The sequence below is a fragment of the Microtus pennsylvanicus genome, chromosome 12, assembly GCF_037038515.1.
Source record: "Microtus pennsylvanicus isolate mMicPen1 chromosome 12, mMicPen1.hap1, whole genome shotgun sequence".
Taxonomy (NCBI): Eukaryota; Metazoa; Chordata; class Mammalia; order Rodentia; family Cricetidae; genus Microtus; species Microtus pennsylvanicus.
The window spans coordinates 61,456,756-61,597,741 of NC_134590.1; the positions used below are offsets into that span (position 1 = coordinate 61,456,756).

Below are 140,986 nucleotides of genomic sequence, written 5' to 3' on the forward strand. Positions count from 1 at the left end.
ACAGCTGGCCGCTGCTCATCCTGTCTCTGCTCTTGTATAGCAACTCAGTATCCAAAATCCAACAGCAACCCCTTTCTTTCTGAGAGTTAGCCAGAGCTAGCCACATGCAGGACATAGCAGGTCCATATGTGTCAGTCACAGTGAGATCAGAGTGCAAGCCTCTAGACTCAAGTCTCTCAGGAAGAGGCTGATAACCTTGGAGGTCCATGTGGGTTGATGGGAGAAACAGCCACACCATCCTTTCAAGTGGGAAAAGAAGCCCCCAATATGTGAAGAAAAGCATCCAATAGGCTGCGTGCTAACATGACACCCAGTGATGCTGGAAATCCTTGGGAGAGGCAAGAGGACCACACAAGGCAGGCCACTCCCACTGTTCCAACTTCTCCTGGGTAGAGGGAACCTGGTAGGAGCCAAAAAACACAGTGAACAGGCTCTGTGCCTTGTGATCGTCACAAATGAGGAGAAGGTGTGAGGTCACCAGAAACACTTGTTTTCTTCTTTGAACTCTGCTGTTGCCCAACAGCGCCCAGCGATGGGCACTTGCTTCACAGCCAGAGACACAACAGGAGAAAGCAGGGCTGCAATTTCAACACTTTATTGCCAATTATTCAAGTTTTTACTGCTGTTTACAAGCGTTTTGTTTTTAAGGGACCTTTACAAGTCTGTCTTAATATGACCCCTGGCCACATGCCTGTTTCACATGCCACCAGCCTCACCCTCGGGCCTGAGGAGTGGAGTGCACGCATACGGGCAGAGAATAGGGGTACAGGCTTCATCCCTACAAGTCTTGTGATGCCTGCAAGCTAACAGGACAGCCATCAGATTCTGGGTGTCCAGAGAGCCAGTCTCTACCCAGGGACAAAGACATACCCAATAGGTGCATATGAAAACACACACACACGTTTTTTAAAAATCCATCAAGCCCACTTTGTGCCCACACATAAGCTCTTGGATGTGTGAGCATGTGCCAGAGTATGGTCAACCCACGCCACTCTTAAAAGAACACTGACTCTCCTCCCCCAGAAGCCATAGCTGCTGATACATTTTTATATCATTTGAAATCTGTAGGCACTGGAGCCATCAATGGAAGCTCTGCAGTCTGACTGTCTGACCCCAGGAACCATGTGACTTATCTTGAGCCAACACTTTACTGATGTTGGTCACTTCTGTGACATGCTGGTCAGTCTCCAATCAGACAGGAGAGTAAACCAAGCTCCCACACAAAAATATGGTCAGACAAACAGGTGGCTGAGATGGCCATTGTGTGGCAGAATGGGAGGGCACAAACCCCAAGAGCTGGCAAGACCTAGGAAGACCTAAGACTTGGTCTTCATTGTTGGGAAAAGCCACAGATCCAGGTGGAGGGGATCATCTGTGAACACATGGCCCTCTGGTTCCACAGGGTCTCCAGTTGGTGGTCCCCAGATCCCACCCATGCCATTGGGTTGGAGCAGAACTCTGGAAGGCAGCTGAGCCAGGGTGGGGGAGTTGACCAAGAGCAAGGTGGTGAAGAGGCTCTTGGGCTTGGCAAGCACCTGGGGCACAGAACAGCCCATCAGGAAGGCCAAGGTTACAGGATCCTTCCTCAGATGGTAAGGATGGCAGCACACCCCCCGTACCTTTTGGAAGCACAAAGGTCTGGCTGTAGCCAGTGTAGCAGGGGCATGCTGTGTGGATTTGCTGAGGGACACTTGGTGGGGACGGATGGCACTGGGCATATGTTTTAGAAATAAAAGGACTGAAGCCACAGCCAACCAGTCACTGACACAGTGGGGATGTCACGGTGAGTAGGTTAGATGTCCCTACCACCATGCACTTCCTCAGTGGAGATGCTGGTGCCACCAAAAGAAGTGGCATTTCCCCCCCCCAAAAAAAAATCTTCAAATTATGTCCATGGTATAAAGCCATAAGTGGCAAGTAGAGAGAGTCATGGCCACAGCACAGGAGCGCTAAGGAATCAGAAGGCAGAATAGAGAAGAGAGCTTTGCAAAAATCTTTCATGGACCCCAAAGTTCACCTGAGCAGAAGCCTTCATTGTGAGCCCTGACTTTACCTTCCTATTATATCCCAAGAGAGCATGGATAAAATCCTCTGTTGAAGTCCTAAGGCCCTCAGGGAGACACGTTATGCAAACTCCCTGACCCTGCACATGCAACACGACCTTTCCCCATTTGAGGATGCTTACGGCAGGCTGACTAGGATCACGGAAAAGGTACGATGTGCGTGTTTTTCCGGCATGGGTATCTTGGTGTCTCCTGGGTTCAGGCCTCTGGATCAGCTGTTTCTGCTGTGGCTGCCTCTCCCACCACAGCTACAGCTGGGACTTCGGTCTGATGGTCAAGGGTTTGTTGGTAGGGAACTCAGGCCACCAGGTGGCACGCTCCAGGATCCCCTCCTGCTGCAGGATGGCTGTCCACAGGTTTTTATACAGCTGTAGGCAGAAGCAAAGGGCCTTCACTAGCCGAGGATAAGTGGCCAGCGTGGGAGCCTCCAGTTTGTGGGAACAGGAAATTCCCCATGATCACTTTTTAGGAAATGCTAAGAAGATGCATGTTTAATTTATATAAGCCTTTTATGTTTTAGTAGGAAGTAATTAAGGAAATTTAATTATAAAGTGTCATAAAAGCATTTCTGACGGGAACCATCCCCTTGTGAGATTTTCCTCCCTGGGAATGCTGTCTACAGTGACCACCCCAATCCACACAGGTTCCTTGCCCCGACCCCTACCCTCACCTCCCACGTTTGCCAGGACATGACCTGCCTTCTCTGAGACCTATCTCCAGCTGCCCTCGGAATGCGCAAGCCAGGAAACTGGGTCCCCAGTGGCCCCACTAGAGTCTTAGCTGTTCTTAGCCACAGTTCCTCAGTGGAAAATAGGCAGGGTGGGTGCTATCTAGGAGGAAGGTACAGACCTAGCCAGATCCTACGCCTGCAGCAGACATGGACACCTAGGGCGGAGTCAGCTAGGGCAAAGCCACAATAGAGCAAATGGTTCAGAGGGACCCATGGCACACAGCTGCCCTCCTGCACTGCAGACCTGGCCTGCTCCCCCATGGAAGGGGGACTTGGCCACAATTCACAATGCTGAGCACTGTGCTCTCTCAGATCCCCAGCTGAGTTTGCACACAGGAAGACACATCTCCCTGAGAGAGTGGGTCAGAGCACCCCTTTCTTACGCTGGGGAGTATGTGCAGTTAGTCACCCTACCAGGAGCCATGGGCTGAGCTGCGGCACTCAGAGCCAGAAGTCCCTCTCCATCTAGGGACGGCTCCTCTCTACCTCCAGCAGTTCCTGATCAGAGGCCAGGTGCCGCAGTTCCTTCTGCAGGCGACAGGCCTCTGCATGCAGTGTCTACAATGCAGGTCCTGTTGGCAGATGCCTGGGAGGCCTGGCAGCTTAGGGGTGGGGAGTCCAAGTGAGGCAAGCCTCACTCCCCGGTGCTCTCTCCATACCCAAAGTCCTTGGTCCATCAATTCTAACACCAGGGCCCAGACCTCTGCCCGAGACTGGCTCTGCTGTGCGTGGGCCACCTGGTGGGCTTCTCTGCACCTTGGGCTCTTACAAAAATGTGATCACACAGTTGGCCATCGGCCCTGCCTGCAGACGCTCCTGATGCACCTGGGAACTCTTTGCCCAGCCACGGCTCATATTGTCTTCCTGGATGCCCACCCCAATGTATACGCAGTTTGAGTGCGCCAATCTTGGGGTTCAGACTTCTGGGGCGGGCCCCTCATGGGCTTGTGAAGCCCTGAGTCTAGTGCTGCTTGCAGACAGCAGGCTTCATGCCCTTGCTATTGCTCTCCATTCACAGAAGGCCACCGTGGTCCTGGGGTGGGGAAGATAAAAGCACCCCAGAGTTCACTGCCATCAGACCTCAAGCACAGGGCTGGGACACCTTGCAAAGTCATGCTGCCAGAGTAACAGGGGCATAACCCCACAGGTAGTAAGGTACTGTGAAATGCCAGGCTGCCAGTGTTTCCCTACACAGGCATCACCTTGTGCTAGGGTGTCACACAGGAAGCTACTTCTGAGCTGTCAGGGCCCCTGGCAGAAGAATGGGTGTTTGTGTGAGGGAGACAGAGATGGCAGGGCTCAGGGCAGGCTGAGTGAACAGAAGGGTACTCCAGACAGGGGTGCAGCCCGTGTGAGGGTCTTGTGATGGGAACCACCCCATGTACTAGAACAGAGGGCAGAATGGGGCTGGGGCTGGAGGTCAGAACAGCGCAGTGTAAAATGACAGGAGAGAAGCAACAGAGGTAAGCACGGCAGGGCAGGAGGGTGCAGCAGGGGCGGGAGAGTCCAGTTGCATCTTGGGTGCCTGGCTGCTGGCAGATGGGATGGCCCTGTGGACAGAGGCCCAAGCCCACTAACTGCTTCTAAAGAAACCATTCTAAAATTTGGTAGCAAGTAGGCATGAGGAAGTTAAATGAGGAGTGTGGGGCTGTACGGGCAGGCACAGAGGGGCAGAGGCCCCCACGGTTGGGTAGTCAGCTGGGGATGGAGGGAAGGCTAGGGGGAGAATCTGAAGATGCTCAAGGCTTTACAGCAGAGAAAGCAGATGGGGTCATGTCTGACCTGAGGGGTCAGGGCCAGGGTGGTTAATGGTGTCTGTGACTGCGCTGCAGGGCCTATGTGGAGAGCAGGCAGGGAGGGTGAGGAGGCTGGGATCTCGGTCTTCACAGAGGACTATATGTCACCTCAGGGCAACAGTGAAGCTTCCTTGTTCCTAGGGTAAAGGGCCAGCAGGCATAGGTACCCAAGACTTCAGAGCTGGAGTGACAAAGGGCTGTGACACCACCTGATTTCTCTTGTCCCCAGGAAGCCCCCTGTGAGAGACAACTTCCAGGGAGGCACCCAAGACTGTTCACTACCTTAGGACCCTCAGACTCTGGTCAAGCCTCAGCAGCGACAGGGGTCACTCCCCTTACCTCACCATCAGCTTTGCCAATTGGGGAGCTCAGAATAAAGTCAGGAGGGGCGATCACGTCCACCAGAGCCACCGCATCGTCTTTCAGCTGTTGGGAAACAAAGTTTGTCCACTTGGCGACGCTCTACAGTCTCCAGGGCAACAGTGGAGTAACAGAAGCACGCAGCCGGTTGCTACAGAGCCCTGGAAACCTGAGCAGGCGCACAGAGCACTGAGGCCTCACCGGTCTGGGTTGTGGACTCCCTGGGTGTGTGTTTGCATTTTTCTACCGTGTCGCCATCCACTCAAGACAGCCAGCATTTGCTCTTGCAGCGGGGCTGCGCAGCTGGCAGAGGTGACGAGTACAGCTTGTTAGTGCATCCCCTGAGGCTCATCCCCAGCCTATGGCCAAGCTGACAACTGCTATTCTGACGCAGGAAAGGAAGTCCAGAAGCCACAAGGACAGAAAGTGCTCCTGAGCTCCTGTGAAAGCTATCACGCCTGCAGCTGAGGTTCCGTGACCCCTGCTTCCTCACCCAGATGATTATTAAGCCCCACAGAGCAATCTGCTACGGAGACGCCCAAGGATTTTCTGGAAATGCAAACATTTTTTTTCCAGATAACTCCTGCCAAGCACACTGAAGTTTAAGTTAACGTGTAGGTGATGGGAGAGGGTGGGCAGACAGCTCAGGATAACGGTGGGGGCTGCGCAGTGTGGACAGACAAAGGTGACGGGACTCACCTGCATGCACAGGGCCAAGATGGCATCCTGCATTGCTCGTCCTGCTTGTTCACCAGCAAGGTAGCCACCTGCAAGCACAACCTTGTCACACACCCCTCAGCCCTGTGACCACAGCACATCAGAAGTGGCTTTCCCACTCAGCGTCATTAGGCCCTCGGGACAGAGGTGTCAGGGTATCACAGCACTGACCAGCCTACTGTGATGTCTCTGCAGAAACGTGCTGGCTCAGGGCCAGTTCTGAGGTTCCTTGTCCCTGGGCATGTGTCAGTCCTGGCTAAGAAGCCGTGAGGGCGGCAAGGCCCTGAGGCTTGGGGCTGGCATAATGCCACCACGGGAGGAACAAAGAGTACACAGGTAGGCAGGTGTCGGCCTCAGACTACACAGGTGCCCAGACGCACTTCAGGTAGCTGTGAGGAGCTGGCATCCAAGAGGGGACATGGGGCACACAGGCCTCTGAAGCCACCAGGGGTCAAAGTAGGAGACCCTGCTGCTTGGTGCCACCTCAAGCCCACAGCAGCCTTCCTGTGGAATCTCAGCAGTGGTCTGTGTAACTGGGAATGTGCGGGTGACAGGAGCTACTTCTAGGATGCTTCTCACTGAAGAGGAAGGTACCTAGTCACTAGGCTGTCTCGGCTGAGGTCTAAGTTCCAGTCTCACCTTGGTAGAGCAGGGCCGTGTGCTGGCTCAGGGACCACAGGCCATAGAGCATGCTGAGCCGCCTGAGCACAGGCTGCAGAGACAGAGGCACGCTGGAGCTGTGCGTGTGATCGTGGAATTGCTGTACCACGACGAATTCCAGGAAGACCAGGGCCAGGGGCTGGCAGTAGTACACCTGCAAACAGAAAAGGGACCTGGTGTCCTGGTGTGTGCTGGAGGTAGGCGTCACTACAGCTGTACAGCTGGATCTCGTCTGAGGAGGAACTACACAGAACTGCAGACTGAAGTCCACGTCTGAACACGCATCATAGGTCAGTACTGCGAAGCCAAGCAGCACGGAGACACAGCATGGTGTGTGTGTGCACACATGTGCACACACGTGTAAGCACGCACACACGCACGCACGCACGCGCGCGCGCGCATACACACACACACACACACACACACCTCTCCAAGTGAAGCTAAGCCCTACGAAGGGAAGGCTGTAACATTTACATACTCCAAGACAGCCCACTTTTACTTGGCCCCATGCTTAGCTCTCAAGAGAACAGAGGCCCAACAGGCTGTCACTATAGAACTGTGGTGCCAGCAAGTGGTTCCAGGGCATAGGACCTGTCCTCCTGGGTGACTAGGGAGGGTGGAGGGGCACAGGTTGTACTGGACAGGGCTAATGTTGCACTGTTCTCCGGGGTTTCTGAAGCGCAGTCCCCCTGTTCCTATACTGCCTGTGAGATTGGCGAGCAGACCCAGGCCCTATGGGATCCCCTCTCTAGTCACAGACTGATCACCTCCTTAGGGAGACTAGCCACCAAAGACCCCTTGGGCGGCCTTCTCTGATAACCAATTGCTCATGACTGTCAGCACAGCTTTTCCTGCCCCCAGTGCACTGCCTCACCAGACCTTTTAAATCCACAGAGGATTTCAACCCACACAGGTGCTGCTTGACTATGACCCCAAGCACAGGCTGCTTCTGGGGGGTGGGGGACACCGAGCCAGGCGGCCAGAGAGCAGGAGATAATGCGGCCCTCCCCAACTGAAGGTGATGACGAAGTGCTAAGCAGAGGGGCGGGGAGGGGTGAGGGAAGGAGTGAGGGGAGGGCTTTTGAGGTGCTACCCCATGAAGGACACTTACTGTGGGCCCAAGTTCTTCCACCCCACCCTCCACTCCGGCTGTTGCTGTTCTGGCTTCCAGCAGCCACCACATGGCCCTGTAAAATGCAGCAGCCTTCCTTTCTCCCACGGGCAGCAAGGCCGCCACCTTTACAGAGTGCACGGGCGGGGGGACACTGACTTCTCACGCCAGAGCAGCTGGAGACGCAAACGGTGACGCAAACCTACCTGACTGTTGTTTCTTGCTTCAAAGTCACTGCCTGTAGACTTTTTCTCTTGAGAGAACTTCTGATGACTCCCATGGAGCAGGTAGCAGACAAGCCAGTGGTACGCTGCCAGGGGGGCTGCAGAGGGGACACAGAAACAAGTGGGAGCATCGGTCACCACGCCTGTCACCCCAGGGCAGACTGCACTGCTGGCCATGTGTGCCCAGTGGTCTTCGTGAGGCCAATAGAGGGTGGGCGGTTTTGCAGACAGGAAAACCCAGTCACTGAGGGCAGCTGCCAGAGGCCCTTTACCAGGTGGAGTTGACAGGGTGGGTGTGTCTGACAGCATTTCCACACCACCATACATACAGATCACAGGGCCACTCAGCCAGCCAAGACACAGTGGCTGCTCTTTCAGGGGCACTGAGGTCTGCATGGGCATCAGAGTGCCCAGTTGCCAAGGATGGACAGGGCTGAGAGGGCGAGCACCTGTATTCCCATCCTCATCCACTGGCCAGCCAGAGAGCAGTAGGTTGGCCCTTGCCCTGCCAAAGCCTCAGTCTGGCATGCTCCCACTGGCAGCAGAAAGGCAGTTACAGAGGGGAGGTCCAGGGTGGGTTTCCGGGACCTGGCAGCAACTTCAGCCAAACGGCAGAGAGGCGGAAGGGGGTTCATCCTTCCTGCCATACCTGAGCTGACTTCCCACAGTACTCAGGACAAAGGGCACTGGTGAGTGAGGACACACAGCCTTGGATGGGAAATAGGTTCTGACCACATGGCGGCGTCCACGCTCTCCACACCCCACGGTAAAAATGCCCAGGCACCTGGTTCAAAGGACCTGCAGATTTCAGGGACCAGGGAGCAAGGGAATCTCTTCTAGGCAGCTGGTTATGGCTCAGAGCTCCTGGGAAGGAAACAGGGGGTCTGGCCACACCAGGTGTGGGCCCATTTCCTCTGGTGTCACAGAGCCTGTTCCCAGGAAAATGATGCATAGAGTATCTGGCTGTGATAATCTCGTGGCTAACAGAGCGAGGCCACCCTGGGTTAGGGCAGGCCTCAACTCCAATAACCAGGGGTCCTTATGCAGAGACAAAGGATATCCTGCACCAACAGAGGCAGAGAGTAGAGTGTCACAGTTACAAACCAAGGGTGCCTGGAGCTCCCAGGATCAGGGAGAGGCGAGGAAGGACCACTTGATTTTGGCTGTCTACTTTTACACCGTGAGACAATAGATGCCTGGTCCTCTCAGTACCCGGACAGCCCCAGAACAAGATCCAGGCTTCAAGGATGGTCATCCTTGAACCTTAATGTTGCCCTTAGCACATCAAAACCCTGGAGTCAACTTCTGGAGGTCACAGCCAAGGCTGGGATACTGCCCATCTGGCTCATGTGGCTCACTGCTCCCCAGTTCCTCCAAAGGACCAAGTGATGGGTAGCAGGAAAGGTGGGTGTCGCACAGACCTTTCCAAGAAAACCAAGGAAAGACTGCAAGCCAGAAAAGCACCTGCGCCCACCAGTGGTCACACCAGCGTAAGCACCACTGTCCCTCCCTGTGGCCAGGTGCATTCCTGGGGCGATGACAGGAAGAGAGGGGCAATGGAGCGGAGAATGTTAGTACCTGCTGAGTCCAACCAGTCAGCTTTGCTGGAGCCCGTGAACTTCTGGCCCAAGATTTCAGGATAGGCTTCCAGAAAGTCCACTATCTTGAGAGGGCTTGTATATGGAGCTCCACCTAGGGTACACACTTCTGTGACTTAGGAGAAAGACATAGAAGAAGCCCCCTGCCCCACCAGAGCCTGGCAGCTAGCTCAGCCACCTCTGGCTAGGTGCCTCTACTCTGTCTGCTCGGAAGCGCCTGTGCCACCAGGTGATGCCTTTATTCACCCCGAAGATGGTCTACCTTTGCTTTAGCCTTTTATTTTTGAGATGTGTCTTTTTTGGGGGTTTTGGTTTGGGGAGACAAGGTTTCTCTGTGTAGCACTGGCTGTCCTGGAACTCGCTCTGAGGACCAGGCTGGCCTTGAACTCACAGAGATCCTTGAACTCTGCCTCCCAAGTGTTGAAGGCAAGCGCCACCACCACCCAATGAGACAATGTCTTGCCTCCAACTTGAGCTGTTCCTCACTGGCCTAAGTACTCAGACTTGGACTGTGCCACCATGTCTGACCCAAGGACACAGCCTGACCCAAGCTTGCAATTCCCAGAGTCTGAGAGAGTACAGTACCCCGCTGAGCTCAGCCTCCCACAGAGGTGCCTACCTTGAAGCTTGTGCTCCAGGATGCTGAGCAGGTAGTTGCTGGTTTGCTGTAGCAGGACGTTGTTGTCACCTTCATAGGTGCAGTTTGGATCATTGTCGTTTCTGAGGTCACCGAGCCTATTTACTGCAAAAAATGCCACGGTGCCACTTAAGAGCCCCCCCCACAGGCCCACCCAGCCAGGGGCAGGAAGTACTCGCCTCCCTGCCCCTTGGTCCACATCTGCTGGCTTTGCCCCAGTTGTTCCCCATCCTCAGGGAATAAAAGTCATCTCCAGGAAGGCTGTGGGATGGCAGAAGAATACACAACACATGGCTGGAGGCTGTGAGGACCTAGGACTGTCACCTTCCTGACTGTTGATATTACCTGAGGAATGGCCTAGCAGAGCTTCTCCAGAGTGTGGGGACCACTCCAGAGACAGGACATGGGGCTACTCTTCTATAGCTAAATGAAGCCTTAAAAAGCCAACTTCCAACCTAAGATTGCTCCCACTCTCACGCCTTCTCTTGCTATGTGAACAGTCAGAGCCTACGTGCACTTCATGAGATGTGCTTTGCCCAGGGTCTGCCTGAGGCAAGTTGTCCAGAACCAAACTCTCAGCCCTTCCTCTCTGGTGGAACACATTCCCTTTAAGGAAGATAGAGGACCAGCCCAGCCCCTCCATGCTCTAACTGACCCACCAGGTAAATGCCTGGGGGAGACCTCCAGACAGTTGACATGTAACCCTGATATGGCTCTTTCCGTTCCTGTTGACTCTGGTCCCTGCATCCTGACTGCTAAGTCATGAGCCATGAGTCAATCACGTCTGCATCTATAGTCCTTTGAGAAGTAATTTCCTTATTTATTTAAAACCAGAACAAAGCTAAACTATTTATGTGCTTTTGTGAGTTATAGAAACAAATAAAAGCCCTACTAAGGACTGCAGGAAAGATAAAAACATAATCACAAATAACTGAGACGTGGCCATTACGAGCTGGGGACAGGGAGAGACGGTGTGTGTGGGGGTGGGGGTGGGAGTGTAGGCTAGACCAGAGCATGCTGAGCTGCAGGGACAGGCTAGCAGGAACACGGGATCCAAAGTATCACAGGGGCATCGCCAGCTCCACGGCAGCCTGCGTCAGCTCTCGGGCCACTGAAGGGTTGGCAGGTCTGCGCAGTCGGCAGCAGCAGTGGCTGTCCATGAGCAGCCACTGTCAGTCATTGCTGATGTGACGTCAGTGGCTGAGCGTGGAGGTCAGAGTAACCATGCTAAATTAACAGTAGGGAAGTATTAGGGGGCCACGCCTCTGATACAGTAAAGTTGGGGCTGTATATCACAGTGCTATAGGTCAGGTCCTCTAACCATTTATATGCCCTGACTCATTGAAAGAACCTATAGGCTGTGTGTATAAGTCCACCATCTTCTAATAAGAAAGCTAAGACACAGTGAGGGTAACCCGTCCAGTTACCATGGAGACTACACCAGGCTCTGACTGGGCCAGCTGGTGGTTCACCCGCAGCCATGTACTAGCTGCTTGCATGATGTGAACCTCGGCATCAGTAAGGCTCAACTTGCCGGGTTTCAGAACTACATTAAACCAGGCTGGTTCCCTACCGAGTTATCAGCCAAATGTCGCACTGAAAAAGACCTGCTAATTCCACACAGCTGCATGCTGGGATCACACGTTTCATACTTCCTTACCATCTCCAATTGTGACCAGGAAGCATGAAGCATCAAAAAGTGGGATCCGGCTAGGGCAGGGCTTGGTGGACTTGCACTGTGATAGACCAGGAAGTAAGTGTTTCAGATCTCTGTCATGAGGACTTGGCACTGCCACCACAGTGTGGAAACAGCCAGAGAAGGTGTATGAGTGGATGTGGCTGTGAGAGTAAGGGTGCATATGAGTGGGTATAGCTGTATTCCAGAAACATCTTACCAGAAAAACAGACTACACTCTGTGGAACCCTGACCTAGCAGCCTATGGGAGGGAGGATGAAAAGCTGCCCCAAACTAACCCAAACTTACTGGCCAGATAGCCGTGTCCCCCACATGCCTCACGACACTCCTGGATCCCCCGTTGGGCTGTCCACGAGGCTAGGGGCTTGCCAGCCGATGATAGTACGTGGATCTCACGTCCAAGTTCTGCCTGTGGGAGAGAACCTGGTGAGGAGAGGTGAAGATAGACTCTGGCAATGCCAGTCAGGCCCTAGCTTCAACACTAGTGTCAAAGAAAGGAAACCCAGCTGTGACGAGAGGGGTTAGGGAGCACTGGAGAGCACAGGCAACATGGGCTCCATTGCACAGGTTCACGGCAGGTAAACAAGCCCACGGCAGCTGTGTATGGAAAAACATCTCAAGGGCAGCGGATCCACTACAGACCGCTGGAGCATGCCTATTAGACACAGCACCTACAAAGCTAATGGATGCATACTGAACATGACCATCTGCAGAGAGGGCCACCAATCAGGGGCAGAGATGAGCACAACACTGCGCAAGCAGTGTGGCCGTCTGAGGAGAGGGAGGCCTAGGACCGCGGTCACGCAGATGTTTGGTGATGGCCTGGCAGCCAGACACTCCTGGGCCTTCCTTCCTGAAACTCAATCTCCTTCACACACATCCTCATTTCTTCTTCACTGAGTGCAATGCCCGCTACACAAAATGATCCATTTGCTCAGAGGTGTCCGTCTCAGCTATGGACAGTTTCAGTTGCCACTGTGCATGGATGGGTTTACTCAGAAGGAAAACAGATAGGAGAACAGTGTCAACAGGCAGGTTCAGACTCACTAGGAGAACACGATTGGCCCCTTCGTGCCAGCAGCACCCCTCCATGGCCTGCTCCCTTCCAGGGACCCATACCAGTCTGGGCAATGCCCCAAGCTCTCACTCCGGGTCTGTGCTGAGCATCCCAATGCCGCTCCTGACAGGCTGTTCAGGATAAAGTAGGTACCCACAGTCTGCAGCTTCTAATCTGCTCTGAGACCCACGTCTTTTGATTCACATCTGATTTTCACTCAGGGGGCAGCACAAGGAAGGGCCAAACACCAACCCATAGGCTGCCAACAGAGAAGCCGGCAATGGACTTCCCAGTGCAGAGCAGCTGACCCAGTGGGGTTGCATGCTCACTTCTGGCACAAATCCTGGTCTGTCAGCTCAGAGAGTAGATTCAGACCTCCGTACAGTTGTTTATGAAAAGACAAGAGCCGAGTCGTCCTCTGAGGGCAGTGATGCAGAGTGTGAAAACCACTCTGCTCTCAAAAGAAGCTTGTGAGTTCTGCTCTGCCAGCACCCATCTCTAAGAAACGGGGTGATGGATGGAGCCCCAACTGCAAGTCACTGGGCAAGCTAAACCCCAAGCTGGTAGGGCAGCTGAAGGAACTCACACAGGCTCTGTTTGCACAGCCAGCTGCTTTTGTTTGGCCCCAGTTCTGAAACGAGGCTGCCCAACCTCGGCAACGGCAAACCAGATGCCTTACCTGCTTGGCACCGTATTCTCCCTTGAGCAGGTCTTTCTGTAGCTCCATCAGGTATGAGAAGATTGTCTTTAAGAAGAGGTCCAAGGCAAAGGCAGCTGCCAGGTATGGGAGTAGGCGCCATTGCTGAGGGAAACAGACACATGGCAGGTACTCAGAGGGGTTGGCCCAGTCAGCCAGCCTACCACTGGCCCTGGGAACCCGGAGTCAGCTTCCTTAGAAATGAAAGAAACCCATTGCTGGTGCCAGTTCAGCCCAAGACGGGCACCAAGTTTTACGCTTATTTTCTGTGTGCCAATGCTTTGCCTGCGTGTCCTACACAGGTGCACCTCATGTGCACCTGATGCCCATGAAGATCATCAAAAGGTATCAGATTCCCCAGTTACAGATGGTTGTGAGCCACCATATGGGTGCTGAGAATCAAACCCAGGTCCTCTGGAAAAGCAGCAAGTGCTTTAAACCACCAAGCCTTCTCTTCAGTCCCGGCCCCATACCCCTTGAACCCATGAAAGGTGATCAGTCACGCTGGGATGAAGACTCGACACCAGCACCCGACACACACAGCACACACCCACTGCCGGACAGACAATGGATGGGATGAATGGATTAGAGGGGACAGGTGGAGCCTAAAAGGACCCAGTGAGCTACCGTCATGGCTGACCCATGTGTGCAAAGTGTCAGTGAGCCAGCTGTTTCCATGTGACAGCGCTACAGCATTTTGCAGTTCCAGGAAGTGGCAGCACCAGCAAGGACCTGGGTCAGAGCTCCTTAGCTGCTGGGCTTCCCAGAGTAGTCAATACGTCATTGCAATGGGTACAAGGACGCCGGCACAGTAGGGTACATGAGCCACCCAGGCATGGAGGAACTTTTTATTTTTAATAGTCACTTCCCAAACAGCCCGTTACCAATGTAAGAGGAAAGCGAAGAGAACGGGCAATTCTGTCTCATTTCCCCAGACTGTCAGTCAACACCTATTTAATGCAGCTCTTGGCACCAGACCTAAGCCAGATTTAGCAGCCAGGTCACCTACCTGACCCTTGACCCCATAAAGTGAGGCTATGACTGCCCCTCTGCCTACAAAGGGCACCTAAGCAGGACATGCAGTGGGGATCACAGGTAGCTGTGATGCACCCCTTCCCACTCATGGTCTCTGTGCCTTGCCCCATTGCTGCCTCAGAGGATGCAAGGCTGGGTACCACTTCTATTGCTTTAATGCCAGAGTGTTTAAAGCTCACCTGCTGCTCCCAGAAATGACTTCCTCGAGGCCATTTCTTAGGGATGGGACAGATGAGTCAAAGAATGTAGCCAGACCCAGAACAGCATCGCCTGCCCAAGCAGGGTATCTCATCTGTTCATTGGGCAGACTTGTACCTGCCACCATAGACCTTGGCTCTCCTCTGCCCATCCTTTTGAGCATACATATGCTTTTTTAACTAAAAGCCACCCCACGGCTCTGGTGCCTGGCAGGTGCAATCTTGCCCACTGTCCTATTCTTAGGGCAGTCCCTGAGGCCAAGAAGAGCAGAAAGCAGGGGATGATTCAGGTGGCCAGTACCTGCAGTGGATAATCAAGGACGGGGATTTCTTCCTCATCTGTGGGTCCGAACTGACACCGTGTGGCTGAGAATCGGAGCGCTATGGTCACTGCCAGTTTCAGGTTGGTCACAGAGAAGCCAATAATGGCGATGCGTCCTGAGGACAGGGGGCCCAAGGATGCTCTGAAACGTCGCCGGCCATCCTGGGGAAGAAAAGCAGTGTCTAATGTCAGCCAGACATGGTGCAGCCTCCGAGAATGTCCCAAAGACGAAGGTGTACCCCAAAGAGGAGAGGGCTCCCAACTTGCCCAGGGAGGGAGCTCTGAGGAGAGGAGCACTGTGACTGAGCTGTGAACTGTCCACCTGAGGGCCTGCGTTTTCCTGCATGGGCATCAGAATGCACGTTGGCCCAGCATGGGGCTCCACATCCACCAGGCACTCTGCTGATGCAATGGCTCCTGGGGGGCCCAGTGTTCCAGCCTCACTGTCAACAGCACAGCTGTCCTGCTCGTCACTGTTTGGCAGGAGCTCAGGTCCCTTGGTGGTACTGTGGGACAGCCTGATGTCCTTGCCCCCTGTCCCCTGCTGCCGCTCTGGGGTTACTGCTTGGGTCCTTCTTACAAAACAGTGTATTGTGGATAGGACAGTTTCCCAACAGGGAACATCTGTCACAACCTCATGTAGAGAAAACAGTTTTGTTAGCACTAAAAATGTTTAAAATTTGCTAGGCGATGGTGGCGCAGGCCTTTAATCCTAGCATGTGTGAGACTGAGGCAGAGGCAAGCAGATCTCCGAGTTCCAGACAGCCCTCGTCTACAGAGTGAGTTCCAGGATGGCCACTCCAGGAACGTCACAGAGAAAACAAAACAAAACAAAAGTTCAAATTCAGTGGCACCCCGAGGAGCAGAGGGAACGGTGGCAACTGCTCACCTGTGCCTGGCAGCATGATTTCTGCACCTTCTCTCTAATGATCCCATTTTCCCCTGGTGTCAGTAGACAGCTTTTCCTTATCTTCCTCTTTCAGCAGCCTTTCTCTCTCCAGCTGGGGACACTTGTCACCTCTCTGAGCCCTACTGTGGTAGGCAGGCCACTCACCTTACCAGAACCTCCCACTGCCTTCTTTCTTCCAGGTCTTTCACATCATGGTAAATTTTAATTGGTTGTTTTCATATTATTCTGTGCCTTATGTGGCTTCTTAGCTCACAAGGTTAATTTCTCTCCAGTAACTTTTCTGTATTCATTCTTGCTTTTCCACCAGACGAAGGGTGAGAGTTGTCTGAGGAATGTCCTTCCTGGGAGTACCCCCGGGACATCTCCTCCTGGAGTTCTGTTCTCAGGGTCAGCCGCCTGACTGTGTGCTCACTACTCCCCAGAGCTGTGCTGTGGGATGCCCCATGGCTCATCTCGATCCATACAATCTGACCATTCTCGGTTTTCACCACATCTGGTTATCCCAGATATACACAGCTTTTCAAGTGACCCTCCTAGCTGCTATTAGTGAAAATGGCCCCATAGGCTCATTTGTTTGAATACTGTCCGTGGAACTGTTTGGGAAGGATGGTCCTGTTGGAAGAGGTGTGTCACACTGAGGGGGCAGGCTCTGGGTTTCAAAACACTCACACCATTCCTGGTGTGTCTCTCCCTTTCTTGTGAACCAAGATGTAAGCTCTCAGCTGTTCCTGCTGCCATGCCTTTGCTTGGCCCCCAGACTCTAACCCTTTGAAACCACATGTTCCAAATTAAACACTCTTTAATAAGTTACCTTGGCCATGGTGTTTAATCACAGCAATGGTAACCAAGACATCTATATGATCTGGGAGAGCAGTCCCCTACCCAAGAAGACATGGATATCTAGGTATAGCCAGAAAATGCTGCCAGATTCCGGCCACCCCTACCCACCAACACTTTGGCTAAGCTCCTTCTCTGTTGAGGGCACCAAACTCAACAAAGACTGGCTGGTGTGTGAGGTACCTTGGGCCAGCTTCTCCTGGGGTGATCTCCAACACACAGGGACAGACACTCGAGAAATTCTGTCCACAGATACCAACAGCCCACTGGTACCTTAAAGGGGGTGCTGTAGGTGCCCTCGGGGGTGACATTCCCAGTCCGGTCCAGGAGGTTCTGGCGAGGAATCCGAACTTTGTGGAACATGGCAAATCTGTGCAGGGAGAAAGGTGGGCTTACATCATGCAAGTCCCACAAGAGCATGTCACATGCTTCCTGGGCTTTCCTCCTCTCCCTAAGAGCAGCTGAAGGTAACATCACCCCCACAGACAAGGTGCATGTGTAATGGGACCATGTGTGGACCATCACGGCTGAAATCTTTATTCCCTGGGATGGAGGTGCTCCCACGTCACTGGAAAAGAGAAGCTCCACGCCCACTACCCACTGGTGCACAGCAGCGGACACACACCTGACAGGGGGACTGACATCGCTGCACCCCAGACTTCAACCTCAATTCAGAATTCCCAGTACAGAGGGATAAAACCAGCACACGGTGGTTAAAAATGCTAAATGAAGCCGAAGAGCCTACAGCCCCGTCCACTGATTGGGAACAGTGGTCTGCTTCCCCTGAGCAGCTAGGAAGAGGGTCCACCAGGCGTTGCTAGGGACACCGGGCACTGACAACCCAAGACATTTTGCAGTGGTTTAAGGAAGAAGTTTGTGGAAAGCTACAAATCTATGTCAACTGCAAAATAAAACACACTTAAAAACCTCAGTGGTTCCTATAGCAGCGAGTCTGGTGGCTGAGATGCTCTGCAAACACAGAGGACCTCATCGGTCACCAGCAACCATCTGCCATGACGGGAGGCAGCCTGGGGCTCCTCGCCCGCATCTGACCTACTTTAGCCCCTGGCTGGAGGCAGCCTCCCTCCACCTGAGTTGCCCTCACTGAACAGCAGGCAAAAACAAAGTATTTCAAAAAGGACACACCCTGCTCAAGACTACCATGCTTGCTACAGCTCTACCTGACCCAGATCCCCGCTGACCTGTGGCCTTCCCCATCTCTTCCCTGAGAACCATGGGTCTTCCTCTGAGGGAAGCAAGCTGCCATCTCCTCTAGGAAGTCAACACGATTTCCTGCCCATTCTGCAAAGATCACAAGGCAGACCCCTCATCTCCAGGACACCAACGGGTAGTCCTATTCAGAGTGATTACTCGGTTGTCCCTGTTCCCCACTGAGCCGGTTTCCTGCAGCAGATTCTCGGAGCGGTTATGTTTTTCTACAAGTCTACAGTACCTGGTCCCTACCAGGAACTTAGTGAAAAGGAACAGAGGTGCTGGGGTAGGAGGGAATCCTCCAAGGTGAAGGAGCTCCAAAGACCATGTCCCAGGAAGACACAGCAGCCCTTCCCAGTACCCACAGGACAGAGCTAAGAAGAGCCCTTGGGTGACAGACCTAGATACAGTGCACCCAGCTAACAGAGCGCGCTGTGTCTGGCAGCCACCTGGCCTGTGCCCAGCCTGCAGGCCGCACACAATGCCCCATTTTTAAGAAAACCCAGCCTGAGAGCCAAGCCCGAGGTGCTCCATCTGTTTACGTGAAAGCCAAGGAATGCTTTTCAAGTCCAATGTTGTCAACGGAACGCACTTTTTAAGGAGTGGAAAATCTTCCCCCTTTTCTGCCACAGAGGTAGAACGAGTCTGACACACTGGTGCTTATGAAGTTCCCACTCTAGTGTCGGAAAACCTCACGCGTGCTCTTTGGGTCACTTTTCTATCCACAGAAATGGTCAAAGGGGTCCAGCTGGTGGGTCTCCGGAGGGCAGGGGATACGTGTGCAGCAGAGTGCGACAGTGTGACACAGGAGTGTGGGGCACAAGGCACTCACGTGCATGTATGTGTGATATGGGATGGGTGTGCGACATGGGGGATGGGAAGGTCAAGCAGGTGGGGGGGCATACAGATGGGGGCCGCGGAGGCTTAGTGTGTGTGTGAGTGTAAGAGAACAGCAGGACGGCGACACGGGACACCTTTGTGACCTAAGGCCAGTGTTACAGGGAAAGATGAGTGGGGGCTAGCAAGAGTGTCGTAAGTACGTAACGCAGGACACGCATATAACACGGGGTATGTGGGATGGGTGTGGCAGGCGTGCTGGAAGGGTGTAGAGAGTGTGTATGTCATATAACCTCCGCCCTGGGTGTCCTGCTGAAAATTCCAGCAACTTCCTTCTCTGGGGTCCCCCTTGAGAAGACCAGTGCAGCCCCACCTGGAGCAGATCCTAATCCAGGGCTCCTCAGCCTCTTCAGGGAGGACTCCCCAGGCCCAAAGGCCCGGCCTCATTATGATAACTACCGTGGGCACCTTGGGGTTGGGCTCGGTGTCTCCTGGAAAGACCCTTGTCTTTAGAAGGCTTGATTGAAAGTGCTCCATGCAGCTAACGCTGCTCTGGATTCCTAGGTAGTCCTGACGCCTTCGGGGAATCTCACAAAAGGACAAAAGTTCACTTAGAAATGGACCCCAGTTTAAAAGCAGCACTACAATTTGAGAGAGAGAGAGAGAGAGAGAGAGAGAGAGAGAGAGAGAGAGAAAAGAAAGCAGCACTACACTTTAAAAGAGAGAGAGAGAGAGAGAGAGAGAGAGAGAGAGAGAGAGAGAGAGAGAGAGAGAGAGAGAAAAGAAAGCAGCACTAACTTACAGTGCTGCTCTTTGAATTGAGGCCTAACACCAGCAGAGCGGCCACTCAGTCCTGGAGCTCTGGCGTCCTCTGCTGGTAGCCTGTGGTCAGTGCAGGCAGGAAGCTTAGTTTAGTTTCTTCCAAGGACTCAGTGGCCAAGCATGACAGAGAGGGCATAACAGGTCACTGGACTGATTTGCTTTGCTGGAACAGCTGCTCAGGCTGACCTGCAGTGTGTCCATGGTGACACTCAGCCAAGCCTCTGCCATACCTGTACGCTGAGGCTCGTGTTAACGTCTGATTTGGTGCCTGTGAGACGCGTCCCAGGACACTATCCATTCCCTAAAAATAGGAGCTGCCTTGATGGGCCAAGTTCAAGCTCTCTATTATGTCCCAAAGTTACTCTAACTGCTCTAATCTGTAGACCAGGAAGAGCAGCAGACAGAGGCCCTGGGACCACTGGCTATATGTTACAATACTCCACCAGCACAAGCCAAGGTCAGCCAGGCTGCACACAGAGCCCTCGGGGGGGGGGGGGAGGATGGGGGGGGGCGAATGACAGCTCTATGACTTCTGAGCCCTGATCTTTCTCCTTAAGCTGATACTGCTAGGTACTGGTGCTTCTGGCCCCCTCTACACCGCCTGAGGCCGGCCTGCAGAGTCAAGAGGCCTGAGTCCTCCGCTGGTCCTGCCCCAGCCTTCTGGTGATGGGCAGACAAGGGAGTGTCCAGGATAGCCTTAGGAAGTACCTGGTACAGGTCAGGATCTCTCTTGGGAGGTGGCTAGACTCAGTAGCCAGACACAGCAGCTGCCTGAGGTGATGCTGAGAGCCTAAACACACAGAACTGAGGTAGACAAACACACTTAACACAGCACAGGACTCAATGCTTGGGGATGCCCTATTTGGCCTCTTAACAGTTGAGTTACCTCGTGGGCAGAGAGGGGTCTAAGTGCACTGGGCCAGGCATCCTGTAGCTGGGTGGAATGTGCACACACTGACCCCGGGTGGAACACAGAAAAGCGGCCTGGGCTGCTGGCAGCTCCCTTGAAGGCTAGGCATAGAAGAAGCTGGACTAGAAATGGTAGGGATGGTAGTGAGCCCTACCCTGTTAGATGCCACTCAGCTGCTGCCAACCTGGGTCTCAAAGACAGACGCTCAGGGGCACTGAGAAACTGATGTGGGATGTCCTTCTGTATATGTGTTGCTTATACTGGTTGATGAATAAAGCTGTTTCGGCCAATGGCTTAGCAGAGCAAAGCCAGGCAGGAAATTTGAGCAGAGATAGAGATAGAGAGTAGGTGGAGTCAAAGAGACACCTGTAGCTGCCGAAGGAGACAGACACCGGAACCTTAGCACAGTCCCACAGTGATACACAGATTAATAGAAATGGGTTAATTTAAGATGTAAGAGCTAGTTAGGAAATGCCTAGGCGACTGGCCAAACAGTGTTGTAATTAATATAGTTTCTGTGTGATTATTCAAGTCTGGGCAGAAAATGAACGAGCAGTCTCTGTTTACAGAGAACCCTTGGGAGCTGGCTTCACCACTGTTCCTCCACCTGGGACATGATAAACCTCGAGCCACCCAGCTGTCCTACCATGGGAACTCAGCCTGGTTAAGGAATTAGCAAAGGTCCTTCCGGGCTCAGCCCAGCCCACGGTATTCACTCTCATCTGGGTGCTCAATGCACAAGGCTACAGATCAACCCTGCTTCCAAGCGGCCGTAGGATGGGGGTCAAAGGCACTTCCCTGACCATCGTGCGCCCAGCACTTTGCCAATTGCTGCCTCAGGGATTCAAAGTGAATATTCATGGCAGACTCCACAGTGGGCAACTAAGGCCGACCAGCAGGAAACCACAGAGGAAGGAAGGGCCTGAGGTTTCCTCAGGCAGCAGGGGGAAGCCCTAGACTAACCTGGGAGCTTGGAGAGCCACACTGTGAGAAGCTGACCCACAGAGTGCTAGGACAAGGCAAACCTCTCAAAATTGCGACCATGCAGACCATGGCTGCTACTCAAAGAAGTGCACTGGTGGGGCCTACCATAGCCAAGCCAGGCCCTGAGACACCCACACTCTTGAGTGAGTGTGGCACTGGCAGCCAGCTCCAGCCTGTGGCCTAGGAACAACCCTGGCGCCCCAGGGAGGTAGCATCTGTCTGATGACGTCAGTGGCACTCACCCATTATCCAGGCCATTCTGCCCCAGCTTCTTCCCTATGTCACCGACCATCACCCCTGGCATCGGAAGCAGAGTCTTTGGGTCCCGAATCTGTACAAAGCCATGAGGAATAACAGCCAGTTAGTGTTTCAGCGGACAAGGTGGCATGTCCAGACAAGACAACCATTTTCAGGGGCAACTCTGGATAGCTCTGGGTCATACCGGGTCCCCTGGAGTGATATGTACAGGTCTGGAGATGGAGTTTTCCGCGGAAAATGGGCCTCTGCAGCTGACAAAAGGCAGAGCCCTCAACACAAGATCACCTGGACTTCTGGGTGGGCCCTAAATCCATGGTAGGTGTCCTCACAAAAGGAGACAGACTCAGAGAGGGGCAGAAGCTGGCATGACATGGTGACCAGTGGATGAAGCCAGCAGCTGGGGATGGCAGGAGTGAGCATCCTTAGCCATCAAGGAGTACCCTGAGCCCTGATTCCAGCTCTTGAGCCCAGTGGCTCTCCTGACTTAGACAGGCAGCACAGGGTGGGGTGGGGGCCCACACTGTTTAGGGGAAGTGCAGAGATCCTGTTCATGCCTCAGACAGAGGACCTGCAGGATACTCCAGTATAACGTCAAAAATGGCTGCACACACATGTGCTGTGGGAAGGCCAGCCAGGACATGACCCAGAGGGTGCCCACTAAACAGTCCCTACAGGAATGCGGGCACGACTAGCTAGACTCCTGACCCAGGGGCTCTGCCAAAAAAAGCCAGGTTTCATTCCGCATGAAGCAGCACTGCCAACCATGAAGCAGAGGCCCCACTGCCTCCCTTCCCCTCAAGGGGGTGGGGTCAGTGTCTAGAGATGCTGTTGTTCTAGATGACAGACACTGATGGCACACAGTAGTCAGGACCAACCACGGCTCTGCCTACCCACCCAGAAAACACATCTAATTCCAGAAGGCAGTCCAGGGTACAGTATGGACTTAGCATGTGGGAGACCTTGGGTCCAAACCCCAGAACCAAGGGGGAAAAATAGGGAGGGAGAGTGGGTTGGTTGAATCGAGGCACTTTATACGAGTCACTAGCTTTTATTTTGTGGATCTGATTTTATTTAACTTTAATATATATAATAGTAAGGCTAAAGCTCAACCATAGGCATCTTTTAATTTTCTATAATCTTTCAGTAAAGATTTAGACACAAATATTTTGGAAACCTTTTGAAATAAATGCCATAAGAACTGAACAACTGGAGAGACAGTAGAGATGACCAGGAAATGTCAAGGTTTGGATTACAGTCCCCAGAACTAAATGGTCTTCAGCCCATGGTGTGGTGGGGAGGTGGGATACGGTGTGTCTTTTAAAGGACAAAGTGTGTCCCTTAAAAGAGGTTACTGAGACCCTGGTCACCTCCTGTTTCTTCTCATTTTGTCCCCAGGCACAGCTTATTCAGCTTCACACTCCTGTCAGGATACCTGGGCTGCCATAGGCCTACAGCAGCACCAGAGCCAGGAGGCCATGTCCGGACACCTCAAAACTGAGACTGTTTAACCCTTTCCTTCTTTGAAGTTACTGTGTTAGGAATTTTGTTACCGCAGCAGAAAGCTAACATAGGAGCAACTAACAGGGCAAAAACAGTTGGCAGTGTTCAAACAATCAAACAAACAAGCCCACTAGTGGGGCCTGGAGGGGTGGCTCAGTAGTTCTTGCAGAAAACACGGGTTTGGTTCCCAACACCACATCAGGCAGCTCACAACCAACCCACTTCCAGCTCTATGGCACCAGACGCCCTCTTCTGGCCGCCACAGGGACTGCATGTACACGGAGCACAGTACTCAGCCATGCACATAAAACAAAAACAAGTACATCTTTTTTTTAAAATACATATATATGGCTGGTGCCAGTTTCCAGCTCATCTGGAAAAAAATTCCAAAGTGAAAAGCAAAAATACCTAAGGCCATGCTTAACTCATAAATATTAATTGTGCAAATTCACCTATCCATTTCCCATGGTATGTGCAAGACTGTCAATCCTGCAGGCCAGCATGGACTGTGCCCTCTATACAGGAGCTCTGCAGAAGAGGGATGGTGAGGTGCCCTGAGTGCGGATGCTCTGCTGGAGGGGGATGCTGAGATGTCACTGAGTGCGGATGTTCTGCTGGAGGGGGATGCTGAGATGTCACTGAGTGTGGATGCTCTGCTGGAGAGGGATGCTAAGATGTCACTGAGGTTCCCTGAGTGCGGATGCTCTGCTGGAGGGGGATGCTGACTTACCACTGAGCTCCTCTTACAACAGTTGTTGATTCTGATTTTTGAGACAGAATCTACTCCGTAGGCCAGATCTGCCTCAGTCTCACCATCCTGCCTCAGTCTCCTGAGCGCTACTGACATGTGACATGGTGACAGGCTGCCGGGTGCTTAGCACCACTCAGAGACTCCAGCAGCATTGCAGCCCTGTGGTCTAAAATTGAGACATGCTACAGGAAGCCAGTGCCTGCACAAGCGTCTTTAACAGCAATGCAAGTCTGTGCTTGACAGCACTGTACCTGTGGCTGCAGGTAACTGTCTCCCTGGGCACAGCCCCACCCAGGGCTTACCTGCACCAGGAAGGAATGCAGTCCATGGCACCGGCCATCCGGCATGTAAAGCTGAGCAAACACCACTGCATGAGTTGCTGTCTTGCCCATGTTGCCCACCCAAAATTTGGCAGCCTCGAAATCCGGGGAATGTAAGATGAACTCCTGTGAAGGGAGATGGTGGCTTTGAAGTCAGCATCCGAGACCAGAGAATGGCTTGTCCTCGCAGCGGGCTCCGCCCAGGCTCCAAGCCTCTGAGCCAACAGCAAGAATGGACTCAACATTGTCTTTCCTGTGCGGGCCAAGCTGACTTTATTTTTGTCCCAGGATCACCATACAGAGGACATGGAAAATGAGGCTTGGTCTCTCACACGATGAACTGCTGGCTGGCACTTTGCCCACAGAGGCTGACACTGGCCACATCCTGCCAGCAGAGGTGTGCCACGTTCTCTCCCGAAAGCTAAAGAAGGGGCCTGCTTTCCCTTTGTTGCCCTGACTATGGGCACCTGCAAAGAGCATCAGCTTTGGAAAGGGACTTTGGGAATGGACAAGGGAGGCATAAACTGGTGCATGAGCTGGGGCCACACGTCCCTGGCACGGATGTGAGGCAGCAATTGCCCACAGCCTAAGGTATGGCCCCGGGGTCCTTTGCTACCAGTCAACACGGGCTTCCCACCCACAGAAGTCCCACTGAAGCCACAGGCACCAGAGTACAGTGGGATCAGACAAGGCCAAGGAATCAGAAAGACCAAGAGCAGGTCAAGAAGCAGGCAAGAAACCATGAAGATCTATGTGCTGGCAGGTATGACAAACTGCACGGCGGTCCCTTCCTCACTTCTCCTTGCCCTGGCAGGGCTGCACACAGTACGATCCATCCCATTTCACCACACAGCAGTTCGGGCTGGAGCCCACAGTCAGCCATGTGGGCGAATGGGCAGTGAGCAAGAGCTGAACACCGAGCTTCATTTCTGCACGCGGACCCTCTCGATCACACCCCAGCTAATGGAGAGGGGCGAGGCTCCCAAAAGCACACAAAGGAAGGTGGTGGCAGAGCACAATCCTCAGACAAGGGGAGAAAGGGGGCTTCCACACCCCATTCAGCACTGACCATCCACGACATTGAAGAGCCATGTCCCTCCCACCCTGCATACTAGGACCTCCTAGAGAGGACAGTAATGGCCTGTCCTCACAGTGTCTCCCAGCAGAAGGCGGTGTCCACACAGAACAGTGCCCAGCAATGCCCTACCAGTGGGCAGCAAGGGTATCACAAGGAGGCCAGAAATATGGCAAGTAGCTAAGATCAAGGCAGCAATGGGCAGAGAAGGCTGTGCAGCCACCAAAAGCCCTATGAGCATGCAGGCAAGGCAGGCCCCAGGGTTGAGGCTGGGAAGAACCACTCTCCTTTGGAACACTTCACGGAGCAGGAGTATCTGACCTTCCATGTGTCCCCATTCACTCAGCATGGAAGGCGAAGGCTTCACGCCTCAGCACAAGGCATGCTCTCAGAGGCATCTGACAGAGACCTCTGGTGAGTGTGTAAGGGGACAACACGACAACACTCTTGATTAATTATTGTCCACAACATTTCATGTGCTCCACAGGGGAGTCCAGAACCTACCTGGGTGGCAGGATCGTAGTGAGCTGTCGTCCGCATGGCCTTGGTGTTGCTCCCATGACTCAGTTCAGTCAGAGCAAAACAGCCAAAAATCTGAACATTAAAGCACAAAGTGACAGCAGGTGAGAGATGTGTTCCTGTGTGTAGTCCTTTCTACCATGACCCCTCGAAGACCAAAGCCAGAAGCCCGGGCACACTTCTCCCTGCCTCTGCAGGCAGACGATGGGACAACTGAGCTACCCTGCTGCACTGGATACCACTCCTACCTGCTGGCAGCAGCCTGGGTTGGGTTTAGGCTGCGAAGACTTTTACAGCCAGAGGAGGCCACGGGGGCATTCAGGCAGGCAGGAGAGCTAACTCCACAACCAGACAGAGAGGGTACGGCAGAGCGCCAGCCTGAGGGCACTTAGAAAAGCAGGGCCTGGCCTCCCAGGGCTCTCCCGTGGCCTGCCTGTCCACGGGTAAGTACGGTGATGGCGCTGGTCATGGCTCACCGTAGCCGACTCACCTCCAGGTTAAACATCTTTTCAAGGTACTTGAAGCGCAGCTCAGAGGCAGAATTGAACAGTGCGGATCCAAACACCTGAAATGTAACACAGATGGGGGTGGGGGGTGCAGCTAGCCGCTCCAGGCTCAGGGCAGGCACACCTCACACCTACCCCACACCCTCCTTACCTTATATCCCTTCCTACTGAACTACTGAATGAATATATTTTATCCAAGAACCCATGGGTGTAAATTTGCACCAAAAGCCAAAAATCTTGTCACTGACCCTAAATTCTGAATATTTTTGGAACCAGGTGGCTGTGGTTTGTGTCTGATGTGTGGCCTTGTGTGGACATGGGTTCCCTGCTCTCTGTCACACACTCACCAAAAAGTGGAGGACACATTTGGCAGCCAGGGACCAGTCGTACATGCCCAGGCTGTTAAGCAACACTGGGACCTTTATGAAATTCTTCAACAGTTCATCCACGCGGAAGAAGTCATACTCGAAGATCCGCTTACAGCGAAGGAAGTTCAGTTCCCGTTGCTTATCTAGAGGCAGATCAGTCCCAGGGGAGCGGGCAAAGAGAGGGTCATTCTCCAGAGTCTTGAAGATGGTTTCCTGTAAACACAGGGCACGGGGTGTCAACTTGAAGGCCAAAGGTGAGGTTTCATGTGCTCTTACACATTTGGTTTCTCTCGGGGCCATGGTTGCCTGGCACCTAGTCTGATCCACAATCCCCCAGATGAAGACATCCATCCCAGCTGAGAAGAGGACATAGGAATTCCAAGATCTTGTCCAATCCTTCCTTCTGGCATCCTGGGGCCCATCTTTGGGTAAGAGGAGACAGACCACACTGTCCCAAGAACTATCCATACCACAGAGCTATGAGGGCCGGAAAGGTCACTTCCATCAGGGAATAAAGACACAGCCAGACTCCACGTGGCCCTCACCTTGAACTCGACCACATCCTGGTCGTCCCAGAAGAGCAGCAGCTCCTTGGAGCTGAAGGAGGCTCTTGCTCGGTAGACACTAAGAGGTCCCTTGGGGATGTCCGGCCATAAGGCACTGTCTCTTCCTTCTGCTGTAGATCCCATGGTACTGTCAACCTGCACGAGAACCAAACCTGCCGTGTGACGCCATTGCGAACAGCTACAACATGTCAGAACAAGAGCAAAGCCAGTGGCTCTAAAGCAAGAGTAGCCAAGTGGTAAGGCATCAACATGGAGACACCGATGTCCAAAAGAGAGGGTGAGGCAGCACCCCCCTCCTGGACTGCACTCCTGAACAGACAGCGAGGACACAGGCAGAGCTGATCCATCTGCAGAGGCAGTGGAAAGAGGGCCAAGATAAACAGGCTGTGATAAACCAGGTAGCTGTGGACTGTCCAGCCTGAGGACACTGTGGTCTTTGGAGTAGGAGGAAGTTCAGGTCCCTCATGGATCATTAGGCCCAGAGCCAGGGAGCTTTCCCTCTGGAATTTGGCTACTTACAACACACGATGTCCCTGCTCACCTGGACACAGGCCCACTGGACACAGAAGTCGAGACTACTGTCAGTCTGTACGCAGTACTTAGGCATCCCACTGACAGAGCAGGTAGGTGCTTTTCACCAAAGAACTGTTCTGGAATTCTCTGGATAAACTGGGTCCTCTTCCAGAGACCCGACTCATCATGGCATACAGGCAAAGGGCCTATGCTCTGGCCAACAAGAATCCGAAAGCCAAATCCAGGCAAGGAGACCCAAACACCTTTGGGATCTGCTGAGGTGACTGTTCAAATGGTCTAGGACTGGATTTCAGGTGGTGGTCACAGTGCTGGCAATGCTTTCCTGTGACAGGAAAAGCAGGGGCATAGCATGGCTGAGCACCTGCCCTCACAGACCAAGTCCTACGAGACCTTCCCCAACTCTGAGCCAAGAAGGTGGTCCCCACAGAAACATAAGCCTCTAAATCCAAGGCCAGAGGGAGGAAACACAGAGACAAGAGCAAGGGCCCAAAGGAGAGGCGAGGGAAGGACAACAGAATGAGTTTCTGGAACAAAAACTATGTCTTGGTAAAGACTGACAGGACTGGAAAACTTCCACCATCTGTTCTCAGGAAAAGAGAAACCTCGGATTCTGGTCAGGAGACAGAGGGGACATCAGGACCCATACACCAGGGGCACTGTAGGAACACAGAAGCAGGAGTCAGCTCACAGAGGCAGTAAGGGGAAAGAGGCCATGGAGAAAACTCCCCGTTCCCCACATGCGCTACAGTGGAAGAAGACACAAGGTTAAAAGGGAATGAAGAGGTTAAAACAACGAAGTCAGGGCTGGAGAGAAGGCCCAGTGCTTAAAAGGGCTTACTGTTCTTGCTTAGGCTATGGATTTGGTTTCTAGCACCTATCTGAGCTTACAAGTGTCTCCAGTTCCTGGGCATCTAACACGTCTCTGAACTCCTTGGGCTCCGGCACACATGTGGTTCACAGACACACATTCAGGCACACGCATACACACAAAGATAAATATTAAAACAAGCAAACAATGAAGGACGCCTGCTACTGGATTCGAGACAGACTCGTGACTGGTAAGAGGCAAGAAGACTCCAAGAAACAAGGCCAGTGGCAGGGAGCAGTGGTCAGTTTCCACGAGACTTTTCCCTGTTAGGGGAACACAAGCTGGGCACTGCTGCTTGCTACATATTCTTGCTCCAAGCAGATTGTTTCTAATGCAGACTATTAGAACTAACTACAGTGCAAGTAAGGACGGCTTCTACCAACCCAGCCCCAGCTTAGGAAAGACACAAGACAACTCTGTAGATCGGCACGGGTCGTGACCCCTTTGTGGGCCAAATTACCCTTTCACAGTGATCCCCTAAGACCATCAGAAAACACAGGTACTTACACTATGATTCATTACGAGTAGCAAAATCAGTTAGGAAGTAGCAATGAAAATAACTTTATGATTAGGGGTCACCACAACATGAGGCACTGTATTAAAGGGTCACAGCATTAGGAAGGTTGAGGAGCACGGCTGTAGACAAGGAGCTAAGATTTTGGCAGCTGTAAGGAGAGATTAATTTAATTAATAGCACCTGGAACACCTCCAAGACCCAAATGAGCTACCTGAGGTAATCAGCCTCCTGGCAACACTGGCCAGTAACTCATGGCTAGCAGCTAACATTGGCAACAGAGCCATCAGCAGGGAGAAGCAATGGGGGCTATGACCACCTAACTGGGTGGAAAGCAGAGGAACAGCCACAGACGAGTTTAGTTTGACAATTCCAGTCCACATAAGCAATCTCCTCTGCCTTTACCGTCTATGATGGTAGAACCTTACTGTCAACTTGACTGGACCTGGAATCTCATAGAAATCTTATTTCTGGGTGCACCTGAGGTTGTTTCCAGAGACATTTAACTGAAGGAGGACCCAAGGTAAACATGGAAACATCATCCCATGGGCTGGGGTTCCAGATTAAATTAAAAAAAAAAAAAGAGGGGCAGGCAAGATGGCTCAGCACTAAAGGCATCTGCTGTCAAGCCTAGAGACCTGAGTTCAATCCTAGAGGCTCACATGATAGAGGGTGAGAACCAACTCCCCTAGTTTGTTCTATGATCCCCCCCAACACACACACATGCACATGCATGCTATGGTAGGCACAAGAGCCTCTGCCCCACAGTATAAATTAATAAAACAATTTAAAATATATATATAAGGGGTGAGGGTGCAAATGGCTCAGTAGGTAAAAGTGCTGGTCATCAAGGTTGATGCATGGAGTCTGAGCTACATGAGAGGACAGAACCACATACATACACACACACACACACACACACACATGATAGGAGAGGACAGAATCCAACCACACACACACACATTACACACATGGTAGGAGAGGACAGGATCCAACCACACACACACACACACACACATACACACTACACACATGGTAGGAGAGGACAGAATCCAACCACACACACACGTGCGCACACTACACACTCACACACATGCTACACCCACACACACAAATCCAAAAATGGCCAGCTGAGCACAGCACTCGTCCCTCGCTGCCATGCTTCCCAGGCGTGATGGACTGTGCCTGGGAGCTGTGAGAGGAAGCAGGGCTTCCTCCCCTCAGTTGTTTTGCCAAGTATTTTGTCACAGCCACAAGAACGGTAACTAATGCATCCATATTGTATTTAGGGAGCTGGAGAGGTGGCTCGGCGGTTAAGATCCCTTGGTGGCTCTTGGAGAGGACCTGGGTTTGGTTCTCAGCACTCAAAGCAGCTCACAACCAGCTAGCTCCAGTCCCAGAGGATGGGACATCCTCTCCTGTCCTCTGCAGGCACCGTACCCACATGCTGTATACACATACACACAGGTGAACACACACATAAAATAAGTATGTGTGTTGTTGTTGGTTTTTTACTCTTTACTTATTCTTTACTCTTTGTTCTTCTGGTTCTTTACACTTTGGAGGCCCGCCACCCAGCTCCCAAATAAATCACACACAGAGGCTTAATTCTTACTTATAAACGCCCGGACTTAGCTTGGCTTGTCTCTGGCCAGTTTTTCTTATCTTAAATTATCCCATCTACCTTTTGCTTCTGGGCTTTTACCTTTCTCTATTTATGTATACCTTTCTTGACTTCTTTCTCCGTTGCTTGCTGTGTATCTGGGTGGCTGGCCCCTGGTGTCCTCCTCTCCTTGTTCTCTGGCTCCTTCTCTTCTCTTTCCAGAGTTCTCCTATTTATTCTGTGTGCTAGCCCCGCCTATCCTTTCTCCTGCCTCGCTATTGGCTGTTCAGTTCTTTATTAGACCAGTCAGGTGTTTTAGACAGGTAAAGTAACACAGCTTCAGAGAGTTAAACAAACGTTCCACAGCATTAACAAATACACCTTAAAATAATATTCCACAACATAAGTGATATATATTATATACATACACACATACATACATCTCCTATCCTGCCATGGGTTATACACCTGTAACCCCAGCACTTCTGAGGCAGAGGCAGGAGGATCTGGTGTTAAAGGCCAGCCTTGATTACTTAGTGAGTCCAAGGCCAGTCTGTGAGCCACATGACACCCTGACTTAAAAAACAAACAAAACAACCCTTGCACATGCTGTCACTTGCTTCTTGTCTGGCACGCCACAGAAATTCAGTGAGAAGCAGCAGTCTTTTCAACAATTCTGGAGCTCCACATAAAAGGACAAGGTTCTCACACACACAAAAGTATCTCCCCATTCACAGATCTACACATACAAACTAGACCCACCAAATTCTTATAAGATGACGGAAGAGCCTATTTCTGTCCTCTTAGATTTACAAAACACTCTTGGATAAGGCATGTGATGGCTAATTCTGATCACCAGCTTGCCTGCATCTCCAGTCAACTAAAACACAAGCCTCCGGTCATTCCTGCGAGGGATGCTCTTGTTCAGATCATCTGAAGCAGGAAAGCCCCTTCTGGTGGCACTGCCCAGATAAAGGGAAGGAAAGTTTGCATTTTGCCTGCTTGTTCCCACTCTCACTGGCAAGCTCACCTATCCTGTTGTGGAGGTATTCCTTCCCCAGTATTAGAACCAGCTTCCTCAGGATTCCAACAAAGACTAAAGACCAGGAGCTCCCCAGGACTACAACCCCAAACTGGGACTGCTGAGCTATCTAGCTTTGTGGACAGAGCAGCTACTGGATTCTTGGCCTCTCAGAATGAGACAGCCATTGTCATACTATCCAGGTCAAATCCTGTAAGCCAATCTAATAAATTATACACACAGTTTACACAAATATATAGATACAGATACGAATACATATCGAAAGGACGTGAGTCAGCACAGGACACACAAAGATCAAGTTCTCAGTACCAAGGAGATGTATTTGTAGCAGAGGGACAAAGACAGGGGACAGGAGACAAGGGAGGGGGGAGAACAGGGGCAAGGGAGGGGGGAAGGGATATTTGCCCCAGAGTGACAAAAGACTGCCTCTGAATAGAGAGGACAGATGTGACTCATGGGCAAATGGCAGTTTGTAAAGGGAAAAGCCTGTGTTAGGTTGAGGTATCCAATTATTTTTAATTGGACAGGCTAATTGGGGTTGTCAAAAGGGGGCTTTTGATTGCTGGACTTTGATACGTTGATAGCTGGACCTTAGGGTCAGCCTCAGGAGAAGAAAGTGGCCAAATAAGGGAACAGACCTTGATGGCTAGCGCTAGGAATAAACCGGTTTTTAGCAGCAGGGAGAAGGGTAAAAGGCAAAACCTGTTGGCATCATGTGCGCCATGCTTGGGCCTGCTAGAGCCCTTCCTTTATATCCATTCTCTTAGTTGTTTCCTTTCGAGAACCCTGACTAATACAGGTCATCGTAGGCAACAAGAGAAAGTGTGTTTCATCTTAATTACAAACACCTGTGGCAAAGGAGCAACGTGTGATGCAAGATCCCAGATCCTCATCAACTCCCAAAGGTCCCAGGCCCCCTGAGGTCACCACCACAGCTACACCGTGCCACAGCTGTCACCAACAGCCCGCAGAGCCAGGCTGTCTTGGCTCCAGTCCCAATAGATACAGTTTACCAGGCCAGTGACCTTAGCCAGTTGTTTTGCCACCTGCTTCTCAGAAGCAAGGATATGGTCACACAGGACAATGTCTGCCTAGGAGGTTCCTGGGACGCAAATCAAGCACTTGAGATGCTTCCTGCACTAAACGGCAGCTTCGATATCATTGTTCTCCAGTCTTTCCCTCCATTTAAAATAAAACATGAGGCCTTAGTTTTGGCCTGAAGTCTTCTATGTACAGCCCCAACAGACCAGAACCAGGCAACACTAACACTACACACTGCGTTATCGGACTGAAACTTTTCAGGCCGCCTGGGAGATTCCAGTACACCTGACCTTATGTGAAGATTTCCTCTGTTTGAGTCTTCAACAAAGTAGCTGGGGACTCCACCTTCACGGGTCTGTTCCTTGTCTCTGCTTCCACTTTAAAAACTCAGTTTCATGCTGGGCATAATGAATTGTCCTACTGTTCTGACTACTGCCAAGACTCTGTGAGCCGGGAGGATCGGGTTCAAGGCCAGCCTGGGCAATTGAGACCAGTAGGGAGAATTAACGTCTCGGGTATTGATCAGTGGCAGCTGGCTTCCTAAGATTTTGCTAGGTCTAGACTTCACTGCACCTGAGGAGAAGCATGAAGAGTATCCTGCCCAGGCCCAGTGGGGAGCAGTCCATAAACACTACAAACAAATTCAATCTACAGCTAACTCTGCTCAAATTCTGTCTTAGGATAACTCCCTGCGAAGGGACAGACTCTAAAAGCTGCAGTCACCTCTTTCTCGTACTAAAGAACATGACCTCGGGGCAGGGTGCAAACTCCCCAGTCCTGTCCTGAACCTCCCGAGCCCCGCATTTCCTCACCGCCCGGATCCAGCTTGGGGTCTGCGGTGCTAGTCACCCCGGCGTCCTACGCACTCTGTTGATCAGGAGTGTCCTGGTGTCTGAGGGCGGGGCAGGCTGGCGCCGCCTGCTCGACCTCTTCCTACCCATCCTGGAGCGTGACGTCATCCCTCCAAGCCACTCTCCGCCCTCTGCCCCAAGTCTTGGCCAGCTGGTGTCACGTCATCATTCTGTGCCGACTCGTAACCAAGGAAATGCGGATGCCTGCCAAGGCACTGCTCAGATGTGTTTCTGGGTTTGGAATTACAGGGTTTCGTCCTGGTCGCCCTCGACCGGGTTAGAGCCCTCGAGCTTACTCAGAAAACGCCCTTAGCCGAGGTCAGAGCAGTCCTGTTTTGGTCCAGGCTTCCTGAGACTCTGGGGGGCACTTCCGGGGAGAGTGAGACCGCGGCTCTTTTAAGATACACTTTATCCAGAATTGTTACTAGTTTCCGAAAGGGACCTCCTTACCAGGAACTCCTAGAATAGTGCTCCTGAAAGAGGTCCTCCAACCTCCAGGAGCATTACCTAGTACATCTGTGCCTGCACACATTACACACATAATAATAGTAGTGTCTGTGGCAGTGGAGTTGGATGGATGGGGGAAAGAAAACCGTTGGCTGTCAGTTCTGTGTAGGAGCGGTACCATTGCAGTAGGTAAACATGCAGGGAAAACTCACAAAGCATATTCCGCCTCCCCTGGCCACCAAGGGTGCACGTCGTCGTCCTGTCCTGCCCCTCCCCCACCTCCACCCTCACAATTCTCCAGTTCTCTGCCTCTGCCAAGTCCTTCTTCTCGGGACTGCCTCAGCGTGTTTGGATGCCATTGTTTCCGTCTTTATTTAGTTCTGCGGTGGTTGGGTTAAAGATTTGTCCAGTTCATTGTAAGGCTGAACTTTTCCTGCAATACCAGCACCAGGGAAGCCGAGGTAGGAAGACAGTAAGTTTCAAGCCAGGCTGGCTGACAAACCAAGGTATTGTGAACTAAATAAATCGGTCTCTCATTCTCAGCTCTGACCTGCTGTTCTTCAAGAAAGCTTCAAAAGGCTTGGTAGCTTTTGCCCATCCAGCTCCTCCCAACTTTATGGTCCCCTCCTGAGTCTTAGGACATTGCCTAGCCTGTGTGTGACAGAGAACTTAACTGGACATCTGTGTTGAACCCGGATGGCAATGAGACTGCAGGGTGGTGGCAAGAAGAACTAGACCCCACCTTCCTCAGGCACGGACAGCACTCAGGTCATCAGAAGGAAAGGGTTTTGTCCTTGCCTCAACAGCTGCTTCCTGATAAGACCGACAAAGGCTGCAGGTGGGCTGGCTTTTTGGAAGACTCGGGGAGAGAGACCTGGCAACCGGCAGACCCCACCCTTGCTCCCTGGTTACTCACTTTTGCTTCCACTGCCCTATCATGCTATCCCCCTTTTCTACCACTTGTCCTGTTGCTGTCACTGGTAACAGAGAGTATTGGCACATTTTTGTTTGGTGGTGGTGGTAGTGTATACACACTTGACTGTACATTGATAAAGTTTGCACGCACACTCTGGTTACTTGTCTCTTGCCATACCTTCCCTGTCACCACCACAGGGAAAGTGACAGTCACCACAACACTCAGTAGAGAATGTGGAGAGGATTCAGTACCTACTGTGGCTGGCGACAGCCCTGTCGCGACCATCCACACCAGCCCCCTTCTAGTTGTAAACTGTACAGCAGCGGGCAGCCCGAAGGGCGCTGGGATTGAAGATACACACACAAATGTTGAAGTTTAGTCATTGTGGATGCGCCTACTGTGAACCAATGGAGGGAGGAATCCCACTATAAATCTTAATCAATCCAACGGTTGTCAGCCTGAAAAGAAAAGCAGACTCACGCTCTCAGGAGTCAAAGATCTCCTTTGGGACTAGGAGAGCATCGCAATCCAGCCATGAATGGCCTGACTGACCACAGCATAGCTGATGATCAAGGGACCTAAGGGAATGTCACACGTACCGTGTTACAGGGACTTGCTGCAGGACTTGGCATTAGCTCGTTGGTGAAGACATACAGACGTGTTCATGCAGGCTATTTACCTGGATTTCTGCAATCTGAGGCAATCTTCTCTCCATAAGCCATGACACAGGGAAACTTGGGTAGAGAGGAGGGAAGTGAAAAGCCTTGCCTTTCGATATGGAAGGCATAGGAACCATGAAAAAGCCCAGTGTGTCAGGGCAAGTATGGTTAGTCTCTTGGCCAAGATTCAAAAGAGAAGGAGAAAAAAACAAAACAAACAGTAACAACAACAAAAAATGCCAAACCACAGATCTGAATTCAGTGAGTTCTTGTACCCCAGGACAAAGGTTGCAATAGGGACACGAGGTCAGAAATGGAAACAGAATCAGTTTAATAAGAAAGGGAAAAGAGCTGAAGAGATGGCTCAGCAGTTAAACAGATCCCCTTATTTATGGGCACTTTCTGGTAAGTCCCCCCCCCAAAAAGAGATCCAAGGAGGAATGTGTTGCCTGCCTGCCCAGTGGCACCCTCAGAGGGCAGACAGAAAAATTCTTCACCTCCACTATGGCCACACTGTCTCAGACCCCTGTCTAGCCTTGCTGGTTTCCTTTCCCTAAAGGGTAGGACTTGCATCTCCCAGGAATCCTTGCAGGACTTCTCTGCTCTGCAGTTCTCTGGTTACACTTCCTAACCTTGGGACCTGCTATGTGCCATAAACATCCTAGTGCTGTGATGTGCACGTTAACAGTGCCCCTTCTGGGGGTGGGGAACGGGAAGCTGTGATGTGCAGGTTAACAGTGCCCCTTCTAGAGGGAGGGGACGGGAAGCTGTGATGCTGCAGGTTAACAGTGCCCCTTCTAGAGGGAGGGGACGGGAAGCTGTGATGTGCAGGTTAACAGTGCCCCTTCTAGAGGGAGAGGAGAGGAAGCTGTGATGCTGCAGGTTAACAGTGCCCCTTCTAGAGGGAGAGGAGAGGAAGCTGTGATGCTGCAGGTTAACAGTGCCCCTTCTAGAGGGAGAGGAGAGGAAGCTGTGATGCTGCAGGTTAACAGTGCCCCTTCTAGAGGGAGGGGACGGGAAGCTGTGATGCTGCAGGTTAACAGTGCCCCTTCTAGAGGGAGGGGTCGGGAAGCTGTGATGCTGCAGGTTAACAGTGCCCCTTCTGGGGGTGGGGAACGGGAAGCTGTGATGCTGCAGGTTAACAGTGCCCCTTCTAGAGGGAGGGGACGGGAAGCTGTGATGCTGCAGGTTAACAGTGCCCCTTCTGGGGGTGGGGAACGGGAAGCTGTGATGTGCAGGTTAACAGTGCCCCTTCTAGAGGGAGGGGTCAGGAAGCTGTGATGTGCAGGTTAACAGTGCCCCTTCCAGAGAGCAAACAAGATCGGGTATAGAAAGACAGACCACAACAGCAGCAGCAGGATCTGAGAGGTGTCTGGTTGGTGCACGGAGCCCTGCCAGGGGAGGGACAGTTCAGTTGACTCCTAACGGGAGAGATGATCTCGAAATGTATAATCTAGAAGAAAGGCCCCAAAAGCTGGAGTGAGCCTGGCTTGTTTGAAGAATCAAAGACAATGGGACAGGACTCAGCAGGTGGAAGAAGAAGGTCAAGGAGTTAGGTTGGCAAGGGAAGTGGACTGTTGTTGTACTGAGAGGTGAGCCACAGCAGAGTAAACAGACACCCAGTCCAGTAGGATAGTTTCCCATAAGAAACCTTCCCAGGACACCAGCCCACATCAGCCGGATGGGTCTTCCTCTTCCCCAGGCGGTGGCTTTCGGATTTCCAAACTTTGTTCCAAGCCTAAGCCTGTAGGTTTCTCGGGTCTCTTTCATCCCTTTTTGACGTGCAGCAGTGAAATAGGAATGTGATGACATACCTATAATCCCAGCACTCAGGAGGAGGAAGCTGGAGGATCACTAGTTTGAGGTCAGCCTGTGTAGAAATGCAATTGGCCTGGCAGGCGTGACGGTATTGTTTTCATGTAGGTATAATTGTGCATTTGTCTGTGCCTGTGAGCATGCACATGTCCATGAATGCAAGTGCACATGGAAGCCAGAAGACGGCATCCACGCCCTTGGAGCTGGAGTTACAGGTTTTTCTGAGCTGCTAGATATTGAACTGGAATCTGAACTCCAGTCCTCATGATTCAGCAGCAAATGTTCTTTTCTTTTGTTTTTATTGTTTATTTATTTATTTATTTTTATTTTCGAGACAGGGTTTCTCCGTAGCTTTTTTTGGTTCCTGTCCTGGAACTAGCTCTTCTAGACCAGGCTGGCCTCGAACTCACAGAGATCCGCCTGCCTCTGCCTCCCGAGTGCTGGGATTAAAGGTGTGTGCCACCATCGCCCGGCTTTTGTTTTTATTGTTGATTGTTTTGTTTTTCAAGGAAAGGTTTTCCTGTGTAGCCCTGGTTATCCTGGAGCTCACTCTGTAGACCAGGCTGGTCTTAAACTTGGAGACCTGACTGTCTCTCCCTCCCAAATGCTGGAATTAAAGACCTGTACCACGAGGACCCTACAGAGAAACATGTGCTCTTAACAGCTAAAACATTTCATCATCCCCTAGGAGTGAAGATAGTCTTAAAAATCATTACTCTCTTGTCATTTGGCTATCAGACCATTGAGAAGATGGTCCCCAGCTAGGCCTTTAAACCCAAGATTCAAGAAACAGAGGTGAGCAGATCTGAGTCTAAGGCCAGCTTGGTCTACATAGTGAGTCAAGTCCCTCAGTTATACAGGAAGATCCCAGCTTGGTCTACATAGTGAGTCAAGTCCCTCAGTCAGTTATACAGGAAGATCCCAGCTTGGTCTACATAGTGAGTTTCAAGTCCCTCAGTTATACAGGAAGATCCCAGCTTGGTCTACATAGTGAGTTTCAAGTCCCTCAGTTATACAGGAAGATCCCAGCTTGGTCTACATAGTGAGTCAAGTCCCTCAGTTATACAGGAAGATCCCAGCTTGGTCTACATAGTGAGTCAAGTCCCTCAGTCAGTTATACAGGAAGATCCCAGCTTGGTCTACATAGTGAGTTTCAAGTCCCTCAGTTATACAGGAAGATCCCAGCTTGGTCTACATAGTGAGTTTCAAGTCCCTCAGTTATACAGGAAGATCCCAGCTTGGTCTACATAGTGAGTTTCAAGTCCCTCAGTTATACAGGAAGATCCCAGCTCTAAAAAACTGTGAACTTGTGCTTCTAGGCGTGTCATCACCATCATTTAGTTCCTATCTCCCTGCTCTGTGTCAAAACAGCGTGAAAGAGAGCCAAGAAACCTGCAGGCTTAGGTTTGGAGCAAAGTTTGGAAATCCAGAAGTTACCACCTGGGGAAGAGCAAGAGCCATCCAATTGATGTGGGCTGGTGTCCTGGGAAAGGTTCTTTTGAGAAACTATCCTACTGAACTCAGTGTCTGTTTACACTGCCCCATGGCTCTTGCCCCTGGCACCACACTTTGTTTTACTGTGAGGCATATCTTATAAAGTCTCTGCCCCATTTCCCCAAACCCTGATTTGAGCATCCACCAATTTGGGTCTCTTTAACTTGTTTTGGTAGAGATGGTAGGACATCCAGGCCCTGGTAACATGACCTGTTACAGCTACTCGGGTCCAGGAAACTTTGGTAACAGAAAGACCTTGCCTCAAAAACAGAGAAACAAAACCCCCAAACACAACAACAAACCACTTTATAGTCTAATAGCAACTAAAATGAGGAATGATAGCCAGCTTTATACCAGAAACCCCAAGCCAGCGACGCTCCCCTCCCCCCGTAAATACTCATTCCCCCTGGAAACTTTGCCCTCTAATTTTGGCAACACAGACAGATATATGCATGAGCTTGTGTTCCCCACTGTGAAAGCAGCAGTGACCTGGGGAAGCATTTTGTTGGGTTCTGGCCCCTTTATTTGGACAGCCGGGTATTCTGGAGTCTGGCTTTTGGGAAGAGGCACAGATCATTTCTCTTTAAGTCACTTGTCAATGAGTTTTCTCTCTCAGCACTTTTGAGGCTAAAGGAGCCACACTGAGTCACTAACTTTTCTCTGTTTCTGCACCCCCTTCCACACACACACACACACACACACACACACACACACACACACACCTTTTCAGGTTCAACAGATACTGACTTGTTGGCCAGCCTCCTCTGCCAGCTGGCAGCATCTCGGGGACAGTCGGCTTAGCTCTGTATCCTCAGTCCCGCCCACATCTGCAGCTACCATTGGTCACTGTTGATCTTTGGCCGCTGCAGCACAGCTAAAGACCTTGAATAGATTGGTATTACCATTCAGTAGGCTGAGGCTCTTTTCACTAACTGTACAGAAATCTTGACGAAGCAAAAGGAAAGTTCTTCAAGGGCTGTCTGGGTTTGATGGGTTTTGTAGCTTATGTTAACAGTGGTTTCTAGTAGCATGCTGCATGAAAAGCAAACAGTGGTGCCCTCTAGTGTTCATCTGTGTAGGAGGGACTCTGAGTCATAGCTCTTAAATACACGTCTAGAGTGTGAGAATTCCACAGCCTTTCACAGCGCTAGTGTGACAGCTCCCGGGTGGAGGGTGTCTGAGACCCTTGGCTCTCTGAAATTCTTCAAGCAGCCTAGAGCTGCTTCTGTCTGATGCTTTACAGCCGTCCATCCTCTCTGTACCCTCTCTTTATCCCCGATGTTCTGGTTTGGGCCCTGGCTGCCCTCTGACTTTTCAGCGGCTTCTCTTGCTATGACAACCTTCGTGGCTGCTGCCAGTGCCGTGTTTTGCTGTTTCTCATACTGTCCTCATTGATGTGGCAGCTGCTACCATCGTCAGGTCTCCGCTGCCACCCACTGCCAGCTCCTGCCACCCTCTGCTTCTCCCACAGCTCCTCTCTGTCACTCCTGCAGCTCCCAGACTGCTGTCATTGCTGCTGCTCCACTGTCACCTTCAGGAGCTGCAATCTGTTCCAGCGGCAGCAGGCAACTGTAATTGTGTGGCTGCTTCAAAGTGTCCATGGAGCAGCCTGAGGGTCACAGTGAAACCCAGAAGCAGCAACAAGGTGAAACTTTCGTCCACTCGGGTGTTGCCAGCAGGTTGGGAGGTGAGGCTGAGGGGTGAGAACTTGGCTCACTGGACCACAGAGCAAAGGCGTGCTGTTGGAATGTGCTGAAAGAAAAACACAGCTCTCAACTCAAAGGGAATAAGAGATAGCATAGTCTGTGATGAGTTTCATGACAGATAGTAACAAATTTCACAAAGTATTTTTTTTTTTTGGTTTTTTCGAGACAGGGTTTCTCTGTGGCTTTGGAGCCTGTCCTGGAACTAGCTCTGTAGACCAGGCTGGTCTCGAACTCACAGAGATCCGCCTGCCTCTGCCTCCCGAGTGCTGGGATTAAAGGTGTGCGCCACCATCGCCCGGCTTCACAAAGTATTTTTAAAGTACACTTGCGGGTACCATCAGGTAGGTGGGTTAGAACAATGTGCCTGTGCAAACGGCTGATGACACTCTTAGCCTTCACGTCGGTTTGTACAACAAATACTTGGTTGGGTAGCCATGTTACAGGGAAACAGGGACATCTCTGCTGTAGATTTCTTATGTTTTTGGATGACAGCTTAAGCTTTGGGTTGGCAGAAGTTAATGTTCTACCAAGTTAATATATTTCAGAGGTTTTCCTTTTAGTCATAGGAATTTTGGGTCAGGCAATCCACGGCTATGAAAGCCAGATAACCATTGTAGGTACCTGCATTCCAACTCTCAACAATCACGAAATTATTTCTAGTCAACCAACCTTGTACAATTCTCCATGTCGTGTGGCTTTCTGCTGGGAGCACCGGTTATGTTTGATTTGCTAAAGTAACGACGCCTCTCCCATACTTCTCTCGGTGTTACCAGCTTTGCCCTGCAAAATGTAGAACCTATGAGGCCAAATTTCATTTTAGGGGCATAAAATGGATACACTGCTCTTAGGAAACTCTTATCCCCATGCAGGAAAGAAAGTCAGAGAACAAGAGAAGAAGTCTAGTGCTGCGCTTTCAGCCCAGCAGTCTCCCAGGAGACTCGGTCCACTTGGCGTTCCACGCTCCGCTCCGCCCTCGTCACTGCCCAGTGAGGGCGCCTCACCGGAGGGTACCGCCCACTGTACAAAACAGAGAGCCGACTTCCGCTTCTAGCTCCGAGACGTCAACGCGCTGCCGGGTTACGTCATCGCAGCGCGCCGTGCGCGGAGACATGGCTGAGCTGGGCAGAGTGCGGTTGTCTGACCCCGATGCTCTGCTACCCACGGGCTTCTGGGTCGCCGTGGCCGTGTGGCTGGAGAGGCCACAGGTGGCCAACAAGCGGCTATGCGGCGCCCGCACCGAGGCCCGCAGGAACGCTTCCCTGCCCCGCGCCCAGACAGAGAAAGGACCGCGGCGGGGACAGGAACCCGGGCTGGAGGAGCATGACGCGGGCGAACCCGGACAAGCTTCTCCCGAGGGAGAGCCAGGCTTAGGACCTAGGGGCCGCGAAGGCGACGTCTCCGCGGCTGACCTGGACTCTCTGTGGGACCGAGTCTCCCAAAGCCTTGTCCACGACAATCCGGAAATGTTGGCCTTCATCTCTGGGCCCGCGATGGGTTCTCAGCCTGAAGCCCCTCAGAAGCTCGACCTGGTTCTCAGAACCGTTATCCCGAAAGCGAGTCCTCGCTGCCCGCTTACAGCACCGAAGAAAGAACTGGTGGTGCAAGGTGGGAGCGTAGTGGGAAGAGCGCGAATAGATTGAAAAGCGTTTGCTTTTTGAGACAGGGTCATATATGGCCTGGAATTTGCTTTGTAGACCAGGCAAAAAGAGAGACCTACCTGCCTCTGCCTCCCAGGTGCTTGGTTTAAAGACATGTGCCAATGCGTGCGGTCTGAGATGCATCTATCCACAGGTCTCTAACATAGTTGTAGGGCCTGTCTCTTTGCAACGTGCGGAGGTCGTGGACGTTGAGTGGCTTTGAGAGATACGTGGGAAGTGTCCTCAGTAGAGGATGGGATTGTTGAACAGATGCTGGAGGTCTGGAAGGCTTCCAGGAGAGGTGAAGGATGGGCTGGATGTTGGAGGATACTTTAGCATCTGTAGAGGTAGCTGAGCGGGAATCTGCCCCGAGAGGTAACTTGTGACAGAGCCTAGTGAGACCACATATTCTTGAGTACTGAGCCCGGATGGATGGCAACCTGTTGGTCATCAGTAGTGGTTGTACTTCAGACATGAACTTTGAGTAATCCTAGCCTTGAGATTTCAGAGATCCCTGCCTTGAATTTAACCCCCACAATGTGTTGACTTCCCAGTTGCCATTCTGTAGCAGATTGCTGCAAATGTAATGGCTGGTGGAACAAACTGACCCTTGCTCAAAGACAGGGGTGGGGGTTGGGGGGTGGGTGATCAGAATCCTGGTGGGCTCTGTTGGTTTCCAGGTACTGGACTCTTGCAAGGCCCAAATCCGAAAACTGGCTGACTCTGGGAAAGACTGGGCCTCTGGGCTGTCAGGATCCAGTGTTTAGGGTTGTAGAATTGGGTTCAGTGTTTTGCTCCTAGAGGCCTCTTTGATTCTTTTGTCCTGGCCCCTGCATCTTTATGCCTGCAGCAGTGCCTGGCCCTTGGATGCTCTGAATGGATCTCCCTGATGTCCTACCCTGCATCCACCTGTAGAAAGTACACCGCCAGTTGGTGCTGATGGGAATGAGTTTGGCTACTCAATAGCCCAGAGTACTTTCCTTTATAAGGTCTACAAAGTTCCTCCTTTACATAATACCACATACTCCTGAGTGATGAGCTTTAGGGTATGGACATCTTTGGGGACCCCTGTGGGTCTCTTGGGCTGTCGTCACTGTAGGTGCATGCTGCTTCCTACATACTATTGACTGCCTCTCTGCCTTCCCAAGACATCTCAAGTGCTGTGCTCGGGGCCTTGGAACCTCTGGTGGAGTGTAGTTCTGTTGTCATTATTGTCAGCACATTAATTCTTTTCCATCTCCCAACTATCTTTACTGAGCTGAGCGAGCTTTAAATGGGGCCTGTCCAGAAGGGAAGCATGCTGGCTGCTTGGAAGAGGGAAGCTAGATAGAATTCCCCTTCCTTTCTTTTGGAGAGGCACCATCTCTCCATTAGCAGTGCTAATATGAGGATTGCTTTCTCCTCAGGTTTCTGCAGGAGACTCATCCCAGTATTCACCTCCATGCATGAGCCCCCATGGCATGGCTTTAAACTTAGCTGTAGGACTCTGTGCCTCTGTTTCTTCATTTGCAAAATCGGATACTAATAGATTAGTGAAATTACTCACTATAGGGTGCTTAAAACAGTTGGTGGTGCATGATACATACTTTTCAATATGGACCTGGCACATAAGCCTGTCATTCCAACACTGGGAGGTGGAGGCACAAAGATCAGTTCAAAGCCAGGCTCAGCTACATAGCAAGTTTGAGGCCAATCTGTACTACATGCACCTCTATCTTAAAAAACAAACAAATCACTGGATGTGGTGGCTTGTGCCTTTAGCTTCAGTACCCAGGTGGCAGATCTCTGAGTTTTAGACTGGCTACCTGATGAAACCTTGTCAAAAAAAAAAAAGACATCTTAATGTAGAGAGCTATCTAAGGTTACCAGTTGATGAGGTACAAGGCCGTTGGGCCTGAATAGCAGTCCAGGTTCTTCATCTACAGCCGAGGGTCTCCACCAGGGACAGAGTTTAGAGCAGTGGTGACCTGTTGGCTTTGTCTTTTCCCTCAGATGTCACCAATGGGAGTGTCACCTTTTTACCCTTGGAAGAAGATGATGAGGGGAATTTGGAGGTTAAGATGAGCAATGTGTATCAGCTCCGGCTCCATCACAGTGAAGGAGAATGGTAAGAGTCGATGCCACTCTGTTGCACTGCTGTGTGATGTCCTATCCCTGGGCAGCTGGAAGGTTCTGGGGTGCACAAGAGCCAAGGTCTTGTGTTGGTGGGATGGTCTCAGATGTACACTACAGTCACCACTCTGCCGGTTCCTGGTGCTGGTCCTGAGTTGGTGGTTACTATGTAGCTGGAGTTCCCAGTCTCTATGTTCCACGTGGCCTTCATGGTCTGCAGCAGCGAGTTAGGATGCTCTTGCTAGTCAGCTTTCTGTTGTTGTGGCAAAATACCAAAGGCAATCACCTTCAGGGAGTTTCAAGGGCAGGGAGATGACTCCATTCACAAAGGTGCTTGCTTCAGATCTTACAACCTGAGTGATCTCCAGAACACACATGATGGAAGGAGAGAATCTGAGCATGCACACACAGACACACATGCGTGTGTGCACATACACAGACACATACACACAGATATGCATGTATGTATGTAGTAGTTTTTACAAGATCTCAGAGGTTTTAGTTTGTGGTCTCTCTTTGATTTTTGGGCCTGTAGTGAAAAGCTAGGAGCATGTGCTTTAGTCAAGCCTCTCACTCGGGGCAGCCAGGAAGCTGACAGCAAGAGGGAGCCATAGACAAATTCTGCCCTTCAGGAGTGCACCTCCCCCTCCCTACTTCCTCCAACAGAAGCTCACCCTCTAAAGCTCCCACCACTCCCAATGGCCCATACGCTGTGTCCATCGATGAGTCAGCCTGTTGATGAGGTTGGTTCTCTCGTGGTCCAGCCACTTCCAATGGCCACACCTATAAACTTGGATGAACTGGGGACCAAGCCTTCAATGCAGGAGCCTTTGGAAGACCTTTCAGATCTAGGCCAAATTCATAGGAACTCTAATCCCATCATCATGCTGCTGTTTGTAGAGTTTGATCAGAGGATGGGGGGCATTTCCTGTCATAGTTTAGAGCCCTGCTTGTTACACAGTGCAGACTTGTCACTCAGTGGTGTAACAGTGCCTGTTGTGTGCCTTGACAGGCCCTGGGTTTGATCACAACCTCACACACACACAGAGTGGGAGAAAAAAGATGTTTTAGTTCCTGCTGTCTTCTGGGGAATAAGCATATAACTTAAGAATAAGAATTGAAGCCAGCTCTTCTTACTGGTATTTCTCTTATTTTTGAAGGTTCATATCTGTTTTAATTTTCTGTCCAGAGAGGTGGCATTCAGATGGCGTTGTCTATCCCAAACCTGCCTGGCTTAGAGAAGAACTGCTGTCCAAGCTGGCCAGGTGGGCCGTGGAGAACAGGAAGAGTGAATTTAAAAGCACCCTTTCCCTGGTGTCTGTCCTGCGCTACAGCAGGCTGTACCAGGAGCTCAAAGAGAAGTACAGAGACATGGTAAAGGTAATGCTCCAGGAGTGTCCGAGGTCCGCCATTTAACAGGTGACACAGCCAGTGCCTGCCCGGGAGACTCTTCCCTGCGGGCATCCTATCAAGTTCAGGCACCACACTGAAAACCCACTGTGGGTGCAGGCAATGTAAACCAAGTGGGTGTTCCGATACATTTTTAAACTCAGGAGTCAACTTTTTTTTTTTGGTTTTTTTTTTTGGTTTTTTGAGACAGGGTTTCTCTGTGGTTTTGGAGCCTGTCTTGTAACTAGCTCTTGTAGACCAGGCTGGTCTCGAACTCACAGAGATCCGCCTGCCTCTGCCTCCCGAGTGCTGGGATTAAAGGCGTGCGCCACTGCCGCCCGGCTAGGAGTAAACTTTTTTATATTTTTCAGGAACTCAAAAGGGAAATTTTAATCAAAAAATATTAAACATTGTGTTAGTTACTGTAGTATAACATTTACATTTTGTTTAAATTTAATTTTTGTTTTTTGAACTAGGGTCACCCTGTAGCCCATGTTAGCCTGAAACTCATGGTCTTCCTGTCTTATCCTCCCAAGTGCTAAGGTTACAAGCATGTGCCACCATGTGGGCCTGACTAGTTAAAATTTTAAATAATTTATATGTGTGTCTGTCTGTGTGGGGATATGTGCACAGGCCTGCAGTTGCCCACAGACGTAACAGGGTGTTAGATCCCCTGGAGTCCATGCAGTGGTGGTGAGCTGCCTGACTTGGGTTCTTTGCAAAAGCAGAAAGCTCTCTAACCGCAGAGCTGTCTCAGTAGCTCTGGCCCCATTTACTTACCGATGTTACTAAAGCAAGTGCTCCAAAAAAAAAAAAAAAAAGCAGCATGCTTCCTGACAACACGGCCTTGAGCTAGTCCTTGTGCTTATAGGGCAAAGTTGCCAAAACCACAGGCTTGAGCCACAGTGACTCATTATAGAGATATGGTTCAGTCTGTCTGTACACAGCTGGGCTCCCTTCTCCTGGAGACCCTGGCCCGGGGGTCTTCTGTGGACTCTCCGTACCTTTAAGAAGGTACTCCTGTTTTTCAGCTTTTAGATTGTTCCCAGGACATGGTTTGTCCGTTATGTCACTCATTGGCCCCGTCAGTTCTGGACATGGCTGACTCTGAAGGTGCGTTATTGTCCTGCCTGTCAGCAGAGCCTGGCCCTGAGCACTTGGCCTAGTCTCCTGAGTCCGTCTGTATCTGTGTGCGTGCTCACATGTATATGTGTGAGGGTGGATACACCTGTGTGTACACGTGCAGTCCAAGGAGAATGTCATGTGACGTGCTCGTCACTGGGCTTTTCCACTGAACTTGGAGGTAGGCCGGCAGTCAGCAAGCCCCAGTGGTCCTCCTATTTCCAGTGACCCATGGCCATACATGGCTTTTCATGTGGGTGTTGACGATCTGAATCCTATCTTCATGTGAAGCAAGTTCTTTACCGACTGAGCTTCCTTCCTAGCCCTGCCCTCCTCCTTCATTTCATTAGCATTATCTTTATCCGAATAAACTGACTTTTTCTGTATTGGACATCTTAAACTATATTGTTGATGCTTTGGGTCTCTTTGTGTGGGGCACTTTCTGTTCCGTACACGCAGTGTAGTACCTGTGTTCTTAGTTGTAGTTGGTTTGACTTAGGCTGTTAGGAAATACTTTAAGTTGTTCAAGGCAGTTTCACAGCTATTTACATATTCCCTGAAAACATTTTAGGTTTGGCCTGAAGTAACAGATCCTGAAAAGTTTGTCTATGAAGACGTGGCCATCGCTACATACCTGCTGGTAAGAGCACTTGGCAGTGTTCACTCATGGAGTGTCTGAACCTTGCTTCTGGCAATTGCTGCCAGCTGGGGTGGACCAGTCACCAAGTCAGGCTTGTGGTTTGCTCTGCTGTGAAGTGACTTCACGTCCTGCATGAGCACAGAGCGAATGTGTATCAGGAATTGGGGCGTAAGAGGGCAGATGGGCAGGAGTCAGTGAGACACAGTTGTCACTGTGGAGGCACTGACGATCCAGTGCCACCTAGCTGCAGCCTGGGCCTCTCTCTTCTAGTCTGTCCTTAACTTGCTGGCTAGCCAGCTCAATTGGACACTTCTTTAACTCAGTACTCCTGATTTTCTTATCTATAAAACATTTAAACTAGAGCTTCCCAGTTTCCCTTTAACTTGTAGTTCTCTTAGTTTAGGAAACAGGGTTCTTTTGGTTGATAAGGCATGCAGAAGGTAAAGAAACCCTGAATCGTCTTGGCGTGCTTGTGCCTGGAGATGACCACTGGATGTGGATGCCATTTTTACGGTACTGGGATCAAACCCAGGACCTTGTGTGCTGGGCTCACTCTAACATGGTTCCCTCTGAGCTATATCCCGGCCCTGAATGAATGTAGCATCAGAGGAGAAGAGTGGGGCTGGGCTGGGGGACCCCTGTGTCCTCGGGCCAAAGTCCCCATCTGTTCTGCACATTCGTGTCACCCTTCTGGGAGCCCTGGGCCTTGGGAGAAATTTCTCCATCCTCCCCCCCCCCCCGGGCATTAGTGTTTGAGTCTTTCTTTTTCTTTATAATACTCGGACTGGAACCCAGGGCCTCACACATGGCAGGCAAGTGCTCTATTACTGAGCCATTCGTCACAACTCTCTTTCTCAAATCTTGAGACAGGATTCCACCAGGTTTCCCAGGCAAGCCTTGAGCTTACAATCCTCCTGCCTCATCTTCCCAAGATGGCACGTGTGTGCCCTTTTCTGTTAGGTTTGTTCTGGAACAGCATGAGTCAACATGTGGGTTGTCTTTACTTTGTCTCTTTCCTCAGATCCTATGGGAAGACGAGAGAACCGAGAGGGGAGTCACCACCAAGCAGTCCTTCGTGGACTTAGGGTGCGGAAATGGCCTCCTGGTTCACATCTTGAGCAGTGAGGGGGTGAGCATAGCTCTGTTGTCTTGTCTTAAGGGTCCTATAGGTTGGGCAAAGGGGACCCATGTTTCTTGTTTTTAATTTTTTGAGGCAAGGTTTCCGTAGCCTAGTGCTTGCTGTGTCGTCCAGGTTAGCCTCAGACTCACAGAAAAACACCATCCCTGACTCCAGAGTGTGCAGCCACCCAGTTCCAGCAACACTTCTTGCCTGGACTCGAGTCAGCCTGGCTCAGAGTGGTGCCCACAGCTTCAAGCTTGAGCTTTCTGGAGTGTTTATAAAGGAGTCCTTTGCAGTGGTGTCCCTGTGAAGACCTGGAAGCTGGGTCTCCGTGGTGACAGAAAGGTTCTGTGGCCCTCTACCCAAGTGGCAGCAGGGTGCAGAGATCTTGATGGGACTGATCACGAGCTTGCCTTCCCCTGCGTGTTCCCTGGGCACTGCCTTGGGACATGGGCCACTGTGGTCCCATTTGAAGATCTGTGGTGATCATTGGCAGGGTGTGAGTTCTCACTAGCCATGTAGGTGTGTAGTGTTGCCAGGAGTTGAGAACTGTGCCCGTCATGGCCTGCCTTTCCCGTGTGGCAGGGCAGTGCCTGCAGACTTGTTCTTTTGTGCCAGCTTACTGTAGTTGCTCGAACCTAACCCATGATTTCAAAACTACTTATTTCAGCATCCAGGCAGAGGGATTGATGTCCGAAGAAGGAAGATCTGGGACATGTATGGACCCCAAACTCAATTGGAGGTACTGCTCTCCCCGCTACCCCCCACAAATCTGTAGCTCTAGCAAGACTTGTCTCCTAGAGTCAGCTGTTGGCAGGGGCACCTCTGGATTCAGTCACTGTAGGAGTTCACTTTAGTGTGAGTGCTCTGACATAGGAAGGAGAGTCAAGGGACACTGAGCTCTGCGCAGCCTCTGGTTACAGTGACCTTGCTGGAGACCTTCTTCCCTGAGCTATGCTGTTCATGTGTGTGCATAGGAGATGCTCCATGCTGTCTACAGTGGGGAGATGCCCCCCACCCCAAGGCCTGCTGCAGGAACCTGTTCAGACACCCGCTCTGAGTGATGACATGCAGCAGCCCCACTGGTCTTGTCTCAGTTAAACCTCTCTGGAAATAACCTCATATACTCAGAAGTGTGTTTCCTAGTGACTCTACACCCCATCAAGTTGGCAATCACAATTAACCATTTCAACATGATGAGCACCAAGTATTCATCAGTGCCACCACTGTACCCATGTGCCCCCACTGCCCCAGACACTGCCTACAGCTGCCACTGTACCCATCTGCCCACAGCTGCCACAGTGACCGCCACTGCTGCCCAGTCACTGCCCACAGCTAATACTGTTCATCTGCAGCAAAAAGTACAACTTTAGAGACTGTTGCATTTTCATTCATCATACCTCTTTTTCAAGTTGAGATGATGTGACAAAGGCTTGAGGGGCAAGGAGCTCACTGCCAGTCCCTCAACTCATTCTTCCTTCTGTATTCATGGTTGCTTTCCCAGGGATTCTTAATTGCTTGTTGGTTTATGTTATAGGAAATTTTGTGTTTTGATTATTAAATGGCAAGGGGAAGTTTTTTTTTTTTTGATCCAGTCTATTCAGTGTTCTGTATGCTTCTTGTACCTTCATAGGAATATCCTTCTTTAGGTTAGGAAAGTTTTCTTCTATAATTTTGTTGAATATATTTTCTGGGCCTTTGAACTGTAATTCTTCTCCTTCTTCTACCCCTATTATTCTTAGGTTTCGTCTTTTTATGGTGTTCCAGATTTTCTGGATGTTTTGTGATGAGACTATGTTGGATTTGCTGTTTTCTTTGATCAGTGCATTTATTTCCGCTATAGTATCTTCAGTATCTGAGAAGGTGAGCTTTTGTAATTCCAACACTTGGGAAATAGAGGCAGGAGGATCAGCTATATAATGACTTCAGGCTAACCTTGCATGAGCCCTGACCTTAAAAATAGGAAAGAAATTTGAGAAATGTTTTTAGAACTGGGCATGGTGACATATGCCTTTAAGCTCAGCTCTCGGGAGGCAGAGACAGGCAAACTCTGAGTTCTATACCAGCCTGGTCTACCTACAGTTGTTGGTTGTTTGGCTCTTTGCTCCTTGTCTCTTAGTGGGCCCACCACCCAGCTCCCAAATAAATCACACAGCAGCTTATTCTTATGACTGCCTGGCCTTAGCTTGGCTTATTTCTAGTCAACTTTTTTTTAACCTGAATTAATCCATCTACCTTTTGCTTCCGAGCTTTTATCTTTATCCTACATATCTCTCTCTTTCTCTCCCCCCCTCCCGGTTAGTTGTGTAACTGGCCCCTTCTTTTCTCGTCCCTTGATCTTTTCACTCCTCCATCCTCCTCAGATTTCTCCTGTTTATTCTCTTTACCTGCCAGCCCCGCCTATCCCTTCTCCTAGCTATTGGCCATTCAGCTCTTTATTAGACCAATCAGGTGTTTTAAGCAGGTAAAATAGCACAGATTCACAGCTAAACAAATGCAACATGAAAGAATGCAACACATCTTTGCATCATTAAATAGATGTTCCTCAGCCTAAACAAATGTAACACATCTTAAATTAATATTCTTCAGTAGTCTACAGAGTGAATTCTTGGCCAGCTAGTGCTAAATAGTGAGACCTTATGTCCAAAAAGATGCTTTTAGCGTCTCGAATTTGAGGACTGTTGGTCAGCTGGCGGGTGCATAGGGAGCCCTTCAGGTGGATGTGCAGTCCATAGATCCTCATGGTTGGTGCCTAAGACTCTGAATTGTGTGTGAGACTGATAATCCACAGGAGTGATGCAGCAGAGTCAGCATCTCTGTGTCCTCAGTTGGGTCTTAACCCTCTGCTTGGAATGAACTTCAAACTGTCCCACTTGTAAGTCCTAACTGAAGGAGCTGCTGGTTGGTGTGAGGAGCTTTTAGGAAATGTATAGAAGTTTGAGCTGTTTATTAGGGGTCCCCAGCACCTGACTCAGGAACCCCTTCTAGTCCCAGTGCCAACACTGCTGGTTCTAGTGTAGAGTATTTCAGTGGAAGTCAGCTGCGTTTCTGTTGCACTTTCTGCCTGAGCTGTGTACTGCTGGTGTATTTCCCAGTGAGTTTGTTTCTAGCTGCATTTGTATGGTGTCTGTGGTAGCTCTGCCTAGAAATCCCATCCATCTTGACTTAAGCTTCTTTCTTTTTTTTTTAATATTTATTTATTTATTATGTGTACAACATTCCTTCGGTGTGTGCCCACAAGCCAGAAGGGGGCGCCAGGTCTCATTATAGATGGCTGTGAGCCACCATGTGATTGCTGGGAATTGAACTCAGGACCTCTGAAAGAGCAGTCAGTGCTCTTAACCACTGAGCCATCTCTCCAGCCCCTTAAGCTTCTTTCTAACCCTGTTCAGTGCAAGTATGTTTAGAATTCCTTGTTAATATGTTGCCATGATGATCTCAGATTGTCTTAAGTTTGCACATCAAACAAGATGGTTGTAATTTGCTATATTCAGAAGGCCTTTTGTGAAGCAAGTCTGGCTGTTTCCAGGGCAGTGTAGCCTGGTAATGGCAACCCAAAGTATAAATAAGCTCTTGATTCATGAAGAGACAAGCGGGAAGGTTTACATGTAGAGTGAGTGCAATGATAATAAATGTTGCTAAAGGCTTGTTTTCCTTTGTGGCGATGCACTTGGCAATTGGCCAATTATACATTCAGTGTCTCAGCGTCTGTGTAAACAGCACCACAGTTGTAGTGCTTCTACTGTGAGGCCTGCCATAGGGAGCTAACAGTCCCACTGTGAGGACTGGTGTAGAGCAGTGCTGGAGAGGCAGGCATGGTTAGAGTGCTACTCCACCCCCTGGGGTCCATCGTGCACCATCTCAAGTTGTGATGGACCTCCTTCCTCTCTGTTTACCCAGTCAGTTCTCTAAGATGTCACTCAGTAATTCAAGACTGGCTTCTGACCTCCAGGTAGAGTGACATGCAGAAACTCAGAAGGCAGGTGGGTGAGATGTCACTGCTGAGAGTTCACTGACCATAGTGACAGAATAGCCCAGAACTGAGCAGACTTCTTGTCCTCTTCTCAGAGGGGACCAGTCGTCAGCTGTCTCTCTGTTGGTTGCTTTCTGTGTTTATGCAGGAAACAAGTTTTAGTCATCACCCAGAAAAGTGCTCTTTTGGGGGACCCCAAAAGTTGCCAGGGATTTGTGTCCTTGGAGACCAACTATGGGCAGGACAGTCACCTCCTCCTCATAGTAAGCTGCGCACTGTGGAGGCCTAGGAGGATCAGTGTAGGTGGAATGTGAGTCATGGCGGAGCTTCTGGCAGACGTACTGACTGCTTCCTCTCCTGTGACATTCTTAAGGAAGGTTCCATCATCCCGAGTGACAAGACCCTGTTCCCTGGTGTTGATTGGCTGATTGGTAACCATTCTGATGAGCTCACTCCCTGGATCCCTGTCATTGCAGCCAGGTGAGTAGGCAAGGCAGGTGGTTGTTTCTTCCTGTGCACTGATGCCCACGATAGCGGCCCCTAGTCACTGTGGCAGTGCGGCATCTGACAGGGTAACTTAGAGCATTGAAATGACGGTAGCGTGGATATATTGAGTAAATTTAAATCTACCTGCCTTTCTTTTGAAACGGTGGCTACTATAAATCCTAAGCCACACACGTGTTTCCTCTCGTGTTCTGTCAGCCAACACTGATCCCAGTTATGTCATCTTACAGATTTCTGTCCCGTGTTCATAGGTGTGCACCTTTTTTGGAAAGTATGCTGGTTTTAGAGGGTTTGACTTCCTTAGACAGATCCGCTGCACACTTAGACAACACTTTGTAGAGTCTGAAACACTGCCAGTGCCTTCAGCCCCACCTCTCCCCACCAGGACTCTGAGCTGTTTGTGCTCCTAACTCCACTCCAGGTCAAGTCTGAAACTTACCTTTGCTGTCCTGTCTTGAAATCCACATTTTTTTTTCTTTTTCAAGATAGGATTTCTCTGTAGCTTTAAAGCCGGTCCTGGAATTCACTCTGTAGACCAGGCTGGCCTTGCACTCACAGAGATCCACCTGTCTCTGCCTCCCGAGGGCTGGGGTTAAAGGCGTGCGCCGCCACCACCCAGCTGCTGTCCTCCCTTATTTTCTGATTGCTACCTAAAGTTCCAGCTCTAGAAAGCTGATGCCACAGTGGGCCAGAGTAACTACACAGGAAAATTATTTTTTATTAATTCAGTTTCTGTTTTGTTGAAAGATACAATGTGCTGCATGGGTTTTAGAGATCTGTGGGAAACGATCCGGTGTGGTGACTATGCCTGTAACCCCAGTACACTGAAGGTGGAGACAAAAGTTAGGAATAAATGGTGCATTTGAGTGCATTTGCATCTGGGCCACATGAGACCTGTTGGCCTTAAAAAAGTAGATAATAAAGACCCATTACTTTAGATGTCAGAATACCAGGAGCAGCTTAGGTACTTTACCTTCGGCTGCTTGTGCATGCTGTGATGTGCCTACTTATCTGGGTCTCTGTGCTGGGTTCCTCAGGTCTTGCTGGGTCTGTGCTGGGTTCCTCAGGTCTTGCTGGGTCTGTGCTGGGTTCCTCAGGTCTTCCTGGGTCTGTGCTGGGTTCCTCAGGTCTTCCTGGGTCTGTGCTGGGTTCCTCAGGTCTTCCTGGGTCTCTATGCAGGGTTCCTCAGATCTTCCTGGGTCTCTATGCAGAGTTCCTCAGATCTTCCTGGGTCTCAATGCAGGGTTCCCCAGATCTTCCTGGGTCTCAATGCAGGGTTCCCCAGATCTTCCTGGGTCTCTATGCAGGGTTCCCCAGATCTTCCTGGGTCTCTATGCAGGGTTCCCCAGATCTTCCTGGGTCTCTATACAGGTTTCCTTGTATCTTCCTAGGTCTCTGTAAAGGGCGCCTTGGATCTTCCTGGGTCTCTGTGCAGGGCTCCTTGGATCTTCCTGGATTTCTATGCTGGGTTTCTAGGGTCTTCCTTGGTCTGCACTGGGTTTCTAGGGTCTTCCTTGGTCTGTGCTGGGCTCCTTGGGTCTTCCTGGGTCTGTGCTGGGCTCTTCGGGTCTTCCTGGGTCTGTGCTGGGCTCTTCGAGTCTTCCTGGGTGTGTTCTGGGTTCTTCAGGTCTTCCTGAGTCTGTGCTGGGCTCCTCAGGTCTTCCTGAGTCTGTTCCAGGTTCCTTGGGTCTTCTTGGTCTGTGCTGGCCTCCTAAGGATTTCCTGGGTCTCTTCCTCCTCTAGGTCTTCCTACACCTGCCGTTTCTTCGTCCTGCCCTGCTGTTTCTTTGACTTTGTAGGGCGATACCACCGGCGGCAAAGCAGGAAGACACAGTACCGTGAGTACCTGGACTTCGTGCTGGAGGTGGGACTTTCCTGTGGCTTCCACATGCAGGAAGATTGCCTCAGGATTCCTTCTACCAAGCGGGTATGTGCCAGGGCAGGCACGGGGCTGGGGAGTGTGTTCTGCTTGGGGCTCTTCCAGGCGTTTCCTTCAGAGCCCATCTTCAGGCCTGCACCTTTTTCCCAAGTGGCGTCATGCCATCAAGTCTTAGTCCTCTGGGTTGGAGAAGGTTCAGTCTGGGGTGTCAGAGATCTGTGTTTGGCACCTGCCATTCCACTGCTCATCATGAAAACCAAGGAAGCTCATGCGGTTTCTGACCCAGTGTTACCGTTGGGTAGTATGGGAGGTGCCCAGTCAGTGCTAGACAGCCACACAGCTGGTGAGGACCAAACACATCAGATGCTCCGTTGCTCCAAACCCAGAGTACATGGCAGGACTGGGTGACCCTAATGGAATTCCGTTGGCCCCTTTTGCTGGTGTGCACTCTAACTCTGGAGTTAATGACCAGGGGAAAGTGTGGAGGAAGTTCCTTAGATGCTTTGGGTACCTGCATTGTTTCGGGTGTCATGCTGGCAGGTTAATATACAGCCTCATTCTTACACAGATTCTCCAGGAACTTTCAGAGGTGAATTGTGTCACTCCTGGGGAAAGGCAGGCCTAATAAAGACCGCCTGAATGAAGCATTTAGCTAACTTACTCCTTCCACAGATCTGCACCCACATTCCTCACTAGGTTTTATTGTTGGCTTTTTTATTTATAAATCTTGTCTGTTGGTATCTGTTAAAAAAATGGAATTCAGGGCTTAGGGTAGACCTCAGAGGGCAATGTTTCCCACATGTGCAAGGCCTTGGAATCTATCCCAAGTACAACCAAAAGGCTGAAATAGGATTTCTGTCTTCTTATAACTCATTTCTAAAACTTTGGTCTAAATTGTTATTTAGCACAAGCATGCTCCGTGAAGAATGTTGCAGTACGATGTCTCTTCAAACACAGGTCTGCCTCATTGGAAAATCCAGAACATACCTGCCTTCTTCAGAGGTCTGGATGGATGAGCAGAGGACTCGGTACCTCCACAGCAGACAGGGTTACTCCCAGTACCCGCCTGGTGAAGGACATACGCCTTCTGCACCCCAGGCAGCTGCCCACGATGCTGGTCCCCAAGACAGCCACAGGACCTGCGATGCTGGGGCCGAGTGCATGCCTGACGCCTTGGCTGCTGAAGGAGGAGTAGCCCCAGCCACAGGGCCCTGGATGCCTGGGTTCTGCCCCAGAGAAAAGGCCGAGCGTGTGAGGAATTGCGCTGCCCTCCCTCGAGACTTTATTGACCAAGTGGTTTTACAAGTGGCAAATTTGTTGTTAGATGGAAAGAACTTAACCACGGGGAGCTCTGAGGACGGGAGTCTGAAGACCTGGAATGAAGGAGGTAGGCCCTAATGCCCCGGGCAGACTGTCTAGCCAGCGTGGGCTGTGGGTCTCTGTAGCTCAGTATACCCTGAGGATGAGAGTGAACAGCTGTCCATAGTTTAAGAAAGGAAGGTGGAGGCCAGAGCTGCTGGTGTTCTAGCTTTAGAAATGATGCCACCAGAGAACAGGTTGCCAAGTGTCAAAAGCCCCGTTCCCTTGAATGCAAATTCAATACTTTCATTCAGTGCAGTCCCTAAATATAAAACTGTTGCCATGGAAGAGACAGTTGCATCTGATTGCTCATTGGCTGGAACCTGCATATTAGAAACAGAGAAAGTGGGGTTGCTCTTACATTTAAAATTGAGGTTGTCAAAGCTTTCAGCTGCACCCCTTGCTTCCACCTGTGACCACTAGAGGGTGGTATGGGGCCATCTGCTGACTAGAATCAGGGTTGCATCTGAAGCTGTGAATGTTGCCTAGTTCTCACCCTGCACAGGAGCAAGTGGCCCCCGGCATAGCCTAGAGCAGAATGGCTCCACTCTCATCCCCCATGCCACATCCTCATCTGAGCCTCTTGGGTCCAGGTTTCTTCCAAGTCACTCCCATATGTGACATGGCAGGACCTTCTTGTATGTTCTCCTTCAGAACTAACCAATCCTGGGAGGCCCTCTGGGCCACTGTCCAGAGTGGCCTTGACTCAGGTGCCATGTAACTTGAAGACCCAACAGTCTGTGGTTTGGAGCTAGCATCACCGTGTAGATGCTGTGATGGGGTCCTTGCAGAAATGTTTCCCCAGAAGGTTGGAAGAACTCAGGGCAGTGCTGGAATGGTGCTATGGATGTGGAGGTTCCTGAGTGTGCTGTGCAGCAGGAGTCCTGGTTTAAGTGAGACGTGCTGGGAATTGGGGGACTGTTAGACGGTGCCTGGCATGGGAGCCCTGAGCTAGCTGGACCCTCTTCAGACCTAGGTCTAGAGACGGCTCTGGGGCCTAGATCTCATCCTTCCTGCTATCAGGTGGAGCACTAGGGTACCATACCTTTGTTGATGGGTGTCCGGAGGCCTAGGCTTGTTGGAGGCTCTCAGGTGCCCTTGGGTGAGAAGCATCTCTGTGAGAAGGGAATGGTCCCGGGCCTCTGAGCCCACAGACAGCCTCTCCCCGCTCTGCCTGGTGGAGGCCTGGGCGTCTCGCTCGGTAAGCCATTCTGGACACTGGGAAGGAGGCCCTCGGGTCTGATTTTAGCCTCCAGCTCTGCTGTGAGGCCCAGATGAGCTGCAGTGTGGGGAGGTGACCCATTGTCACCTTAGGCAAAGTAGACTTCCTTGTCACAGGGTATCTGATGAGAGTGTTTTCAGGTGTGTGCAGGGTTTTGAGCAGCATTGTGAGTGGGAGAGACCTCACTGTGATACCTGTGGTCCTGTGTCACATCGTTGTGAGTGGGAGCGACCTCACTGTGATACCTGTGGTCCTGTGTCCCACTGTTGTGAGTGGGAGCGACCTCACAGTGATACCTGCGGTCCTGAGTCACACCGTTGTGAGTGGGAGAGACCTCACAGTGATACCTGTGGTCCTGTGTCCCACTGTTGTGAGTGGGAGCGACCTCACAGTGATACCTGTGGTCCTGAGTCCCACCGTTGTGAGTGGGAGAGACCTCACAGTGATACCTGTGGTCCTGAGTCCCACCGTTGTGAGTGGGAGAGACCTCACAGTGATACCTGCGGTCCTGAGTCCCACCGTTGTGAGTGGGAGAGACCTCACAGTGATACCTGCTGTCCTGTGTCACACCGTTGTGAGTGGGAGCGACCTCACAGTGATACCTGCGGTCCTGAGTCCCACCGTTGTGAGTGGGAGAGACCTCACAGTGATACCTGCTGTCCTGTGTCACACCTCTCACTCTAGCCCCCTGTGTGCCTACCAGCGTGGACAGTGCCCTGTAACGCTCTGATGACAGCTTGGCCAGGAGACGCAGCTAAAGGCTAGCCTGTTGGCCTTGCCTCCTCAACTCTGGGCTGTGTTTTGTTTGTATGGTACCAGGAATGTGGGGGTTGGGCCACTCTGTCAGGTGTTGGTAGACTTATTCGATCCTCAGCCTGCCCAGTGGAAGCAAGTGGTTCTGCATGCTGGCACACTGTGTCACTGTGGCTGGGGTGACCTCTGCCCTGTGTCCTGTGGTTATAGAATATGGAGTCATTAAACTGTACACACAGGACCCTGCAGCTGCAGCACACATGGGACTTGAAGCTGCAGGATTGGGTTTGGCTTTGGGACCTGACAGTCTGTGCTGGTTACAGTTTGTAATCTGTGGTGTGTGCGGACACCTGCTTTTCCACAGGGAGCCTTTCCCTGGCAGAAGTGGCTGCAGAACTGAGCCCAGAGACCCTGCAGCAGCTGAAGCGGGAGTGTGGAGGCCTACAGACCCTGCTCAGGAATAACCATCAGGTGTTTGAAGGTAAAATCTATGAGGTCACCATACACTGGCCATCCTGCTTGTCCCCAGCAGTTCCTCTCTGTGCATTCTGTAGAACTCTGCTTTTTGTCCCCAGTGGCTGTGATACTTAGGTGCTACCTAGATGTTCATAAGAACCAAGTGGACAATATGGCGGCCCTGTGCCCACTCAGCCCATCACCAGCTTGTATCTTAGGGTGAGCCATGGCCATCATTCTCTCTAGGTACACTCCAACCTCGACTCAGGTTCCCTGTGTCTTGGTCCAGGTGGTCCTGTCTAGGATGTGCCCTCCATTGCTTCTGTAATGCCTGTTCCTCATACAGGGCTGGTAGGCCGGTGCAGAACTTGCTGGCTGCATCTTGTGTCAGTACAAGAACATTTGTTCACCTGTTTCCTGCAGTAAGAAGCATGCGAAACTATAGAGCCCTTCAGGCAGGTTGGGGACATGAACCATATCCTAGACTCTGCTTAATGCCTCCACCTTTCCGGGACCCTTGAGTCACCCTCCTGGTAGACTGAGGCTCTGCTCCAACACCGGATTCCATAGCTCCAGAGAGAAAGGGGTCCGTTCTCCACGGGTCATGGCTGCATCCCTGCCCTGCGGGAGTGTTGAGTCTGAGGATGGGGAGTGGAGTATGGCAGTGTCCACCCAGATACCCAAGGTGTAGACAGTGCCATGAGGTCACGAGTGTGTAGAACTAGCACAAGTCAGGAAGAGCTGCAGGACCTTCCCGCAGGCCACTTGTGCTTCATGGAGTGTGTGTCTCCCTGACATAGCCCCCTGGAGGTGTTGCTGAAACCAAGAGCCCCACACACACAAGTCCAGATGAGCTGCCCAGTGCCTGAAATCTGTGCTTATTTACAAAACTTGAATCAGTTAAAATCCTACAGCCTCAGGGGCCTCCCTGTTTTCCATGTTTTCTTTGGTTTCATGAAGGACCATCGCACCTGTCCAGTGTAAATATGTGTCTATGGAGTTAACCGCTTCTCTGTGAGTTCACTTCGGGGGACAATTAGTTTTGGAATCACTTCTGAGTAAAAGTCCTAGAGATCATTGCCGTGTGAGCATTCTCTTTGCAGTCATGCAGAAAGTATGTGCTGAAGCTGGGGCTTATCTCTGCATGGCGTTTGGTTTGAAGCTGATGTGACTCTGGGTCATCTGGAGGAGTGTGAGCTCCTGAGGAAGCAGCTTTCAGATAGATGGCTTAGGTCAGCTCGCGTGAACACTGCGTGTCCATGCCATGTCAGTATTGACTCCGCCTCGGCTCCACCCCTTCCAGGACTTGCATGGCTGTCTCTTCCTGTCAGCTGGTGAAGCAGCCTCCTCATCTAGAGGACTTAGCCAAGGCTCCGATGAGTTGGTGGCAGTCCAGGCCAGGCGAGCCCCTGGCACTGATGCTCCTGAAGACAGGGCACACCCTCAGTGCTCTTCCTGTTCCCTGGGTCCCAGCATGTTCTAGCCAGCTGATGAGTAGAGAATTCTCTGTTTCTCTGCAGTCCCACAAGCCCCTAGCAGGAGGCAGGAATGAGGGGGAAGACAGCAGAGTTGTTCCCGTAATTCCAGTTCAAATTAGTAGCACATTTCCCAGAGGAGAGCTGTTGGTGGTCTGACTTGAATGACCGGCATGTGCCGTGGAAGGCTGGCCCTTTGGCACCTGACACCATCTTTCCCAGAGTGGTGGCTGAGGGGCCAACAGGGAGCTGCCTGGCATCCTGTGTAAACCGGGCACACTGGTAATGCCCTGCATACTAGATGTTGGACTCCTTGTGTGATTAGTGCTCCCTTTTGGTCTTTATACTTAAGACGGTCTTATCACATAACCTTGCAAATAGCAACCAGAAGTGTAGCTAGGCATGCTACTGGCTCATAGCCATTTGGGGAGGTTTTTCTGCTGGCCACTGTGTCCACAGAGAAGTCCTAAACCAGCATTGAGGGCAGGCTTCATGTCCACTGTGGCTTGGCCTCAGATTGCTTAAACATGTCAAAACTTCTGACAGGGACTCCTGGCCACTTGCAGTCAGATGTCCTCCTCCTTCTGGAAGATGCCTTTGAGGCTCCCCTGAGCACAGTTCAGAGAGTTCTGGGCCCACAGTGATTCAAGTTGTGTCCTGTGCCTCACTGGGGAGATCTGCTCTGGGAAACGTCTCTGAGTGTCCTGAAGTGACCTTAACCTGGACTTTAGTCCAGGGAAGACCAACCTCAGCCCGAGGGAGGTGGTTGCATGTGATGTCACTTGACTCTGGGGGCTTCAAGCCATCCCTGAAGTTGAAACCCTCCCTGTATTCTAGGTACCATAAGGTCCTCTCAGGACTCATTACTCAGGTTTCCAAGGGAAATATTTATTCCCAGGATGCTGATGATAGCAGCCAGCCTCACTGGAGCCATACCACAGGGGACCCCAGAGCCGACAGGAAGCTGTGTTCACACACACACACACTCAGTCAGTTCTGGAGGTCACTGAGCCAGGCTCCCTCAATGAGGCACTTTTCCTCCTCCCGCCATGCTGGCTGCAGGTAGTTTTACGGCCCTGGGGAGGCCAAAAGGTTTGGTTGCTTTGGCCAAGTTTCACATGGAGCTGTTGGCTCCTGAAAATGAAGTGGCAGGGCAGTGGGCCACGCTGGCCATTTCCTGACTAATGTGCCCCTTGCATCAGATCCTGCCCAGCAGGACTCATGACTAGAGGTCCTTACCTTAACCCTGCACCCCTCTGTCAAGACCCCCCACAAGGTGGTTTTTCTCAGTTTCTATACACGAATGACGTTCAGGCTTTCTGTTCTAAACTCAGTTCTGAATGGGCAAGTTCACATCCGTGACTGGCGGCGAGAGCTGCAGAGGGAGAAGCCTCCAGAAGCCAAGCGGAGTCTGCCTGCGGAGGTGTTCAAGACACGCATCTGCTGGTTCTTCACTCACCATCCTGATGGCTGCGTGCTGCCTGCCGCCCTTTGCCCCTTTGCCCATGGGCCTGAAGAGCTGCGCCCGTCCCAAACCTCAAAGAAGCAGAAGCAGGCTCCCTGAGTCACTTCCTCAGTGGTCTCCAGCTGGTGGCTCTGTGGGTCTCCTACCTGTCTCCCCTGTCCTGATGACACCCTGTTGGGGTGAATTGACTTCGGTGTGACTGTCTGTGCATAGCCACCGTGTCAGCTTCTGCATACATGACCTTCTCATTCTCAGGACTGTGTGCCCAGGTTTCCTCTGCCTGGGAGCTTGCTGCAGGGTGGTCACAGGCTCCTACAAGCAGAGGCACAAGACTTTTCTGTGAGGCCATTCTCAGAGTCTTAGAGAACAGCTTCCAGAGTCACACCCTGTCACCCTTGTTCCAAGGCATAACTCAGATGAACACTGCCTCATCCTTACCCTTCTCTTTGGCACCCAATCCCCAGAAGTGTTTTACAGTTTTTCCTTTCAGAAAAAAATTATTTCCATTTAAATTTATTTTTGGTCTTACACAAAAAGTGGTACTCACTGCATCTCTGCTGAGTGTCTTGGGGACCAACCTCTGAAACTTGATATAGAAGTGTCCCGGTGTCATCTGAGCCAAGTGAATGAAGTTGTTTATTCTCAGAGCTGAGGGCCCTGCAGCATCCTGGAGCAGGGCGGCCACCATAGGGTCTTGGTCCCAGCTGATGAGAGCCCACAGAGTTTGCTCCCACCTTTCTTTGCCAGTTTGGCAATCACAGCTCCAGAGCAGTGGTAGTGATCTGCACCCAGGAAATGTCACCACCTCTGTCTTGGATGGGCTAGGCTGTGTGTCCTCAGTGACCAGGATTTGCTCAGAGTTGGGGGGGGTAGCCTCTGTTCTCATTGGCCCTGCCTGTAATTGCCTTTTCTCTCAGGTCCATAGGGGCCCAGAATCTGCAGGGCCCTCTCCCACCTGACCCTGCAGGCACCTGAAGATTTAACCTTGGTCCTCTAGTATGTAGTGGCCAGGCTTCCATGGGCAGGGAGCTTGGCCTCCCTGAGATTTTCCTGGGCTCCATGTTAAGGCAGCAAGACTGAGATGTGGGACAGCGTCTTACATTTCCACTTTTTCTAGTTCTCAAAATCCCATGGTGAAGCCTGGCTTCTGGGAGAAGACTGCAGAAGCTCATTCAGAATGAGCTGTGGGCTCACTCCCATGACTGTTTAGTGAGGACAGCTTCCAAAAGCCCCTGCATGGGAAGAATGTGAGCAGGGTTAGGGACGTGTGCACGGAAAAGGAGGACTGTGCCTGTCTCTGGATAGCCCTGCTACATTGGGCTTTCTGTTAAACCCATATTCTACCAGGTCAGTGATAGGACCAGAGGCCCAAGTGAGCTCAGAGATGAAGAAATGCCCAAAGTCAGGATGCAGCGATAGCTGGTGAGCGTGCATCCCAGGCTAACGCCGTGCAAGCACATGTGTGCATAAACACAGGGTTTGTCTGGAGTGTGGGCAACTTGCGTCCATTAAAGACATTTGGCTTCTGAGTCTTCAAAGTGGTCAAAGATGAGAGCTGAGCGTTGGAGGGGAGGGCTGCTGTGTTTGAGAGCACAGTAAGGACCTGGGGCTTAGGACAGTACAGTAGAGACAGGCACAGCTTTGGTGGGTCTTCGTGCTCAGGTCCCTCCTGGCTGCAGCCAAGTGATGGCCTAGGACTGAGGTCTCAGCAGAGGCTAGACTGGGAAAGGATCTGTGCCACATAACACAAGTGGTTGCCTTCGCTGGTGAGAGGTCCTGCCCACATTCAGAACAGGCTGGTCAAACTCATGAGCACAGGTGGATAAGGATCATGGCCCTGTGTGCCAACTACTACATGTGCCATGTCCAGACTGTTCCACACTCTCCCCAGCACCTGAGGATCTGTCTGTGGTGACCAAGTATCAAACACAAACCTTGGGGGACAGCGCACTGTCACACACAACAGTCTCCTTTCCTTTGGACTCCATCTTACACTGAGATGGCTTCAGAGCAGACTTCAAGCAGAAAGGTTCCCCAGGACATTCTAACTGTTCCCATGAGCTAGCCTCCTAAGCCGGGACTGTTCCCCACCCCGGCTGTGCCCCACGCCAGGCAGAAGCAAGACTTGTGCTCAGAGCACACACTGTGACCAGGACCCCACACTACTCGGTGCCCATTGGCCCAGCTTGCCTTTGATCCTGGGCTCTGCCAGGGCACAGGGTCCTCATGTGACCTGGCCAGTCCCTTCTACTCCCTCAAGTAGGGGCAGGGACACAGCAGTTTTGTCGGAGTGCTGAGTGTGCACTTCTGCTGAGTGAGTAGAGAGGCCAGGGCGGGAGAGGGCTGTAGGCTTGGCTCTTGGCCTCTCCAACAGGGAGGCTCCAATGGGCCCACGTCTGCAGAGCTCAAGCCAGTTTTTGGATGAGTGAAACAGTTGGAGCTCCAAATGGAGAAGCTGCTAGCCTGGTTGGGTGGGGCCTGCCTACTGGTTCAGCCCCCTAAGGCTCCCCCTGCAGAGGGCAGCTGACTGTTCACTGGGATGATGCTTCCACATCATAGCCCAAATGGCAACCAGTCAAGGAGTCAGCCTGAGGCCTGGCAGGTTCTCTGGCCTGCGGGACCAGCATTCACCCACCTACTCTGGTGATACCTCCAGCATTGAGCCCACCAGGAGCCACAGACAAGCCGTGCCTAACCAAGTGAGGCTGGCTCTACAGTGCACTATGGCCTTTCTTCCTACCTGGCCCTGAAAGAGTTCCCGACTACCAGCCAGGCAGCATCTCCATTGGGAAGCAAACAAAGATGTTTCTTCTAGCTGCTTGGCTCTCTAGAAACACTGAGCCATGTGGCAGTGATTTATTCTGCTGTGGCCCACTCCAGAGCAAACAAGGCAAAGCCCAAGTAGGAGGATTATGAGAGGAGGAGGCCCAGAGAGAGAGGGCTGTTCTCCGGAGCTGCCCAGAGCCTCCCACTGCGTTCTGAAGCCATCTCCTCCATATCTCCTCCCTCCCTTCCTCTCCTACATGCAGAGTTGGAAGGGTCCTAAATGGACCCACTCACAGCCCACAGGCTGTTCTGGGAACAAGGCTGGGTTCAGGTCTGTGTCCATGGGGGCGCTGCCCTGACCCTGTCCTCGTTGGATGAGCTGCAACTCCAGACAGGACGTGGAACAGGCCTGGCTATCAGGGACCACTCAGAATGCGAGCTGGAATTGCCAGCCTGGGCCTCCCACTCCCAGGGGTGGGAAGCCTGGGACAGTCCCAGGCTGAAATGTATCTCCAGCTACAGAGAAGGGAGACTGGCTGGATGTCATTCTGGATTGTCTGAGACCTCACTGCTGGAGTTTTCCTTCCTGCCTCCTGTGAGGCCCTAAGTGTTACTAATTGTGCTGACCAGTTTTATATCAACTTGACACAAGCAAGAGTTATCTCAAAAGAGGGAACCCCAACTGAGAAAATTCCTCCATAAGATTGATGGGGGAGGACCATTGTAGGTGGTGCTATCCCTGGTCTGGTGGTCCTGGGTTCTACAAGAAAGGCTGAGCAAACCCTGAAGAGGAAGCCAGTAAGCAGCGCCTCTCCATGGCCCCTGCATCAGCTCGTGTCTCCACGTTCTGCCCTGTTTGAGTTCCTGCCTTGACGTCCCTCAGTGATGGACTGTCACCTGGAAGTGTAAGCTGAAATAAACCCTTTCTTCTGCAAGTTGCCTTGGTCATAGTGTTTCATCACAGCCATAAAAACCCTAAGACAAGGTGGTACCAGGATAGTGGGTTACTTCTGTGACAGATCTGACCAGATTGTTTTGGGGAGGATTGTGGATGGCCTTTGGAACTTTGGACTAGAAAAGCCATCAAGTGTTGAGAGCTCAGCGGAATGTCTTTATGGACAAGGAAGATAAGCAGAGACATTAATGGGGAACTGAACTGAACATTCTCCGATGCTGAGTGACTCATTAGAACTTCTGTGGCTGTCGGAAGTCGGAATGATGCAAGTCCAGGGCCGTATCTTAGGCTGTCACCATTTAATAGCAACCCATTGCCCACCTCCGTGTGTGGTCTAACATCCTCGTGACAACCAGGCAGACTTGCGGACTGTACAAGCAGATCCCTAGCTTCCGCCAACCCAAAAACTAAGGCATCTGAGGCCTGACCCAGGTTTTCCCACTTGGCTGTAACCCCCACCTAGCTGGTGTTCCCAGCAGTATATTTGAAGCAAGCGTTCCTTCACTGATAACATTTTTTGTTCTGTTTCTATAAAAACATCATGAAACTGACTGCATTGCGGGGCAACCTGAATTCATGCCCCTGGACCTCAGCCATCCATATCTGCATAAATTATCTCATCACCTTTGACATAAGAGCAGGGTTGTTTTGTCCAATGTCTCACACACTCGTGAGGGAAGTGGCATTCAGGTTCTGCTGACAACTGGCCCCTCTTTGGGTTTTTTGTTTTTGTTTTTTATCTGATGTGGACAGAGGGAGAGGGAGAGGCAGTGGGAGATGATAAGTACCAGACATGGGCCTCTCTAGGAGTTGAGAGCAGACAGCAAGATTGGGAGGGATGAAGAGAAGTTAGGGAGAGGAGAGGGAAGGACATCCCGTCCTGACCCCATTGTGTGTTTGCTTAGACAGTGGTCTTTACCCCACCCCACAACCGTCACATCTGCCTTGACAGCACATTTGAGATTCCCATGGCCTCGACTATGGCCCAGGTGTATTAACCAAAATAATCACCAAGTTATGTCCTAAAATAACGACTGATCTTACAGGAGTGAACACTTCCAGGTGACTCTGACCCTCATCTAACTCTGATATATATGTGATTTTTTTGCCTTTAAAAATGATGTATCCTGATTGGTATGTAGAAGGAGAAAAGATATCACAGCACTTGGGAGGCAGAGGCAGGCGGATCTCTGTGAGTTCGAGACCAGCCTGGTCTACAAGAACTAGTTCCAGGACAGGCTCCAAAACCACAAAGAAACCCTGTCTCGAAAAACCAAAATAAATAAATAAATAAATAAATAAATAAATAAAAATAAATAAATTTAAAAAAGAAACATGTTATATCCTTGAACTTAGACACTAAGACTTTTCGGAGGTTCAAGCCCACTCTTGGTCTGGCCATCAGTTAAATGGACTTAAAACTCTTTGTTTTGTCTTTTGAGACAGGGTTTCTCTGTGTAGCCCTGATGTCCTGGAACTCACTCTGTAGATCAGGCTGACCTCAAACTCAGAGAACCGCTTGCCTCTGCCTTCTTAGTGCTAGGATTAAAGGTATGAGCCACCACTGCTCAGCAGAAAGTTCTTTCTTGTGATCAAAAGTCAGCTAATGAAAATAGAATATCCAGGCAGGCATGCGGCACACACCTGATAGACTCAGCTCTTGGGAGGCTGAGTCAGCGAGGGCTGGGAGTGTGCCTCCACCCTGGCCTAGAACTCAGTCAGTGAGGTAGTCAATAACTGTCTCATGTGTGTCGTTACACTAGTTAGGTAGTTGACTTCCTCATTCATTCAACGTGCATTCTGGTGAATGAGTTGGAATGATTGCTGTCCTAGGGACGATGAAAATATGACAGCCATTTCTTACATCAAACACACACACAAACTAGACTCTGGGTGGATCAACACACTAATTGTAAGAGCAAAATCTAAATGCTTAAAGATGCACTGGGGACTGCAGAGATGGCTCAGCGATTAAGAGCACTTGCTGCTCTTGCACGGGACCCAGGTTCTGTTCCCAGCATCCACATGGTACTCAGAACTATCTGTACCTCCAGTTTCAGGGAATCAGACACTTTCTTCTGGCCTTCTTGGGTACTGCACACACATGCTGTACATACATGCAGATAAACACTCATGCACAGAAAAATAAAATAATAATAATTTAAAAATAAATCTCGAAAGGTCCATTGGGGAAAGTTCTTACAGTCCTGGCTCAGAGCACAATTTCCCATCCAGGACCTAAATGTCATCTTCCAGCATTTGCCCACACTGTGGCGAATCCTCCAAGGCAAATGCACGGGCAGACAGAGAAGACCTGCCACATGCACAGCTGGGGACGAGTCCAAGCACAGAGCTGCAGAGCCCTTGTAGAGAGCCAGAGAATGTGCAGCCCCCCTCCCCTGCCACGCTCCTCAGCAATCTCCTTGGTGCAGAACTCCGCCCTTAGGGAGGACAGGGTGGAGAGAAGCAAGGCTCCAGCACCCCACAGGTGAGGTGTCCTGTCAGGGAGAATCCCACTCTCAGGCGGGTCTGCCTGAGCAGTGCCCATCACAGGACCAACGCAGAGGCAGAGTCTGTGCAGACACCTGCAGGTCTCACCTTGTTGCACGTTAGTTACTGGAAGCCTTGCAACTCCTGCACACATCTGTTTGTGTGGAGTACGCCAATAAATGCCTGTGTTCTAAGGAAACTATTTACAAAGCCACATCTGGCCTTAGCTTGCCGGCCCCTGCTTACTGCAGAGGATCCCTGTGCTGAGAAACAGTCACAAGCTCACTTGCTTTGCTAAGAGAATGTGTTAGACTCCCAGAGAGTGCCAGGGAAGGTTATGGAGAGGGGTTAGAGCAGGACATTGACCCAGGCCAACTTGTTGGGATAGAGGTTCTAAGGAGGGCTATCTCTAGAAGACATGCTTTTTTAAGGTCCTTCCTTGTGGAGCCTCTCCCCACTTCCGGGGTCCCTGGAGTAGAGGTAGATAGAGAACCCGCCCAGGGGGCCCACCACAGGGGCCTTCCCGTGCAGAAGATCAGGGCAGTGGGAAAGATGCATTTCAAAGGAGATTCAAGAATTTGCTGGGTAGGAAGTTCTTTTCTGTGAAGTTCAAGGGTGCCTGTTGGAATCCAAAACATTCCAGCATGAGGAATGTGGACTTGGCCTGCTAAGCCAGCCGCTGGAAGCCTCTGAGAGGGCTAGTCTGAACTGAATTCCTGCAAGGTTCAGGATTAAAGGCAATGGGGCAGTCTGCAGCATCCAGACACTGCAAATCAGGCAGGCAGGGGAGGGATGTGGAGCTTCCCATGGGAAATATCACTGAGGGTGGCTGATGCCCTTGGGCCTCCTGGCCCTGTACCTCCTCCATCCCCCGAGAGCCATGCGCCAGGCACAGCTGTCCTGCTATAGGCTCTCAGGCAGTTGGGGACAAGCTCGTTCCTCTCTGAGCTTGGGACCAGCGCAATCTTGGGGAAGCTCTCTACTTTGTGAATAGCCCTGAACTCTGTTCCTCTCAGATGTTTTCTCATTTCCACACCACAGGGGCAGAAAAAAAACTGCTGCCGAAGTCACTATGACCACGTGTGTGTCCCACGTTCTGAACCACATCATAGTCTTGCCAAAGGCATCTTATTTAATTTAAATATTTATTTATTTATTTATTTGTGAGTTTCACCATACACAGATGTGTGCATAAATGTCACAGTACGTGTGTGGAAGTCGGAGGATAGCTTCCAGGATTTTAGTCTCTCCTTCTACTGTGAGTCCCAGGGGTCGAACTCAGGTCGCCAGGCTTGGCAGCAAACATTTCTCCACTGAGCTATCTCGCTGGCCCATCAGAGCCATTCTAAAGGACCACGAGTCAGCCTGTCTTGGCTGCTGATGCTGAGTAGAACTCAGCGGTGTGAGTGAGGCAGACAGAAAGACATGGAAAATTAGGGCCTGGGAGAAAGAAGGGAGCCCCTCATCCCCGAGTCTGGCTGAAGTCTGTCAATGGCTGAGTATCAAGAAAGACAACAGCAGCACCATCTGCTGTCGGGGCTGCCAGCGGAGGGACGATGTCTGTTTTCTAAGAATGTAAAACAGTGATGGGCTGGGCCTACAGCCCGAGTAGCGTGGCCTTGCTCCATCCCAGCTGTCTTTGTGAATCACACCAGAAACTCCATTTACAGAAAGAGACGTGTCCCAAGTCCCTGTGAGCTCTGGTGGCCCCTGGTTTCATCTAATCAGGTTGCAGTCCCCTCTAAGACACCCCAGAGCCACTTGGTGGTCTCCGAATTCTTAGCAACTTTTTGAGCTATAACTTGAGAGCCACTGAAATAATGTGCATGGAACAGGACGGACCTGGGAGGCTAAGGCAGCTCATGTTTCCTCCAAGTCTTTCCTTCTATTAACCACTGTGCCAAAAACCTAGGTTTTAAAATGTCTTTTTTTTTTACATTCATTCATTCACCCATTCATAAGTTGTGTACAGGTGTGTGTGCGCACACGCGCATGCACGCACACGTGTGCATGTGCCGTAACATGCGTGTGTAGATTAGAAGTTGGTTCTTTTCTTCTACCATATGCACAGAACTAGGTGGGGTGTTGCAGTGCATGCTGCACTGGGAATGGTCAGTTAAACTAGTACACTTGGAAGATTCTAGATCAGTGAGCCCATCTCAAAAGAACAAAGTGGCTCCTGAGGAATGACTCCCGAGGTTGCTCCTGACCTCTCCCGTCAGCACACACATGCATCTACACATACAAGCAGACAAACACCCATTCACATCACACACACCAAAAAAATCAAGCAAGCAGGCATGGTGGGGGTAAGACCCCTTCTCCTTTGGGGGTCTACACGGGAAAACGCAAACAAGATCAGAAATGCTGAGACTCCATTTTCCCTGTCTGTAAACTGAGGTGTGGGCCCTAGCCCGTCCATATCAGGACTGTAGAACTGGGTGGAGTCTAACTCTGGGCTGCAGAGCAGGGGCGTGGAGTTTGGTAGAGGGACTGAACCACTACCTGGAGTCTGGGCCAGGCTGCCCATGTGGCATGGGCTGCCACCTCAGCTGTGCCCAGCATGACGGAGTCTCCAGAATAGCTGCTTCCTGTGCTGAGTGCTGCCCGCCCTCCCTCCCCTGGGAGAGCATCCAGCCCCTGAGGCGGGAGGGAGTTCCAGGCTGCCCAAGCAGCCACTGTGGCCATGGGCTGCAGATGGTGGGAAGCAAGGGTTAGATAAGTCCTCATGGAGTGGTTTGACCTTCCCTTCACTCCCAGGGTTCCTAGGTCCCCACTGTGGGGACCCAGGCAGGCTCAGCACTGGCAGCACTTCGCATCTTGGCAGGATAGAACTGTGTGGCAGCTGTGCTGCAGCGGGGACCAGCCAAGGGAGACTCAAGAGTCCTGGCCACAGCCCTGAAGTCACAGCCATGCGGCAGCAGACCCAGACTGGTTTCAGAGTCAGGGAACTGAGTGCTGTGGGTGGCACTTGACAGGGCCGGAGAGTGGTGCTAGCAAGATACAGGTTGTAGTGGGCAGAATGCCTAGATGCTCTCAAAATTTTGTCCTCTCGTGTGCCCTGGGATAATCAACTGCCTTGCACTGTGGGTGGAACCCGTGGACCTGGTAGAATTCTCCTCCTGTGCTATAACTGACTTTAAAAAAGGTGAGGTCCATCCTGAGTGGGCCTGGCCTAACCAGTCAAGCCACCAAAGAGCGCAGGCTGTTACCCCAACAGGGATGTACCTAAGGGGTGTTCTCTGCCTAGCTCTGAGGAAGGAAGGGGCCCATGGCCAGGATTTTGCTGCCGAGGACAAGATCTGGGCAATAAGCTTCAGGAACCAAATCCTGCCCGTAGGCTTGGGAGCCTGGAAGAGAATCAGACCATAGCTGTCCCTCCTGGACCTGGAGTCCTGAGCATGGAACTGGATGAGTCCCACCCAGACTTTGACCCAAGGGGATGGAGCTGACCCAGTAGGCACCGGCTGCGGCTGGTCATGAGCTTCTCAGCTTGGAGAATGCTTCAGTCAGCCCAGGCTCTGCCCACCGCCAAGCTGAAGGGCAGAGACGAGGATTCTCTAGACAAGTGCATCGTCTTACAGGTTCCTAGCATGCTGGATGCAGGCTGGGCAGGGTGGTCTGTGGGCCATTTTCTTTGAGAGGTGTCCCTCTGAGAGTCCTCCTGACTGCAGAGCCCTGCCTGAAGCTAGTCATCGGCACCTTGTTCTGGTCCAGGTCCTGAACCCCTGTGAAGGTGCACAGTGAGGGTCTTCCCGCCTCAGTAATCTACACATTCCCTCACAAACATGCCTGGAGGTTACTTTCCATGGTGAGTCCCTAAAGTTGACAGATGAGAGTCATCATCGCACCTGGCAAGTCCCTCTCCCACTCTGCTACCTGCAGCACCCTTCCCCGTGTCTGTAACGGGGCGACCACCTCACCAAAATGGAGACTCCTAAGCTTGTTTTCAGCAGATGGCCTGTTTTGTGCTGAGGTGGACCCACACCCTGTCCCTGCCTTCCTACCCACAAAGCTGAGCAACTAGGCAGCCTCGTGCCTTGGATCTGGTGTTATGATATTGTAGATGAGGTCTGGAGCCAGTTTTCTCACAGCCCGCTGGCGTTAGGGCTGCATGGGACTGAGATATGAGCCAGCTACAGCTGGAAGGAGTGCCTTGTGCTGGTTAGTGTTTTGTCAATTGACAGAAGTGAGAGTCACTGGAAAGAAGGAATAGTGATTGAGAAAATTCCTCCACATGATTGGTCCGTGGGCAAGTCTGTGCTATATTTTCTTAATTAGTGATTGACATGGGAGAGCCAGCCCACTGTGGGTGGTACCACCCCTGGGCAGGTGGTCATGGGGGCTGCAGTAAGAAAGCAGGTTAAGCAAGCCCTAAGGGTCAAGTCAGTAGGCAGCACTTCCGCGTGGTCTCTGCTTTGGTTCCTGTCTACAGGTTCTTACCTTATGGTCCTGGCCTGGCTTCCTTCAGCGGCGGACTTAGAAGCTATACGGCGAAATAAATCTTTTCCTCCCCAGGTTGCTTTTAGTCATAGTGTTTTATCAAAGCAGTAGAGACCCCAAGACAGCTGGGGACTGAGTTGCAGTGGGCTTTGCGAATGTACACTGGGGAACCCGGGTGGAGTAAATAACGCCCCCTGCCCATGTCAATAACTAAGGTCACTGATCTCTGAGCTGTTGGGGACACCATACTAGGCTTCTTCCCAGAAAGAGCTGGCATCTGGAGTCAGCTGGGCAGATTTCAGAGGGCCACCACGCCTAGGAGCCCATGACCAGACCAGCTCTCTGGCTCAGGCCAAACTATGTCCCTAGGTGTCATTACCCTGAGTTGCCCTCAGTAAATGTTCACAGTGTGGCAAATGAAGGTCTGGCTTATGCCTGCTGCTGCTGCCCAATCTCCTCCCTGACCTCCTTCGGTTTTGGAGCTGTCACGGGTGGCCTGGACTATGAAATTTGCCTAGGTGTGACATGTACCCGTTCCTTCCCACCTGGCTTCAGGCATTCTTGTATCAATGCAGGGAAGACAGACACTTGTCTCTGAGCTCTGACTACCTCAGGGTAGCCTTGGTTGAGTCTTTAGCCACCATGCCCCAGTTCTCCAAACTTTAAAATAGATATCAAAAGATCTACCTCCTAGGCCTGGACCCTGGGGCCTGGGCAGGTGGAGTCCATACCTGCCTGGCTTCTGGGACAATGGATACTGTGAAGTGTGACAAGAAGGCACCCAGGAAGGGCTGACTGAAGTAATCACCCTCAGAACAACTGTTGACAAAATCAGAAGCAGGGGACCCCTGTGGTGGCTTGAATGGGAAATGTCCCCCATAAGCACACCCATGTGCATTAGCATGCCCTCACCAGTAGATGGAGCTGTTTGGAGAGGTTACGGAACCTTTGTGAGATGTGGCATTGCCTGTTGTCATATCTGTCCTGCCAGAAGGGATTCTACTACTCTGGAATAATGAGCTAAAAATAAAAATAACAATAATAAAAATTTTCTTCCCTAAGGTGCTTTTTTTCATGACAACAAGACATATCTGCTCCTGGAAGCACCAATCTTCTTCAAGAGGATGATGGGCACTGAAGAGGCTCTCTTATGGCACTGGCTAGCCATTTGGGCAAGAAACTGCTCTTGCCTGGACTGTTTGATGCTATGCTGTATGAACTGGACATGCAGGGTCCACAGAGAAAATGACTGCTGAACTTGCCTAAAGGTGAGATGGTCATTTGGGGTTCCTGCTTCATGAAATAGTCTGTCAGACATTTTGCAGGACAGAGAAGAAAATGTCTGACAAACTGCCAATAAAGGCAGAACTGTCTTTGAAATTTCTTGCTTCATAGGAAAGCCTGCTGGATACTATGGGCCTGTAGGCTGAACTACATTCCCCAATGATACAGAAGAACTTTGGATGACTGTCCAGACAGTGAGATGTCTCTGTCAATTCTAGAGTTTTGGAAGTTGCTTGCAACTGTAATTCTTGCTTGATACCTGTTTGATTATATGTAATGTTACTATGCTAAAGTTAAAATCTTCCTTTTTAATTAAACAGAAAAAGGGAAATGGTGTGGGAGGTCCTTCTGTATATGTGTTGCTTTTATTGGTTAATGAATAAAGAAGCTGTTTTGGACAGTGGCTTAGCAGAATAGAACTAGGCCAGGAAAACTAAATTGAATGCTGGGAGAAAGAAGGCAGAGTCAGGACTGGAGAGATGGCTCAGAGGTTAAGAGCATTGCCTGCTCTTCCAAAGGTCCTGAGTTCAATTCCCAGCAACCACATGGTGTCTCACAACCACCTGTAATGGAGTTTGGTGCCCTCTTCTGGCCTTCAGGCATACATACAGACAGAATATTGTATATATAATAAATAAATGAATATTTTTTTAAAAAAAGAAGGCAGAGTCAGTGAGAAGCCATGTAACCCTGCCAGAGACAGACACCGAACCTTGCCAGTAAGTAAGTAAGCTATGTGACAATACACAGATTAGTGGAGATGGGTTAATTTAAGATATGAGTTGGGGGCTGGAGAGATGACTCAGTGGTTAAGAGCATTGCCTGCTCTTCCAAAGGTCCTGAGTTCAAATCCCAGCAACCACATGGTGGCTCACAATCATCTGTAAAGAGGTCTGGCGCCCTCTTCTGGCCTTCAGGCATACAGACAGAATATTGTATACATAATAAATAAATAAATAAATATTTTTTAAAAAAAGATATGAGTTAGCCAGAAATATGCTTTAGCTATTGGTCAAACAGTATTGCAAATAATATGGTTTCTGTGTGGTTATTTCTGGAGCCTGGGTGGCCAGGAAATGAACAAGTGGTCTCCTACTACAATATACCATTCTTGATAGCCCTGCTGGACCCCATTACACCCCAAAACTCCTGGAACCTGATCATGCTCCTGATGTCTCATGGCCAGAGCATGCTAGGCCCCAGGCACAGCTCACAACCTAGAGATTTTGTTTATCCACAAATCCTTATTTAATTACCTCTTCTGGCCCCTCTGAATCTAGCTCTTCTTCCATAATCTCCTGTTCCTGGATCAGATGCTACCCGGGGCTACTTCCTTTCTCATGTTGCCAATATGCTCAAAGCCACATGACTAGGATGGGGAAGAGACAAATTCTCCCACAGCCAAGGGCATCAAGAGCCATGAGTCAAAGGGTTCTGTGTCCTGAGGTTGTCCCCATGAGGTAGCCTTTGAGAGTGTCCCTCCAACCCCCCCTTTAATTATCTCTCCAACCACTGGGCATCTAACCACTTGGTCACTGAGGTTTGGTGCCAACTGCCATTCCTACCAGCTTACATCTCAACTGCATATGACTCAAAACCCAACAAGCTGAATGGTGAGGAAGGCATGACTACTTCAGGGGACCAGCCTGATTGACAGTAGAAGGCAAAGGGTTCTTTTCCTTGGGTTGTCAGAGGGGTCAAGAAGACCGTTGGCATCAAAGAGGCTCTCTAGCAGCTGTTCCCTTTGTCTTCCCATGGACTTGCATTTTGGGATAGTGCCTGAGGCAAAGGGGGTGGGCAATCACATTCAGCACCCAGTACAGCACCACTACCTGTGGCTGGTCCTAGAACTGCCAATTACCCAACACCACACAGTGTATGTAAGAGGCACCATGCTTGCCTCACTCGAGCTGTTCTGGACTCTGCCAGGCTTCGAATCTCTGGGAAGCTGCAGCATCTGCTCTACTGCAGGATTCTCCTTGGACAGCTCCTGGATTCCAACCAGGAGCACAGTCCTGCCACCACCTGTGGGACCCCGGCAACCCGGCATTGGTGTTGTCGCTGCTGTCCAATGCTCTAGTGCCGCTCTGCTAGGTCCACGGTGCAGAGCTTCAGGAGTGCTGCCTTTGAGCCATTTGCTGCATTGGACGTTTCCTCCACTATTCTGGACGGGCTGTGTTCATTGGCTGTCCCTCGTGCCAGAGCACTGGCGTTCTGGACACTTGGCTGGCATCCAGTGCGGTGCAGAGCACTGGGAAGCTGACTGTGGACTTCTCACTGAGCTCATAGGTATCTATTGTTGGACTATCCATGGGACCCACCACACCTTGAGTGACGTGAAGCAGAACATGACCTGTGGGGACACAAACCAGGTGGCAATAAGCACAGCAGCAAGAGGGACAAGGCACAGGGCTCAGCTCCAACTGCATGCACAGCAAGCAGGACGAGAGTAAGTGAATGGGGGTACTACAAAGGGCAGAGACTGTCCCCATACTCTTATACCCAAGTGCCCCCCCTTGCTGCCTGGCGACTATTGTATAAGGGCTTTCTGCACCCCTCCCGGGGTTTTGTTTGGTAACTTTCCTGATAAAAACACTCTTGAGGCCCACATCCACATCAGAATCATTGGGTCAGGGAGTGTCACATCCCACCTGTATGCTCCTACTAGCTGCTATGGCCATCACTGCAAGTCAGAGAAGACCGCTGGTGCCATTGTCGGTGCTGAGTGCCCATGATGGCCAAGCAAGGCTGGGGAATGTGGCCACACTGGAATACCAGCTGCAGTGTTCTCTTGGGACCCTGTGGATCGCTCTCCCTGCTCCAGGCTTTGAGATTTGTGTAGCCAAGCTCTAACTGCCCTCCTGCCTACTCAGCTCAATCCTGGCAGTGCAGCTTTGAGGCCTCTGTTGTGGCTGCCCAGTCGGGTGCAGGGCTCTGGCAGATGGCGAGGATGCAGTCTCTTCCCCATTGGGAAAGTATAACCCTGTCTGTGAGTTCCCCATGAAGAATCACCTAGTGGAGGATTGGGCTGTCTCTGCTGATGAGCCAAGGCTGGGTTATAGAGGAGATCCTGTTCCCAGGACAGCTGGGGTTGGAAGAGTGCTGGTAGCTCAGTGGAGATTGTTTCATCAAGTCTGAAGGGCTGTGGACTCTAGGCTGTGTGGGTTCCTATGTATGATTACGGATGAAGAAGAAGCCCCCACTGAGGGCTGCACAGCTTTGTATGAATGAGAATCAAACCTGCTGGCAGAAGAGGATCACAGGAGACCCATAGTTCCCATGGTATTTAGCCTGCATACTGCCAGTCAGACTCAGAGACGAGAGGCCAAGTCAGGAGTCTTCAAAGAGAAGGCCAGAGGTGGGGTTTCAGAAGGCTGGTGGGCAGACCCAAGTGTCCTTGTTGGGCAAGGCTGAGCCCAGGTGGACCCAAATGCTGCCTTGGACGGCTCTGACCAGAACAGCTGTGGAGATGGTTCACGCTCCCTGAGGGTGGGTCTGCTCCATAGAGGGACTCTAACCTCTCACCCAAGTCTAAGTGGCTTGGACCACAGCCTCCAGCTGTCCCAGGCATAGAGGATGCCCATGAAGGCATCTGACTCCTAAAATTCATCCTAATATTCATCCAAATATTTCAGCTAGGAACAGAACTAAGTGCTACCTTGGTGTCTCAAGGGGCTGTCCCCAAGCTTGTGACATGTGCACACAACTGGACAGTGAGGTAGTGGGGCAGTGACCAGTGGCTAGCGGGCAGATATGCGTATAGATACAACAGTAACAGCGTCTGACCTGAGCCAAATGGTGAGGCCCAGAAAGACTGAGCATATGGAACACAGGTCATCTTATTATTTTTTTTATTTTTCACTTGGGTGCTGGTAGCCCTGGGAGTCCACCCAGGAAGCTGTGAGTGGAGAAGGCAAGGAATAAGGGACCAGGTGTGTATAAAAATGCTACCATTATCCCAGATATAACCTGAAGTTTGGTCACCAGTGGGCCACCTCCCCACTTCATGACATTGCCTTCAGTTTATACAGTCCTTCAGGAAGGTCCAGTGAGCTAGGTCCTTGATGGGCCCTGCAAGTGATGGAATCAAAGTCCAGGGAACCTGTCTGGACCACAGTCCCACACAGGATCGGAGCCGTGCCAGCGCCCAGGCAGGGGGGGCCATAGTACCTTTGCTCCACAAGCAGCTTCCTTGGGAGAGAATCTACACAGGGGATTGGCACGCGAGGCATAACCGACCTCATTTTGCTGTCTCTGATCAAGGCCTGGCTCACTTCCAGGTGGGGTCAGCTCTGGGCCAGGACCCATCTCCGCTTCTGGTGCAAGCTCCGTCTACCCACAGACCAAGGTTCTTAGGCCTAATCAGCAGGGATTTGATGATCGGCTCCCCAGAGCCTCCCACAGCAGGGCAAGTTCCTTTCTGGAGGAGGCGGGGCTCCTGGAGGGGTTAGGGGCAAGTTGGCTTTTATCTGTCTTTCCTCCTCCTCCCCAGCATCCCTTCTCCAGTGTCTGGCACTGCCGGTTGTAACCCGACTCCTGCGCCGGCTCCTCGCCCCCCACCCCCAGTCACTTGGCCCAGCAGCGCCACCCGCGCGCCCTGAGTGCCACATCACTGCACCCTCCAGCGCATCTGCGCGCCCACCATGCCTACACCGCCGCTGCTCCTGGCTGCCCTGGCTACACTGGCCGCTGCCGCACACCCCAGCTGCTCGCCTGGACCCCATCCCTCCGGTAAGGTCGCAATTGCTTCTCTGGGTAGATTTTAGACAACCTCCCTCAACCCACCTGGGATCTTTTCTCTCCCTGTGGGTTGTGGAGCTACTACCTAGATAGAATGTCCTAAGGGTGCTGCTACCTTGTGACCCTTAGGCGGTAGAGAGAACTTTGCTGGGCCACTGGGCTTTCTCGGCAGCTGAACCAGAGACCCCAGGACGACAGCAGAGCCCAGACTGGGACACAGCACCCGCCAGTGCAGAGCAGGCACCTGGACTGGCGGGATCTGTAAATGGGTCGGAGTGAGCAGGTGCCAGGACTGGAGGACAAGGCGGTCTGAGTCCCTTGTCCTTCCAGGAATGGGGAGGTGCTGGCTATAGCAAACTCCTGACCCTTCCTTCCAAACTCCTGACTGCAACGTGTCTAACTTGCCTTTGGAAGTGGCCCAGAGAAGGGTGGAGTGCTTCTGCAGGGATAGGACAGGGATAAGGGAGGGATCAGGCATCTTAACTGAGGGTCCCGAGGATGAGTTTGGAGTCCTGAACTCCATTCTGGTACCACTGCCTCTCCAGAAGGTGGGATCCAGTTTACCTCTTACTTGGGTGGGGGTGCATCTAGTTCACATTCTTGGGGTCTTTATCAATAGCAACCACCTGAGTCTAGCTGGACCTCCCCGCCACCTTCAGAGCCCATGGTATCAGATGTAGGATTTTAAGAGCTAGAATTTGCAGTCACCCGAGAGCCCGCCTGCTCTGGCCAGGTGGATGTTGGGAACACAATGTTCCTTTTCTTTGCTCTCAGCCTGGGGTTTTCTCCCTACCCCTGGCCTCCTCTGGCCCTCGGTCCATCCTGCAGAATGGACGGTGCAGGCCAATTGGTCAAGTGTGTGCGTGGGCAAGTCTGTGTGGATCTGTGTGCAGTCTGTGGCTGTCTAGCACTGCTAAAACTTGCAAAGGAGGATTCTTCTCTGAACTCCTGATGTCTCAGAAAATGCAGAGTCAAAAGCTTGTTTGGAACCTGTGCTACAGGAAGCCTTTCCTGGTCTGCCCCATGCCAGGAGCACTACCCCCCAGACCCCAGACCTAGGTTGCTTTGCAGACACCTGATTCCTCACTCAGGTGAGCTGTGTCCCTAGCTTGACTGAGCAACACCACAACACATCAGGAGTATTTTAGTGGGGAGGGAGTAACTTCTTTGGGTCCAGTCTCATTCCCTAGGGGCACACATGGAAGTTTAGTAGGCTTTCAGATCGTGGTTGCTTCTGGATCAGCCTGATGGTTTCAGTCCAGGGTTCATATCTAAGGATGGTCACAACTTCATTCTCTACCTCCATCCCATCCCCTTGTCCCAGGGGCTAGGAGCAAACCTGGCATACACTTCTCTGCCTGGTATTTACCTTGGCAGAGGGCTCTAGTTCTTCGCTGAGCCTAAGTTTGGGATCTTACTGTGACACCTTTACTGGGCTGCGTGACTTGGGGAAGCTGCCCTGATCTACCCCAGGGAATTCTGACTTCTCTGTTAGAGGGGTCAGTTGAAGAGAGAAGGTGGGTCTGAGGGCAGCTTCCATCCCTGCCTTGGTGAAATGCTGCCACCTTGTGGTTGATGTAGGTCAGCCATGCGGACTTCAAAGAGGGAAAGAAATGGGTGAGACTGATTTTAAATAATACAAATTTAATCCAATAATATGGAAAACTACTTCAATATCTCTTCATTGACATAAAAGATGAATAAAGTATGTTCTGGTTTTCTTCCTATTGTTGTGATAAACATCATGACTTGGGATTTGTTTGGCTCACACCTTCTGAGGAAAGTCAGGACAGGAACTCAAGGCAGACTGGGATCTGGAGGCAGGGGCGGCTGCAGAGACCACAGAGGAGTGCTGCTTACTGGCTTGCTCCCCATGGCTTGCTTAGCTTGTTTTTTATACATCCTAGGTCCACCTGCACAACAGTAACGGGAGATTGTCCAGGCTCTCACTGTGTGCGCGGGTGAGCCCAGAGGCAGGCAGGCCAGGGGCTGGACCCTTCTCTGTTCTCTACTGCACTGGCTCATGTTCAAGGTTCTCGACAGCATGTTTAGTGCGAGGAGGGGAGTATGTCCTGGGGTGCCAGGGGCTTCTTGTGGCTTGGGTACACACCCAGATCCACACCCTAGGAGTCTGTAAGTCCGTCCCCGTCGTTTAAGAGGAGGAAATCGGGCATGATGTGCTCTCCTGTCATCCCAGCATGTGTGAGGAGAGCAGAGGGGTTAAGAGTTCAAGATCATCCACAGCAACATGAAGAGAGTCCAAGGCTACCTGGGCGACATGAGTCCCTGCCTCAAACCCCAAACTCAAAGATGGTAAAATCCAGGCAACCCTGTGAGTACCAGGCAGAGGAATGGTGTCTCAAATGCTGCCTGTCTCATGACAGCCTGGGAACAGGACCAGAATTGAGGCATCGTTGGGCTGGAGAGATGGCTCAGTGGTTAAGAGCATTGCCTGCTCTTCCAAAGGTCCTGAGTTCAATTCCCAGCAACCACATGGTGGCTCACGGCCATCTGTAATGAGACCTGGTGCCCTCTTCTGGCCTGCAGACATACACACAGACAGAATATTGTATACATAACAAATAAATAAATAAATATTAAAAAAAGAATTGAGGCATCCTGACACTGAGCAAGAGGGTTCTAGTCACCACAGTGGGACTGAGCCCCTGGCTGCTTTCTCTGTGGGTGGCAGGCACAGGCAACTCACTCCCGTGGTCACCTGCTACATGACTCTAGATCTTATGAGGGACCTAAGGGTGCTGTGCCCCTGCCAAGCTCCTGGCTGCCATGTTCCACCTGAACAGGACAAAATACAGTCGTTTGAAGTACGATTAATAAAAACTCAGAGAAATTGGGGTTCAGCCTGAAGGTCAGAAAAGCAAAACAGCCAGCGACTGGCTCTTACCTCTGCCTCAGTCCAAAAAGGCGATCCTGCCTCCAGGAATCTCAGAATGAAACTGAGTCTGAGAGCTGTCTCCTCCCATTTTATAATCCTCTCTAGGTCTGGGATTAAAGGTGTGCACCACTGGGATTAAAAACATGCGCCGCCCAGTTTCTATGGCAACTAGTGTGGCAACCGGGGTTAAAGGTGTGTGTTACCACTGCCTGGTCTGTAGACTGACCAGTGATGCTGTTTTACTGTCTGATCTTCAGGCAAGCTTTATTAGAATACAAATGAAACACACCACAGTCATAGTTGCTATGCTGACAGAGTCCCTCGCCCATGCACGCACACTTGCTCCTGAGACTCCTCTTTTGACCATGGTCATTCTACCACGTTCCTGGCCTTTTCCCAGCACAAGCCATCAAAGTCCTTTCTGGCCCTGTCTCAGGGCCAGTCCAATTTAAACCCGGTACAGTTTCCTCCTTGGCACTTTCATGTGCACGCGGTGTCCAACAGGACCATGGATGGACCTAACTGCTGGTGTTCAAGAGTGTTTTTTTTTTTTTTTGGCCCTTTCTGGATTTTATTAGGGAGTTTTTAGAAGGCCCTTGAGGCCCCACAATTGCAAAAATAGTTTTGTGGGGTTTTTCCCCAAAAGGAGTCCCCAACTCACACAGCTCTGAGACTCCCGCATTTCCAGTGTCCTCGGGACTGGGGTGTCTGTTTGGATGACTCTTTGGTGGTGGAGGGCCATGGGCACAGTCTGAGGCTGATGGCTCAGGACACTGTGGAAGCTGGTGCATGGCTGGCTATGAGGATGTGGCCACAGGGACCTCTAGGTTGGTTCCAGGCTGGGCCAGAGCAATGACAATGCACCCACTTTCTTAGACAAGTTGTACGGTTTGTCAGACTCAGGTTCCTGACCCGAGAGTCAGGTGCCCGTGCTGCTTTAAGTTCAGACGTCAACAGTGCAGACCAGTGGAATGAAGGCGGCACAGGATGGAACAGGGTTGGTGCCCAGTGAGTATTTGGCAAGGGCTGTGAGGGAGAGATGTGTGCCTGTGTCTGCTGCTAACTCAGGGTTGTCTCTCTTCCCAGGTAACTGTCAGAGGCTGGACTCCACACACAGTGGTAGGTACCACCCCACCCATGCTTTGTTTTGTAGGAACTCTATAGTCCCCCGACCTCCATGATGTCGAATCAGAGATGCTGACGTCCGATGTGGGTAGCATAGCAAGCCCAGCAGATCCAACTAAATTAGACCAAACGAAAGGATAGCCTGCCCTTCCTGCCCAGCTCTTCCCTGGGGTATGCTAGGAGTCCCTCCAAGGCCAGCTTTGCGTTTGTTTCCTGCTATAAGATTCATTTTCTTTTCTTTGGGGGTGGGGCTGTTATTCAGGGTGGAACCCAGGGCTTCCTGCATGTTAAACACAGGCTGTTCTGATCCACACCCCAGCACAGAGATACCACCCTTGACTTCCGGCTGTGCAGGCCCAGGTGGGCTTGTGAACTGGGACCTGTCCTTTCCTAAAACCCCCAGGTCCTGGTTTCATCCTTACTGAGACAAGGAGGGAGAAAGCATCTCAGTTAGTGACTTCAAGGCTATGCATTTAAAACGCCCAGGACAGGCTTGAGAACACAGCTGTTTCTCTGGAAGAGGCAAACCTCTCTGATGCCAGCTATGTGCATCCGGTGTATTCTGTGTGGAGAAGATAGGCAAAACCAGGGAGCATTTCCCCCATAGAACAACCAGTGCCATAGCTGAGCTTGGGGGCTCATGCCTGTCACCTTAGCATTTAGGAGGCGAAGGCAGGGGAATTACCATAAATTTGGAGCCAACTTGGGCTACATAGAAGTCCTAGGTCAGCCTGAGCTATGGAGCAAGGACTGTCTCAAAAATACCAAGAAACTGGGCTGGCGATATGACTCAGTGGGCAGAGGTGCTTGTTGCCAAGACTGATCACCTGCGTTAAATCCCCGGGGTCCTCCCTGGGATAGAAGGAAGGAACTGACTTCTTTAAGTTGTCCTATGACTTCCACGCTCCAGCTGTGGTGTGAACTGCCTATAAATAAATGAATTCAAATATCCTGAGGCCAGAAAATAAGGCAAAAATGAACATACCTAAAATGCTTTGAAAAGAAGGCAGCTGAGCGTGAAAACCGTGTCCTTTGCACACCATGACATGGGAAAGAGGCGAGATCTAGGGTTTGCACCACATGATGTCTCTTATGGGAGTGGAGGAGCAGGTGACAGGTGGCAGAGGGAGAGGCTGGACATGAGGGTACAACTTTATGCCCAGCAGCTTCCGGGGCTTCTGGAGAAAGTCAGAAGGCCCTGCCTGGCAAAAGGGGGCTGCAGGAGGAAGGACAGTTGGAGCCATCAATTCTGGCCCAGCGCAAAGTGTCCAATATCAGAGGAGCTAGCATTCTTTGGCCTGCACTTACAATTTCCTTGTAAGAGGAGGAGCAGAACCAGGCCTGCCACGTGCATTTCTGAGAGGGCCTAACCTTGTCCCTAGAGGACAGGACATTCCATGTGTGCTGTGTTCTCATGGACATCTCTCCTTTGGGGCTGTTTCGAGACTTGTTTCTGCTTCTACCAATCTACTGGCCTCATCAAGCATCCCTGGGCAGGGGAGGCAGCCTGCTCCCATTCTGCTAGGCCCTTGCCACTCTGTCCCATTTGCTGGTAGGTGGCTGGGTGCAGTCAGTTCAGAGGCCTCCCTGTGTGCTCCCATAGACCCTGCTTCCTCCACGGTAGACCTGTCCTTGCCTCTCCCCAAAGACCAAGTGCTCCACCATGGCATGCCCTGGCCTTAGGTGGTATCTACTTGGGCATAGGTCATCAGATGACCTAAGACTCTCCTTCTCCAGCCACCTGCGTAGACTTGCATCTCAGGACCTGCATCGATGCCGCCTACAACCAGACATCGTTTCCCACGCCCCTGCAGCACCGGTCGTGGGAGACGGTGGAGTCCAGCCCTGAGTACATGCTGCTGGGTGTGTTGCACTTTCTCCTGGAGGGCCAGTGCAACCCTGACCTGAGGCTGCTGGGGTGCTCTGTGCTGGTCCCCCGATGTGAGGGAGGCCACACCCGAAGGCCCTGCCGGCATGTCTGTGAGGGCCTGCGGGAGACCTGCCAACCGGCTTTTGATGCCATCGACATGGCCTGGCCCTACTTTCTAGACTGTGCCCGATACTTTGCACCAGAAGAGGAAGGTTGCTATGATCCTCTGGAACAGCTCCGGGGTAAGGCAAGGCTTTGGGGTGCTCCAGGATGTACATTAGCTCTGGGGGTTACTGTGTGGGCAGGCAGATGTCAGGGGTCCACTAGGACCATGTGGCAAACAGATCAATTGAGTCCGGGATGGCACAGACAGAGAAGAACCACATTCTGGTGCTGTCTCTGCTCTCTGTAGAAGGGTACCAGTCGGGTCATAGGAATGGTTATCCCGTTGCTAAGGAACCATTTCCCAAAGGCTCCTGCATCAATGGACTCACTTATCAAAAAGGAAAGTGTCCCAGTCAGGCCTATGAAGGAGCCTCCCCGCAAAGAGGCCTCTGCCCAGCAGACAGATGAGGGGGCATAGGCTTGGTAGACAGAGTGCCTAGCTACAACTTCCTCCAGAAAACTGCATTGCGTTGGTCATGCCTCTGACATGGGTTGGGAAGGGAACTCCTTATCAGACCTGCTGGCCAAGGCTGGGCCTGAAAGATAACAGGCTCTGTGAGTCCAAGTGCCTCTTCAAGCGGACTCTTTGGGATGGCAGGACGTGTGATGGCGGAGAGAAGGACTTGGCTTTTTTCAGAATCGGCCTGTAGCAGAGGAATGGGCCTTGCTGAGTGGTAGTGAGTAGCTCATTTCAGGATGTGTGTGGAGGTCCCAGAGGGCTGCTTGGCACAGCGCTTCAGTGAGCACAGCTCTGCCACTTTGTACACCGTGGTTAGAAAGAACACCCACCAGGGAACAGCACCCACCATGCAACCCTGGCCCATGGAGCTTTCTGTGGGATGGACACAAGTACCTCCTCCATACTGTCCAAGGCAGAAGCCACTAGCTGTGATTTAATATTATTTTCCTGTCTGAGCTCAACAGCCCCACGTGGCCTGTGTTGTGTGTTGGCTGGTGAAGGGCAGCAGCTGGACTGTGTGGGCCCGGGCATCCTGTGGCCTTGTTTCGCAAGCCCTTAGTCTTCTGCTGCCTTTGGGAGACAGGGCCAGGGAAGAAGACAGCAAAAGGACTTCCAATGGAGTCACTCTGGCCAGCCACTGGTAGATGGGCTGGTTTGTCCACCCTCATCTGCTGAGTGCCTACTGTGTACTGAGACAGAGAGGCTTTGCAAAAGATGTGTGAGTGGCTGGTAGGAGGTGCGCCATGCTGAGCTTGGTCTTGGAGCCTGGTATTCCTCTTGGGAAGACTGGCTGGTTCACGTGCAGGTACAGAAGGTGGTAGAAAGCGCTATGCCGTCAGGCAGGACTGTGCCCACAGTGGGCTCAGGCATGGAGGTGGCAAGCGAGGTTGGGGAGCAGAAAGGAAGCCAACCCATTCTGACTGAGCCTGTTGCCTCAAGAGAGCCCAGGCACTGCCTGCTGGAGAGGCATTATTCTGGGCTTGTCTACCACCAAATTGCTAGTTTCGTCTGTTCTTTCTTCTCAGTAATCATTTCGAGCAGAAAGAAAACCACAAATGGGACACAACGGGAATGACATTAACTCTTCGTGGCCCTGGGTGGCCTGCACTCAACAGGACTAAGGAGGGCCCCAGAGCCGCTAGCTGCTGGGATTCTGCTACGGAGAAAGACAGGGAAATGAGGGGGCAAATGCGGCGCGCGGGGGGGGGGGGGGGGTTTGTCACACTGTGACCTACCACTGTCCCAGTCCCATCTTCTTCCTTGTGGGTTCTCCCCGTTGAAGAAGTGTTTGGAAACAATGTCAGCAGACTGCAGGCTGTGGGAAGCCACTGTGGGTCATGCTGCCTGGACCATGCAAGTATTAACACAGTACAGCCCATGGCTCCAGTACAGTGGGGTGCAGAGCGGTGTCAGGGTTAGAGGCAGACGGCAGCCTCTCAGTGATTTCTGTAGGCCGAAGAGTCCTAAATGCACCTTCTCTTGGGAACTACGTTTTACACTGGAAAGCTCCCAGCAGACACGCACACATCGCTGTCATTACACACTGGGAGTGGAGATATGTTCCGTATGCATCTCCTGGGCACCGTCACGGGCTACCTTGTGGTGGTGCCATCCAGGAGGCCTATGTGTCACCTCCACACCCCGACTGAATGGCAGTGTAATGGGGTTGGGAAGGAGGCTGCTGGGAGAGGCCGGTGAGCCATCAGAGCCGTGAGCAAATATGTAGTACACACCCCAGTCCCAATCCCACGTCTTTCCTCAGGAGAGCTGGATGCCGAGGAGGCCCCGCCCTCAGGCCTGCCACCTACCTTCATTCGCTTTGCCCACCACTCCTATGCTCAGATGGCCCGGGTCCTGAAGAGGACGGCGGCCCGCTGTTCCCAGGTGGCCAAGACCTACAGCATTGGGCGCAGCTTTGAAGGCAAGGACCTGCTGGTCATCGAGTTCTCAAGCCGCCCAGGCCAGCACGAGCTGAGTGAGTGACCATGTGAGGCCCGGGTGTGATTCTGTCCCTGGGAACAGAATGCTGCCGACCCACTTAGCCTTGGGGTACACAAGCCGGGAGTGGCCATTTGGTGTCTCCATCTGCTTACCCACCCATGATCACCTGGACCTGGTGACGCTTTGGGGGCTGTGATTTGTGCTGCATGACCACAGTCCGCAATGACAGTATCAAAAAGGATTTCTTCAAGCTGGGTGTGGTCATGCACACCTTTAATCCCAGCACTTGGGAAGCAGAGGCGGGAGGATCTCTGTGAGTTGGAGGTCAGCCTGGTCTACATAGTGAGCTCTAAGACAGCCAGAACTACATAGAAAGACCGTGTGTGTGTGTGTGTGTGTGTGTGTGTGTGTAAAGGATTTCTTCAGAAAACTCATGTCATTTGTGAGTTTGGGAGCATGGACAAGAAGATGAATTGGTCTCATCCCAGCAGAGATGCTGATCTGAGGAGACTGAGTAATAGCAAGAAAATAAGCCACCCACACAGTAGACATACACAGGGAGAGTACAAAGTGTTCCGAGAGGGTGAAAACTGAGGGACTGGAGCAGGTCCTGGAGAGGACGCTGGGTCAGGAGTCAGGTTTAGTGGGCAATGGCCGCCAGAGCTTCCCTTGATGGAGAGTGTGCCGCTGTCACCACCACTGCTGCCCCGCAACCTTGTGAGTCCCGGGTCTGCGCAGGTCTGGGTCCTGGTTATTTTCCCTCTGTTCTGTCCACGTGTGAAACATTGCTAATGGGGTGGACACACGGGTTTTCCATTTCCAAACCATGGTCCAGCAATACTAGGTATGGAGGTCTGTTCTGAGTTGCGGAAAATGCTGGATGGCTCAGGCCCTTTGCAGCTTCCTTGCTGTGGTATAAATTAGGAAATCAAACTTTGGTGGCTCTGAGTTGGAGAAGATACACCAAGCTGACTGTATCTGGGGCTCTAGAATGTTCTAATAAAGATTTGGCTTGGGCCTCCATCTCCGGTGTGACTAGGCCGCGGTGACTCTACTAGTGCCTATAGACAGTACGGAGAGCATCTTTAAGCCCAGGTCCTCCCTTGGCTTCATCGCCCACCCCCGCTGTCCTGTAGCCATCCTTGCCTCAAGTTCCAGAATCTGTGGGCTTAGGATTCTGCTGAGTTGTCCACCTCTACCCAGCTTTCATCTTGTTGGACTGGGCAGTGTGGACATCGTAAGCTCAAAGGCCTTATCTCCCACAGGGGCCAGAAGTCACTAAGTCACATCTGGTCTCCAAGAGCAAACCTAACCCCCACCCCTACAGACATGGAAAGTTCCTTGTCGTTTATACCTGGTGAAGGGCATGGACTTCCACACCTATAGCTGAATGATGCTGAGCCAAACAGGTGGGATGGGAGATTCTGTTTTCCACATGAGCAATGTTAGATTCAACTAGTAGGGGTGACTTTCCTACAGCCACACTGAGGAAGGCTGCCAGGTCTAGTCTACTGTTTCCATGACCCTTTCACCCATCCACCCATCCATCCATCCATTCATCCATTCATCTATCCATCCACCCACCCACTCATGCACCTTCACTTACCCTTTCCTCTATCCATCATTCATTATTTTATTAATTCATCTATTCATCCATCCGTTTACTCATTCATTTTTTCATCCATCCATCAAACCATCTACTGATCCATCTACCCAATCATCCATTAATTTATCTGTTTATTCATTTGTTCTTCCATCTGTCTATTTAACCACCAACCCATCCATCCATCCATCCATCCATCCTCAATCTACTCATCCATCCATACGTCCATCTATCCTCTCATCCATCTGTCCAGCCACTCATCTGCTCATCCATGCATCTATTCATCCTCCCCTCCCAGGGCCAGCTATTTTACCTAGTAAGCCCTGAAGTGTTTGACTTGTTGCACAAATATGGACAAAGGATATCAATAGAAGTTACACAAATCAATGGCACCATTTATGATTGTAGCATCCTTTACTTATGGCTAATCATTGTGGCTAAACATAAGAAATGAGCTCAAGAAGTAAGTGCCTAGATAACTCATTATTCTCGGAGACTCTTGGTAGGAATCAGTCCTACCAAGCCTGTGAGACAACACCCCACATCACAGTTTCTCCCTGCAGTGGAGCCCGAGGTGAAGCTCATTGGCAACATCCATGGCAACGAGGTGGCGGGACGGGAGATGCTCATCTATCTGGCCCAGTATCTGTGCTCTGAGTACCTGCTGGGCAACCCCCGCATCCAGCGCCTGTTGAACACCACCCGCATCCACCTGCTGCCATCCATGAACCCTGATGGCTACGAGGTGGCAGCTGCAGAGGTGGGAGCTCCTGCTGCCTGGAGATGGGCCGCTTCCTCTGACACTCTTAACCTCTGACTTTATTTGTTGTTGATGAGGGTCTGTCTGCAGCCACCTCCGGGTGACCAGGACTGAGCAAGCAGCAGTACTGCAGCATTCTGCTTGATGGGTGGGCAGGATGGGTACCGACAGAGCAGAGCTTGGTGTGTTGTTCTAGGACAGCGCTGAGGATGTAGCTCAGTGATAGAGTTCTTGCCAATCACGAAAAATCAGGGAAAGCGTCGCAACAGGAAAGTGTGCTGGTGGGGGTTAGGGCCGTTTACAAGGAGGGACAGAAGGACATGGATGAGAGCCAAGGGAGGCAAAAGGCCAGTGGCATAGGCTGCTATGGTGGGGCAGGGCGGGTACCCAGGCGTGGGAGAACAGTGGGAGCAATGATGCTGAGGGGTGGGGGAAAGGCTGTGTGGAGGGGTAGGAGGTGGGAGGAAGGGCTCATCAATGAAGCCACAGAAGCCACAGTCCTGCTTGACCCTCATCCCAGCTGGGCTGGAAGATGTGTGTGTGTGGGGGGAGAGTTGTTGATCCTTGGCTGGGCCCGTGTGTTCAGGGTGCTGGCTACAACGGTTGGACCAGTGGGAGGCAGAACGCACAGAACCTGGATCTAAACCGCAACTTCCCTGACCTGACCTCGGAGTACTACCGACTGGCCTCCGCTCGTGGTGTGCGCACAGACCACATCCCCATCTCACAGTACTACTGGTGGGGTAAGGTAGGAGCTGTGTGGCTAGAGCCCACTCTCTGAGCTAGGGACTCCAGGGGTCCCTCTCAAGGGCTTGCGAGTTAGACTTATGCCTCGCTGGACCAGGGAACGATGTATTGGAATCCTCTGGTCTCCAGCAGGGCTGACACGGGCCTGCATCCTGCTGAAGCACTCATGACCCAGACACTTTCCCAGAGTCCCTGAGTTTCCCCTTAAGTATGAGCCAAGCTTGACAGGAGCTCTCTCCTCTGTAGCTAGAATAATCTGCTTAATGTAAGAACAACTTCTGAAGCCAGTGGGGTCTAATGTAGGAACAGAGCAGTCAGGAGCTGGGGTCGGGTGGGGGATGCTCCTCAGATGCCTGGGAAGTTGACCTGACCAGGAGGGGCGAAGTGAGTTCCAGCCTGAATGACCAGCAGGAACTCCATGGTGACCGGAGAGAAATGTAGCAGCTGGCCAGGAGTTCTGTTGGGTCTGGTGTGGGTGGGAAAGACATGGACGTTGGGTGGTCAGTGGAGCGGGCAGATCCCGAAAGCAGCGCTTCTTCCCCGCAGGTGGCCCCCGAGACCAAGGCCATCATGAAGTGGATACAGACCATTCCCTTCGTCCTCTCAGCCAGCCTGCATGGGGGTGACTTGGTGGTGTCCTATCCCTTCGACTTCTCCAAGCACCCCCACGAGGAAAAGATGTTTTCTCCCACGCCCGATGAGAAGGTGAGAGATGAAATGGTGACGAGCCTGAGCAGGCGTTCTCGGCAAGCACAGTCACTCTGTTCTAACTCATGGAGACATAGGTGTTGTTGAACCCCCAGCAGCCTCTTTGCTTGCTGTCCCGCTCCAGGAAGTGCCCAGTCAAGCAGAGAAAAGCTCTTTCTCAATGTCACCAACCTCAGGGAGAAGCTGTGGCTTCTCCCTGTGTTGATGTGTCTCATGTTATTCCAGACCACACCAGTAGGGGGCAGTGCTACCACATGTATGGTGCCCAGTGGGCTCTAAACTGAGGGCAGAGATTAGGCATAGGGCTCTAGGCCTCCTGCTGCTTACAGGGGTCCTTAGGTAAAGACCCTGATTTCTCAGGTTTGTTTTCCTCACCGTGGGTGAGATTACGTGACACTGGGACCCTTCCAGGCACTCTCAACCTTAAAGCTGCCTTGCTGTGCTACCCAGCTCTGAGTTTGCAAGGAGACAGGTAACTGATCTCTGCCTTATGAGGATGAGAAAGCAGCATGGGTGGGGGGTTCAGCTGTTACTGGTGTCCCCCAGGCCTGGGGCCAGCTCTCCATCCCCTCCTGTATCACTGGAGGCTGCAGGCTCCTGCCCCAGGGGAGCCTGTGCAGGTCTAAGCTTGGTGTCTAGTCCGGCCTCCTGGAAAATCAGCTGGGTGCAGGGAGCCTGGCCTATCCTCCAGGGCAGTTTTCAGTGCAAACGTAGAGGAAGGGACCTGGAGGTAGGTACAATCCAGGACAGATGAGGGCCAGGCACCAAGCTCCCCGATCTCTGAGCCACCTGGCCAGGGGGAATGACTGCCTTTACTCCCTGTTAAACACTTATTAAAGTGGTCTTACCTAGTCCTTTCCCTGTTCCTGGGCCACAATGGCGGAGGGGACTGCTCCCTCCTACTCTGAGGGTCCTCTGCCCATGGAGGAAAACAAACAAAACAAACAGAACAACAACAACAAAAAAACAACAACAAAAAAAACCCAAAACCCAAAACAACAACAACAAAAACAAACAAGGACAGGAGAGCCCAGCCTCTATGAAGGGTCCCAAAGGCCAGGGCACAGTGTATGACTTGTGTGAACACGGGTGCTTTCATGTTTGTGTTTGCATGCCCTTGGAGCATGTGTATGTGCTTGTGTTTACACGTGTGTCAGGGGAGGAACCTCAACCTGGCCTAGACTTAGAGAGGGCTTCCTTGAGGTTGGGCCTTCTCCTAGTGGAGCACGGGGCAAGGGTGAGGTGGAGATGTCCAGGTATGGACAGATGCTTCAGGTATAGGCTGTCAGGGGCCTCTGCACAACCAGACCAGGCTCAGTGCACACGTACTTGCAGGCTGCAAGGGCTGTGCCAGCCACACCTGTACCCTCTGGATCCTTGGCCCTGCTTCTAACCATCCGCTCATTCATTCATTCGTTCCTCATCTATACTCACTCACATATTCCATTTGCACACTCATTCAGTGTGGAGTCTCAGATCTTGTGCCTTTGTAGAGCAAGTGTATCCCCAAGTGTGCTCCTGAGTAGCAGGAGCCCCTCCCTGTCAGGCCAGCCTCCCAGCCTCAGCGTCTGGGGATGTCCATCGGAGGGAGGTTCACCTCAATGGGTCCCACTAGAGTCAGAAGAAATGAGCCTACTCCCCAGCCATCAATCCTCAATCAATAACTATGCAGCCTGCAGCCGGCAGCAGGCTCTGTGGAAACCACAGTCTCAGGAGAGGTGGGGGAGTGTGAGGAAAGGAGTTCACTGGGCGTCCCTTAGGTACACCTTTGCCAATGTCTGTCCTGCCAGGGAGAGCTAGCCCTGGGAGCCATGATCATGCCCTCAGACCTACTTGCCACAGCCCTAGTTGGCACAGCTGCAGCTCACCATGGCACTTGCTTAGGCAGCTGCTGAGAGGGCTGGTGCCCAATGACCTGCATTCCTGGGTCTCTGTAGCTGCCCTGCCTAGAATGTGGTTGCCTTCTTTCTTTCTTTCTGTTTTTTTTTTTTTTGAGACACAGTTTCTCTGTGTAGCCCTGGCTGCCCCGAATTGCTATGTAGATCAGGCTGGCCTCAGACTCAGAGATCTGCCTGCCTCTGCCTCGTGATTGCTGGGATTAAAGGCGTGCGCCACCACACCCGGCTCTAGCTGCCTTATTTCATGTGCAGTCCTCAGGTCTGTGCCCCACCTGCTCACAGGGCCTGCAGACACCACTCCCCTGCACCACATCCTTGCTCTCAGCCCGTCCTGAGGCTCATGTGCCCAGGATTTGGGGGATGATGGCTACAGCCTGTTCCCGGGCCTCCACCCACATGGCAGTGGAGGAGAGGAACACAGGATGGTGGCCACAGGATGGGGTCAGACAGTCCAGGTCCTGGGGCTAACCCAGGAGCCACACCCATGTTTAGGTAGATGGTGAAGGGCTACAGAGCCATTGCCTTCCTTCTCCATCTCCACCTCCAGATGTTCAAGCTGCTAGCCAGAGCCTATGCTGATGTCCACCCCATGATGATGGACAGGTCGGAGAACAGGTGTGGGGGCAACTTCCTGAAGCAGGGGAGCATCATCAACGGGGCAGACTGGTACAGTTTCACTGGAGGTGCGGCCTGCACAGGCGGGTGGGTGGGGCCTCCCTGAGCAGGGCCCTGGCACTCAGGCAGTGTCTGGCTTGAGTTTTGGTCACCATCGTTCAGTAGAGGCGGGACCGGGATGATCTGGTCCCGTGACTGGCAGCCACCATGAAGTTTATTTTATAATCACCCATGTGGTGATTCCGCTCATGACCAAGCCCTTGCTGCTTGTTAAGGGTCATAGAGGTGACCATAGATGCAGTGGCGAGTCCCCAGAGAAGCTGACATTTCAGGGACAATGGAGGAGTTTTGGTTCTGTGTAATAGGTCCTAATGGATGAGATTATCTTCTACATAAGATCACGGGGCACTTGTACTCTAAGGGCTCTGGGTTTTTCTGAGCACAGCATCCATGGAGTCCCTGGGTCCTCACTGGCTGCTGTGTCCTGGGGGAAGGCACAAATGCTGTGCGCATCCTGGAGCACCCATTGAAGGGCCCACATGCACGGGAACAGTCACCCTTCACCCTATTCGCTCTGTACCCACTACACTTCCCACCTGGACCGTTCTGCAGATGAGGGCAAGAGACTGACTCGAGGCCTTAGTTAGCAAGGTTGGGGCTCACCTCGCCCCCTCTGACCAGTCCTGCTCAGGTGGCGGAAAGCTGCCCTTCTGTGTTCCAAAGCTATGGCATCTTTTGGGGTGTCGCAACTTCTCTCCCTGCAAAGCTTCAGGTACATTGGTTCCTCAGGTACTGAGTCTTACTGTTGAGGCTTTCAGATGTCCTATGAGGGCCGAACTGGAGAGGCCAGCCGGCTCCCTTCCTGCAGCTGGCAGGGCCATGGTCTCTGCTCTTGACACCCAGCTGCTCCTCCCACAGGTATGTCTGACTTCAATTACCTACACACCAACTGCTTTGAGATCACAGTGGAGCTGGGCTGTGTGAAGTTCCCGCCAGAGGAGGCGCTTTACGGCCTGTGGCAACACAACAAGGAGCCCCTGTTGAACTTCCTGGAGATGGTGAGCCCTGCTCACTGGGAGCTGCCCATGGTGGGATGGGGTCCAGCTCCACCCTTAGACTCCCTCGTCCCCGGGCTCTGTCTGGGGCTCTATGGAAGTGTCTGTTCATGACTTCTCTGATCATCCAATTAGGACAGGGGGCTTCCCAACCACTTCTCCTCGGACACACGGGGGGGGGGGATGCCAGGTAGAGCCCTTTGGCATCTGCCAAAGGGAGAGCAGGGGCTAGCAGCCTGCGGCAGGGTGGCTGCCCAGCCTCCAAGCCCTGGAGGTTACCAAGAAGCAGCCGGTGAGGAGAGAAACTAGGCAGGAAGAGGGTGCGCTCTGAGCAGAGGGGGTACAGTAGGGGACTCAGTGAGGTGACTGAGATCTCCGGGGTCCTTTCCTGTGTCTGAGGTGTGGTTGCAGGAGGGAAGGTAGAGTCTCAGAGATGGTGACTTTGAGATACAGCCTGTTCACACATCAGGCCTGAGGGTGGAGGGTAGACCGCCAGAGACTAATTGCCTATTTGCATTGAGGCCATGTGGGCACAGGTGGGCAGGCAGTGACAGGCATGGCTGGAGAGACACCCTCAGGAAGCCCCATTGGATCCTTCAGCTAGAGTCTGCTGAGCCAGGGAAATGGGTTCCTGAGCCCAGTGATTCACCCAGCACAATTCACATGAGGGCTGCAAAATTTTGACGAGGCTTGGCAGGTTATAGGGAGATAGCACCTCCTGAGAAAATCGAGCGAGGTCAGGGGCAAGGTGGCTGTGGCAAGCGCACAGTGCTTCATGGTTGGTCCCACCCCTACATTGGTCCCATCCCTAGGCAGCCCTACCCTAGGCAGCCCTACTCTTAGGTGATGGGTCTTGAAAGAAGGGCCACTGTGGCTGCAGGGGAACATGACTATGACACAGGGGAGATAGAGAAAAAGGAATGACCGTGCACTGTGGCCTGGCAGCTGCCTGGAGTTTAGGTCTAGACTTGTGTCCCCAAGGCTCTGTCCTGGAGCCCTGTCCTTCCTAGAGAGACCAGGAACCATTCTGTAGGTAAGAGCAGGCTGAGCCTTGATAGAGCAGCAGAAATGGGGCAAACACAACCCCAGATAGAACAGAATGTGGCTGTGTGGCCGGGTGCCTGTTCTGTGGTAGCTGGCATGTCTGTCTGTGAGGCATGTCTGTTTGTGACGCATGTCTGTCTGTCAGGCATGTCTCATCTATAGGCAGGACTTGGGGCAGAGGTTTGTGCTCAGGCCATTCTGTGGCTGTCTGGGGAAAATGAGTTAGTAGGAGCCTTTGGTGGGGCTGGGATCACTCCATGGATATTGTACATGAAGTATTAGCGTATGAAGATTTAATGGCAAGCGGAGTGGTGGCCAGTCGGGCAGCACTTGGCCTCTGAGACGGATGACCCCCAGGAAAGCAGTCATGGGTCCTGATAAGGATCAGGTCTGTCATGGCCAATTGAGGTCACTTTCACAGTGATCCTGAGCAGAACAGGGGTGGGGGTCGGAGAGACAGGACCAGTTCTTTCTGCCACACAGCTCCAGGCCCTGGGTGGCAGGAGAGGACCCGAGCTGAAGTACAGATTGGAGACTAGCAAACTCTAGGGAGGGGGAGGAGCTTCCATGGATAGGCTCTGTTTCCTTGAGGGGCAGAGGAATAAGGCCCAACTCTCAGGCCCAGCAGGGAGAGAGGAGCTGAGGAAAAGGGATTAGCAGGAAGGACACCCTGGGGGCTGAAGAATGGCAGTGTCTGGAGGTGGGGAGAGGGGCTGACTGGGGCTGACATTCTAAGAGGGTGAAGGTGAAGGGCAGAGATCTAGACATGCTTGTGTGGGAGCTGGAGGTGAGCAGTGACCACTGACTCAAGGGACAGCCTTAGCCAGGTCAGCAGAGCCCGTGTCACATGTGGGATTCAGCACCTGCTGCTCTGCAGTTGAGGAGGAGCTGGGTGGCGTGGTGCCATCTGCGCCATCAGTTTTCCCAACACCTCCCCCAGGGGAAGCTTGGCATTTGTCAAGGGACAGCGTTAGCCAGGCCAGCGGAGCCGCTGGGTGGCGTGGTGCCGTCTGCGCCATCCTTTTTCCCAACACCTCCCACGGGGGGAGCTTGGCATTTGAAACCCCTCCTCCTGTCCCACAGGATAGTGTTTCTGGGTTCAGATCCACAGAACAGCAAGCCATGCTCAGGAACATCCAGGTCACCCGTTCGGGTAACTTGTTCCTATCAGAACTGAGTTCTTATCCTGACCTCACCCCGCATTCTACGTGCCCTCCTTTCCCAGGGCACGTTAAACACCGGATTCTTGGTAACATGTAGGAAGGAAGGGATTTGATGGTTACGTCTCCCCTTATGCCACTGAGGGTCAAGAGTGAGGGGTGGCAGCTGCCAAGGACTTCTGGCTCTGAGCAGATTAACTCCAGGGATTATTAAGCTCCTGTCTTTGCTGGTCTCAGAGGCACTGTGAGCCCTAGGTGTTGCTGGCAGCTTTGGCTCTGCTTAGACCCATTCTGTAGCTGAGGAAGCTGAGTGTGAAGAATCTAATGATTTACTGGGGTCAGGAGGCCCTGAGGTAGGAGTCATTGTGTGCAGAAGACACAGAGTGTGTCTGGGAAGCCATGGGGCTAATTCACAGTAGGCCTGAGTGGATCTAGGCCTGTGGCTGTCCTCTATGGGTCTTAGGTTTTACTCTGAAGATATGGGCAGGGTGTCTGGTGCATAGACCGATACATGCAAGAATCCATAGTGGGTTGGGGTCTGAGGCCCCTGGCTGTGTCTCTGCCAGGCTTCCTTCTAGAACCTCTACTCAGAGGGAACCAGGAAAGACTGATGAAGCTAGGAAGGTATTGGAGCTCAGAAGCACCTAGGAGTAGACAGCGAAGGTCATCTTCAGTGTCTGAGATCAAGAAGGAAAGTGAGCAGGACTCTGGGACAGAGCTGCAATGTCAGCCAAAAAACCCAGAATGGGCCTGGCAGTGGTGGGGCATGCCTTTAATCCCAGCACTCGGGAGGCAGAGTCAGGTAGGTCTCTGTGAGTTCAAGGCCAGCTGGTCTATAGAACACGTTCCAACACAGATTCCAAAGCTACAGAGAAACCCGTCTTGAAAAAAACAAAACAACCCCCCAAAAGGAAATAAGGCTTAGAGAATGACTTAATTACACCTGCAGAACCTCAACCCAGAGGAACCTGGTGGGGCATCAGTGAAAGAAACAGTTGTAGGCAGGTGTCACCTCTGTACCTTCTCTCTGGTACCTCCAGGTGCACAGGGGCATCAAGGGTGTGGTGACGGACAAATACGGAAAGCCTGTCAAAAACGCACGGATTCTAGTGAAAGGTATCCGCCATGATGTCACCACAGGTGAGTGCAGACAGCATCGATCTCTGGGTGAGGCCGGTGCAGGCGTCCCATTTCACAGGTGCTATGTCTGTTCCCAGTGGGCTTGGTTCAGGAGAGTGGCAGCAGGGAGAGACCCTGCCTGCCCTGTGCTGTGTCTCCTGCTGGGTTTACCTGAGAAGAGGCAGTTCTGCTGTGGCTGCTGTGTTCCCAGAAAAACACCTCCTTCTCAGAGGTGACAGCCTGGAGCCACCTCCCTCCAGGATCCTCTTATGGCCCCTAAGGTCACACTGGTCACTGTGTGTAGGGTACTTAGTTATTTAGCTTGTTGCTGTGACAAAATGCCTGGCAGGAAGCAGCCTAAGGAAGGGAGGGTTCATTTCGTCTCCTAGCCCAGCCTGGTAGAGAAGTCACGGCAATGGGCTCTACCTCCTGAAGGTTCCATAACCTTCCAAAATGCTACCACTAATCTGGCACCAGTTTCTTCAAACACATGAGCAATGGGGGATGCTCCATATGGAACCCACAACACTCTGCAAAGTTGGTTTTGACTCACCTGGGCTCTGGCTGTCCTCAGGCCTTTCCCAGCTGGTAGCTCAGGAAGAATATCCAGTGCTCTCGCAGAGGACCCAGGCTCAGTTCCCAGCACACATGGTGGTCCATAGCCACCTGCCATCTCCAGTTCCAGAGGATTTCATGTCCTCTTCTGACCTCTGTGGACACTATGCCTGCCTGTGGCGCAAATACATACGTGCAGGCAAAAGGCTCGCCCACGTAAAATAAGGTAATCTCAACAATCATTAAAAAGACCTGTAACATGGGATATGGTGGCATCATTGTACACGGAAGTAGACTTGCTGATTGGTTATGGGGACAAGGTAAAGCCTGCCAGGACAAGGTAGCACCTAAGTAGGGCTTTGAGGGATGAATAGGGACCTGAAAGAAGAGGACATTCCCAGGTGGAGGCAAATGCCCGTCCCACCCAAGGGCTAAGGTCCTCTTATCCCCATCTATCATACTCTGCCCAAGCCTGGGGCTGAAGCCCTCTGAGGATTGTGTCTGTTCTTTTTCAAGCCCCTGATGGCGACTATTGGAGACTCCTTCCTCCTGGTTCCCATATCGTCATTGCTCAGGCTCCCGGCTACTCCAAGGTTATGAAGAGAGTCACCATTCCCTTGCGCATGAAGAGGGCCGGCCGCGTGGATTTCATCCTCCAGCCTCTGAGGACAGGACCTAAGAGCGTCCTTCCTGGACCTTCAAGAACTTTACCCTGGTCCCAAGAGCCCCAGGGAGAGGCCACACAGCTGGACTTCGAGCCCCCCAGGGCACGTAGGCAGCCAGCTAGTGGGAGCAAGCCATGGTGGTGGTCTTACTTCACGTCACTGAGCCCGACCAAGCCACGCTGGCTGCTCAAGTACTAGCACCTCCTCAGGCCCTACCCGGATGTCCACCTCCGCGGCCTGGGCTTCTGGTTCTGGAGTCCCCCAGTCACAGACATCACACACGGCCTCTGCAGCTTATTAAAGCATGTTTACCCACTGTGATGAAAGACTCGTGCGGAGAGGGGAGGAATGGGGTCTTTGCTACTGAGGTGGTGCTTTCCCTGTCCCTGAGGCTTTGTGGGCTGAGCTCTGGATCCTGCTGCTGCAGGTCGAGAGGCCAGGAGTCACCTGAATGAAAGTGGGGTTACACAGAGGTGACTCCAAGACAGGCTCAAGGCCGCAAAGATGAAGAGTTGGTTGGCACTGGAATCCCCGCAGCTTGATTGTAATCTACCTTTGGGGTTCACAGGCTCCGTGGGGGTTCTGATTCTGGGGCCCAGTCTTCCTTGGCCCTTCCTTCAGGGACCTTCCATAGCCGCATGCTCCCTACGGGTGCTCTCTCTCTTACCATCTCTCTCTCATACTGTAAGGTTTTCCAGTCCCAGGGGTCACTAGATGGACAGTTCTGTTGCTTTCCAGGAGAGCACTAGCGAAGAAGTGCTACCCAGCTCACACTGCATAGCAAAGTCAAACTGGAGTTGTTTTTTTTTTTTTAAGATTTATTTATTTATTAAGCATACAATGTACTGCTGGCAAGGAAGGCACCAGGTCTCATTACAGATGGTTGTGAGCCACCATGTGGTTGCTGGGAATTGAACTTGGGACCTCTGGAAGAGCAGCCAGTGCTCTTACCCTCTGAGCCATCTCTCCAGCCCCAAACTGGAGTTTTTACACAATAGAAGTTTATCATAGCCTAGTTCTGGAAGAGCTGCTCTCTCTCTGCTTGGTTTGTAGGTATCTGTTTTCCCCTGTGTCATGGGGTCATGACAACACACTAATATGTTCCCTGGCCTCTTGGCAGCCTAGGCCCTGACACAAGTTTTCTTCCTTTTCTTTTGTTTTTTGTTTTTGTTTTTTTTGAGACAGGGTTTCTCTGTGTAGTCCTGGCTGTCTTGGATCTCACTCTATAGACCAAGCTGACCTCTAACTTACAGAGATCTGCCTGCCTCAACCTCCCAAGTGCTGGGATTAAAGGCACACACCACCACTTCCTGGTTTTTGTTTTGTTTCGTTTTTATTTGTTTTTTGCTTTCAAGTTCTCAAGGCCACAGTCTATATGCTTTCTTCATTGGCTTCTGATATGTGGTGGCTCCTAGGGCCATTAAACCATCCCACCAGCACCACAGCTGCCGAGCCTCCAAGGATGATCGGGAGTCTTGTTCAGTTTGGAGTTTTTGTGCCCTGCATCTCTCCAGGTGTCTGATGGTTAACAGGTCAGCATTTATTTGGCCTCACTATATACAAGACACCATGCTGAAGTCACTGCATGCGCTGTAATGGGAACCCCAAAGGAAGATCATGTGGGTGCAGTAGAAGAAGCAGGTCCAGACTGCCAGGGTCTTGTATGTGCTGGTGGCAGCCTGGTCCTGGCAGGGTATGTTTAAAAGAAGCCATGTAGCTCTCTTGTTCTGTTCACACTGCAGCTGGAGTGTGGAGCTGAGGTGACCAACAACAGCAGTCATGCCTGACTCCAAGTGTTGGGTCCCGAGGAGAGGCCTGAAGGTGGTCAGAGAGCCTGGGCAGCGGCCCAGTTGGAGGTGATGAGGCTGTGACAGCCGGACCAACCTCCTTTCTTTATGAATATTCATATTGCTCTACCATGCCCTTCCATAGCCCCTTGTTCTGCTGATGGAACCCTGGCCATCCTTAGTGACTTCTTGTCATCTTCTGGTACCCTGTCCTATGAGTATCACAAGTGTATCTGCTCCTAGCTTCTGAGCCTCTGCCCACTCTGGGCCTTGTTGCCAGGCAGGTTATAAGGAAGTACCTAGGGCCACTGGAGTATATAGGCTGCAGATTCAAAGGACACAAAGTTTCCAAAGGGACACCAAAGAGTGACACATGGGTGTGTCCAGATTGAACATCGGGAGAAGAAGCAACAAGCTTCTTGGTGAGCTACAGAATGCCTGAGGTGGTCTGATAAAACCTGGGACTTCAAACAAACAAGAGGAAGAGATTCAGAGCAAGTCAGACCTTGTGGGAGAGGGCTCCAAGGAAGAAAGACTGAACTCAGGGGCTAGCCTGAAAGTCCTGAAGGTCCCCACTCGTTGTTCAAGGATGCTGAGATGGGTCACTGAGGAGCAAGCAGTTATTAGAAGTTATTAATGCTGTAGCGAGACAGAGACAGGTAACAGTGTGGTGGGGGCTTTGAGGAGAGTGTGGGTCCTAGGACCAGAGATAGAAACATGGAGAGGATCTGAACAGAGGGAATCAGGGTCTGTATCACAGAAGTGGGGTCTGTTCATCAGGTCCATTCTGAGAATAATTTCACAGCACACGCCTGCAGCCAGGCTTGCTGATGCCCAGGCAGGAGGTAGAGAAAGGGGGTAGGGAAGAGGGTGTTGGCCACCAATACCTTCTTTGATGTAAACTCATTTCGTAGGTGACAGATCCTGGTGTCTGGGGATCTGTTAGCTAGGAACTCACAGACAAGGTCTTAGCGCAGGCCACCTGCCAGTACCTATGAGAAGGGAAGGGGCTTCTGCAGGTTTTGTGGCCTGAGAAACAGCTGGATCCCAACAGGGAAGCCTCACACATGATGGACACGAAGGGATTTGTGACTATGACAAGGAAGCCTCGTGTGGGGTCACGCCTGTTACGTCAGCACTTGGGGTGACACTCCAGCGCGCCAGAGGGCCAGAACTTCAAGGTCACCCTCAGTCACAGATGATCTGAAGTCAAGTGCATTCCAAGGGGAAGGGAGATCGTGAGAGTGCTTTAGGGAGGGGTCTGCTCTGCAGAGGCTTGGGGAGGGAGGTCCCTGGATCCTGCAGAGCACCAGAGATGGGAAGGAGGGCAGGACATGGAGCCCTTGTGGCCACACTCAGTTAGTTTGCTTATGGAGTGGAAAACCCCTTTGCTGGTATGGAGGAAGGGTCTTTAGTGTTCCCTGGGGATGGGTGGGGACTGAGCCACATCAATAACAAGAGGGCTTGGGATGGTGGGCACTGCCATGGTAACGGGTGCTGCCCATCATTATTCACCACCCATCTGGCTACCCTTGGTGCTGACTTGGAGGCTGGAGAGAACTCGGGACTATTGATTCTGGAAGCACCTAGAAGGTCACTTACAGACACCTCTACTAATTGCAGTCTTCTCTCCGACCCGCTGAGAGCGGGTCCAACTCCACTTATACCTAAGGACAGGATGGAGGTCACGGCCCTGGAGGAAGCTGTTGTTGTCTGGTGCGCTCTTCCCTCCCCAGCCCTCTGGTTTTATGATATTTTACTGACTTTTTAAGATTTCCTTCCCCTCGTTTGACATGAACAGTTCTAGACATGCTGGAACGTTTCCCAGTGCAAGTCAAGGCTGTCTATACTACAGTCGGTGTCAGAAGAGGCTCTGGATGGTACAGGCTGTGCGTGTCTCTTGCTCTTCCCATGATGCATTGACTGTAGGTGCTTTTCCATGTGAGAAACGCTTCCTCTAAGCCTCTTTGCTCCTTTGAACCTTCTGTGGAGTGCCTTCCTCTAAGGTGGCCTGGCCAGCCTCTCCTCTCCCTCGGGCTATCCTGCCATCCTGGGCTGGTCCTGTGACCTCACAGTGCTCTGCAGAGGTCCATGTCCCCTGTTCCTCAGACGATGTACAGGCAGAGGACAGTAGCTGCAAGACCTCACTCCACCCGGGGAACGAGATCATAAACCACTCTCCAAAGACTTTATGGAGGTCATTTTTCTCCCCTTCCATTTTCGTATACAAATCTAATCTTTTGAGAGCCCACTCCCTTCTAACTCATTCTAACTCACAATATTACAGGCTTTCATCAATAATAATATACGATCAATTACTCAAATGTAATTGATTAGTCGAGAGAACCACATTTCCCCTCTTAGCCTGCGTCTGATTGGACGCAAAGCACAACAATTGCCCCCAGAGGGTGGCCTTGCCCTTGGCTGTGGACTGTCTTGCCTTTTTAACTGAGATTGAATTTATATACAATTTGCTAATGTTAGCTTAAGAAAAACCCAAAAGGGCACTTTATGTCCCAGCCCTACCGATGACACCATCCCAGGGCGCGATAAGCAGCCCGTGAGGGGATTAGCGGCCGAAATTGCCTCCTGAGCTGGCTCTGAGCTCCGTTTGTCTTTATTTGGTTGCACAGATAATTTTTTGTCATCAGAAAGTTGAGGTCCATAAATACAATATCGTCCGATTTAATAATGAGAATCAGAGCTGGCTTTGTCCAGTCTGCATCTCTCTTGGCTGAGGCAAACCCAGGATGTTTCTCCAAGATGGCAGCAATGCACAGAAGATTTCCAGCAAGGCCTCTCTGCACAGGGCAGGGACAAGCTGCTGTCCCCTGGGTTGGCCCCCTCTCCGTGCTGTCCTGCCTGCAGACTGCTGCGTTGTGGTTGAGTGCCATGGTGACTGGGTGCCGTGGTGACTAGGCATTGTGGTGGTGGCTGGGCAGTATGGTAGCTGGGTAGTGCAGTGGCCAAATGCTGTAGTAGCTTGATGCTGTGGTGGCTGGGCACTGTGGTCACGCTCAGTGAGGTGCCTGACTTGCCAAAAGCATTGTGGGAGTGGATGGCAAGATGGGGATTTGAGGGCTTCTCTTCCTTCCTGGAGCAGGAGAGATACCCTGCAGCTGGAGCTGCTGAAGCACCATCAGACCTGGTGGGCTCTCGTACACCATCCTTGCTGTGAAGCCAGCCTGTAGGAATCTGGCACCGGGGCCTCCCTGCAGGCAAAGTGAAGACTTCGGCTTTCTGAGCCCCTTTCTCGACACCCGCTATAGTGAGACCCCTCACCAAAGACAGCTCCAGCATGCAGATGAAAAAGTGGGTGGTGGTCGTTAATGAGTCTCCTGATGGAGGTGGGAATGGTTGTGGGTAGGTTGCATAGACTGGTGACCCTGACTCATAGAGCCTCTGCCACGTTCTCCTACGACCTAACCTTGTGATATTTAGAAATAGAGCTTTGGAAGCAGGACAGTGGTGGAGAACACTTTTTTTTTTTTTTGATTTTTCGAGACAGGGTTTCTCTGTAGCTTTTGGTTCCTGTCCTGGAGCTAGCTCTTGTAGACCAGGCTGGCCTCGAACTCCCAGAGATCCGCCTACCTCTGCCTCCCGAGTGCTGGGATTAAAGGCGTGCGCCACCACTGCCCGGCCACTTTTAATCCCAGCACTCGGGAGGCAGAGGCAGGCGGATCTCTGGGAGTTTGAGGCCAGCCTAGTCTACAAGAGCTAGTTCCAGGACAGGCTCAAGAGCCACAGCAAAACCCTGTCTTTTAAGAAAAGAAAAGAAATGGATCTTTTGGGGGTGATTAGGGCCAGATGAGGTCCTGGGGGCCCTCATGAGGGGATTGGGGTTCATTAAGAGATACACTGGAGTGGCTGCTCTTTCTGTCCCCACCTCCTGAGGATGAAGATCATGAATGAAGTCTGGTTGGGAACAGAACCTGTTAGCCCTGTGGCCTTGTGTAGCTGGCAGCACTAAGAGGATCAGGTGTCTTTAGTTCTAGCTGCCATCAGTGTCCCTCGGTGACTGCAGCCCTCAGGGACAGAGGCTGCCAGATTCCTGAGAGCTGGCGACTCTCTGAGCGGTATCTAGAGCTGGACTCTCTGCAGTGCTGCTGTCCTGGGAGTGTGGGTCAGGCTGGGACATCTACGGTAGACTGACTGGCAGGTGTCACCAGAGAGCCTCGAGTAAATCCTAGAACCTATGGCTGCCTTCACGCTGGCTCTGCAGAAGGGGAAGCCTCTTTTTAACATCCTGTTCTGAGAGTTGCCTGAGCTTCGGCTGGGTGGCCCCAGAGACTGCAATCGGCTGGTGGCAGGAATATGTAGGCCCTAGTTTCTCATGTCTGCCTTAGAAAGTGCCCTGCCTGGCCAGACCTGGATGACAACCTACAGCGTCTACGCAGACTCTGGGTGTCAGGGACCACAGCCGACCCAAGAAGGAAAGCCTCTTTGGAACTCTTGATACTGTGGCTTCTGTTCTGAGCTCCACAATCTGAAGGCACTGGGAGACCCAACAAAGCCCCCCACTCTCTGCTTCCATTCCATTCTGCTTAGAGGCCGCTCTGCCCTCTGCTTCTAAGGGTGGCTTACATGTTTCCTTCTTTGTCCTCCTGTGCTGTAGCTGAGGAGAAGACCTGAGACAGGGAAGGGACACAGGATGCTTTCCTCCTGCTCTGGGCAGGCCTCCTGCAGGAACAGTGGGCTCCTGTCAGCCACTTCACTCCTATGGAGGAAGAGAGGATCACTGGGTCCCACACTGTTACGTGAGCAGGGCTCCTGAGAGACTCCCCTGTCCATGTCCAGGACATGTCCAGAGAGTCCACTGCCCATGGACTTTGCTGGGGTGGGATCTGTCCTCAGAAAAATAGCTTGACTCAGGAATGTGACCTTACCTGCAGAGCTGAGCTGGGATCTCTTGCCTCGGGCCTTCCTGGGGCTGATCCTGGAGGTGAGTGACAAAGTGCCCGTCATTCAGCTTCTTTTAATGGCAGGGTATGTGTGTCTTGAGACAGGGTCTCTCTACATAGTCCTGGCTGTCCTGGAGCTCACTGTGTGGAGGCTGGCTTTGAACTCACAGAGATCCTCCTGCCTCTGCCTTCCAAGTGCTGGTGGGATTAAAGCTGTGCAGCACCACACCTGGTGTGTGCTTTTTTAAATATGGTGGCAACTTCTGTATTCCAGGAACAAAATTTATCCTCTAGGCAGAATGTTCACCTTCACAACCCAGGGAGGAGGCAGAGGTGACAGAGGCACAGATAGAGCTTCCTGATCGCAGGGGAATAGCTACTCTGTATCATCCTTCCAGACAAAATTAAGAGGGTTTGTTTGTTGTTTATTTTGCCATCTACTGATGTTGTTTGGTGACTGATGAGTCATCCTTGCGTCCCTGCTTCTTCGTGGGAGTGCAGGAGGCCACTGCTCAAGAGGGCAGGCCTATCTTCCTCATACCCAGGGCAGCATCACCAGGTTTGTGATGGGAAGTGCTTGGGAGAGCTGCAAAGACAGCGCTGCCTCTGCAGGAGAGGATCCCAGGAGTGGGTCTCAGCAGCCTCCTGTGGCCTATGCCACCTGCTAGGACCACTGCTGTAACACCCACCCACCCACCCAAAGCTGCTTCTAAGGAGCCAGCCACGTCTCAGCAGCAGCCATTTCCACAGTTAAGTCAATTTGTCTCCACTGAGTGGAGAGAATCGCAAAACAAACAGATTAGGCTCACACCGTTGAGCCACAGGCACTTGGCCTCTGAGGCTGAAAAGATGCTCTGCCCTCCTACCCACTGGGCTTCCACCTTGCCTGGAACAGACTGGGGCGGGGGATGCTCCTGGGTTCTGAAGCTCTTAGCCCCATTCTCCTTTTCCTATCCTCTGCAGAGGTGAGACCTGACTCTTTGTCCCTTAGATGTGCCTGGGAACCAGTGCTTGGAAGAGAATACTCAAGAACCTGGCATACCATAGGTCTCTCAAACCCAGCAACTACTGCTGGTTTCTAACTTGTGGAACCCCAGAAGCATCCTTGGCGATGCCAGCTGGGTTCTGATGTCACCTGCTGGTATTAAGGGGCACCTTGGGGCCAAAATGCAATTCCACACTTCCACAGCTCTTCGATTTCATGTATCTTTATCACTTACCCCAGGTGTACCATCCATGGGATCTCGGGACTCATGAGCTTTTAAGAATGTCTGAGCCTGCATTATCAGCAGCTTGAGCCAGCTTACAGGGACACCATGACAAGGGCAGATATAATTAATAAATGAGAGAATTTAGGCAAAGGGAAAATATGAGCAGAAAAACAAAATAAAGTCAGGGTAAGGAAAACACACAAAAACACCAGTCAGAGCCCCATGTAGGCTTGAGTCAGTACTGAGTTTCGTTTTTTTTTTTTTTTTTTTTTTTGGTTTTTCGAGACAGGGTTTCTCTGTGGCTTTGGAGCCTGTCCTGGAACTAGCTCTGTAGACCAGGCTGGTCTCTAACTCACAGAGATCCGCCTGCCTCTGCCTCCCGAGTGCTGGGATTAAAGGCGTGTGCCACCATCACCCGGCTCCAGTACTGAGTTTCAAACTGAGGGTTTGTAGATGTAGCACAGTTGCTGTCTGCAGGAGCTGAGAATTGCTCACTCAGAGGAAGGCAATGCCCTTTTCCTGGGCAGGGAAGACGTGAAGGCAGCAAGTGGCGCCTCACCCCTGTATTTGGCAAATATGTGTCTACTACTTGCCCTGTATTTGCCTCAGGATATGTTCCAGGCTCTGGTGGTAGGCTGTAGATGGGCTGGGAATGGTGGACACAGGCTATGGGTGGGGGATGTGAGCTTTGGATGGGGAGATGTGTTATGGATGGACCATGTAGGCTGTGGGTGGGGGAAGCAGGCTATGGATAGGAGACGTGGGCTGTGGATGGGGGCTGTGGCTATGGCTCAAGCATGTGGGCTATGGATGGGAGACACGGGCTGTGGATGGGGGCTGTGGGCTATGGCTCGAGCATGTGGGCTATGGATGGGAGACACGGGCTGTGGACTGGTGGGTGTAGCTGTGGACAGAGCTTTGTGTCCACATGTTGCTCATGTTCATCCACTGTCCTAAGCCTGACACAGTTGGGAATCCCTAGTCTTGCCTACAGTCAACAAGTACAAGTGTGATGCTAGCTTAAACCCAAGAAGATGGTGCAGAGAGAGAAAAGAGAGTTCTGAGCCCCAAACCCAGTCTCTGTGCACACAAAGCCTTTGGTTGCAGACGCCCCAGCCAGGTCAGGGTCTCAGGGTCAAGCCCATGCTGCAGAATTAATGCTCAAGATAAACAGAGCCCCGCAGGCTGCATCACAGTCTCTGGCAGGTCAGAGGTCTGCTCTTGAGGTGTGAGAAAAGGTTCAGAGGGATAAGGTCAGTTGTCTGCCGTCCACACTGACCTGCAGAGGCCTGGCTGAGCCTCTCCCAGCAGGTCCCTAGCTGTGTCAGGGCAGGGAGCAGCCAGGGTAGACGGATTGCTCAGAAAGGCCAGGAAAGCAGCTGCCACTCTCGGCTGCCTGAGTCCATCAACATCAGCACAGCCCCTCCTCCTGGCCTGAGCTGCCCTGGCTCTGCATCCATGGCCTCCAATCTGCTGTGGCCTGGGGGAGGGGACAGGGGCACTGGAGAGTGTAAGGGGTTGAATGGTGTGACAGGAGGACTGGGGTCCCCAAGATCGCAATCATAAGCAGGTGCCCTCCAGGGACTTTGGAGGTCCTCAGCTATTTCTGAATTATTATGGTTTGATGGGCTTTAGATCTTATTAGTGTATTGTTAAGTCTAGACAGGAGCTAAACCCAGGTTGGGTCTCTATCCTCATTCTATGGCTGTGGATGTGGCCAAGTCTTGGGGTCCTGTTTCTCAGCCAGGAAGCCAATGAAGAAGGGCAGGCTGGGCAGGCTGGAGCTGGGGAAATGAAGCACGATTAATAAAATCTCAGAGAGAGAAACTGGGGTTCAACCTAAAGATTAGAAAAACAAAGCAGCCAGCCACTGGCTCTTACCTCGACCTCAATCGGAAATGGTGATCCTGCCTCCAGGAATCTCAGAATGAGACTGTGTCTGTGAGCTGTCTCTTCCTGTTTATAATCCTTTCTAGGGCTGGGATTAAAGGTGGGCACTGCCGAGTTAATCCCAGTAGTATGGTTTAGTATTAAAGGCGTGGGTTACCACTGCCTGGTTTGTAAGGCTGGGCAGTGTGGTTGTTTTACTTTTCTGATCCTCAGGCAAGTTTTATTTATTAAAATACAAGTGAAATGACACTACAGGGGAAGGCCTGACTTTGCTGCTGGGCCTGGGCTCTAGCTGGAGCCCCAGGGCTGCCCTGGTCCCCATCTTCCTGGATCAGTTTTGCTGTGTGGCTGCTTCTGTGCTCAAATTCTTCCTAGGAAGCAGTGGGAAAGAGGCAGGGGCATATTGATGAGGTTGGCATAGGGCGTGCAATGCCAGCCTTCCCTGATCTGCAGGAGGGAAGTAAGGAGGAAAGAGAAGTGTGTTTCTGTGACACATGGCCCCTTGGTCATCTTGTTAACTTCCAATGCACATTGTCACTTGAGAGTCACTGAGAAGGAAGGAAGCAGCCCTTAGCCCAGCCCCTCCCCCAGGGAACCCAAGTAGCTGCACTTCTTATATCTGCTTGAGCATCGACCTCAGAGGCACAGCAAGCATACACTGTGTTCCTCGCTATCCACCCCCCGCCCCGTGCTCCTCCCCACATTGGAGGCTAAAACAAGAGCAAAGACGAGTGTCCAGACCAGCCTATCCTGGCCAAGGTCTTGGCTCTGTCCTGCGTAGCCCCAAACACTGGCCTCTTCCAGCTTCTCCAGCTGACTTCCTGGGGAAAGGGGTGTGAGGATTTGGGAACAGGGCCAGTGTGGGGCAGAGGGTCCCTGAGACAGCCAAGCTGTGTCTAAGATAGTCGTGGAGTTTGGCCTGGCAAGGCTGGTGAGGGAAGGAGACATGCTTCACAGGTGGATGTCCACTCTAAGGGCCATGCTCAGAATCCTGGCCCGGGGTCCCTGCCCTGCTGGAGCTTGCCCTGATGCTTAACCCAAAACATCAAAGCATCCGCCTGTAGGCCTGAGCAAATACCTCCTGCCCACTGACCAGAATGGCCCTCTGATTCTGACCCTGCTCACAGGGCCCGATGGGAAACAGATTCTGCACTCCCAGACCAGGGACTCCAACCCAAGAAGTTGGGGAAAGAGGCTGCTTCCTGGAGACATGCACAGAGAACTGTCTAGTTCCTTTCCTGTAAGGGCATCTGGGAGACGGAGGCTGGGGGTAGAGAGGAGTCGGCTTTCTCCCTTCTGTAGTCAGCCTCCTTCTGTCTCCCTCTTGATTATACTCAGCAAGATGAGATATGGACCCCAAATTCCCAAGAAAAACACTCTTGGGATTCCTGGAGCATGGAGCATGGCTGGCAACTACAGTTGCACCTTCCTCTGCCTGTGCATGGCCTCTCGTGCACTCAGGAGCTGAGTGACGCAGTCACAGCCAATGGAACTCAGCAGCCTTGAGCAATGGAAACAGGGCAGGAGTTGGACTCATCTGCCGCTAGAGTCCCCATCAAGAGCCAGCTCTTCTGATTCCTTGATTTCTGCTCTGTGAGAATCATTTCCGGTCTCTGATCGAAACTATAGAGCGTTGTGTCCGCTTTATCAGAGCCCGTTTGTGGCAGCAGCCATGGGAACTTGTAGGAGAAGTCGTGTCGTCTCCTGTGTTTGTTCATTTGTTTCTTCCTAAACTAGTGATTTGATGAACTTCTCTACATCCTTCAGTGACCCTTGGACTAACATTTCTAGCCAGGATGCTCACTTCGCTGTGACCACAGCATTTGGAAGCAGGCAGCTCCCCCTTCCTTCCATTTGTGCTTGCACTGAGGCAAACTTCACCCTAACACGCCTTCTTACTGCTCACACCAGTCAGGCTTTCTGCTTAATACGTACACGACCAACTCCAGCCAAAGTGATCGATGGACTGAAGACACGAGGTCCACCCGGCGGAGTCTCCCTCCCGTAATAAGCATTTACGGGGAAGGATTTATGGGTGTGGGAAAGATTTATTGGTGAGGCCCGGATCAGCAGGACTGGAGTCTGCTGGGTAGACTATGTCCTGGGAAAGCAGCCTGAGCACCTCGGGGGGGGGGGGCTGCGGAGGGATGAGCTGGAGCCTGTGGGCCTGGCGGAGATGTCCCCAGCTGCCCAAGCTCCAGGCCTTCCAGCTCGTATGATGTGAGCATGTCTTGCAGGGGCATCTCCTTCTACGTGAGGTTGAGTCTGAGGTCCTTGGGGTCCCGGAGACTGATTCTTGTATACGAGACAGCACTCTGCAGTACATGGTGAATCAGACTGCAGGCTCCTGTGCTTCCTACCAGACAGTGCTGGCTTCTTCCCTGCATCAAGGTGAGCTAGACCAGGGTCAATCTCACCCACAGGGTCATCCCACCCCATTCCCACCCCACAGTAGGGGCTTGGGACCCTGGCTGCCTGCCAGGGGAGAGCTGGGTGTGCTCACTAGACAAAGTCGTTGCCTGCAGGCACACACTCAAATATCCTAGGCCACAGTAAGGACTGGGTAAGCTGAGATGAAAAAACTGAGACACAAGGTATCAAGAGACTGCCACTGAGAGAAGCACCCCAGTCCAGAGCTTCCTCTATACCTCCTATACTGCAAGGCCACCCAGGAGCATTCCTGTTCCATCCCAGTGCACCTTCAAGGGTGTCTGCGCCACTCCTGGGTCTGCTCTTCTCTGGCATCTTGTGGTCACTGTTAAACTTTAATTTTTCCAGTCCTGAGTGTCTGGTGGGCTGGGAGGGCTCTCTATCCCTGAGCCACATCCCCAGCCCAGCCATCCTCTTATTGAGTTACAGAGCAGGAGGGAGGCGCTGTGTGGTACACGTGGAGGAGCCATCCATCAATTTGAGGAGGACAGGCATCTTTATTCTCAGGAGCCTTGCCTCCCAGGATTATTGGGGTCCCTGGTGCCTGCTATACTCTCCAGGCCCCTCCCACAGGGACTGTCTTGAGATTTATCTTTGGATATTTTGCCTTTGCTGTTGTCATTGTGCCAATTAGATTTTCAGTCTGTGAAGCTTAATCTGCTTGTCTTTATTTTTTTATTGCATTTATTTATTTACTGTGTATGTTGGGAGGAAGAAAGCATGCATCATAGCATTGTGTGGAGTTGGTTCTCGTCTTCTACCTTGTGGGCCCTGAGGACTGAACCCGGATCTTTAGGCTTGGCAGCAATTTACCTACTGAGCCATCTCCCCTGCCCTGATTGGGTTTTGAGAATCTGATGATGGAGTGTTCTCATCTGCTCACCTCTCACTTTTGGCTCTGTCGTTTGACAGCAGGGGCAACTTGAAGTCTCGTTCTGGGTCTTCACAGCCTCCCTTTCTCATGCTGAGCCAACTGGGTCCTGTCAAGCTCACCTGGGAGGGCTGAGGAGGAGGCATTCTGGCCTGTGCCTGGAGCAAAAGAGCAAACTTCATTAGACAGGTCACCTCCTAACATGCTACTTGCCCAGGGTTGGGGGATTCTTGTAGTTAACTAAAGAAATTCTCTCCTAGGCTCATTGGTTTAAATGCTTGGAGTGAAGGCAACTCTCCCTCTATTGATGTTTCCCTTCATGTGATCTATGAAATGGGAATGTTCTCATTAGTACACAGAGGTCAGGTTGTCTGCCAAAGGTTGCAGACTAGGGCAGTTTGTACCTAGAGATCATCTTAGGTCCTGATGAACCTGTTACCAGTTGCAGGTGCCCTGATTTCCCCTCGGGGTGTGACCAACCCAATGTAGGGTATCCACTGTTTGGTGCCTTAATCCTGGCACTCAGGAGCAGAAAATAAGATTACACCAGGCTTAAGAGATGGCTCAGCAGTTAATTTCACTGGCTGCTCTTGCAGAGGACCCAGGTTCAGTTCCCAGTACATTCACGGAGGCTCACACAAGTCCATAATTCCAATTCCAGGGGATCTGATGTCTTCTGGTCTCCACAGGTGCCAGGCACATATATGGTACATTCACATGCAAGCAGGCAAAACATTCACATACATCAATCAAAAATAAAATAAATCTTTTTTTTTAAAAAAAGAAAGAAAATATCTTTCCTCGTGTTCTCGTCTGGGAGGATGTCAGGATCCCAAACTCTAAGTGCAGTTTCTACTGAATGGCTTGTCTCCTTTGTGTTTTGTAAAAATCAAAAACTTCTCAGCCCAGCCATTGTAACCCAAGAAGGAGCTGCCATTATTATCTGGTCCTGTCCCACCACAATGAAACTAAAACAAAAGAGAAGGTCTTAGCCAAGTCCATCTCCGAGCCTTGGAAAACAGTCAAACTCCACGCAGACTGCTTGAGAAGAGAGAAAAGGCGAGGATGAACAGCACAGGAAACAGCAAGTCGATGGATGCCACAGGGCCTGGGAGCATGGAAGAAACCGCCCACAGATCCATGCTGTTGCTGTTGGAAAATTCAGAGGGAAAACTTGGCTTATTTTTAGGAAAAACATGTCACCAGACTGATTACATATTTCTGCACTGGGCCATTGAGCCCAGGGCCTCACGTATGCTAAGAAGCGCTCTGCTCCTGAGTCTACCTCAGCCCTTCTTATCACGAAGAAGTAGAGAAGCCTGCTGCCGTGAAAGGTGACGCACATACGAAATGTTAGTCTCTGTAGAGACCGTACCCTGGAAGCAAGAGGGGCTGCCTCTGCGAGGAGCAAGCAGGGCTCTCGTGTGCTCCCCGGAAGTGTGTGAAGCAGCAGGGGACAGAACAGCGGGGCACTATGCCAAGCTTTGGTTTTGAGTCAGGGTCTCATTCTGTAGTCCATGCTGGCTGGCCTTGAACTCACGTCCTCTGGCCCCTGCCTCGTGGATGCTGTGGTTACAGGTGAATCCTCCTATCCCTGGCACAGGCATAAGATCTTAGGAGAATAATTAGCATGTTAGGTCCAGCAGCTTATCAAAAACACCCATTGTGGAAAAGCAAGATTTGCCTAAGAATGTGGTGCTGTTTGGGCCATTAGAAAACGGCTAGGCAGAACAATGTTCTGCATGGAGAAAATGAATCTGTAAGGAGACGAGATCCAAGGCCCGTTCTGAAGCGTTGAGCTGGGACACACTGGAATAATTGCTGAAGGCATCACCAGGAATCCACCCACCAGTTTACACTGTGGGGAAGACACTCAGGTGCAGACAAGCAGCTGAAGGAAGCTGAAGGAAGGCACGCGGCACAGAGGCCGACTCACAGGCTGGGAAGGGCAGAGGGGCCACAGAATTGGGAAAGGGCTGAGATCAGCTGACTAACAGAGCGGGGAGAGGAGGGTGGCCTCTCTTGCTCTGTAGCTCCACTACTGGCCTTAGCTACACCCAGGAGCTGCCTGGTCACTCATGGGTGTGATAACACAGTCTCCTGCTGACAGACTCTGCCCTGTACAGCTGTACCGAGTGTGACAGGAAATTAGAAACAACATATAGGCCTGTCAGGCAGAGTCAAGAAGGCCACACAGAGCACAACACCAACACACCAGTGAGGAGCAAATTCATTGTGTGCAAGATTTTAGACATGTATCTTGGGATGGCAGGGGGATGACAGGCTGTGTGCAGACTGGGAGAGCGACTAAGGTGGAACTCACCTGTGGGGTCAGTGCATCTTCCCGGGGCAGATGGTAGGACAGTAGAGCCTGTGACCATACTTCCGTCATCACAATCATCAAACACACGAGTGTGTGGACTCCAGCAGCTGGAGCCCTGGGGGAAACTTTTCCTCTGTGCATTTCCATGTCTGGAAACTTATTTGTGTTTTCACCCTAAAGTAGCACAGCAGGGTAAAGGGCAGTAGGGAATGAGGTCAAAGGTGGAAGGGGAAAGGTGGGACACTGTTTCCCTCGCCTTCCCAGACCAAGGTTCACTGAACTGTCAGCTATGGCTCTTCATAGTTCTCTGCTATTAATCAGAGGTTTTTAGACACCTGGGTTTGGGGGAGTGGAGTGGTGGTGGGTATAGTGTTGCAGCCGGGACAGGAATCACTGAATTACCATCACCTAGTGTAAGTCAGGGTATAGCAGACATAGGAGGTTAAAGGTTGGCCTGAGAACACTACAGCCTCCTCACACACTCAATGGCAATTCGGGTTTGCTGGTGAGCTGGAGCAGGTCACATGATCCTTTTCATTTATATCCTGGCCAGGTGCAGCCTGACTAACTCTCAGAATGGTTCTAAGAGCTCCCGGGTGTCTTCATCTCCCTATCATTGTTGAAAGACCGAGAAAGACATGAGAGATGTTTGCTTGGGGTCTGGAGGTTGCAAGAGGGAGGCAAGAGGACAGCGTGGTACAAGGAGTTAGCATTGACAAACTGTAGAGGCATGAAAGGACCTGGCCAGCTTAGTAGGCTGCAACCAAGAGAAAGGCAGGGTGCAATCTCTTCTGGTCCCCACGTGGCTTTACAATGAGACCCAACACTGGAAAACAAGAAAGCAGCCTGCATTACAGAAACACCCATCGTTGCCCAGGACAGTGGCCTTGATCCTCGGGCGCTGTCCAAATCGATACCCAAACTGCGGAGTCTAGACACATAAACGCCAGGCAATTTAACAGAGGCAGTCAGTGCGGGGGGGAAAACACTTAACTGGCGATCCAGGGTTCTGCCGAGCCTCAGAGCCGCTCATGAGGATTTATGGGAGATAAAAACAGTTTAACTAAGCTGGAGCCAGCCCCGGCGGCCCACAGGGCCATTGGCTTTCTCTCCCTCCTGAAGCAGCTGCTGGCGGGAGGCAGGGAGGCCCCAGTCCTTTGACTCTTTCCACCTCAGTCCTACTAATCGCGGCAGGTAACCACCAGGCCTCTGATGTAGCAGCCTTACCGCAAGCAGCTCTGGGTTCCCGGGCGCTTGCCCGTCATTATCTGTCTAACAATAAACAGGATGTCTACAGGTGGTCTCTGCGGTTGGGGCACACATTACCTCACACGGCCTCCCCAGCCGGCCCTGGCAGGAATCTCATTTCTGCAGCAAGGACAGGAACCCACGCTCAAGGTCAACTCCAAGTAGTTGCTCAAGTTTGGCATGGCTTTGGTGCCCAAATCCCTGAAGCAGAGACCTGTTTTCTGCACAGCTGTATGCTCTCATTTCCAAATGATGCTCCACGCTGAGCATCCAGTCCTGCAGCGTTGGTTCCACGCTGTTGCCAGAAGAGAAGGGGTAGGGTCCTTTGAGGTCCCACGTGCCTAAACTGCCCACCCGCGGCTCAATGGGATCGGAAGTGGCTTTTAAATCGTGGACCATGACTTTAGGCCTGTTCAGTTACAGCCGCTCTTAACAAGGAGTAATAAATCACTTTAAGTAGAAGGCTAGAATTGGAGAACAATGAGTTTCCAGAGACCACAGGACCATGGTCCTTTTCCCCTCTTAGGGGGGACAGACATCTTCCCACTCCAAGTCGGCGACATAGACATTCTCAGAGCAGACAGGTAAACTTGGCTATGGGGCCTGGGCCTTGCTTCACTTGTAAAGATTAAAACAAACAGTCCCCAGAAGCCTCACCATAGTGGCTGACAACCTGAAGAGAGGCTTACGCGGTGTGGACTTCCTGGCCCCCTCAGCCTTGGGTTGAAATGCAGGGTGGCCCCTCCTGCTTATGTAACCTGTGACTCTGCTTGTTCTCCAACGGGCAGGGACCCCTCAGCTAGGCCCAAAGTGGTCATCGAGGAAGTGTGTCCAACTAGAGGTCAATAGGTGTGCTAAACCTATGTCAAGCGGACATGAGCTAGGGTCATCTGGGAAGAAGGGATCAAATTCAAGAAAATGCCTCCATAGGATTGGTCTGTGGACAAATCTGTAGGATACTGTTTTGGCTGATGATGTACCAGGGCCAGTTCACCGCTGGTTCTATCGGGAACTCACCAAGGCCAGCTGGCCTGGGTCTGAAAAAGCATGGGATAAATCCGGACTAGCTGAACATAGAGGACAATGAGGAATACTGAGAACTCAGGAACAATCGCAGTGGGTTTTTGATCCTACTGCAGTACTGGCTTTGGGGGAGCCTAGGCAGTTTGGATGCTCACCTTTGGAGACCTGGATAGAGGTGGGCGGTCCTCGGCTTCCCACAGGTCAGGGAACCCTGATTGCTCTTCGAGCAGATGAGGGAGGGTGACTTGATCGGGGGAGGGGGAGGGAAATGGGAGGCGGTTGAGGGGAGGAGGCAGAAATCCTTAATAAATAAATAAATAAATAAATAAATAAATAAAAAGAAAGAAAACAGGCTGAGCAAAGCATAGGGAGCATGCAGTGTTCCTCCATGGACTCCTATTCTGTTCTTGCCTCCAGGTTCCTGCCTCAGGTCCCTGCTCTGACTTCCCCAGATGATGGACTTACGAGCTGTAAGATGAAACAAATCCTTTATCCCAAGTTGGTTTAGTTGCGGTGTTTGTCACAGTGATAGAAACCCTAACTGAGTCAATAGCAAACAGTGGCTGTAAAGTGTCTAACACAGCAACTCTTGGTTATGGCTACACCGTCACTAGAAACCATGGGAATAGACTCCAAAGATGGCAGTGGTGGAATCATCTAATGATGAGTAAATGTGCCTTATGTCCTAAGGAATGAAAAGATAACACAGCCATCTCAAGAAGGAGCTATCAATATTGACCATGTGAAATTCTAGATGTGAAAAATGTAGAAATCAAACACTGACCCACAGAGTGAAGGCAGCTAGAGAGAGAACTGGTGAAAAGTGGGAAGTCTCCTGAGGGGACTTCATGAAGAAGTCTCACAGAAGCCACAGCAAGAGCAGAACCCAAGGAGAGGAGTCAAGGCAAGTGGCAGGGGACATGCCTGCCATGAGGGGTGTGTGTGACAGAAATTTGGACCATTGCGAAATCCCAGATCGAAGAATGAAAAGATGGGATTAAAAACAATGTCTATTGTTCTCTGTGAAAGAGGTTTATAACAGAGAGGACAGCTCTCCAGAGAATGCTAAAGACACTCTGGGAAGCACTGGCCTAAAACCAAACCGAACCAACCAACAACAAGCTGTTGCTGGGATGACCTTGACCAATGGAGTTCGAGAGAAAGCTTGACCACAGACTCAGAGTCGAGGAATTGGAACAGAACCATCTACTGTACTGCTCACACCCAATAACAATTTCAAAATCCATAAAGCAAACTTTCTCAGGCTGCAAAGAGAGCCACAAAGGAATCTGGGCACTTCTTACCCTGCAGGGATGTTTAAAAACACATTTTGTAGTGACTGATGGAGGAAGGAGACAAAAAATTATCCTGCTGGCATGGAGAACATTCCTGATACAATTAACAAGCTTTACCTAACGAGCAAACACAGAGAGCTTCCCGCGACAGCCAGAGGGCTTGCATGGTTTTCAGACACCCGCGGAGCCTGTATTAAAAGTCATACCAGGTCATAAATTACATAAGCTTCGATAAATGTCAAGAGCGGCTAGCAGAGCGACCACACACTCTCTAGCCACAGTGCAAGTAAATTAACATCAATAAAACATCAGACATGCACTGATAATTAGCTCAGAAGTAAGACAAGGTATTAGGAAACTTAGAGAATAGTAGAAAAGAAAGATACAAAAAGGCTTCGCGTGAGAGCAGCAGGCAGGAAGCTAGAAGAATGGGACAACAAACTCTAAGAAGTCCGTCATGCAGAAGAGGGTGAACGTCCAAAACTGAAAAGGAGAGAAAAGCTGCATGGGTTTCCAGAGAAATGTCAAATATCATTCTGTTTAGGATGAAGCGGGAATCTCAGTGGCCTCATAGGCAGTATAGAAATGGAATCATGACTTATGCATCTTCCAGAATAGGAACCAGTGCCTGAAGGTAAGGCCAGCCAAACACTCGAAGAACAAAGAACAAACAAAATATTTGGAAAGTATTTTGAGAAGAGGGTAAAACAGAGACCTGGTCCAGATAATATGAAAGTCGGCCAATCCGGGCAGCTCGCCCAGGGACACTGGAGTGGAAGTGGCAGGATGTTCTAGGTTCATTTCCATTGCTGCGACGAAATATCCCTACAATGAGCAACTTGGGGAGGAAAGGGTTTATGGCGCCTCACAATCCATCATTGTGGGACCAGCAAGGTCATGGGAGCTTGAGAGAGATAGTCACAACACATCCATATCCAAGGGAAGGGGGGATGAGCGCATGCATGTATGCATGTTCCCGCACTTTCTTGTGCTCAGCTCCATTGCTTTACTCTTACACAGTAGAGGGCCCCCTTGATTGGAGAATGCTACCACCCACTGGGATCTGGGTCTTACCATATAATTAACTTAATTAACACAGCACCCCCAGACATACCCGCAAGACAACCCAATGTCATTTCTCATTGAGACCCTCCCCAGGTGCCAAGTTGCAGGGACAGCTAAGCCTTATACCACCGTATTGGCAATAAGGGTTACCGTGAAATGCTTACAACCCGGTGAAGACTATTTACAAAATCAAATCAGATCAGACATTCTGCTTGCAGTCATCACAGAGAATGAGGAGCCGTCAAAGAAATCCCTTTGAGATGAGGTCACGACAGATGCCTGCCGTCACAGTCTCATTTGCCTTCAGCTAGAGAAACTGACCACTTGGATAAGACATGAAGAAGCAAGCAGTATAGTGGTTGCAAAGGGAGAGACACAGCCATCATTAACCCCTCAGGATCCATGCATACCTTGCCTGCATGAGCCCTTCTGAGGTCTCCCTGAAGTCCTGGGGCCTCGACAGCCCCCTGACCCAGCCTATGCTTGCTAAAGACAGAGCGAGGGGTGTTGGAGAAAAGCTTCAGCCTTAGGATTCAGCAGGGCTGGATGAATCTGGCTCTGCCAGACCCAGCAGCAGTGAACCAGGGGACCTTACTCCACCTTTTTGAGCTTCAGTGTCATCAGCAGCAACAGTGTGTCTTTTCATGGCTTTGCGAGGATAAAAATGCTATGTGATACAAACCCCATGGATGAAAGGCACCCTTGAAAGCAAGGAGCATCTTGGAACCTGGGTAGCCAGGCCAGAAACAGGCTTCAGACTCCACAGTTCCTGTGATGGTGGTGGGCTGAGAGGGTGACTTGGACTCTGTCTCTTTGTGAGAACGAGAGGTAACTGTGTGGGGTGTGGGCAGGGACAGACAGGGAGCTAGTTTAAAAGAACACACCCCCCATTCCAGGAACAACCTGCTAGCGATCAATTGACTGCAAAGGCTGGAGAAGCCACACTTGGCTCCTACCTGAGCGCTCACTGCCTGCACTAAACGTCTCTTACTGGCAGTCCCTGGCCTGTCATTGAGAAGAGGCGTCGCTTAACCTAGAGGCTTTTCTGGGAACCGAACAGAGCATAGTAGTCAGGGGGCTGTCAAGAGCACATGATTCAGGCCAAGACTCCTTGGGAACACATGGTAGACCCTTGGGGACAAATGCTGAAGTCCATGCTAGGGTGCACGGGGAGGATGGAGGCAGGTGTTGTCCTTGTCCAGCTGGGATTTTCTGGGGGACACAGCCAAGAGGCAGAGGTGAGGAACTTAGGAGAAGAGAGTAGCTTGAAGCTTCCTCATGGGGACAGGGTGGGTTGGGTATGACTGGGTCTGCTTTGTGGCTGAGTTAGCCTGGCTCAGAGAAGGGGAAGCTATTCATCCCCATCAGTGAGTTCTCGTCTGCTTCTGGAGATGGCCAGGGGAAGAAAGCAGAAAACGTGACCAGACCACGGCAGCCAGGGCTGCATGGAGACAAGGTGTGACTTCCTAGAGTCAGGTCTCTAGGAGAAGGAGCCCTGTCTGCCAGCCCCACCCTGGCCCCGAGGCAACTTTGGGTCACTATGCAGGATGCTCTTCTGGGCTCAGCTAGATTCCTACTGTACATAGTTTGGGCCTCCATGGTCTCCCGCTGAGAGGCGGGAGCTGTCCTGGGTGCTGAGCCAAGGCTTCCGTCTCCAAGGCCCTGCCCTGCCCGTCCTCCTTGGTCCTTGCTCTTGCTGAGCCTCTGCCCGCTCCACCCTTAGCTGCAGATGCCATCCTCACTTCTCTGTAGAGCAGCCACTGCTGTGGTTCACGGGGAGTAGAAAGAGTAGAAATTAATGAGGTTTGTCCCACCTTTCAGGAACTCCTGTCACCAGGCACCACTGGGGCAGAGGTCAGAGCTCAGGTGTGACAATCTCCTTACTCTACCCTCCCTTCATCCTCTTTCCTATACCCACTTGTCCTGGGCAGCTCTTTCCACTGGGCCACTGGAGAGTAAGGTGACCTTACTGGCTGACACCTGGATTTATTTGGGGGTGGGTATTTGTGGGTAGGCTGACTAAACTTACGATATCCTCCAGCCTCGGCTTCCCAAATGCTGAGATTACAGGTTTGTGCCAGTATGGCTGGCTACTATTGCCTTTTGTATTGTTAGTGGTGTGTGTGTGTGTGTGGTGTGCATTCATGCGTGTGAGTGTTCAAATGTGTGTGGGCGTACACGTACATGCAGAAGTGTGTGTGGGCAGAGGCCTGAGGTTGACATCTGATGTCTTCCTGGATTGTTTTTCCACACCTATTTCTGGAGATAGAGTCTCTTGCTGAACCCAGAGCTTGCCAAGTCCAGCTAGTCTAGCTAGCCATCTTTCCCTCTGAGTCCTCTATTTCCAGTGTTCTGGGATTACAGGCAGCCACCACACTGGCCTGGCTTCAATGTGGGTTCTGGGGATCCAAACTCTGGCCCTCGTGCTTGCACAGCAAGAACTATATCTACTGAGCCCTCTCCTTGGCCCCTGGATACTTTGTGAAATGTGACTCTCACCTCTGGCCACTCTCTGGCTACAGGCCTCTCTCCACCTCCAACTGCAACCTGAGAAGCAGCCGTATCTGTATGTGGAAGTGCCACAGGCAAGCAGGACACCTTTGGATCCTCACAAATCATAGCAAACACACATGCTGTCTCATAAGGATCTTTACCCCTCCTTGGGAGTTCAATCTGGTCTCAGCAATGACTCCCAGACAGCCGCATCCCCAGTCAACCTAGCTGTTATCCTGGGAAGACAGTATTTACCCAACAGAGAGCCCATGGGTACCACACTTGGCATTGTCTACTCTCTGTGAGCCTGCTGCCCCCTCTACCAGGTGGAGATCTTCCTCAGATCATTGCCACACGCTCCCACCTTGCTTCCTACCTTTATCCCCATCCTCTACATCTGCTCTGTAGACTGACAAGGAAATTCTCTTTGTCAGCTCGAGCCATGTGATGTCCCATGTCCTAATTGCTAAGTACCAAGTGGCTACCACCAGATCCATGGCAAGACATAGTGTATGTAGACTTCTTCCCTTCAAGTCCTGGCTCTGCCATCAGCTCTTTCTGCGCCCTCTGCTCCGAGCACTGTGCACACATGGTGCACATACATACGTGCAGACAAAATACTCACATGTGCAATAAAATAAATACACGAAAAAAAAAGGGAGAAGAATTGCCACTTTCTAGTCGTGTCCAGCTGGGGACCACACCTTTCATATATGGGACTTTGGGGAACATTCCAGATTCAAAGACCAGCCCTCACTTCTCTGGTCAGAGAAGTCAGAGACACTGTCTCTACCCTGACCTGCCTTGGTACCCTGGATAGGTTTAGTGGCTGGCCTTGCTTCCTTCGTATGAGAGCCTCTTTGCTCAGCCTGCTGGGCCCTGACTAATAATACCAGGACTCTGCCTCCTGGGGCATTCTTTTGCTGTTTACATAACAGGCAGGGGCCAGCTGCCTTGGGACCCAGCATTTTCTCACCCCAAATCCCAAAGGCTAGCTTAGCAGGGCATTGGTCCCTACTGTGATCCTCTGAAGGTCCATGGAAGATGCCACCAGCAATGGGTCTCAAGCCACCCACAGGGCCAGATGCTCACTCAGGATGATAGAGGAGAGAGTAGATCACGGTGGGGAGAGTGCAGGAGAGTGGGGCAGGGGATGGATTAGTGACCCTGATCCATCCGGTCTTGCTGACCCCATGAAAGATGGAGAAGTAAGAGAAAGACTAGCACTGGGGATGCTGAGCTAGCTCCTCCCTCCCACCTCCACTGGAGCTCTCTATAAACCAACCCCAACTGGAAAGCACAGGCCTCGGGCGTCATCCAGCCATGCAGACCACACAGATCTTCTTTAGGCAGGAGACATGGAGGAAGAGTTTCGGGATTCAAGACATCATGAATCCTGGAGGGGTGGGGGATCCTAGGTCTGTGGGTAAGAACAGCTCATCTTTGTATGCCAGGAGCGGGGTCCTGCAAGCCAAAAACAGTTTATTCCAAGGTTCAAACAGAGAGGTTATGGGGTTCGGAATCCAGACTGGAAGCCAGGTGTGAACACAAGCGGCCCGCCATGGTGTCCAGGCCATGGAGGACCCTGAGTGGAGTCTTCTAGCCATCTCTGCAGAGAAGTGGCCTTCAGTCCTCTTAGTGACCAAGTATTTAAGGAGCTGAAAGGAGAAGTAGGTGGTTGCTAGGCAACATCAATCCCTGCAATACCCAAATGAGCATGGGCTTCATCAGAGGCATGAGGAAGCTGCTGGAGGATAGACTGACACTACTGGACCCAGTGGGGGAGCCCTCCGCTGACATAGTCAAGAATTTGGGGGGCCCACCGATGCTTGGAAACCATTTCAAAATGTCTGAAGGGCTCTGAAGACACGTGGCTTCGCTTAGGCCTGACCAGAGCTGGCTTTCTTGTGGGATTTGGCCCTGTCCGCCCCTGGAACCCAAGGAGCCAGGAGGGAAAATGAAAACCAAAGTTTCTAGAATCATCAGGCCCCACTCCTCCCTTGCTGCCTCTCCTTCCCTTTCAAGTTGACCTGGCAGGACTTTGCCCCCAGCCCCCAGCTTTTGTGCAAAGGCGAAAAGGAGGGCTTTGCCACGCAGGCGCCACATTTGATTCCGATTTGCGCCTGGCGTGTGATGACAAGAGCCCGAAGCCGATAATGGACGAGGCCAGCCCTGGGAGGGCAAAGCCCCGGCGCCGCCATCGCTCTTGCTGCTGCAGCTGTCACTGAGTTGGTTCGGCAGATACTCACCGAGTCTCAGTCAGCCATGGGGGCTGGGCCACCAGGCCACAGGGTTGAACCCATCACAGCAAGGCCAGCCACCAGGAAGCAGAGGGCAAATGACCACTCTACTCTGTAGGGGCAGAGGGCAGAGTGGGGAGTAAGTGACCGTGCCAGGACACCTGAGCAGGTAGACAGGAGGACATCCAGTGATCTTGCAGTGGGTTTGGAGCTTGTCTCACTGTGGTAGGTTAGGTGGCCTCTGCCCCAGGAGATGGGGCAGTTCCGTAGGTTTACAGCCAAGGGCTGATGCTCATTCTTCTGTGTCCAGCCTCTGTAGGGTCCTGATCGCTCCTTCTTGCCTCTCCATGTCAGTACTGTGACTGTCCCCAACAACTCAGGCAGGAGTGACAGAGATGTTTCTGCAGGTGTCAGGCTCTGGGGTCTCATTTGCATGTCCATTCTGCTTTCCCTGTGGGCATGTGCCCAGGCTGGCTGGCTGGAGGGTCACAACCACATGGTGAGGAGTCTTTGCCCCAGTTGTCTCTACAAGGCCAGCCATAGCCAGAAGAGCCCTAGGCGGACACAGTGTGAGCAATGAACCATTGCTGTTGTGTGCCACAGGGTCCCCTAGCCAGCAGAGGCTTCCTGATGCAGAGCCAGCTGCGGACCTTTCTCTGATGGCCCGCCTATCCACTTTAGATCCTTCTCGGTTTCTCTACAGTGGAAAAAACCCCACTTGAGCCCTGGTGCTTCCATCCCCGGAGACCCAGAAAATAATAGTATCATCTCTTGAATCTAGCCTGCTGCTCCGAACACAGAGCACCAGAAGCTACAACAAAAAGCAGCACCAAACACCCAATAGGGAACCAGCCTCTGAGGACTATGTTCAGCTCTCCACATGCCAGCTCTGAAGCCGGTTCACTGGATCTTTAGTGTGAAGTGCACTGTTACCTGTACCTGATGACCAGGTTGCACTGCAGACACCTCCAACTGGAGGTAAAGTGTGGGGCAGATAGTGGGCACTTAGAGTCAGGACTCTCTGCAGCCCTGCAGAGAAAGCAAAATGGCAGGTGTCATGTTAGGTGGGATCAAGTCCCCTACGCTCCATCATGAGCTGGGTTACCTGTACTTGGCTGGACCTTTCTTCCTTCCAGGAGAGTGAGCTGCAGAGCCTCTGCCAAGTGCAAATTTGATAACCAGACACCATGCTGAGGCCCTGGACAGCCCAGCCTGCCTTTGATCCAGGCTGTCTGGGCCAGCCGCTCTCTAGCCGCCGAGAGTCTGTTTTCCATTTTAGGTTTGGCTGGGCCGTCCTTTATGGAAGATCGGTTTTCAGGCCCCAGCAGACAGAGCTGTGGGCAGGAAGCAAAGGATCCTCTCTGTGGATCCCTAGCCTCCAGTAGCAAGCAAAGGTCCTGGGAAGGTGTGGGATCTTGTGGGATGGAGACAGTGGTACTTGAGAGTGAGAGGTTCCCATGGCACCTCTGCAGGGAAACTGTCACCTGTCCCTTCAACAGTGCAGTAACTGGGAGTTCTAAGAATGGGAAATCAACTTGGTAAAGGAAGGCAAGGATCTTGACCTTGGTGGTTGCTGAAGTGTTAAATAAATCCATGGATGGGAGAATGGACAAATGGATAGATGGATGGGTGGATAAATAGGCTGATAGGTGGATGAGTGGATGGCAGGTGAATAGAACTGATGGATAGGTGAGATGATGGATGGGTAGGTGGATGGGTGAGAGCATGAGAGGTGAATAGGTGGATGGATATATGGATGAAGAGGTAAGTGGGTGGAGGGATGGATAGCTGGGTGGATGAGTGATGAATGGGTGGGTGGGTGGATAAGCAGATGGATGATATGTGTGTGGATGTATGAGTTAATGGATAGATGATGGATGGATGGATGGATGGATGGATGGATGGATGGATGGATGGGCATATGGCTGGGTAGGAATATGGATGGGAAGGTGGATAGAATAGGTGGGGTGGTGTTGAATGGATGAAATATATTCTCCTTTGGCTCTAAATCAAGGATGGCTCACCTTCTCAAAGCTAATAATAAGGCTTGCCTGTCTAGGGAGAAACAAGGTCATGACCTGAGGGTCATGTAGTATGACATTGTGGTGTTACCGAAACCAGGGGCAAGGATCAGAGGTAGGGTCCTGGCCAAGCTGCTTGGTGAACTTGAGTAAGTATGTAGCATGCCAGCTTCAAGGGTGAGGACCCCCACCTTCTAGGGTCCCTTTTTATTACTGTTGGGGACTGTGTTTTTTTCCCAGATAAACATGCTTAAGTCTGAAGTCCCCAGGGTGTCTTTGAAGCTGAATTGTATGAGGACCTGGGTTTTTATGTAGTCTTGAGCTGAGGCTCCCTGTTGGGACTTCTCCTGTGAGGAGGAGCTCAGGCCAGGCCACAGTGACGAGGCCATTTCTGCAAGCCAATGGGGGTGCAAATCAGGAATCAAGCCTTGGCCTCGGCTTCTGTCCTCCTCAACTGTACAAATAGATGTTGATGACCTCCTTGTCTGTGGTATTTCTTACGTCGGTCTCAGCTCAAGTGTCCTGCACACCAAGCAGAAAGCACTGGGACTTAGCTTCAGTCACCCTTCTCATAAAGGGCTGTCATTGATGCACTAAGGACATCCCTTGCTGGCAGCTGCGTGGTCCCCAAGGACCCTGAGTGATGTGAAGTCAGTCTCAACACTCCGACCCCATGATGGGCAGTGTCCCCAAGAGAAGCCTTCTTCACAGGACTCTATCTTGACCAGGTGGGTGATAATGAGTATCCCTGTTCCATCCTTATTATCACCTGAAGTGACCACTCAGAAGGCAGGGATGGTGGCTGCTGTTGGCAAGGGGCCCCGACATTTACTGATCAGTAAAGAAGCAATTCTCAGAGACCCTCTAACCCTGATGGGGGTGGGTCTTGTATCTATTTGTTGCTTTTATTGGTTAATTAATAAACTGTTTGGCCCTCTGATAGGGTAGAAAATTAGGTAGGCGGAGTAGACAGAACAGAATGCCGGGAGAAAGAAGCCAAGTCAGGCAGTTGCCATGATTCTCCCACTCCAGACAGATGCAGGTTAAGATCTTTCCTGGTAAGCCACCTTGTGGGCTACACAGATTATTAGAAATGGGTTAGATCAATATGTAAGAGCTAGCCAATAAGAGGCTGGAACTAATGGGCCAGGCAGTGTTTAAAAGAATATAGTGTCTGTGTAATTATTTCAGGTAAAGCTAGCCGGGTGGCAGGAACACAGCCCGCCGCTCGTATTTCAACATAACCCCATCTCACTGCCTTGAACTGGGTCACAGAATCTTCCAGACAGGATGGGTTGGCCCCCATCTCAGCGCCAGAGTGGGCAGCTTCCCTCTGGCATCATTTTCGTCTTTGGGAACCAAATTCTCAATGATGAGGCTATAGCATGAAAGTAGCTGATTCATGAATGGTCATGACTATGTTTTGATAAAACTTTATTTACGTACTAAAAAAAACAGCAGAATTTGTCTCACAAGATGCAGTTTGCTGGGCGAGGCTGTATGCCAAACAAGGCTGACCCCTGGGAGCTGACCAACTGCAGTCCGACAGAGTCTTAGACAGGAGCAGTGCCCTGGGAGGGTGGTATTGGAGAGGAAGAGAGGAAGGGTGCTCTTAATGTTTTAAATGGTATGTGACTTCTCAAAAATTTATGATTCTTTCTTTACAGAGCTTCCCATTTGACTATGAGCGGCAGTTTGCGAGTGAAATGCAGAAAGCAAGTCCCCCAGATGAGGCAGGACAGTTGGACATGAAGACTGAAAACCCTGGTTTGATGTGGGAATCTGCCAAAGAGACAAGAAGAACTGAACAAGACCCAGGGTCATGCAGGCATGCTACCTGCATCCTGCTGGGATTAAAGTACAGGGACACTTGCTAATGATAGAGGATCCTGCCCTTCTGCCAGGGAGATCCACAGGCCCCAGAGGAACCCACACGAGGCAAGCACTCTCCACGTGAGCCCACCCAACATGGTTTTGAAGGCTTCAAAGTTGCAGTGTGAGTCCCCTTCACAGCCTGGGAAACAGAGGCACAGAGCTCTGGGGGTCTGCCGGGTCCGAGAAGTCACACTCACATGCAGGTGAGGACAAGCGGGTCACCATCATGAAGTGGTCCACCTTGCAGGGTAGGTGTTCTGGCACTCAGGTCTGCTGGGCAAGCATTGAGGTGTGGAACCGGATGCTGTACAATTCGGTTTGGGTAGGAACAATGTATGTAAATTAGTTCTGTGCAAGTTCCCACACGTGAGGATTTAAACCTTCACCCCACAGGAAGGACATAAGGCCTAGATTTTGAAAGCAACCAGAACAATGACTTCAGTGTCATTCAGGGACTTTTCCTCAAAGGTTGCAGTGTGTGGTCACTCTAAGCACCCCTACACCCCAGGTCAACCCTTGCAACCTCCCCTTAAGGTGCCACATCGGCCGTCACCTGCCCTGTAAGGGAGGATCCCAGGTGGAGACTTGCCCCATCTTACTGAGGATAGAAGTCCAGGTTCAGGGACCCAATATCATTCTCTTCCCACTGTGCCATCTTCCAAGGACACTGGGAAACAAATGGATTAGCTCTTCAGGCTGGGAAGGAGGGAAAATCACACAGTCCGCCTCAGCTCCACCCCTGCCCCACCCCCTATCCCTACTCCTCTAAGAGGCTCATATTCGGCTTACATGTTTCTGTGACACATGGGAACACAGGAGGAGCCTCGTGCGAGAGAATGGAGGAGAGAGTGGGAACTTGTAGAAACAATTGCTCTATACAGATCTGAATTTCCAAGGTCTTCTCAGAGACACGTGACTTAGTGGCTATTAACCCCCTGCTCTCCAGGGTCTGACCACACTTCTGGGTTGCACTTCTCTTCTTGGCCACCAAGGGGCACACTTTCCCCCAGGGAGCAGAAGCCATGGCAGAAAATCCAAGGGGGAGGTCTTTCCTGCCCTGAATGAACTCTCCAGACCTCATTCCTACAACAGTTCATAATTTCTTTAATAAAGCATCTTTAACTATGAAAAATCACCCAACATAGATGCAGGGGTGTGTTTCTGTTCTAATATTCACCTCCATCTTTAGTACCACACGAGAGTGCGCTAGGCTGGCAGAAGTCTAGGGCACAGTGATACTTATTTCCAACTCTCTGTGGCCCAGGGCAAGTCCCTGTCCTAGTCCGAGTGTTCCGGAGGTGTGTCAGAGGCTCAAGTCCCCTGAGGGTTCCCACAAGGGAGGGATGACTTTGTTGCAGGCTCAGATTTAGGGAAACAGGTCCCCAGTTGAACCCAAGGGTGATGGACACAAACCCACTGGTCCCATCAGAAAGGAAACACTGGTACTTCTCACAGAAGGTGTGTGTGATTGCATGCCTGCTCAGTGTGCCCGTGTGTGCAGAGGGTGGGTAAGGAGCCAAAGGAAAAACAGCACATGCTCATGCTAGCCAGGGTGTGGTACTGAGCTCCTGACATCTCAGGACTTGGGAGGCTGAAGTAGGAGGAGCAGAAGTTCAAGGTCATCTTCAGCTGTGTAGTGAGTTAGAGGTCAGCTTGAACTAAAATTCCTGTTCAAAAACAACAAAGACTTGTTCATCACCCCACTATGTTCTGGGTGGGAATGCTGAGCAGGCACACCTCCAGAGAGCTCACAGTGATACGCAAGAGACAGACAGGTGAATCCAGGTGGCTGTCCAAGGTGGCACAGGAAGCTCCCAAGGGAACTGAGGAGGCTTCCTGGCCATGTGAGGAAGCTTTAGACAGGCTAGTGATGAGAGCCAGCACAGATGAGGGAAGGACAAAAAGAGAGCGAAGGCTTAGAGCCAGACAAAGCTATGGACATGAGGAGAAGGGGTGCATTTGGGCTCTGAGGCACCAGGCTGCAGATCTGGGGAGCCCCCTTCCACTACATATTATCTAAACTAAGCTTCCTTAAGTCTCAGTTTCCCCGTCTATAAGATAAGGCACCTCTCTCCAGTTCTGGAGTCTGGAGTGATGTAAACTCTACGGTGCTGACCGTGGCATCAGAAGACCCTGGTAGAGATAAGCCACCATGCCTCCCCAGCCCAAGTCAGTGTCCAACCCATGGACACCCCCTCTTCTGTCCCCAGTATTGTCACCTCACCCAGCAGCTGCTTTCTGAGCCCGCCCTCCCCATGGCACCACAGAGGTGACCACTCACTTGCCCCGAGATCTCCTGAGTCAGGGCCCTCTCAGTTTGCAGGGTCCCATTGCAGCCTACGCTCTTTCCAGAACACCTCACATTCATGCCCGTTGGAGGCTGTCTCCTAATCTCCAGTTCCTAGCTAGCTGTCAGTGTTTGGGATAGGTTATGAGGTGAGACAGACAGACAGGCATTAAGGGTGAGAATAAGCCCAATATTCATGTTCTTATGAAAAAAATTGAAGTGTCTTAGAAGCAAAAAGTCAGGATGGGAGTCCACTCTGGGAATGATGCCGCCTCTGCCTGGAAACCATGGTACCCAGGGCTCCTTGCAGGCTCTCCTTCTTGGTAAGGTAGCTGTGCCCTGCTGTGGTGAGCACCTTCCAGGCAGAAGGAAGGTCCAAAGATGGGATTCCCAAGAAACCTACAGCCCACTTGCATGGAGGCTTTAGGCTCAGGGCATGTGCTAATATCAAGGTACTGCACTGAAGCCAAGGCTCTTGGATAATGGCAAGATGAGGCCAAGTGTCCCTGATGCATAGCTGGATATGTGTGGTTGTGGTCAGAGACTGGAGCCGCCACAGTGGCCCCTGAGTGACCAGGGAGAGCCAGTTCAGGATTACAGGGAAAGGACTGAAGATGGGGGGAGCTGGACCTGGACTGTGACAGGTGTCTCAGAACACCTGGGTATGTTAGTTACTCCTCTCATGTTGGCTATGATCCAACACCTGAGAACAAACAGTTCAAAGGGAAGAGCTTTAGCTGATGCAGTCAGGGTTAGAGCAGGGACATCATGGCGGCAAGACTATGGGTTGGCTGAACCTGCATCAATAGCCAGGGAGCAAAGGACAGAAAGTGATGTGGAGCTATAAATCTTAAGACCCTCCCCCTCAAGGCTACACCTCCTAACGGTACCACAACCTTCCCTAAAACAGTACCACCAGCTGGGGATCAAGGAGCCCATGAGGACATTTCACATTGAAACCGAAGCCTTTTTAAATGAAAAGGATGGCAGGCTTTGAGCAGGACGGGATTGGGTGGGATCACAGCCCTGTGAACCACACACCTCATGGCTGGAAGACCAACTGCCAATGTGTGGAAGGTTCTTGTGCACTCAAGAAGAACAGAGCTGTAGACTGGTGAGTGAGCCCCCCCAGATCCTTATCCCAGCCCATGGCATGATCAGTGGGTGATGGAACCTTCCAGAAGGAGGTCTAGCCAGAGGTCTTTAGGTCACTAGTGGGAGGATGACAACCCGTCTCTTCTCTGTTTCCCCGCGCAGTTATGAGGTAGGTGGCTTTGCTTTCCTCATTCTCCTACCTTGCCATAGGTCAAACATAACGAGGGATCCCAGTTCTCCATCTCTCCAGGGACCCTGACTGTGGGCTAGGGTGTCTCCTGAGTCTTGGAGGGACTTGAGCATCGAGCTGTCTCTTCAGGATTGTGCCGCTAACTCCCCTCACAATTCTGCAGCCCTTTTTATCCATTCCTCCCTTGAGCACACAGCACAAAAGTGGACTGAAGTGGGCTCGACCCCAACCACCATGCCTGGGAGAGGCAAAGAGCTCAGAATATAAATACCTCTGGAGCGACTCGGAAGACAGCTTCTGGCAGCTCTCAGCTCAAGGACTACGCTGCTACCAGCTTCTCCAGCTTCAAAGCATCACTGAATCCAGGGTGGGATGATTGGCAGGTGGCCTGGCCTGTGGAAAGACAAGCGGATGGGAGAAGGAAGCCAGAGCTATGGAGGGGCTGAGTGCAGAAGCTGTTGTGATAAGAGAGGGTGGCTGGTGACCAGTGAGCGGGAGTGGGGGGGACAAGATGAGACTGGATATGCCAGTTGGGAGGGGGAGACTAATGATGCTGTTAGAACCCCCAAAGAGTAAGGATAGCGACATAGGAATAGGCGCTTCTGGAGGACACACGTGGGATGTTGAGACCAGAGACACTTCTAGAGAGAAATCAGGTAAAGGTCTTTGCTGTTCAGAAAAATAAGTCAGGCTGGTGTCAACAAGAGAGGACACTGGCCCAAGGCAGCTGCCTGGATGTGAGTCGCTCGCTGCACAGAGCCATGGTGGCCTGTGGGCAGTCTGGGGCTTTGGTGGTCTTTTGTGATAGTCCTGGGTGTCAGGCACATGAAGGACCCCCTCCTTCACAACCTCTCAGCAATGTTTACTTTCCTGTAACGTTGGTCTAATTCCATCTTCACAGCATTCTTACTGCTTCGGTTGTATTGAGCTGGTGAGACCGATGGGTCATTTAAGAAGGAGCCAGGGCACAACAGAGGGGAGGAGAAGGGAGAAGGAGAGGGGACTGGTTGAGCTACCACCTACCACAGCAGGGAGGAGGAAGAGCCAGGAGCAGCTGGAGAAGAGGGGAGAGGTCACGGTGGTGCTTCCAAAGAAGGCAGGGTCCCTCTCTGAGTGCTCTAGAGGGGTGTCCCAGGATGGAGTTCCCAATGGTGAAAGGCACTGGCCAAGGGTAGCTTCACCTGAGGTGATGGTAGAGGTATTCGCGAGGGACGTGGTGATAGTGTGCAGCTGTGGGGGGAAGGAACAAGAGCAGCAGCCGTGGCCCAGTTCTGCCAGGAGCCAGGTACTCAGAAGGCACAGAGCCCCGAGCATACTGGAATGGAGGCAGACAGCGCTGGGATTCTGGGATTCCAGGCTTCTGCCCTCAACACTGGACTGCTGTGGGCCATTCCCTTCAGGCAGAGGCCTGAGGCTGGGAGGAGAGGTGGGTCAGACGCCTCAGATTTCAAGAGCCAACTTCAAAGGGGCCAGGCTTGGAGGACCAGCCCAAGAATGCATGGGGCAGGCAGGACGGTTGGGGAGCCCCTCCCATGGGATGTTGCCCTGACCCCCAGCTGGCATTGGGAGGCTAAGGCCAAGGGCACAATGGCAGGGTGGGACCCAGCCCAGCATCTGCTGCCTTGTGGCTTCAGCCACCTTTCACCAGGACACCAGGGTCACCTGCCCTCCTTGAGCTCTGGCTTTCTTCTTAGAGAAGATGTGAAGGGAGTTATCCACAACTTTCCAGGGAGGGCTGGATGCTGTGGGAGGAGCTAATGCAAGGCTTTCCCTCTGTGGAAGGCTGTATACACACACCTAGGTTCTGGCAGGCACACTACCCAGGGTTCAGAACACGAAAGGGCAGTGTCCAGGGGTAGCAAGTCCCTGAGTACTGGGGTTCTCTGTCTCCATAGCACACAAGAACTGCACAAATACCTGGGCATATGGCACACATGAACCCTTATGCATACACATAAGTACAGAGTTACAGACACATGCAGATGTACCCGCCATACATATGGGCACACAAAAGCACAAGAGCACATGTCTATAGACATCCCTTATACATATGTGAAAACAGGTACTCGGACATACATGTACAGGTGTTTCCCAACCCATGGGTCCACAGATATGCATACACATATAGCACATACAGTCTCATACACACACGTGCACACGGGTACATGGCCATGTGTACACATGTGGACATATGACCACTATTTAAACACTTGCACAGGCATGCACACTCACACATGTGTATGCTCATTCACAGAGGACTCCTTCCTACAGAGTCTGAGACCCTTTATCTATTGACGCTAACACTTTGTAAGAGAAGGGAGCAAAATGCCTTCTCCCCAAACTATTTGATTAAAATACCCAGTTAGAAAAAAATCAGTGGCTGACTTTATCAGCTACAATTCTGGGGTGTGGGAGGAGCCCAGTAGGGCATCTTGTAGTCCACCGCAGGCCAAGCTCCCCTCAGGCTTTATTGGGACACTTCTCATCCGGTGAGGCGGGGCACAGCAGGCCACCAAAGACAGAAAGGGAAGAGTGTTTCCAGTAATTTTCCATACACACCTCTTATTCCCACTCACAGTGGATGAGACCCAATTTTCAGGAAGCCCGGGCCCAGGGCCTCCTCCATCAGGAAGCCCTTGAGGACTGCTCCAGACTGCGCCCCACCGGAACTTCTGCCAAGTGCTGCTCTCAGGGGCTGGACATTCACACTCTGCAGCTGGCTCAGGACAGCATTGGTGGCCAAGGGCTGCCATGTCATCTGCAGTACCCCTCTTTTTATCAGGGGCACCCCAGAGAGGTTTCCAGAGCCAGGAGCATTCCAGTTTTCTATATTCCTGTGTCCTTCACCCTGTGGATCATACACGACGCTGAACTCGAGCTGTGAAGAGCTGCAAGGCTGGTGTCCTGGGAAGGCCCGAGTGATGGTTGCCAGCTCTGCCCACAGGTGCATGTATGCAAGGCCCAGCGGGTTTCCAGCTCCACATGGCTGGGTTCCAGCATCCGGCTTCACCCCAACGAGAGTTTCTGTCCCCCAGCTCTCTTGATCAAGACATTGTCAAATTTTCTTGGCCAGGACTCTGCTTCCTCCCCAGAGAATGAAGCCAGTGTCAAGGTCTTGCTTGTGAACACACAGTTCAGTGGTCCTGGGCATTCAAAGACACCTGCAGCTGCCAGTGTAGCCAGGGTTAGGGCATCACCCCATAAAAAGTCTGGGGTCTGCCAGCCACCACCTTTGGCCCACCCATCCTCAGCAATCACAGGTCTGCCTTTTGGCTAAGGATGTCCCTGTCAGGACATTTTGTAGGATGGACTCATATGTGGGCTGGCCTTGTCCACTCACCTGTATGCCCGTGTGGGTCACCCAGTGAATGTCAGGAAACAGCACTTCCTCCACATGGCTGCTTGCTCTGCTATGGTCATAGCTGTCCCCAGGAGGACAGATGTTGGACTTTTTCATCTCTGGAAAAGTGCAGCGTTCTTGCCTGATGTGAGTCACTGCATATGCAGATGTGTTCTCTTTTCTTATGTATGGTCTTCTCTACGTGTGGAGCTGCTGGCTCGGGTGTGACTGCTCTCCAGACTAGACAGACACACTTGCTCTTCCATTTGAAAGCAAGAGCTTGGCAGCTAGTTGAAAGTAGCCCCAAGGTACCCAGCCCTGTCTGGCCGGATGATCCCTGATTCTCTTGAATGACTTCCTCTCTTACCCAGCAGCCAAAGGATACGCCTGCCCATCTCAGAGGCATATGCCCATGGATACCTCTTCATTTCCTAAATGGAAGACTAGGTACCTCTCCATTTCCTAAATCCACACGTTTCTATAGCATCCCCATCCCATGACCCTCCAGTCACTTATTGGGTCCCCAAAGAGAGGGCTATGCAGGGCTACACAGCCATATACTGAGGTGTCAGGGTCAAGACACGGGTGCATTCTGGACTTCTGGACAACTAGCCCTTTTCTGGGTCTATCAGCCTCACTAACTTCTGTGTCCTATGTGGAAGCTTCCATGACCAGTGCCTTCCATGGGAGACTCTTCCATGTTTCTGTTCCATATGGACTCTCACACCTGTACCCACGATTCTGTGAAAACACGCACACACACACACATGCACATACACGTGCACACACACACACATGCACGTGCGCACACACACACATGCACATGCACGCTCGCACATACACATATGCACACGTGTGTGCACACACACACATGCACATGCACACGCACACACACATGCACAGGGACACACACACGTTTACCTTCTATTTGGCATATTTTAATGAACGATATCACTACCTTTTGTCTCTAAAGTTTGCTCGGAGTCACTATGTAGCTCAGGCTGGCCTCAAACTCAGGATGATCCTCCTGCCTCAGCCTTACAGGTGCTGGAATTATAGGTGTGCCACATCACACTTGGCTCAGCCTCAGTGCCCTTCCATGTGGGACAATGGTCCAGTCAAGCCAGGGTCACCCGAACCCAGAGCTCCATAGCAGATGCTCTGGTGGTGGAAATATGACCTAGTGACCAGCGAGCATGCAGCCAGACGGCTGGATTTCTCATGTTTTATATCCTTTGAGATAGAATGTGACAGCAAGAGATTCCACCGCACTGCTCAGAAGCACGTGTGACTGTTCCAACGTACAGCTGTTTCTTTCTGGATCTTTCCATATAATATAATCAGACTACATATGATAGTATGTGACTTTAAACACAGAAAGTGAGACCCCAGATGAGGAGGGACGGCCGAAGAGCAGGAAAACAGTGTGCAGAGCTGTAAGCAGATTACACACAAGTCGGGGTGTGAGTCATGCATCCATCAGTCTCTAGACAGGGACCAGAAAGCAGAGAGCAGAAGGCACAGTCCTCAGATAGCAGTTATATTTCTAGGGCAGAGGGCTCCTGTTCTTTTTGGTATCTTCAGGGTTCTGAACCATGTATGTTCATCTTTAATTTTGAATGTCAGTCTGAGACCCCCCCCCTCCTACCTCCATAAGCCCCTGTAGACTCCTCCTGACATCTTGGAGACAAAATTCACCCCTGCCCACCCATGAGGCCATGAAGGTAGTAGTACTGTGTCCTGACTCTCAGCAGGTAGCCTTCCCCGCCCCTTCCTTATGCCTGGATTCAGAACTACCCTGAACCCACCCCAAAGGCTTTTTTTTTTTTTTTGCATGTTCCGGTCCTGCTTAGACACACCACCCATCCTCCATCTGCCACCCTGGGATTCCTCTTGAAAACTGTTCATATCCTAAGCCCTAATTCAGGCTCCTGGAAAGTTCCCTTTCCTGAGGATTCTGAGCCACCCCTCCCCTCCAGACCATGCTGACACTTAGCTTCCATCTCTGGTGAGTTCTTGGGTAGCCTTTCTATTTACAGTGAGGCTTACAAGGCCAGGGCTGTTTGTGTCCTGAGACCTATGGTCTTTGGTTCCCAGGGCAGTGTACTGCAATAGGGGCTCAAAGATGGTGGGATGAATAAAAGAGAAAGAAGGGAATGGTTTTGATGTAGGGACTTGGTGGTTAGAGGCCTTGTCAGGAGGGTGTCGTCCCAGGGAGGGATCTGGGGTGCCTTTGGCTTCCATGAACTGAACAAATAAGATTCATCGCTAGTCTAGAAGCAACCACTAAGAGTTCTCAAAGATGGCCTGCAACAGGGAAGTGACTTGGAGAACAAGGGGGGATATCTCAGGCAGGAGAGGCCCGGAAAGGTGTCTGGGCAGGGGAGACAGTGAGGGCAAAGCGGGGAGGCCTGCATTGTACAGCAATTAGTTTAGATCGGCCCAAAAGAATCAAGCTGGGCATCACCTCCTAGAAAGATCAGGCTGTTAGAACTGGCCCGTAAATGGGTGCATGGGAGTATTTACACCAGAAGCAATGGCAAATATCTTGAACAAGGCTTCCTTCTTTTTGTGCACCCTGCCCCCTCCTTCCTTTACTTCTCCCATAGCCATTTTTTTCTTTCTTTTTTATTTTTTTTAAATTTTTTTACTTATTATGTATACAAAATTCTGCCTCCATGTATGCCCGCATGCCAGAAGAGGGCACCAGATCTCATTACAGATGATTGTGAGCCACCATGTGGTTGCTGGGAATTGAACTCAGAACCTCTGGAAGAGCAACCAGTGCTCTTAACCACTGAGCTATCTCTCCAGCCCCCGATAGCCATTTCTTATTCTTTATGGAGTGCTGGCTTGCCAGCTCAATGCTGTCCAGATTTAGAAATGCCCATGACTGCAGACACTAAAGATGGTGCTGGTGAAGGCCTGAGGAACCTGCCCCACTGCCTCAAAGCCACTTGCGGGGTGTCTGCTCTTTCCCACGAGGGCTGGTTATGTTTTCTCTTAGACTCGCTGAGGCCACCTGACTCAGAGAGTGTCCTGCTGCAGTTTTGCGGGTCAGCTTGCCCCACAGCAGGAGGGCAACGCTGTCCAGAGCCCATGGGCCCTCTGGATTTGCTCCTGTCAGACTGGCACTCAGAGATTCCTGGCCCAGGAGCTCTTCAGAAGAACTTAGGGCCAAATGCAACATCACTTCAAGGTTGATTTAAAAAAGAAAAAAAAAAGCGAGAAGAAAGAGAAAGAAAAAAGGCAGCAAGCCAGCGAGGGTGCAGGCTTGGGGGTGGCAAAAGGCGAAGCGACTGGGCAATTATCCTTTGAAATTAGGCTAGCCAAACAGATGTTTCTATTTTCATCCTGTCCTGCTCTCTTTCCAATCCAGCGAAATTAGTTGCAAAGTCATCAGTCACCCAATCACGCTAATAGTTTAACATCCGATCTGCCAGAGCCGGCGGGGGCTGGGGCGGGGGCGGCAGCGGCAGAGCCACTTCGCGCTTCCTTCCCGCTGCGCAGATTGAGCGGCATCTGCTCTAACACAAGTTAAACCTCGCAGTTGACTTTATTTTCTTTCTCCTGGTCCTCAGGGTCCCGAGCTGGGGGTAGATAAAGTGAAACACATTTGCTTCCCCGGAGGGAGGAGGGACACCGAGCTGCCTTTCTGGAAACTCGGCCCATCAATCATAAACTGATTACAAATTCGTCACCTTGAATCAATTTCTGTTCACAAGTTCAAAAGGCGCTATGAGCTCGAGGCTATCTGGAATATTCTACATGTGGAGAGGATTAACATTTGATCCAGCTCCTCCTTCAGAGGAGGGGACTAGGCGGGGAGGGGAGACCAGTTTGCACTGACTGGCCAGGATTCACACCCTGGGCCCCCTCCACCATGGGCATGCGGAAACTGTGGACCCAGATGGGGGAGGCAAGAGTCAAAAGCTCGGGTCTGATGGAACTGATCACGTCACACCCTACATTTTCCTTTTGATAAGATATAAATGAGCCTTAACTTTTTTTTTTTTCTTAATGTATGTTCCTTGTGGTACTAGAACCTCATGCATGCTAAGCAAGTGCTCTACCGTTGGGCTGCAGCCTCAGCCCAGAAGCCTAAGCTCTCACACACAGAAAGATGCAAATGAGAGAGAAAAACAAGACAAAGAAAGACAGGGAGCTAGAGACACAGAGATGAGACAGGAAGGGCAGAGGATAAAGGCAGAGACAGAGGGAGAGAAAGAAAGAAAAGCAGGGAGGAGAGACAGACTCACTGAAAGAAAGAAAGATATGGAGCAGGAAGAAAGAGAAGGTAAAAAGGGGGAGGGGGGAGAAAAGTGTGAAGGCAGCCCATTTCCCATAGATCCCAAGTCTCTGGCCCCTTTGGATTTCAGATTCCTCCCCCCAGTTTCAGAAACTCAGGGGAAGACATTTCCTGGGATGTCTTGAAGTTTAGCCAGGGAAACCAGCTTCAGAATCAGCTGGCTCCAAACCCATTTGTCACAAGCAGGGAGAGGTGGGTGGGGAGGGTGTTTAGCAGCCACTCGGACTCCAGCTGTTCCTCTGCAAGAGAGAAGGAAGAGAAAAGGAAGGAGGAGGAAGGGAAGAGGGGAGGGAAGAAGGGAGAGGAGGGGAGGGAGGAGGGAGGAAAGAAGGGAGAGGAGGGGAGGGAGGAGGGAGGGAAGGAAGAAGGGAGGAAGAGGGAGAGAGCAGAGATATAATTGGTTCTATTGCCACAGGGCTGAAGCCTACTCAGATGGAGTCCTGGTGCAGACCATAGCACCAGCTCCAACAGGTGCGGCCAGTGGTTCCTGAACCTCTTTCAGCTATGATAGGAGGCTGAGTCTCCAGCACGCTGGTCACTGCTCAGTTCAGGTCTCACTGTGGTCATACCAAATAGTGACCCTAGACATGGGTGACCACAGCCCACGCATAGCGAAGACCTCTGACTTAGAGGACTCAGATTAACCAGCACCCAGAGTGGACAGGTGTCCTGACAAGGGGCTCACAGCCAGGATGTAGACATGAGGAAGCTCTGAGGTCCACAAACCTGTGGCAAGGATCTTGGTGCAGATGTGACTGCCAGATTTCTTTAGGGCGAAAAGATAGATACCTTGGGAGAAAGTCAGGACACAGCAGGCAGAGAGTGCGGGTCCTCTCTAGGAGTGAGGGCAGTGCGCCAGCTCATTCCAGCCTCGGGAACCAGTGTGCTTTCCTTCAGCTGATGTGGGATGTCTACCTAACCCTGAGAGAGGTGCCCAGCACAAGCCTGATCTCAGAGGTCACCACAGGCACCAAAACTCTTTCCCCAGGAAGCTGGCCACAAAGGACATAGGCACTGTAGTCTCTGGGATGTCACTTTGAGCACAAGGAGCCTGGACTCAGGACTGTGTGCCTAGGCCTGGGCTTCATGGAAAAGGGTGTTGAAAGATGGGGCTCCAGGTCCTGTGCCAAGAGACTGACACTCTTTATAGCCCAGGATGCTGTGTGCTGGTGATTCTGTGGTACCTATGGATGTCAGAGTGTCACTTAAATAAGTTCTACAGACAAGGATGGGGAGAGGCTGTGGACTGTGAGCTTGGGCACTGCATGCCCTGTCTCAATTAGATTTCAGCTTTTTGGACTCCTTCTGCCCTATCCATGCAGCTAAGCAGAAACAGGAAGCCCCCAGGCCCATCTGGGGCACATCCCTAGAAGCTTGGATGGGCCTGGAATCCAGTCAGGTTCCAGAATGGACCAGGCATTGGAGACATGATGGAAACCAGTCCCACGTAGCATCTCCAGAGTTGTATAGCAGATGAGGAGGCGGTGTCAGTGCAGGCCCTGTGAGATGTGTGTGAAAAGGGTCTGCTCTTGGCTTGGACCCAAGCCTTGCCTCCCAGCCAGTAGTTTCTAGAGGCAGAACCCGACAAGGCTACTGTCTGTATGGCAGTCCTGTATGGCAGCAGAGGGGCTGGGATGGTACTGCAGAGTATGAGGAGCTGTCCTAGGAAACCTAGCCAAGGGGCTTGGGTGATGGGGAGATTCTAGTGGGCGTGACTCTGGCTACTGGGAGGTCTTGTGCCTTGGCTTCCCTTTGTGTTCCAGGTACGGTCTTGCTGGTTCTTTCTTGGCTTTGACCTCTCTGACCCTATGATATCTTACTGACCCAGTAGGCTTTGTAGGAATTTCCTATGGGCTTTCGCACACCGAGATGGCTTGTGTTAAACTGGCTCTCTGTGGCCATAAAGCGATGGGCCTAAGAAGTACATAAGCTTACATTTATGAGCATGGGACTGGCCAGGGCCTCAGAAGAGAAGATAGTTGATTAGTGATGTCTACCAGGACAGAAAAAGGTACCAGCATCCATTAGTGATGTCTGCTAGGGTAAGGAGAAGGCATCACCCTTCCTATCCAATGGCCAAGAGGTTGCTTGGGGTTACCTGTAGCCTGGGCTAGAAGGGACCCCTCAGGATTCTCTTACCAATGAGCTGCTGGAACC

The 140,986-nt window shown here is 51.6% G+C and overlaps 3 protein-coding genes across 5 annotated transcripts; 2 read left to right on the forward strand and 1 right to left on the reverse strand.

The window, feature by feature from the left end:
- Window positions 1–579: 579 nt before the first annotated feature.
- On the reverse strand, window positions 580–33,847 carry Acox3 (acyl-CoA oxidase 3, pristanoyl). Of its 2 annotated transcripts, none has more exons than XM_075943804.1 (18): window positions 33,690–33,847; window positions 27,255–27,410; window positions 26,689–26,922; window positions 26,326–26,400; window positions 25,821–25,910; window positions 24,224–24,367; window positions 21,655–21,743; window positions 16,921–17,017; window positions 14,880–15,062; window positions 13,329–13,451; window positions 11,881–12,001; window positions 9,879–10,001; window positions 9,240–9,353; window positions 7,644–7,759; window positions 6,306–6,480; window positions 5,649–5,716; window positions 4,929–5,015; window positions 580–2,431 (listed from the first exon to the last, which is right to left on the reverse strand). In XM_075943804.1, exons 2-18 carry the CDS (start codon window positions 27,396–27,398, stop codon window positions 2,312–2,314), a joined length of 2,103 nt encoding a protein of 700 aa, XP_075799919.1. In that variant the 5' UTR covers window positions 27,399–27,410; window positions 33,690–33,847; the 3' UTR covers window positions 580–2,311. The 2 variants fall into 2 exon arrangements, with proteins under 2 accessions (XP_075799919.1, XP_075799920.1); XM_075943805.1 differs by having other exon boundaries at window positions 33,168–33,749.
- Window positions 33,848–41,846: 7,999 nt separating this feature from the next.
- Window positions 41,847–62,402, forward strand: Trmt44 (tRNA methyltransferase 44 homolog). Of its 2 annotated transcripts, none has more exons than XM_075943807.1 (11): window positions 41,847–42,370; window positions 44,395–44,509; window positions 45,704–45,894; window positions 47,597–47,665; window positions 48,687–48,794; window positions 49,456–49,527; window positions 53,132–53,238; window positions 55,006–55,189; window positions 56,099–56,528; window positions 58,840–58,956; window positions 61,741–62,402. In XM_075943807.1, the coding sequence occupies exons 2-11, from the start codon at window positions 44,470–44,472 to the stop codon at window positions 61,968–61,970; spliced, it is 1,548 nt and encodes a 515-aa protein (XP_075799922.1). In that variant the 5' UTR covers window positions 41,847–42,370; window positions 44,395–44,469; the 3' UTR covers window positions 61,971–62,402. The 2 variants fall into 2 exon arrangements, with proteins under 2 accessions (XP_075799922.1, XP_075799921.1); XM_075943806.1 differs by having other exon boundaries at window positions 41,856–42,370; window positions 45,675–45,894.
- Window positions 62,403–78,280: 15,878 nt separating this feature from the next.
- Window positions 78,281–99,288, forward strand: Cpz (carboxypeptidase Z). Its single transcript, XM_075943113.1, has 11 exons — window positions 78,281–78,540; window positions 82,532–82,564; window positions 84,308–84,682; window positions 86,828–87,040; window positions 89,173–89,369; window positions 89,956–90,117; window positions 90,663–90,821; window positions 93,270–93,405; window positions 94,256–94,395; window positions 97,637–97,736; window positions 98,787–99,288. Exons 1-11 carry the CDS (start codon window positions 78,453–78,455, stop codon window positions 99,131–99,133), a joined length of 1,950 nt encoding a protein of 649 aa, XP_075799228.1. The 5' UTR covers window positions 78,281–78,452; the 3' UTR covers window positions 99,134–99,288.
- Window positions 99,289–140,986: the final 41,698 nt, after the last annotated feature.

Excerpts from the sequence above, each read along its gene's own strand:
- Acox3 (XM_075943804.1), bottom strand. The coding sequence starts at position 27,398 with ATGGGATCTACAGCAGAAGGAAGAGACAGTGCCTTATGGCCGGACATC. Across the intron at positions 26,923-27,254 it reads AGGATGTGGTCGAGTTCAAG|GAAACCATCTTCAAGACTCT; the intron begins GTGAGGGCCACG and ends CTGTGTTTACAG. Across the intron at positions 6,481-7,643 it reads AAGCAAGAAACAACAGTCAG|GTGTACTACTGCCAGCCCCT; the intron begins GTAGGTTTGCGT and ends TTCTGTTTGCAG.
- Trmt44 (XM_075943806.1), top strand. The coding sequence starts at position 41,875 with ATGGCTGAGCTGGGCAGAGTGCGGTTGTCTGACCCCGATGCTCTGCTA. Across the intron at positions 47,666-48,686 it reads CCATCGCTACATACCTGCTG|ATCCTATGGGAAGACGAGAG; the intron begins GTAAGAGCACTT and ends CTCTTTCCTCAG. Across the intron at positions 56,529-58,839 it reads GAAGACCTGGAATGAAGGAG|GGAGCCTTTCCCTGGCAGAA; the intron begins GTAGGCCCTAAT and ends GCTTTTCCACAG.
- Cpz (XM_075943113.1), top strand. The coding sequence starts at position 78,453 with ATGCCTACACCGCCGCTGCTCCTGGCTGCCCTGGCTACACTGGCCGCT. Across the intron at positions 94,396-97,636 it reads TGTTGAACTTCCTGGAGATG|GTGCACAGGGGCATCAAGGG; the intron begins GTGAGCCCTGCT and ends TGGTACCTCCAG. Across the intron at positions 97,737-98,786 it reads CCGCCATGATGTCACCACAG|CCCCTGATGGCGACTATTGG; the intron begins GTGAGTGCAGAC and ends TTCTTTTTCAAG.